The 123,264-nt window shown below is 40.6% G+C and overlaps 3 protein-coding genes across 5 annotated transcripts; all 3 read right to left on the bottom strand.

The window, feature by feature from the left end:
• Positions 1-12,076: 12,076 nt before the first annotated feature.
• Positions 12,077-35,330, bottom strand: LOC308274593 (myosin-4; the record flags this gene model as incomplete). 2 transcript variants are annotated; one of them, XM_080712364.1, is made up of 38 exons in its annotated part: positions 12,077-12,229; positions 12,580-12,675; positions 12,777-12,881; positions 12,967-13,137; positions 13,226-13,351; positions 14,842-15,045; positions 15,596-15,904; positions 16,156-16,280; positions 16,383-16,548; positions 16,627-16,810; positions 18,475-18,671; positions 18,798-18,916; positions 19,761-19,887; positions 20,627-21,016; positions 21,099-21,189; positions 21,446-21,591; positions 22,017-22,193; positions 22,506-22,748; positions 23,463-23,718; positions 23,848-23,984; positions 24,075-24,198; positions 24,371-24,488; positions 24,569-24,656; positions 25,207-25,286; positions 26,075-26,384; positions 27,905-28,075; positions 28,613-28,762; positions 28,860-28,978; positions 29,835-29,973; positions 31,522-31,625; positions 31,750-31,848; positions 31,996-32,059; positions 32,195-32,287; positions 32,682-32,802; positions 32,891-32,918; positions 34,382-34,538; positions 34,889-35,032; positions 35,127-35,330. In XM_080712364.1, 38 exons carry the CDS (start codon positions 35,328-35,330, stop codon positions 12,077-12,079), a joined length of 5,835 nt encoding a protein of 1,944 aa, XP_080568490.1. The 2 variants fall into 2 exon arrangements, with proteins under 2 accessions (XP_080568490.1, XP_080568491.1); XM_080712365.1 differs by having other exon boundaries at positions 26,087-26,384.
• Positions 35,331-48,082: 12,752 nt separating this feature from the next.
• LOC308274594 (myosin-1) lies at positions 48,083-70,947 on the bottom strand (the record flags this gene model as incomplete). Of its 2 annotated transcripts, none has more annotated exons than XM_080712367.1 (38): positions 48,083-48,235; positions 50,310-50,405; positions 50,521-50,625; positions 50,876-51,046; positions 51,139-51,264; positions 52,055-52,258; positions 52,342-52,650; positions 53,041-53,165; positions 53,262-53,427; positions 53,770-53,953; positions 55,253-55,449; positions 55,596-55,714; positions 56,601-56,727; positions 57,296-57,685; positions 57,768-57,858; positions 57,936-58,081; positions 58,851-59,027; positions 59,119-59,361; positions 60,774-61,029; positions 61,128-61,264; positions 61,354-61,477; positions 62,200-62,317; positions 62,405-62,492; positions 63,521-63,584; positions 63,683-64,005; positions 64,917-65,087; positions 65,911-66,060; positions 66,150-66,268; positions 66,489-66,627; positions 66,941-67,044; positions 67,138-67,236; positions 67,868-67,931; positions 68,065-68,157; positions 68,256-68,370; positions 69,123-69,150; positions 70,221-70,377; positions 70,503-70,646; positions 70,744-70,947. In XM_080712367.1, 38 exons carry the CDS (start codon positions 70,945-70,947, stop codon positions 48,083-48,085), a joined length of 5,826 nt encoding a protein of 1,941 aa, XP_080568493.1. The 2 variants fall into 2 exon arrangements, with proteins under 2 accessions (XP_080568493.1, XP_080568492.1); XM_080712366.1 differs by having other exon boundaries at positions 63,521-63,600; positions 63,693-64,005.
• A 4,916-nt stretch (positions 70,948-75,863) lies between these two features.
• On the bottom strand, positions 75,864-101,502 carry LOC308274432 (myosin-2-like; the record flags this gene model as incomplete). The annotated part of the gene is made up of 38 exons (XM_080712124.1): positions 75,864-76,016; positions 77,905-78,000; positions 78,121-78,225; positions 78,304-78,474; positions 78,567-78,692; positions 79,417-79,620; positions 79,704-80,012; positions 80,167-80,291; positions 80,397-80,562; positions 80,640-80,823; positions 81,491-81,687; positions 81,890-82,008; positions 82,897-83,023; positions 83,632-84,021; positions 84,109-84,199; positions 84,281-84,426; positions 84,508-84,684; positions 84,776-85,018; positions 86,876-87,131; positions 88,539-88,675; positions 88,764-88,887; positions 90,157-90,274; positions 90,362-90,449; positions 91,395-91,474; positions 92,295-92,604; positions 92,693-92,863; positions 94,026-94,175; positions 94,262-94,380; positions 94,868-95,006; positions 95,519-95,622; positions 96,860-96,958; positions 97,080-97,143; positions 97,903-97,995; positions 98,095-98,209; positions 98,293-98,320; positions 99,466-99,622; positions 101,057-101,200; positions 101,299-101,502. The coding sequence occupies 38 exons, from the start codon at positions 101,500-101,502 to the stop codon at positions 75,864-75,866; spliced, it is 5,829 nt and encodes a 1,942-aa protein (XP_080568250.1).
• Positions 101,503-123,264: the final 21,762 nt, after the last annotated feature.

Here is a 123,264-nt window from a genome sequence, read left to right as displayed (position 1 = left end):
AAGGATACAGTTCAATAATTTCCAGTAAATTTATATGGTGTGCAAGCATCACTACAATCCAGTTTTAAAGTACTTTTCTGACCTAAAAAGTTTATTTGTGCTCCTATGCAATCAGCTCTCCAACCCCAAACACAATATCTACTTTTTGTCTCTATAGTTTTGTCTTTTCTCAAAATTTCACTGAAGTGAAATTCTGCGATGTGCAGTTTTTGTGTCTGGCTCCTTTGCCTTAGCGTGTTTCCAGGTTTCATCCGCGTTATTGCATGTTTTAGTAGTCCATCCCTTCTAGTTGCCGAAGAGTGGTCCATTGTATAGAAGTGACAGATTTTGTCACATTTGAAGTCTTCCTAATTTCTGGCTACTGTGATTAATACTGGTATTAATATTCCACACAAGTTATTGTGTAGACATTGGAGCATTTGGGAAGTTGAGACAAGAGGATAATGGTTTGTAGATAGCCTCAGCTATTTAGGTCCTTTGCAACTCATGAGACCCTGTTTCAAAATAAAAAATAAAAAAATAAAAAAAATAAATAAATAGGGCTAGAGGTAAAGCTCAGAGGTAGAATGTTCCATCTCCAGTACTGAAAAAAAAAAAAAAACAAAAGAAAGAAAAAACTATCATGTTTTTTCTAGTGGCCATACCATTTTACATTTCTACCAACAATATATGTGGGGTTTGCTTATACTGAGATATTTTGCTAAGTTGCCCAGGCTAGCCTTGAATTTGGTATCCTCCTGCCTTAGCCTCCTGAGTAGCTAGGATTATAGGAATGCACCACTATACCTGATTTCATTTTCTTAACAATGACTTTTAATAAAACCCAATTTATCAATATTTTCATGTATATGCCATGCATTTGGTACCATATCCTTCAAATTTTTCCTAATGCAAGGTCAAAAAATTTTTCTTCTAGATATTCTATATGTACGGTCCTGAAATGTATATCTACATTCTATTTCAAGTTAACTTTTGAACATGGTGAATAGACTTCATTTATTTTTATGTGTGGATAATTAATTGTTTCCATTCCATTTGTTGAAAAGACTTTTTTCCCTGTTAAATTAACATGTTAGAGATATGTAAAACATTTATATTTCCTTCTTGTTGGTTACAAAGTTTCATATTTATTTCCACAATTTAACTTGTTAATTTTGTTAACCAAATCATCCATGTTTTTATTCTTGTCTACCAGATCTGTTATTTTTAGTAGGTATAAGTTAAAATCTCCCACTATGATTATTAATAACTTTATTATATTTTGATTTGTATAGATCAGATATATTTGTTAACCTATAGAAATTTGTGACCATTATATCTTTCTGGTGGATCCGATCTTTTAAAAATACAGTATGAACTATCCTTGCCTCTTTTAGTATATTTTGCCTTAAATTGTATTTCATCTCATTTCAAGAATGTCTATTTGTTTTTACTTTATGGTATCATATATATGAGTTGTCTTTTGCCCTACCTTTATTTTCGAAGTTTCTGAGTTATTTTATTTTGCTTCTAACTTTTAAAACTAAATAGCTATTTACAAAAAAAAACATTATGAGATTTTGCTTTACTATATATGTTTTAGGACATAAAACTAGCTGGTGGGCCTTTTATGGTGTGCACAGTGTTTTAAATATTAGTGTAACATGAGCCCTCGGGCATTTCACCCCTGAGCTACATCCCTCCCAGCCCTATTTTATTTTTAAATTTGAAAGTGTCTTCCCGGAGTTGACCTTGAACCTGAGATCCTCCTGTCTCAGCCTCCCAACTCCTAGGATTCCATGTGTGTACCAGCACACTAGCTTGTCACCTAAGCCTCAGTGTACTCCTCTGTTAAAGGGAAAGTAGTTTTCCACCACCTGACAGAATTAATACAAGTATTTTGTGAATAATATATGTAAAGCATTTAACATAGTACTTGGCAGCATAGCTCATATTTAATAGATACTGGTTTTTATCTCTGTAAAAATCATGTTAAAGATGATAGGGCCTTATCTTGTGAGTGATGGGATATCCTACAGAATTTTAAATAGGGAACTGACCTTAAGACTTGTTTTAGACACAGTCATGATAGCAGCATAGAAGCTGGATTGGAGGAGTGTAACAGAGATGAAGAACCTACTTGAACAGTTGTTGTGTTATTTTAGGAAAGAGTTGAGGACCTGAACTAAGCCATTAGCTTTTGGAAAAGATAGGGATGCAATCAAGAGATATTTAGGTTGTAGACTTGACTTGCCTTGCTGTTGGTGAAATGAAAACAAGTTTGGACGTTCAGAAACCACTTAAATAGGTTCTGTCTCAAGATAATTAGAAATAAATGGAGTTTTCTGCGATAGAAGGTAACATTTTTCATGGAAGGAGGACACACTTGGAATTAATAGACAAAGGATAGAGATATTTCTGTGGATGAGGGCTTGCCATGTAGGTTCCTAGCAAAAGAAAGCAAGTTTCCAGGGGAGGGTGGGGGAGCTGACTCATCAAAACTTAGGCTTAAAATATGGGACTTCATTCTGCAGTCCAGAAAAAGGCTCTTGTATTATGTATGTTGAGTTCGTACATGATAAAGGCAGTGTTTCAAATCACTAGGCAAATGAGGAAGGGCAGTTCCGGGAATGGGGCTGTCTAGATGAATTGAAGTTTTGGGATATGAAAACAAAGCAAAACCAGAAAAATAATTGAAGAAGATATAGGAAAATATATTTATGGCCTTGAAGTAGGGAAGGTCTTTAATAAGGCAAAAGACCATACATTCATAAAATCAAGTACATCAAAGTATAAAACTTCTCAGTGAGTTAAAAGAAAAACACAGCTCCATTAATAAGTTGGAAGATACAGGACATGCTGGGGAAAACAATTTGCAACATACATCACAAGTTACATTCATTTACATTTCAGAAGTGAGTCTAAAAGGGAGGTCCATGCAAATGAAAAAAAAAATAGCTAAAAGATGTAACAGGCAATTCATGGAAGAGGCAATAGAAATGGCCCCCAAATGGGGCTTCCCTGTATTTACTCATCCTCAGGAAGTACAAGGTCAAATAACAGAGCAAGTGCATTTCACCCATCAGTAGCCTCCCCCCCAAGAAATGGTAACAAAGGGAATATAAATAAGGTGGCGGTGTGGGGAAGTGGGCAGGGAACTGCGTTACAACTGAGGGTGTAAACACTGCGGTCCGTTCGATGCATCCTTGAGATTTAAAACTGCAGCAGTTTCACTGCGAGACCTCATTGTTACAGAAGCACATGAAATAGGAAGGCATGTACAAGCGTGTGCACTTAGCATCTCTTCTAAGAGCAGAATTTTGGAAATGACTTACATGCTCATTCAATTACTTTCTAGTTTAATGAGGCAGCCACCTGTTAAGTAGTGGTGATCTGATGATGCGGTCAGTGGCTGGAACTTGGCACGCACTTTAATCTGAGATTTGGATCCGCAATGAGGCATTTTCCACGGTTCTCTTTGAGATGCAATACTGAAAACTGGAAGCCTAATTTTAAAATAGCAATAAACAGTGAAATAAGGACTTCTAATCAGTAGTTTCTAAGGGAACTAAACTGTGAGATATATTTTGCTAATTATTGTTCTATTCTCACCCTTCTTCAAAATACATATATCTCTTACACAAGTCTTGTGTGACAGCTCATTTCTTTTAAACTAAAGACCTGTCCAAGGTCTGGCGTATATCCCTTGTCCTGTTCTTCTTGCGAGTATCCACTTACAGCTAAGCCCAGGGAAAGCATTGAGTTACCATCTTTAATGATCTTTCTGCTCCAAGAGTCACTACCAGAAATTAGCTTGCAATTCCTAAGATTCCTACTGCCCTAGGAGTTTCTCTATTTTCTCCCCCTGGTGAGTAAAACCAGACGAATTACATCCACATAAGGCATCTCTGTTTTTTCTAATATGAAACTCTGTATCTTCAACCAAAGGATATAACAACTTGCATTTCATATGACTAATGCCAAAGAGGTATGTTACTTAGATTCGTCTATGGTTCTTGAATTTTTCTATAGTTTATTTCTTTTTATTGGTGAAAAGTACTTCATTGTAAGGGTATGCCATATTTTGTTCATTTATCCTCTGGCCAATGGATATATTTCTTATCTTTTTGTGAACATATCTTTAATTTCTTTGGCTAAATTACAAGGAATAGAATTGTTAAATGAAGAAATAGGTATATTTTTAATTTATAAGAAACAACTGAAGAATATTTTTCAAAGAAATTGAATAACATTCTCCCTAACAATATATGAGACATGTAATTGCTCAGCATTCTAACATCTGTCGTTGTTAGTCTTTGTGTATTTAGTCATTCTCGTGAGTTTTTCGTTAAATCTCTTTGTGGTTTTACTCTGTTTTTCCCAAGGCCAGTGATATTTAACATCTCTCAGTATGGTTTTTAGACCTCCAGATAACCTCTTTATGAAGAGCCTAAGTCATTTGCCTAATTTTATTAGATCATTTTCTTTTGCTATTGCTTTTATGTGTTCTTTATGTACCAGTCATTTGTTGAATTCATATATTGTATATATTTTATTCCAACCTGTGGCTTGCCTAAGCAGTAGCTTTAATTTTTGAAAAGGAGCGTTTATCATTTTTGAGATTTCATATTAGGTGATTTATTTAATCATACTACTTTTTCAAAGTTTCTTTGGATACTCGAGGTTATTTATATTCCCTTATGCATTTTAATGTCATCTTGACAATATCCATCCAAAAAATTTCATGGGATTTCAATTGGAGTATGTTAAATGTAAAGATTAATTTATGGAGAGCTGACAGAATTAAAATAGAGTCTTACAGTCCAAGGATATGGTCTCTCTTTAACTCCTCCCTTCTTCTCTCCCTCCTTCCCTCTCCCTTCCTGTGATGGGAATACATTAGACCTACTTAATTTTCTTTCTGTAGTGATATTTCAGTTTTCAATATAGAGATGTTTTACATTTTTAAGATTATACTTAGAATATCTTGTGAGATTTTGATGCTCTTGTAAATGGTATTAATTTAACATTTTCATTTTCCACTTGTTTACCATTAATGTAAAAGTACAGTTACATTAGCATGTTCAATTTTTTTCCTGGATCAAATAACTTATATAGACTTAATTAAATTTTCTGTATGTTAAATTTTTGCATCTGCAAATAGAGACGGTTTTACCTTTTTTCTTAACCTTTATACTTCATATTTCCTTTTCTTGACTTATAACATTAGCTAGAACCTCCAGTGCAATTAGATAAAAGTGAGCATCCTTGCATAGTCTAAATTTTAAGCAGACAGTGCTTATTATTTCATAATTAAACCAAATATTTTAGTTGCTTTTTTGGAAAAGCCACTTATTGAATTGAGAAAATCCTCTTTTATTGCTGTTTTGCTTAGATTTTCTTTTTATATTACTTTACCTTGTGTGTTTGATATTACTATACACTTTACTGCCTCTATTGAGGTAATCACATTATTGTATTTTTATCCTATGATAAATTACTTGATTTTTAATATTAAAGCTGCTTTTGATAAATTCTACTTGGCTATGATTTATTATCATTATTATTGTTGTTTTAATTTTTATATATAATTAGTTATTTGATTTGCCAAAATTCTATTAAAGATTTTTTACATTTATGAGGGATTTGGAATTGTAGTTTTCTATATTGTTTTTGTTCTGTATTTCATTAATTTTCACCCTAATCTTTATTAATAATTTCCTGCCTTCTGCTTGCTTTGGGTTTAATTTTTTTTTCTTTTTCCTGTACCTTAGATGGAAAGTTAGGCTACTGACATGAGGTCTTCTTCTTTCTCACTATGGTCATTTATAGCTATAAATTTTCCTCTAAGAACTGCTTTGGCTGCATCTCATATATTTTTGTATGTTGTACTTGCACTTTCACTTGTCTTAGAGTATGGTTTTCCTTTTGATTTTTCTCAACAATTTGGTTATGTCAAGTATTCTGCTTAATTTTCACATATTTGTGAGTTTTTCCATTTTTTCTACTGTTGATTTATAATTTCATTTCATTGTAATCAGAGAACATACTTTGAATTGTTTCTATCCTTATACATTTACTAAGCTTTGTTTTATAGTTTAGCATGTAATCTGTCCTGGAGAATGTACCATGTGCCTTGAAAAGAATATGTGTTTTATTATTATTGGTAAAGTGCTTAGTGTTTTTCAAGTCTTTACTATTTTTCTTTGCTTTTTGATCTTCTCTTTAGTTGTTTTACACATTATTGAAAGTAGAATATTGACGTCTTTAGCTATTATTATTGAACTGTCCATTTCTTTTATTTTTGTCTGTTTTGCTTCATGTGTTTTGGTGCTCTGTTATTAGGTACAAATGCTATATAATTTACCATTTTATCACTATATAATGTCCCTCTTTATCTATAGTATGGTTTTTGTTTTTGCTTTATTTTGAAGTCTGTTTTGTCTTCTATTGGTATAGCTATTTCTGCCTTTCTTATGGTTGATATCTGCAAGATCTATCTGTGTATCTATTTTATAGATAGATTCTGCTATATATATGTATAGTACTGGGGCTCGAAACCTGGAGTGTTCTACTTCCAAGCTATATCCCCCAGCTTTTCTTTATTTTTTGTTTTGAAACAGGGTTTCACTAGGTTGCTGAGAGTCTAACTATACTGCTGAGGCTGGTCTCTATCTAACCTGTGATCCTCCTTTCTCAGCCTCCCAAGTGCTAGGATTGCAGGTATGCACCACCATGCTGAGCTTCCCCATCTGTTTACTTTCAATTTATTTTATCTTTGGCTACTATAAACTGCATATATTTGGTTCTTGGTTTTTAAATCAAGTCTAGTAATTTTATCATTTGTTTGGATTGTTCAATCTACTCATATTTATTATTTAAATAGTTGGAATTATTTTCTAAATGTCTCATGCATATTTTACTTCTCTATTTTTACTTACTGCTTTCTTTTGCATTATTTTCTAATATATATTTAAATTCCCTAATACCTTTTTCACTTTTTAATTTCTTTTAGTTGTTTCTCTAGGGTAAGGCATGAGAATCAATTTCAGGTTTATATTAGTTTAATTCCAGTGATATATAGAAATGCTACTTGTATATAACTTTATCGTCTCTTTCCTACTTTACCATTTTATTTTATATATAGTATATCTCTTAATGTGATACATTTTCTTTTGAGATAGGCAAGAAAAAAGATAAATATATATTTAGGTATATTTAGGTTTTTGTAATTATACAATTATCTTTACTGGTGATCTTTTGTGGATATGAATTATCTTTTCTTTTTTGTGGTGGTGCTGGGGATGGAACCCAGAGGCATTGTACCTCTGAGCTACACTCCCAGCCCTAATTTTCAGTCTTTTTATTTTTGAAACAGGGTCTCACTGAGTTGAGAAGGGCCTCACTAAGTAGTTGAGGCTGTTCGTGAACTGTGATCGTCCGGTCTCAGCCTCTCGAATGCTGGGATTACAAGTGTGCACCACCATGCCCTGCATGAATTATCTTTTCTTCATTCAATGTAAGACTTTCTTGGCATGATGGATGATTCCATTTGAAGTCTGGACATTTTTGCATTATGTTCTTGGACTCTGGATCTTATTTAAACCTTTTAGCTAGATTTTTAGAACACTGCTCTGGCAGAGGAAGAATAGTGCCACCTGTTATTCCCAGGGAGAGGTTTGAGTCCAGGTCCCTTGCTATTGACACCTGAAGTAGGGTCTCCTCATTACTTCTGAATGGGGTTATCTTATTTACACTTGGCAGCCATGAAAATCAGGACTTTGATTTTGTTGTCTTCTAACAGCGGGAAGAACAAAAGGTACCTTGTTACTCCCAGGTGGGTAGGACTCAAGGATTCCAGCATGGATTTCTGGCCAGCAGGGGTGAAAATTTCATTTTCCTACTCAGCCTTCCTTGATATCATTCTAATTGGGGTGTTGAAGGCACCTTCATAGAGATCATAAAGATAGAAGTATAACCTTTCCAGTCAGCTTTTTCTGAAAAAAGAGCAGTTTGTCTGTGTTGTGTGACTTGAATGGAATAGTACTGACTTTTAGTCAGTAAGTTTTCTGTCTTGCTAGGCTGCCCATTTCTTTATCCTCTGCATAGATAAAGATTTGGGGGGAACTTTTATATATTACATACCCATTGCATTTCCATGCTGTCTACTTCTTCAGCTCTATGTCTTGGGCATATACTGCAAAGAAAAAAACCCAGAGAGCTAATCACCATGCCATTTCTTGGGTCCCAAGATACCCGGCTGGTCCTTTTTCTTCTCTCCATTTTTCAGATTCTCTCATTAGTTTTATGTATAATATCCAAGGTTTTTAGTTGTACTTAGTGGTAGGAATAGGTACAACGACTCCATTGTCCTGGAAGTGAACTATGTCATACTGAAAAAAGGTTTTTGTAGTTGTATCAATTACTGAGAAAGGGGTGTTATAATGTCCTCTGATTTAGAATTTATTTTTGGATAATGCATATAAAATACCTATCACTGTCCATGGCACAGATTAAGTCTGTATTAAACATTTTCATTCATTCTGCAAACATTAACATCTGTTATGTATCAGTCAATGTCCAATGCATCAGTCAACAGTGAACATGACTAGCTCTGCCATTGTAAAACTTCTCTTTTAGCAGAGGGAGACTGATAGTAAACTAGTAGCTAAGTGATGATGAATAGGTGCTGTAGACAGAAATAAAGCAAATCCAGGAGATAAGAAATGTAATTGGCAGAGCAGGGCAAATGGATGCCTTTTGATACTTCACGGCCATAGAAGGCCTTTATCAAATGGTATGATTTGACTAGAATGCTGCAGACATTAAGGAGCAAACTCTATGTGGATTCAGGTGAAGAGTAGAGATCTTTTACCAGCCTTGGAAAAATGATAAAATTACTGACTTCATTTCTAAGGGGCTACTGTCCTCAGAACCTCTCATTGGTCAAGGCAGGGTGGAAATCCAGGAAGTGTAAAACTTGCAGAATGAAGAAGTAGAAGATCTTACCAAAGTCTGGCTCTATCACTTATTAGTCATCTCTCAATTAGCTGTATTGGTCACACAACTTTAAATAAACCACTCTCCTCTTTGCACCTCAGTTTCCAAAAGGATTCTGGCTATTGTCATATGGGTGTGAGAATTCAATGATTGAATAATTGCATATGAAAGCATTTTGCAATTAAAACAAGGCATCCTGTAGATGTAAGATATTACAGTTACCTCACTATTACCGACAGTGCTGGGTATCAAAAGCATTTGGATTTCAGAGATGATTTAGCTCAATCTCATTTGACAGATGAAGACACTGAGGCCCAGAGCAGTTTCAGATTAATTTCTATAGTTGTGTAAATGAAGGGTTATAGAATGTACTCTGCAACTTCTACACAAAAGATTCACTGATTGTTATAAGCAGTGGTTTCCATAGTGTAGTTCCTGAATTGCAACATCATCATCTCCTGGAAATTTATTAGAAATTAATGTTCCTTGATCCCAACCTGGACCCCCTGAATAAGAAACTCTGTAGATCGGACCCAGCAACCAGCATTGTATTTAATAAGGCCTCCAGATGATTCTGATGCCTGCTGAACCCAAGAAGCACTGATGTGGAGGTTTACACGTCTCTTGACTCTTGAGGTATAATACTGGATGAGTTGATGCTCAGGTTCAGGCCTCTGAAAAATTGTGCCTCTGGCTGCCTTTCCTGCAGGCGCCTCCCAAAGAACCCTTTTCTTTAGATATTTTATTAGTTTGTTAGCCAATAACTCTAGGAGGATATTAGTTGAAATTAGTACATTTTAACTTATTTAGAGATTAAGTAAAGTGAAGATCCTCCAGAATTCAAATAATTCAGACTTTAATTGTAAGAGACTTGGACGTAAGATAGATAAGAGGAGAGGTAATGTTTTGGAGTGGCAGGATCTTGGGAATTTCCTTCCCTGCTATTCTTATCTGGTTGGTGGTTTGAACACTTATGAATGAAGGTGTAAGACATAGATTCATGATGTTTCCAAGTATCAGTATGGCAGTGATCCCAAAATTTGCTTCCAGTAACCATGGTCTTTAAGTCCTCAGAACATAAAGAAGAAAAGAAATTGTTCTTATTACAGGTTCTGAGAAGGTTTCCTTAGTACCATGATGTGTGATTGGCTACCAAAACCCACTAAATCGTCGTCAGCTCTTTCTAACTCTAATTTATACATTAGAGGGGGAAAAATCCCTTGCTTCTTGCAACATGTCACAGTCTTCTAGTCTCATTTTCTTTTTGTCACATTGTCAGTGCTATGATTAGGTAGGAATCAGACTTGAACCATTTCCATTGTTCTAATTCATATTTGTTCATTCTTAGAGATACCCCCCAGCCCTCCCGCCTTGTATATACCCAGTTTGGGTATATATATATATATTCCTAAGCTGTAAGGAAGATGAGGAAGAGTATTAACTAGAATAACTGTGACTCTGTACCCTCACTGCTTTATTCAGGGTACCAAATAATTAACCTATATATGATGGAATCCTCTCTCTACTCACTGCACAAGCAATTATTTAAATAGTTAGAAGACAGAATAATAAAGCAGTTGCTCATTGCTTTTGAGGTCAACGGGTTAACACTACAGAGCTTAATTAAAATTTGATAATAAATGTCTACTTTTAGCAGGATGTTTCATTAGTCTTCACTATGGCTTAGGTGAAATATTTCTTGTAATTATTTTCTATTCCTTTGACATTCTCCTCTAAAGCAAGCTCTTCATTACTAATTAGGATTCTCACACTGAAGAAGATTCCTCAAAGCAGCTTCCTCATTAGAAAGGGATACCCAGCACTATAAAATAATAAGTTGGTAAAAGATAAAACTTTTTTTGATACCCCCATGACGAAGTTAAATTTTAAGTTTTAGGAAAGTATCAAAGAAAAAAAATCACTCTGGCAATAGCTATGATAATACTTCAGTCATATTCTTTTGTGAAGTTAAGAACTAAATTCCCTTATTGGTTTCTCCTCAAAATATGTAAGATACAAAGAAAAGTAAGTTTCTTGGTAAACAGAATTGTCTGTAGAAAGTAGTAGGTAAAAGGAAGAGGAGAAGGAGGGGGATGGTGGGAGGGGAGGAGGGGAAAAGAAAAAAAGAAATAAATGAAACATCAGATATCAGCATGATGCTTTACCTAAAAAGTTCTGTTAATTTTTCTTGGTGAGGGAAAGATTAAGAGGAAAAGAATTTCTTCCAAACAGAAATAACATCTGTAACTGCAAAGTAACCGGAGGCTTTGAATGCTGTGAGCCTGTTTGAGCGCCTCTGTGTTTTCCCAGCCTTTTAAATACTTGTCTCAGAACCTGCTTTCACTCTGCATTGTTGTTTATTTGGACCAAGCTTCTAAACAGTCTTCTCAGGCTCTGGTCTTTCCCCTTCTACTTCTTCCTTCCTCGGTGGTTCTGCCAACTTATGTCAACTCTTCTTGTGGGATTCAGCCTGGTCAGTACATGTCCATGAGGCCTAAGCTGTCACAATGAGGCCTGAGCATCCATATTTGGCCTCCCTTATCTGCTACCCACTGCTTATGAGGATCTGCATAAACTACCCTGAGACCTCGTGCTTGTTTTCTCTTCTTAGAATGATCATCTCCTTTTATCACCTTTGAAGAACAGGCTCACAGTCTCCTGGTTAGCAGTTCACTCTGGTACTGCCACTATTTGTGTTTAAACTTCTTTCAGAGTATGTACGCTGTGCCATATCTGTCTCAGTTGGCATCTCCCTCACTGGACTGGATGACTGTTGCTTCCTTGGGACCCCTTTTGGTACCAGACACACACTTGGTATTCAGTAATATTGGTTGAACGGATCCAGGGTGCATTTATCTGTCACTTTTGCATACCCTCACAGAACTTTATGTTACTGCCCACATTCATTTTTTTCATCATCTTTGATTGTATACCGTAGGAGCTCAATAAATGTGGATCTCATAGAATTTATAATTCACAGACAAATGTATTTTTAGATTGCAAAATTCTCTGCGGATTTTATTTCTTTGAAATACAGAACAGTGACAAAGAACTTCACATTTTGTGCACCTCTTTGGTCACCTTCCCGCAGAATGAGTTACTCTTCACTGATGACTTTTGTGTGAACCTCCCGGCTCTTCACCCGGAGTTTGTTGACCTGGGACTCAGCGATGTCAGCGCGCTCCTCGGCCTCCTCCAGCTCGTGCTGGATCTTGCGGAACTTGGCGAGGTTGACATTGGATTGTTCCTCCTAAGGACACAGAACAGAAAAATTGGACAATTGCTGATTGTTACTGCCTTTGATACTAAAAGCGGCTATAGGATTTGCTTCATGAAGGCAAAAGCAAAAGGTCCTGCTCTTTGGTGATGCATGTGGGCAGGAGATCCCGCACTCTTGCTTATACGAGTGAGTATGCTCATAACCATCACCAGCCCCGAGTCTCTTTCACTTGACTTTTTTTTCCTGGCTCCTCCTATCTAATTTTGTATTTTAAATTTTGTGGAGCTTTAAAGAAAGCTCCTTAAATTCTGGAAGGTTCTAGGCCCCGCAAAACCTGGACATGCTCTTAAGCGTTTTTCTTTTATTGTGGAGATACTCACAGCCTCTTCAGCTTGTCTCTTGTAAGCTTTAACTTTAGTTTGTAATTTGTCCACTAAGTCCTGCAGCCGGAGAACATTCTTACGGTCCTCCTCAGTCTGGAAGAGATCAGAAATACGTATTATCATTTTTTAAACACAGCTTGTTGGTTTTATTTTCTTAAAAGCCGGGGGCCTGGAGAATATGAAAGGCCGGTCACCTGGTAAGTGAGCTCCTTCACTCTTCTCTCGTGTTTGCGAAGACCCTTGACAGCCTCGATGTTGCGCTTCTGCTCGTTTTCAACCTCGTTTTCAAGCTCCCTCACCTGGAAGAGAATGAAGGCGTTTACCAGTTTGGCTCTCACTAGCCATGTAAACAGGCTGGGAGCCCAGTGACATGTGGGCACCCACCCTGGCCTCCAGCTTCTGGATCTGCTTCTTGCCGCCCTTGAGCGCCAGCTGCTCGGCCTCGTCCAGGCGGTGCTGCAGGTCCTTCACCGTCTGCTCCATGTTCTTCTTCATCCGCTCCAGGTGGGCGCTGGTGTCCTGCTCCTTCTTCAGCTCCTCCGCCATCATGGCCGCCTGGTTAGCAGCAAAACAGAGTGGGTTAAGAGCGGACAGAGCATTGCTTGATTTACGTTTCTGTACCGATGGGTTGCCCTGCGCTCACATCAGTGATGGCCTTCTTGGCCTTCTCTTCTGCGTTGCGGGCTTCCTGGACGATGTCCTCCATCTCTCCCTGGATTTGGGAAATGTCTGTCTCCAGCTTCTTCTTGGTGTTTATCAGGCTGGTATTCTGCAGGAAATTAATAAGAGGAAAATCACATTAAATGGAATTATTCACATTTTTGTTTAAACTAGTGTACACAGCAGGGCGTGGTGGCGCACGCTTGTAATCCCTGCGCTTGGGAGGCGGAAACAGGAGGATCACGCAGGTTCGAAGCCAGCCATGCACGCTGGCTTAGGAGACCCTGTTTCAAAATAAAAATATAAAATAGGTCTGGGAGTGTAGCCCGGAGGTAGAAGGGCTTCCAGGAAACCCAGTACCACCAAAAATAAATAAATAAATAATAAATAAACTAGTGTACACAGACATAAATTGTTGATCATAAAGAAATGTTCAGAATAAATACTAAATCAGAAGTTAATTCTAAGTTTATTTTTTCTTTATACCTGTATTTCTGTTCATAAAACTTCTAAATTATCTCAGGTAAAATTTCTCCTATATTTAATGTGCTCCACTATGTCTTACCACACAGCTAATGAAAAACAGATTATTAATTTTTAGCTATTAATACTGGTTGGCTCCATAACACTAATGCATATATAGCATAATTGGTATAAGAAATGAAACCAAGAATCCCTTTTGTTTTAGGAAAGGTGATAGTATTTGAAACATCCAATCAGTTCTAGTTACTCATAATGAGTAAAAAAAAATTATACATATTAATTTGGTTTTAAAGTTTGTAGTACGTGATCTTTATATTTCTGTAATTGCTGTTTCTACACATTCCAACTTCCAAAGTAAACAAAATATATGCTTATCGTAAAAGTAGAACATGCAAATTAGCAAAAAAGAAAAAGAATTATCACATTCTCACTAATCAGAAATAATCATAACACTTCTTTTTTACCCTTTTGGCTTTTTCTCATGTGTTTTAACAGCAATAACAAAGATTATACATTCTGTATCGTTTTCAAGTTGTTTTATAATTTACTACATAATGAACATCTTTCCATGGCCATAAATGTGTACTGCAGTTGTTGCATTTTGGTCATTTCAAGGATGCCATCATTTATTCAACAAATACACTATGAACAACAAATGCTCACCAGCAGGAATGATGGCCTCCACGAATCTGAACTCATGAGCTTCCTTTTATATCCTCTGGGGTTAACCTCATGGGCATATGTGATGCACAGATACTGCCTAATGGTTTATTGTCATTCCCTATTTTATTTGCCTACTTATTTAAGCTTAAAGTTCCAAAAAAACAGGATGGTCTCCAGTGTTGTATGTACAGGTTATTCATAGGTGGTCTTCTGTGCCTCATTATGTATATTCAAAACTCCATATGATTTCAAATCAATGTGAATGTGCCAGCTTATAAACCTACTTGTAAACCAGCTAGGTCTCAGGACACACTTGCACCTCTGTACCTTTTCCAGAACTCCAGGGAGTGCTCCCTTGCCAAGATCAGTGCTCATACAAGGAAGGAACTTATCCTCTCAAGTTGTCTTCAGTGTCAGGAGGTATTTCTGCTGAACGATTGTTGCGAGCCTCACCTGAGTGTGCAGGAGCTGCACACGCTCGCTGGCATCCAGAAGCTCTTGCTCTGCTACCCTCCTGCTCCTCTCGGTCTGTTCCAGGGATGCCCTGAGCTCTTCAATCTCAGCCTGCATCAGGTTAGCTCTGCGCTCAACCATGGCCAGTTGTTCTTTAAGGTCATCCTGGCCCCTGAGGGCGTCATCCAAATGTAGCTGAGTGTCCTACACACAAAGAGAAAAAGACTCTTTCTTATGTTCCAGTTAAAGTGGATACAAATTTGTGGTCCCAAGCACACTTTGATCTTAATAGCTTAGAGCAGGATTAGATCGGGACATTCTACAAGTACCTTTGGTAACAAATATTTGGAAGCCTGGAGTAGCACTCCCAAGCAAAAGAACATAGTTTTATTATTTTAGATCCAGAATCATAAAAATACCAGGGCTAAATCTACAAAATTTTGGATCAGGACAGTATCCTTAGAGATGATCTGTTCTAGTGGTGTTACCTTGTATGTTAAATAAGCAAAGTTCAGATCAGTGCAGTGACATGTAGCTAAGCTCTGTCATCCCTCCCTCTCTCAGCCCTTACACTTCGTCTTCTTTGCAGGTAACAAAGCAAACTCTGTTAGACAGACCTAAGTTCTTTTTCAGCTATGTGCATACAATTTTTAACTGATTGCCATATTATTGCGATGATTTATGACCTTAGTCACCATAAATACTAAAATTTGAACTATACAATGGCACAGCATGTGTGTTCCCCCCAGTGTACCTTCAGTATTCCTTGTGTGTTCCTAAGGTTCCTTATTGCCTCAGCAGCCTGGCGGTTGGCGTGGTTCAGCTGGATCTCCATTTCATTCAGGTCTCCCTCCATCTTCTTCTTGATCCTGATGGCGTCGTTCCTGCTCCTGATTTCAGCATCCAGTGTGCTCTGCATGGACTCCACGACTCTGAGATGGTTTCTCTTTAGCTGGTCAATTTCTTCATCTTTTTCAGCAATCTTTCGGTCTATCTCAGATTTCACCTGATTCAACTCAAGCTGGATGCGAAGGATTTTGCCTTCTTCATGCTCAAGAGATGCCTTAATAAAAGCAAATATAGGTTACCTAGAGAGCTTCTTGGTTTCCCCACATTGTGATGCTTGTTCGAAGAAGGCATTTAAAAATTTATGAGCTTTAACATATCTTACTTTAGTTATGCATTCCCAAGACATAAATTGGCATTTTTCATTAAATTATATGCATTGTCTTCTAAAGGCTTGCAATATGATAGATCTCAGTTGCTCGTATTTTTCAGTGTTTTTATAAGATGTGGGTGAACAATGAAACTTACCTCTGCTTCTTCTAGGGCAGCCTGCAGTTCGCTCTTCTCTTGATCAATTTGTTTCTTTATTTTCTCCAGTTCATGGATATGCTTTCCACCCTCTGCAATTTGCTCGGTCAGGTCAGAAATCTCCTCTATAGTTGAATAATAAAGTAGCAGAATTCAGTTGAGAAGAACGAAACATTGAAAGCATCTCTCCCTACCATTTTTTAAATAGAAGTATTACGGTGACTCACGCTGTAAGTTCTTATTTTCTCTCTTCAGAGTTTCTAGATGATCCAGGGACTCCTCGTAGGCGTTCTTTACCTTGAACAGCTCAGTGCTGAGGGAGCGAGACTCCTTCTGGGAGGCCTCCAGCTCAGCCTGGGTCTCCTCGTACTTCTGTTTCCATTCTGCCAGAACCTGGAAGCACATCAGTAGTTACCCTCCGAAATCAAGAAGAATGCCGTTTCCCTCTTGGAAGCCATCACTGTGATATACCTTATCGAAGTTCCTTTGCTTCTTATCGAGAGCAGCGCAGGCAGCATTGGACCTCTCCACGTCAATCATGAGGTCCTCCACCTCATTCTGAAGTCTCTGCTTCGTCTTCTCCAGGGAAGCGCACTTGGAATTCACGGCCTCTACGTGTTCCTCTGCATCCTGCAGGCGCTGCGCCAGCTTCTTCCTGCAAAGTTGCTCGGTGTGAGTGATGAAGAGCAGAGCCAAAGGCAACATGATAAACTCTGATCTGCTGACTAGGAAGGCATATTTTTTCCCTGAGATCTTTTTAAACTCCTGTATCTACAAATTAACTTTTTCCTAAAATAGCTTTTTAATATCCATTTTTTCTCTCTCCTAGAATTCTTCTTTTCCCTAGTGGGTTCTTTATCTACCTCAAGTGTTATCACACATCTTTAAGAAACCATTTTGAGAGAGAGAAAGGGGGAGGGAAATATGCATAAGCAGGTGAGTGGAGTAGTCAGGGTGACAGTGTGGGGTAAGGAGCAGTGGCGATGCTCAGTAGGAGGCCTTCCATCAAAGAATGTTAGCGCTGAATAGGATCCCAGAACATTTGCCAGTGTGGTCCTCTTCACTGTAGAGAGAAACTGGTCCAGAGGGATATGGATTTGATGCTCCAGAATATAGGTGTTATTCTCTTATTCTATTTCCCAAATATCCTCCAAAGTCTTCTTTACCTCTGTCCTCACCAACCTGCCTAATTCATGATCTCTCTCAGCCATGCACTGCCACGTCTACGATGCTTCCTCTGCAGATGCTCACCAGAGCCTCTCGTTGGCTGGATTCTAACAACTGCTGAGGTCACTGAGATTTAGAAAGGCTTTCTTCACTAAGACTATGCTGGGTTTTTTTCTTTCCATGTGTAACTCCCATGAGTTTATTCCACAGTCTTTCTAATTTAGGAATAAGTCCATTTATACTGATTGTATGATAGCCTTATTCTGAACATTCAATACTTTCACTTAGGAAAAATGGATTATTGATTGTAGTAAAATAATGTACCAAATCACCCTAATATCTCCATTTTCACTTCCATTAAGTGGAAATTCATTCTACTTAGTTAAGTAGAATTACTGGGATTACGAGTTGGCACCACCACAACCAGTAGTGTGAGCTTGTAATCCCAGTACTTGTCAGGCTGAGACAGGAGGATTGCAAGTTCACGGCCAGCCTCAGCTACTTAGTGAGGCCCTCTGCAACTTAGTGAGACTCTGTTTGAAAATAAAGGATAAGCTGGGCGTGGTGGTGCACGCTTGTAATCCCTGCACTTGGGAGGCGGAGACAGGAGGATCGCCCAGGTTCGAAGCCAGCCTTGCTGGCTGAAGAGACCCTGTTTCCAAATAAAAATATAAATAATAGGTGTCTGGGAGTGTAGCCCGGAGGTAGAAGGGTTTCCAGGAACCCCAGTACCAAAAAAAAAAAAAGATAAAAAATAGGGCTGAGAGTGTGGCTAGAAGATAGAATGCTCCTGAGTTCAGTCCCCAGTACTTTAAAAAAAAAAAAAAAGAAGGAAAGAAAGAAAGAGAAAGAAAGAAAGAAAGAAAGGAAGAAAGAAGGAAGACAGGGCAAGCTGGTAACTAGTACTCCATTTTGGTGGAAAGAAATGTTAAGATGCTCTGTACCAGCATGAGGAGAGTGCTTTGGTCTTGTCCTGTTTTTGGTGGACGACATACACTGGACTATAAAAGAAGACCATCCACCACCTTACAATAAAATAGGCGGAAACTCTTCATTTATTCCCCAGCCTACAGTAATCTATTTTTCATATTGTGCTTTTCCTTTTATTTGTTTCTGTGCACGCAAACACAGACACTCAGTGAAAGCACGTACTTGGCCTCCTCCAGCTCCTCCGTGCGCTGGATGGCGTCCGTCTCATACTTGGTCCGCCACTGGGAAACCTCACTGTTGGCCTTGGACATGGCCCTTTGGAGCTCGGCCTTGGCTTCCTGCTCCTCTTCATACTGCTCCCGCAGCAGGTCACAGTCATGGCGGGCTGACTGGAGGGCGTGGGCCAGGGCATTCTTGGCCTAGAACAACCAAAAAAGTATAATGTAAGCATAGGTTTACATCACTGATGGTTTCTATGTGAGGTTCAGTAGTGTGTTGTGTTGCACGATTGATGTGATTGAAAGTACCCACAGGGGAATCCTCACCTTGGTCTCCTCCTCTAGCTGCCTCTTTAATTCCTCAATCTGTTGCGTAAAGGCTTGTTTGCCTCGGGATAGCTGAGAAACCAAAGCATCTTTCTCATCTAGCTGTCGAGAAAACTCACCTGTAGAAGACAACGCAAGTGACTGAGTTCTAGTGTCCTGGCAAAGAACAACTTTAAAGAATGGAGTAACCCCCCTTATTTCACATGATGAAAAGAATAATTCTGGAGCTTCACTGCCGTTGAAAAGGCTATTTCTAGTCAGGCATGGTGGTGCACACTTGTAATCCCAGCAATTCGGAGGCTGAGACAGAAGGATCACGGTTCACAGACAGCTTCAGCTACTTAGTGAGCCCCCACCCCGCAACTCAGTGAGACGCTGTTTCAAAATAAAGAATAAAAAATGGGGTGAGGGTAACTCACAGGTAGAATGCCCCTGGGTTTCATTCCCAGTACCTCAATAAAGGGAGGGTTATTTCTTCTTCTAAGGTATGGGCTCTCTAACATTTTAGAATTTGTGAATTTTTTTTCTTTTAGCTCTGGCTATTAAACCCAGGCATCCTACCACTGAGCTATACCCCAAGCACTGTTTTTGTTTATATTTTGAATTAGGGCCTCACTAAGTTGGGGAGGGTTTCCACTAAATTGCTGAGGCTGGCTGCAAAACTTTGATCTTCCAGTCTTAGCCTCCCAAGTATTGGGATTACAGGCATGTGCCATCATGCGCGCTTGGGATTTTTTGAGTAAAACAAAGGTAACAGAAATCTCCTGAGCCTAGCGACCTTAATTTATTTTTCTCTAATTATGGCTCAGAATGACTGCATACCACTTCATCATAAAACAATGAAGGAGTAAGAGGTGATAGGTGTCAATCGCCTGAGGGATGATTTGTGTGATGGAGGCTGGAGGCTGGGGGCTGGCCTCTCATTCTTCATCTCTCCAGAGGCCAGCGGTGCCCTTGACTGACCTGATTCTGTGTGTAAGCGCGCCTTCTGGGCCGACAGCTCGTTGATCAAGCGTTGCTGTTCCTCTTCCTTCGTCTTCACTTCACTGAGCTGGTCCTCCAGGGTGCGGCACATTTTTTCAAAATTCCCCTGTGGTGGGAAACAGAACAGGAAAATGTGATACAGGCTGGGATTTGGAAATCTGTAATACTTGTGAAAGAAGACTGGATTTCATTTACTCTCTGTGTGTGTGTGTGTGTGTGTGTGTGTGTGTGTGTGTGTGTTACCAGGGAGGGAACCCAGGGGCATTGTACCTCTGAGCTACATCCCCAGTCCTAGTTTTTAGTCTTTTTATTTTCAAAACAGGGTCTCACTGAGTTGCGAAGGGCCTTGCTAAGTAAGTAAGGCTGTCTGTAAACCCCGATCCTCCTGTCTGCGCCTCCTGAATGCTGGAATTACAAGTGTGAGCCACCATGCCCAGCACCTTCATTTACTTTTCTTTCTAAGCTTTGCTCTAGGATGTGGTGGAGGAACATAATTTTGGCTAAATGAATGAACACGTGATTGTAAAAATGAGGTCATTTTCTTTTGGAAAACATGAATACCATATATATCCTCCAGTGTGTAGAATATGGCTTTTAGATAAGTCCTTGTAACTTCATTCTTTCTTGGTAATATCAACAAAGTTTGAAGTGCTTCCACAAATAAGATATTAAACTTAAGTGATTTAGCTTAGTACTAGAAATGTCTATTAGGAAAAAGATAAACTTTGAGTAACATCTAATATTTGTGCATATTGACTAGATATAGTAGATATAGGTTATAGAGAAAATCGGACATTTTTAATTGTTGCAAATCAAGATTAAAAAAAGGGAAAGTTAAGAAAGACCTTGGCTTTGGAGACGGTTTCCATGTTGCTAGCAAGGTCGTCGATCTCCATCTTCAGCTCGCTCTTCTCCTTCTCCAGCTTCTGCTTGACCCGCTGCAGGTTATCGATCTGCTCCCCCAGCTCCGCCACGCTGTCCGCGTGCTTCTTCCTGAGCGCGGCCGCCGTGGCCTCGTGCTGCAGCGTGGCCTCCTCCAGGTCCCTGCGCATTTTCTGGAACTCCGCCTCGCGCTTCTTGTTCATCTCGATCTGGGCGGATGTGGCCCCACCGGCCTCCTCCAGCCGCTCGCTGATCTCCTCCAGTTCCCGGGAGAGGTCGGAGCGCTGCTTCTCTGCCTTGGCCCTGGAGGCCCGCTCCGCCTCGATCTCCTCCTCCAGCTCCTCGATGCGGGCCTGGGAGTGATATGTCAACATTAATGTGAATTCATGGCAGGTTTTTTTCCAGTAACTGGAAAAGATGGAGGTTATGGCCTACCTGTAGCTCCTTGATCTTCTTCTGCAGCTGCATGCCGAGGGCCTGTTCGTCTTCAATCTTGCTTTGCAGATTGCTCATTTCAAACTCTTTCCTGGTAAAAGAGCAACACGTTAGCTCATGGTCTATGGTCTTATCTTCTTTTCTATGTATAATGGAACTTCTTTGTACTGCCAGTATTAAGTAAATGAGTAGTACATGTTTTACAAATCAGTAATGTGCCGTTTTCATTAAATAAAAATTTGTCAAAGATGTTATTTTTTTCTGCATGCCATGGAGTAATATTTTGGAGATCTTTTAAGCATCTGCAGTGACATGTGACAAGCAGATGGAGGCTGAATTATACTTACTTTTTAAGCTTTTCATCAAGTTGCTGTTTGTCATTTTCTATATCCATCGTGGACTCCTGGGCCAGTTTGAGATCACCTTCCAGTTTCCTCTTGGCTCTTTCTAAGTCCATTCGAAGTTTCTTTTCTTGTTCCAGAGATCCTTCAAGCTAAATTTATAATAGATATTTTTAATATAAGATTTTTTTTGTGCTAGAGATTGAACCCAAGGGGATTCTACCTCCAAGCTGAACCCCCAGGTATATTTTATTTTTATCATGAAACAAGGTCTCGCTAGGTTGATGAGTCTCACTACTTGCTGAGGCTGTCTTCCAAACCTGTGAACCTTCTGTCTCAGCCTTTCAGGTACTGGGATTATAGGTGTGTGCCACCACACCTGGCTCTTTATTTAAGTTTCTAAGCACTGAACCTTATGCCGTTGGTCCAAATACTCAAGAAATTTTTTAAAGATATAATATTTAGCATGAGAACTTCATTAAACTATTAGTTAAAGGCTTTTAGACCTCATTACCAGGCTCATGTCACATTGTCTATTTTATTCATCTTAGGGGGGAGCATTTTGGTTTTCACTCACATCATCCACTTGCTGTTCCAGCTTGGTTTTTGCTTTAGTCAGGGTGTTGACCTTGTCCTCCTCTGCCTGCAGGTCATCCAGGGTCTGCTGGTGGGCCTCTTGGAGGGCCTTCTTCTCCTTGGTCAGCTTGGCGATGTTTTCATCCAGGCCTGCCATCTCTTCAGTGAGGTTTTTCACCTTTAGATTTGAATAGATAATAGGAATGTTAATGACAGCCTATCCTCTTGATGAAAAACATGGTAATATCTTAGAACAATGTCAGCCTACGCTGGAAAATAGAAACCAGAAGCTGCCCTAGGCCTATGTGGCTAAAGAAAATAGGAGATAAAGGTGAAGGGAAGTAGAGGTGGTGAGGACTAAAGAGATGACACAGTATGATACTTTTTCTCTTATACTCAATAATTTTAATATATTAAACTTTCAGTTAAAATACTTCAGTAACAGGTAACACTTGTGCTACTCTATTAGTGGATAGTAATTTATTTGTACCTTGTTCTCCGTGGCGTGCTTCTCCTTCTCCACCTTGGCCAGCGTCAGCTCCAGGTCGTCGATGTCTTTCTTCAGTTCTGAGCATTCATCCTCCAGCTTCCTCTTCTTGGCGGTCAGCTCGGCATTGATCTCCTCCTCATCCTCAGCCCTCTCGGTCAGCTCTTTGATCTTGGCCTCCAGCTGGATCTTGGTTTTGATGAGCTGATCACACCTCTCCTCTGCATCAGCCAAGCCATCTGCTTCCTAAAGAGAGAAATTAAACATATTTATTTGTCTTAGCTCTATCTGCAAATGCATAATAATTTATTAAAAGGAAGAAACTCCAGTGACTACCAGTTTGGTCAGCAGAAAATTCAATTAAATTGCCACCTTTTAAAAATGAAATAGATGAGATGTTAATAATTTTACTCTACTGGTTAGCAATGACACATTTCCTTCAAATACTCACATAAAAAACATCAAATCAGGAAAACAACCCCTTTTGCAAAAATCTACAACTTCCAAACCTTTGCTACTTTTGGAAAAGTCACTTGTTCCAGGACTTAGTTTTCTCAGATTTAAAGGGGAGGGAGTAGTTAACTTTGCCTTTTTCTTGCCTTAGTAAAAACAATGTAACTTCTATTTTATGCACAAAATATTTACTAAGTAGAGAAAATATAGTAAAAGAATATTTACTAAGAGAGTATATTATAAATTAAGGAAAATATCTAGGGATATGTTATAACTTTGATCACTGGTGACCAAATTATGTATAGATGCACACGTAACCATATATGATATATTGTGGCTTTGCATCTAATGCTCCTTTAGGCCTGCATCTTAGTATTTCTAGAGGGCAAGCAATCACAACAGATATTTCAGTGGAAACCTTTTAGTTTTTCAACCTTAATTAGAACAAATCTTATATCCAATTCAGCGGTGATTGACAAGGCTGAACACACGATGTGTTATACTCACAGATTGAACCTGGAGTTGCAGATCATTTTTCTCTTGCATCAGAGCTACCATCTTTTCTTCCAGCTCTTTCCTTTTTGCCTCTGACTTAGCCAGGTCCTCCTTCGCCTTCTCAAAATCCTCCTTCATGTTGGCCATCTCCTTCTCCGTCTCTGCGCTCTTGAGGAGGGGCTTGATCTTGAAGTACAGCTTCATCCAGGGCCAGTGCTTGACGTTCATGAAGGCTCGGACATTGTATTGGATGCAGAAGATGGACTCTCTGGAGGAAGAGAAAACATAGGTGTGAATGGAGAAGGACATGGAAAGTGGCCACTGCCATGAAAGTAGTGAGTGTACTGGATTTTGTTACTACAATGTGCAGAAGGGAAGTGTGTGCTCTGCCCCTCACCTCCTCTCCATCATCTTCTTGAACTCCACCCTCATCAGGAAGCCTCTGCAGATGGCCTGAGTGCGTGTGATGAGCTCAGCCAGCTTTTCATCTCGCATCTCCTCTAGAGTGCCCAACAGGCCAGCTTTAAAGAAAACCTTGCCAAAAAAACAAGTTAAGTCTGTTATTTCTACTCAGGAGAAAGTCTAAAGTGGCAAAATGATGATAGAAATCTGGGCTGGCAATACCTTGGTATGACCGAATTTATACTGGGTGTGGTCGATGTCAATAGACCCCAGAAGTTTCTCAGAAGCCTTCTTGCTGTCAATGAATTGACCCTCTGGGATAGCACTTGCATTTAAAACTTTGTATCTGTCAAAATAAAGAGAATACGAAATGTGGGCTTTCTTCATTTAACAAAAAAGTAGAACTCTTGGTAGCTATCATTGAAACGATGGATAGTGTAAGTTTTGGAGAACAACCTGCCGTTTTAATAAAAATCAAACATTGCTATATGTAAAACTTGGGAAGATACAAGACTCACCTCTGCTTGAAGTCTGCGTAAATGATTCTGCTTGGGAATCCCTTCCTACAGATGCGGATGCCCTCCAGCACCCCGTTACACCGCAGCTGGTGCAGGACGAGTTCATGCTCCATGGCCCCTAAAAAAGGCATATTCTCAATATAATAGTCTACAGAGAAGTCCTACTGGAGTCTAATTTCGGTATCAGAAGCGTCTTACCAGGAGTTTTAGTTTCATTGGGGATGATGCACCGTACAAAGTGGGGGTGAGTGCTCTTGAGGTTGGTCATCAGCTTGTTCAAATTCTCCTATAAAACCATATGAGAAGTCTTAAAATAATTTGATAGCATCACACAAGAGTTCTTATCAGTGATTTGTAGTTAGTTTTGCCCCCATTTCACATTCTAGTGAGCATTTTAAGCATCTTGATGGCCCAAAGAATTTATACATGTGAAGTATAGCTAGGACATTACTGATGATAGAAAAATCAGTCAATTTCAGTTTGTTGGTCTCAAGCACTGCCCAGCAGAGAAAATTTGTATTGAGACTCTGATCACAGGGAGCAGATGTAATTGAATATAATGGATATTTTGGAAAGAGGGTTTGATTTCATGTGAAATTTGTCTCTCATACTTGGTCTCTTATATTTAGGGCTCAGGATAAATGGCTCATTTATCAGGTTTGAGGCAAAGAGACACACTATATATGTTCTTTTTGTTAAAGTTTTCCTGAGACATTTTTCAGATTAATTTAGTATTCCTCTCTTTTACACTTTTACCTTAGATATCTTCTTAAAAGTTACTGCTATAATAATTTTTAATAAAAGGCATTCCTCTAGAATTGAGGCTTATACTGTACCCTGAAAAGAGCTGACACGGTTTGGAAAGAGGAGCCCTTCTTCTTAGCACCTTTCTTTCCACCACCACCGCCGCCACCCTCTGAAAAATAAGACAGAAAAAGTAAAATTGTTTGCGATAGCCCTTGAAGAACTATCCATGAACATTGGTATTACCAAGATTCCCTTGGGAATTTAAATTTTCACTCATTTTTATTTTTCCATATCTCTCTTTCCTCAGCTGTAGATTAAGAAAATATATAAGCATTGGCTCATATTTTAGTCATTCAGGGAAAACAACAACAAAGTGATGAATGGAAAGGGGAGATGGAGTAGGAGAAGGGGCTCCTCCTTCTAGATCAGCAATATCTGTTTCCTGAAGGCGCACCCCAGAAACAGAGTAGGAGGCCTGGTTCGTGAACACACACCCAGGTCTGGTGAAGCTGTGTGCCTGCAGGGGGCCCTTTTACTCTACTTGCCTGTGCTTCCATGGTGTTCCTTGCACATCTGGCTTTTGGGTACTTAAGAGAACAAACTTTAATTCCCCAGGTGGCCCTGACAAAGAATTTCCTTATATCCAATTTACTTGGGCCTTGGAGGGAGTAACACTATTATGGTAGTAAAAAAGTTGTATGATACTGAGCAAGTCATTTAATCTCTCTGCTTCTGTCTTCTCACTGATGAAGTGAGTCTGTGAACTAAATGATCCTCAGTGCCAGTTTCAGCTCTGAAAGTCATAAGACTGTGTATCACAGTTTTTAAATAGACTTGATTTCACTAGATCCATATCAGCCAGTATTTCAGTGTTACATTTTCTATAACTCTATCTTTAATAAACAGTATTTTTCTATTTTGTAGTTGTTAGAACATAATGATGCTATTAAAAATTACCTGCTTCAGCACCCTGTCCCGCAGAAAAGAGGAAAGCCAGAGTCTTCAATCCAGATTTCTGGTAGAGCCCGACCACGGTCTCATTCAGAGGGTCCTTGTTCTTGTCCAGCCAGCCAATGATGTTGTAGTCCACGGTGCCCGCGTAGTGCACCAGCGAGAAGTGGGCCTCGGCCTTGCCTTTGGCAGGTTTGGGCTTCTGGAAGTTGTTGCACTTTCCAAGGTGCTGTTCATACAGCTTGTTCTTGAAGGAGGTGTCTGTTGCCTTGGGGAACATGCACTCCTCCTCTAGGATGGAGAAGATGCCCATGGGCTAAAAATAGAAAAAAGGGAAGATGCTGATGAGTCCCTCAGAAAATTATGCCCCAGTAGTTTATGCAGTTGGGAAATGTGAAAATCAGATGTTTTGAAAGGAAACTTGTAATGGCATATTAAATAGGCACGATCCTACTTTAATGCCTCTCCTCAACTGCTGAAATGTGAAACAGTCATTATCTATCAAGGACATACAGTAAATATGTTTGTTAGAAAGACTCAGTTTTAAAAAAAAGTGCATCTGTGCCATTTGGCAAACTTTTTGTTCAATGTATAAAATTGAATTCTTAAAGTACCATTTAAATTCATATTCCATAAATGTACATATCTGAATACTTTCTTCTCTGTGGGCAATGGAACTTTCTTTACCTTAAATGTAGGTATCACAAGCATATGAAGAGTAGAGATTATGTCTGATGACTAAAAATGAACTATTGCCAAGAGAAAAACACCTTTCATATTACTAAAACTTTTTGTGCTTTGAGCCCTGTTCTCCACCACTGTAGATTAGGTAATAGCAATTTGGTTTGGCTTTCTAAGCAGTTTGATTCTTTTAAGTGGCAAATTTGGTATGAAAAGACTGGAGGCAAATTCAACTCGAGTGATTGCACAAATATACAGCTTGCCTTCCTAAAGCCTTTTGATAAGGCAGAAACTGAAATGCTAACAAAGAAAATAAATACCTTTCCTTGGGGCTGTACAGTTTTCACGAATAGTAGAGATGTCCCCAAATTAACATGTTTTCCCAGATTGTGCAGACCTAGTCTGCTTTTAAGCTCTTCTATTTCATATGTTTGTGGATTTTGACCTGAGTATTTGAAGTCCTTCTCAATGGCAATTGAGTTTGTTTCTTCCTTCCACTTCTTAGGGTGGAATTCAAACATCTACCTTGTTAGTATTGATAGGTAGAGAGTGAACTCGCAATAGTTTTGAAAGTGTTTACTGATTGCTTGAGCCATTTTAATATATCCAGACCTGATGTGATTCTTGTTCTACCCCTTAACAATGGGTGGTTCAGAGCTCATTTTCTATATAAGGTCATGTAGAAGTTAGGTGTTTATTCAGTAATTGTCATGAGTAGAGGCTGAACTTATAACTTCAGTAGCTGAAGGGCTACCTGGCCAACCTTTAAGACATCCCAGTATATCTTGCCTTGTTATACATGAGGGACTAAACATATACAATCCACCATCATGGGTATCCCAGGGTTAATACTCAGAGGACCAACTGTAATTTTATACCTTTCTTCTGTACCCATGAAAGCATGCAGGAATAAGAGTGAGGGAGAATGAAGTTATTAGAATTATCAATGCCAACCTGTGTGTGTTACAATCATTTTTCTACAAACTACCCATTAATGATGGATCACTTGTGACACGTCTCACAACTGATCAAAACACACAAGTATGCCATGAAACACCACTGCATGTTCCTTGAGGAGTGAGATTTATAAGTAAGTGTAGGGAGGCAGGCAGTCTTTTTTTTTTTCTGTTGGAAAGCTTGGAAAGTCAAGCACACCTTCTCGATGAGCTCAATGCAGGCGGCCAGGTCCATGCCGAAGTCGATGAACTCCCACTCGATGCCTTCCTTCTTGTACTCCTCCTGCTCCAGCACGAACATGTGGTGGTTGAAAAACTGTTGCAGTTTCTCATTGGTGAAGTTGATGCACAGCTGCTCCAGGGTGTTGAACTACAGGAAAGGATGAATAGAGCAAATGAGTCATAACTTAAGTGTCTGTATCTACAGTGAAGCTGCTAATATTTTCTTCTGATTTTGAAGCATTTTGGTTTATTATATCATAAACCTTCAGATTGCTATATTAAAGTGGGATATAATTCTAAACAAAGAATTGACTCCTCAAATACTTTTCAAGTAATTCCATGACATCATGCATATTATCAAAAGGCTATTAAATGAGAATATTTCCTCACAGTAATTTCAGAAAATAATTCTATATTTTGATTGGATCCAGGATAGATTTAGAATGTTTTAAATCTTCCATGGACCATCCTTTGAGACATGTAAATGTGAAAGGATAGAATCCCTTCTTTTCTTATTTATACCTATTCATTTGCATTCTTATCTCTTCAAAGACCCTAAGCAACAGGAATTAGTTTGTCCTTTTTGTAAAATACATTTTATAAAGATAATTTTGAATGCTCTTACAAGATTGACCCAACGACTGGGGATTTGCATTTGCTGCTTTTCTGTCAATTCATTACTCACGTCAAAGATCTCAAAGCCGGCGATGTCCAAGACCCCAATGAAGTACTGCCTGGGCTGCTTGGTGTCCAGCTGCTGGTTGATGCGGGTGACCATCCACAGGAACATCTTCTCATAGATGGCTTTGGCCAGGGCGCCCACCGAGTTGTACACCTAGAAGAGTGGTGGTTCAGTTTTTTTAACTGGGCACAATGACACATTCTTGAGTTTCCTGTGGTTTGAGTGAATCGGGGGTTTAAATCATATTTACCTGCTGCACAGTCTGGCCTTTGGTGACATATTCATTGCCGACCTTGACCCTGGGGTAGCAGAGAGCTTTGAGCAGGTCAGCAGAGTTCAGACTTGTCAGATAGGCAGCTTTGTCAGCAACTGCATGAACAAAGTGAGAATGGTGAACCCACCTGTGGTTTACAAAATAGAATGTCTAAATGATGATGACGAGGAAAAGTGATTTTTCTCTAGTAGTAATGTATGCAAATGTCAGAAACCCTATTCATTTGTTCATATTTTTTTAATGCACTGCTATTGCTCACACTAATTATAATCATTCTCATAATGAAAAAAAAATGGAGATTGAAGCCAGGAGTGGTGGCACACACCTGTAATCCCAGTACTTGGGAGGCTGAAAAAGGAGGATCACAGGTTTGAGCCAGCATTAACAATGTAGCAAGGCGCCCCTGCAACTTAGACCCTATTTCCAAATAAAAAATAAAATACGGTTGGGGATATAGCTTGGAGGTAGAAGAGCTCTGGGTTCAATCTCCAGTAACACACACACACACACACACACACACACACACACACACACACACTGGAGATTAGAGAATCAATACTCTGTGTGACATTTAAATATGACAAAGTTAGACCACAGGTTTTAAAAAAAATATGAAAAAATTCCTAAGCTAGTAGTTACAAGGAAATTCATATCGCTAGGGTTTTGTTTATTTTTTCAGTGTATGTGGGCACATGCATTATTTACTGGAATAAAAAAAAATGTCTTAACCAAGTAGCAAATACTAGTTCCCAAAAAGTCAATGAAGAATGGAATGGACAGAAATCAAAATCTCTACCAATCTGCTCAATTTTGAGAAGCATCAGACAGTGTATCTTTAATTCTTTCTCTACTCTTGCCCCGCATGATTTAGGTAAGTAAAAACATGGTCCCTCCTTCTCCAAAGCTCACCACATTAGTTGTCAACGGAGAGCTATCAACATAGAGTGGTACCTTCAGTGCCATCTGGCTCAGCTTGCTCTTCCCTTTGCTTCTGCTTGAATTTCATGTTTCCATAGTGCATCACAGCCCCAGTGAGCTTGTAAATGGCCACCTTTTCATCAGCACTAAAACCCAGGATGTCCACGGCACTCTGTTGGGAGAGTTGAATTTACTCACCTGCCAGTCATCTCCATGGCTTACTCCCTCAGAACACTGGGGTTTGCCTACCCACTGCCTAGTCTTGTATTTCAATAACACTTTACTGATTCCAAAAAGGGCACTCATTCTTTCCTTCTCTTTGATCCACATAGCCCCGCAAGAGGTGCATATCAGTCTTTCCACTCAAGTGATATGGACAGTAAGATGTCATGTGACTTGTCCACTCTCACTCAGACAGGGCTTAGAGCTGTGACTAGCAATGCCAAGACCAGGCATTTCCAATCTCTCTACTCTAGACTGCACCTGCGCCTCCACACATGCTCCATATGGTCTCTGGGTTCTCCTTACTTCTACCCTCTAGCCTCCCAAATCTCTCTTTTCCTACTTCTGTGTTGTACTCTTTCACCATTATGTGCATGAATCCTTCACTCAGTTGGAAAGAGAACAGCACTGGCCCCAACTATTTCTCCATATCTCTGTCTGATACCAAGTCACAGCTCATGAGATGCCTGGGAGTGAACTTTACCTGGTCATTTGTCTATTAATGCAGAGAGGAGACATTTGTGAAAAGAACTTTCTTTGTTTACTGAAATATTTGTTGTTTTAATTTTATCTATCATATATTATTGCCTTCTTAGTTACCTACTCTAGGCTTTGAAAATACTAATAAATAATGTCAGGCATCATAGAAAGTAAAGCATATTTATGTACTACTACTTATCTCCCTAAGGCTCTTTTGTAAGATTATTGGCTTTCAGTTCTAGCTCACTAGAGCTCCCTGCTCACGGTGCCTACGTATCACCTAAGTCAGAGTAAGATCGTTACATTCTGAGCCTTACAGACTAGTGTATATTTCTCTTTTGAAATATATATATGATATATACTACTGTATATATCACTTTTCGATGTATGAACATAATAGTAGATTATAGTGAGTAAAAGTTGACATTAATGAGATAAAGTTTATGCATAAAGAAAATAAGTCACAAAATAATAATCCTTAGAAAAAAAGAGGTGGAGAAGGAAAGAATATGCAGTTTAAAAATAAATATAAATGCTCATGGGGTCCACCAAAGAGTATTTTTGAGGTAGACAATCTATTTTTTGTAATGCTTCATAGGAAGGAAAGGGCTATACTGTTAACCCACCGATATTTAAAACATGTTTGTGTCTACATTTGACTAAAAGAAACTGAGAATTTCATGTTTTTCTATTTAAAAAATAAAAACTATTTTTATTAAACTATTGCAGGTATTTTCCACATTCTTAGGTGTAGGGCTTAGCATAAGATTGGAGAGAAATATCAATACCAAAAAAAAGAAAGAATAAAAATCTAATTAGATATGGAATGCCAAAGACTTAACATTTATTACAGGCATTTGAAGCTTTCCAGCACATGTGTGGGAGGACATTGACATATTCTGCAATTTTCTTTCAGGGGTAAGAATGCCTCAGCTCATGCTTTCCACCCTTAGGTACAGGAGGATTCTGTACACTGCAAAATGATTCTGTTTTTTCTTACATTGTACCCAGTACTTACATCTGTGGCCATCAACTCTTCCTGGTCATCAATGCTGGGCACGGTAATTTCACCTTGACTGACGAAGGCAAAGTCGTATGGGTTGGTGGTGATGAGAAGCATTTCTAAACACATGGAAAAGAACAAGGTACAGACAGAGTTACTTTGGCCATCAAAAACCATTTCAGACGGCAATTATGGATACATTTTTACTCTTTCTTGGCAGAAATTAATCATGCTGCTCCTTACCAATCAGTTCGGGCTTCTTATTAGACATAATTTGATAAAATATGTGATAGCTTCTTTCAGCCTTTAGCTGGAAAGTAACACGGGACTTCTCTAGCAGATCTAGAAAGTCAGATTAAGCACATTTCAAAGAAAAGACTACATAAAGTTAAACATTCAAAAATTTCATACAACATAGAAAAGAACAATATTTTCCAGTCTGTACCCCCAAAGAAAAAGAGTCTTAATCACTGATATTTATTAACTTACATGTTTCAATATCAGCAGAAGCCAGTTTGCCTGTGGCACCAAAATGGATCCTGATGAATTTACCCTTAAAGAGGAAAAGGAGAGCCGATTAAAAGGCAGAAACTACTTTGTTTAGTATGAGCCAAAGAAATGAAAAAGATACTGGCACTGCAGGCATGATGTGCCAGTGCTGGCTGAACTGTGAAGGAGACAGACTCACGAAGCGGGAGGAGTTGTCGTTCCTCACGGTCTTGGCGTTGCCAAAGGCCTCCAGCAGTGGGTTGGCGCTGATGATTTGATCTTCAAGGGTCCCCTGAAGAGAAACGAATGATAGAAAAAACTTAGACAAACTGAGTTTCCAGGCGCTAAACAAACTTCCCCATTGACCTCTTTCCCTTTCGCTTTGCCCCTTTGTAGTATCCTGTACCTTTGGGTGAGGATTTGACAAACAGGAGTGGAACACTCCAGAGACATGGTGTTCATGTTCTAAACCTCTCAGGCTCACTTTTGTGACAACTGAATGATTTGGGAACTCTCACTTATAAACCTTGCCAATATAATGCCCTGTTCGTCTCATTCTCTTAAGCCCTTCAAGGATTCATTTTTCCAATCCTGGGATCGCATGCAGTTGGCTATGGTTTTGAAGTACCATGACCACATTAGATAAAACCATTATTTTTCCTTCCTCCAGAGATTATCAGACCCACCTGCATTTTGCCACCAGAAGGCGGTGCCTCCTCCTTCTTCTTCTCCCCAGTCACTGCAATTGTTGCAAAGTACTGGATGACACGCTTGGTGTTGACAGTCTTCCCTGCACCGGATTCTCCGCTGTCAAGAACACAGGAAAAAATCAGAATGTAAAACAGTAGTAACACTACAGATCAAAACTCAACAGAAAGGAATGATATCTACATACGTAATCAGGATTGACTGGTTCTCACGATCTGTGAAAGAGAAAACAAAGAGAGTGTAAAACAAAAAACAAAACAGCTAGGGAGAAAAAGGGTCATAGGAGGGACTCTAGATGAAAAAGGAGAAACCATAGATGAGCAAATAAGGCAACCTAACTGAGCGGGATGGGAGGGGGAAGAGGGAAATTCTCTAATATATATGATATACATTCATAAACATATATCAAAGTCAATCACTAAGCCAAACATGAGGAGAGAGGGGAGAGGGAATGGGGTGGGAATTGGGCAAGGGCTAAATGAGTGATGTGTGTATGTATGCCCTTACCATCTTGTGCCCCATTAAGATCTATGACTACAGTACACCAATAAAAAGTTAAAATATACTCAACTAAAAAACAAAAATATATTTTGCACATAGAACACAGTACTTACAAACTCAAAATTAAATTGTCTTTTAAAATTCTCCACTCCCACAAAAACAACTTATATAGATTTGTGCTTTTTACAAGGGTCTTTTTTTGTGGCAGTATTGGGGATGGAGCCCAGGGGCATTCTACCTCTGACCTATACCCCCAGCCCTATTTTTTATTCTTTATTTTGAAATAGAGCCTCACTAAGTTATGGAAGGCCTCACTATCTTAGATAGCTGAGACTGGCTGTGAACCTGTAATGCTCCTTTTTCAGCCTCTCAAGTACACCTGGCTATCAAGAGTTTTTAAAAAATAAATAGCAAAAGGAGGCTGGGCAGGGTGGCTCATGCTTGTAGTTCCAGAATTTTGGAGGCTGAGACAGAAGGATTGCGGTTCTCAGACAGCCTCAGCTACTTAGTGAGGCCCTCTAAAACTTAGACCCTCTTTTAAAATAAAGAATAAAAAATAGGGCTGGGGTGTCACTCAGAGATAGAATGCCCCTGGGTTCCATTGCCAGTAACAGAAAAATAAATAAATAGCAAAAGGTATACTAATTAATAAGTTTGACTTTCTCATTGTCATTAATGTGATAGAGTATGGAATGCCTTATTTTACCATTTTTTCTGTGAGAATAATCAGTCAATAATCAGATGAATATCCATTTTATTTCCCATTCTTTCACCTGGTTCATAGTTTAAAATTCTGTTGTGTTATCAATATCTGATCTGTAGTTAACTGCAGTGCTTGGGATAACTTGTCAATAAGCTTTTCAAAACTTATTTTCTAAAAGAGGTGATATATCATCTATAATTAAAAGGCAGAGTTGAAGTCTACATTTGATTACTTTTGAGTGATAATTACCATTAATTTGGATTTCATCATAAAAATCTAAAAAATTTTCTTGTAGTTTTGAAACTGGTGCATTTTATTCTAAATCCATTTCCCCGCTTTTAATTATTGCTATTAGTATGTTGATGGCGGGACATTTCATTCTCAAAGCACTGGCCGTGTACTTTCTGTGTCACTGTTACTGATATATAAAAACTTCACAGTTTCTATAGCAATTATAATTATGGTTTCACTCACCAGTCAGCATAAACTGGTAGGCATTGTCAGAGATGGAGAAGATGTGGGGCGGGGCCTCCTGGCGCTTCTTGCCTCGGTAGGCAGCCACCACCTCGGGGTTGTACACCGGCAGCCACTTGTAGGGGTTGACGGTGACGCAGAAGAGGCCCGAGTAGGTCTGTGAGAGAGGACAGGGTGATTAGTAGCAGTTACCGCACTGTTGGACCTTAGAAATGCTGCACTAAGGGCACAGGGAGAGGGACCTAAGACACGAGTTATTTCTTGCATTCGTTTGTTGCCTTTCTCTTATCTGCTGCTGCACACAGCGCTTCAGTTTTCCAGCAAGTTCAGTTAAGAGCTGGCTTTCCCCAAGCAGATTTGCAAATGCATCAGCACGTGCAACACTGACCAAATGATTAGTCATAAGAGGATTCTGCAATAGCAGAATCTGAAAGCAAAGTTCTTTGTTTCAGGGGATACAGGAAGCCCTTGAAGTTGGCGGGCGCTCACTTCCCAGGGGACACTCACGTAGATCATCCAGGCTGCGTAGCGCTCTTTGAGGTTGTACAGCACGGCAGGCTCGTGGAGATGGGTCATCATGGCCATGTCCTCGATTTTGTCATATTTGGGAGGGTTCATGGAGAAGACTTGGTCATCTTTCACTGTTACAGTCTGTTAGAAAGGAGGGAGCCATTGGGTATCAACCAAATAGGAGAGGGTCAGTATGGCATCCCCTCCTCACCCCCTGGGTTTATTTTTTACTCACGGCTCCTCCTTCAGTCTTGGCCGTCACCTTCCCCCCTTCCCTGCTCTGCACCGTTGCCTTCACATAGGACTCCTTAGGGTCCACCACAAAGACGGACGACTTGGCATCGAAGGGCTTGTTCTGAGCTTCGATGCGCTCCTTCTCAGACTTGCGGAGGTAAGGAGCAGCCTCCCCGAAAACCGCCATCTCGGCGTCGGAACTCATGGCTGCGGGTTACTGTTGGCAGCCCAGGACCAGGTGCACCTAGAGGGAGAAGCAGGGCTGGTGAGTAGGGCGGCTGGGTGGAGCTCTCCTGTGAAGTCACACTCACGCGCTTAATTTCCGTGCTTGTCCCCTCCTCTGCCTGGAGGGGCTACTCTTGTGTCCTCCATCAAGGTGCCCTGAGACCAGCTCAGGGACTTGCAAGCTCTAGTCAGTAGCTCAGTGTGTGTGTGTGTGTGTGTGTGTGTGTGTGTGTGTGACATTTTAAGCCTCCATTCTTTTCTCTGTGTTACAAATCTTAGTTGAGAACAATGATGGATTGTTCTTTAACCAGTAGCATGTGTGTCATGCTCCAAGTGTGTTCCAAGTCTTTGTTTTTCTACTTTCCTTCTTTCCCTTGCCCAACCCCTCCTTTTCTCATTCTACATTGCAATGATACAAGTAAGTGGAGAATAAGTGTTTCCAATGACTTTGCAATCTAAATGAACCTCTTTAAAAATCCCCAGTGTTTATGCCTATATCCCTCCTTCCCCATATTATTAAAATTGGATTTAAAAGTCCTTAAATTTGGATATGAAAAGGTACATATGTTCTTCCAGGATATAAATCCAGGTTGAAAGCACCTAATAAACACAAATAAACTCATGATTAAGAGATATAAGGTAAGTAAAGAGAAAAATAAGTACAGGGAAAGGTAAAAATCCAAAAAATGATTTTATCGTACGTCAAATTTAATTCTATGCATTTAAAGATGTGTGAAAGCAATATTATCTAAACAAAATAACTTTAAAAAGTTCTTGGAGAAAAACAGCATCTAAATTTTTAATAAAACTTCACAGTAATTGTATATTTTTATTTGGATTTCAGTATATTAGTTTTTTTTAAAACCCAGTTCTTATTGTTTTAGATTTATATATCTGTCTCTTATTACACTCTTTAAAAAATCAATCTTCTAAATAACTCTTTTGAAATTGATAGCCAGCATGAAGTTCAAAATGAACTAAAAAAATTTCTCACCAACAAGTTATGAGAAAATGAAATAAATCCTTTTGCTCTGCCTAGAGTAAGCGGTGACCTCTGTGGAGTGGAAGAGGGCTGGTTTGTAGAAAGCCGTGCCTTGGTTGCCAGTGACAATGACAGTCATGATGGCAGTGGCAGCCAGCACTGGAACTAGGCTTTAAGAGAGTCCTGTTCTTTCATCGCCGATATTAAACTTATTCCCAACTTAGAATGTTAAATATGATTTGTCTATGTATTCTATCTCAAAACCAATCTTTTCTATTAGGTCTGACAACACAGTGAAATTTAGTTAATTTTCTGGGTCAGATATTGGAGCAATATATATTAGAGTATTTTTCTTCAAAGGAGAAATATTTTTCTATGACATTTTTATAAAATATTTTTCTCTTTCTGTTTTTACACTAAGAAATTTGGCATTAACACACTACTGCCTAGAGATTACTATAATACTCTCTATTGATGGAACACAGAAAGAATCTCATATCTTAGATGGATCATTTTCCAACTTATGGGTCCCCCAGCCCTAACATCTGGCGACAGGGGGAGGTCCTTGAGTCCACCACTTACAGAGTCCACTCACAAGTATAAGTAATGAGTCCACTCAAAATTGTCTCAAGTTTAAATAAGTAACATCCCCAGGCAAATAATATATTTTTGTTTTTTAAAAGAATATAGATACTATGTTCGATATAAACTCATTTAAATAATTGTGAAATGCATACTAGCTTTTTACCACTGTGTTCATTCTTAACACAATACTAGAAGTACACGTCTCCACTTACATACTTGGAGGAGATCATTACATGTTTTGATTCTGCGGTAGGTCCTTGAAACCACTGAGTTGGGTCATAGGCAGCAAGCACTGCAAGGACCTTAGCAGTCTCTCAGAATCCAGCCTCCTCGTTTTACTGATGAGGAAACTAAGGCTCAGAAGGGGAAGGGTCATTCAGTGTCACGGAGGTGGTAAGTGGCAGTGATGAGACATGAGCCTGGCCTTTTGAGTCCAAGTGCAGTGTTAATTCCACGGCAACACAGTGTTTGATGATACATAAAAGTAAACTGGCCTGACCCTGGCAACTAGAATCTGTGAAAAGCCTAGATTGGCATCTGGAAATTTTGACTTCCAAGTCAACACCTTGTTGATCTTACCATGTGGTCTCTTACTGGTTAAATTGAAGTAGTAGTTCACATTAAATATTAAATGTGAAAGTATTACATTCTTTCTGAAGTCTGAATAAAATGTGAAAGAGACGTTTTATTAAATTTTGTTTGATGTCCTGAAAAGTCAAAATTTCATGAGAAGTCATTTTTATTTTTTTATTTTTTATGGTGCTGGGGATTGAACCCAGGGGCATTCTACCTCCAAGCTATACCCTCAGCCCTATATTTTATTTTTTATTTTGAGAAAGGGTCTCACTAAGTTGTGGAGGGCTTCACTAAGTAGCTGAGGCTGTCTGAGAACCCAGATCCTCCTGTCTCAGCCTCCCAAATATGGGATTACAAGCGTGTGCCACCATACCTGGCTGAGAAGCCATTTTTAATGAGCATTTGCGCTTTGTATCATATACCCAACACTAGACTAGGAGATCAAATGATAACTCATTAGATGTAGTGATGTGAGGAGATCCTTTTGTTCTTTAGAGTGTAATAATAAATTCCTCTTACCTCTTATGTTACCAGATGAGGAAGGTGGCAGGCTCAAAGTAGACAACAGCTGTTGAAAAAAAAAAAAAAAAACAGAGAATGCAGGATTCATTTCCCATTTAATCACAAAATCCTAGTAACCATATTGTGTACAATGTCATCCTTAGGAGTGTTGAAAAGAAAAAAATTGGGGAAGTAGCAGTCAGCTCCCTTAAGTGAAAAATCATTATCACCAGGGATGTAGAAGTAGCCAAGTGTCCTTTCATGTATACATACCTTGAAGGATTTTGAGGAAGGACAGGACTGAGGCATCTGGACTCCACTTTTATAGAGACCTTTCTGCATACACAGCAGCCACCTCAGCTGTCCTAGCTGGAACCTACTTGGCAAAATCCTTTTTGGCAATCTCTTTGCACAATATTCACTGACTGTGGCTGTGAATGGATATAATTAGAAATATTTCTTGTCACCTATAAATAATTTGACGGAGGATGATCTAGGGTTCTTTATAGGCATTTGATAGGGGATGGGGATTCAGGGTTTCAGAGGCTGTTTGCTTCAGCTTGGCTGGAGCATCATTCATCACAGAAGTCAAAGCCAGGTTCCCACGTACTCTCCTGCCTGGAAAATTGGTCCGACAGAATGAGCTCAACATGAGGAATTTAGGACTAACCGATTTGTTAGCACTCAGGACCACTAAGGAGTCCGGAACGAACTTTGGATCTGATACTATCATTGGAAGCAGTGACTGATGAATATTGAGACGGAACATTCCTAGCCAAAGTCTGGCTTTTAGAAAGTCTGGTGATAGCGTCCTTTGAAGTCCTAAGGTCTAAACACGGAGGAGAAAGTGAATTCTCAGATTAGGCAGTGGTGACGGGCCAGTGCGGGAGGCATAAGGGACTTAGAATAGCTGTAAACACTTCTGCGCCTCTTCTGGAGGGCTTCCATGAATGTCTCCTGCTGTGTGCTTTCGCGGAGGGGATGACAGGATGCTGTGTGGTGTTCCATGCGTGTTTTTACTGTGTAATGGAAGGAGACAAAAATATGCAGTCCTAGATCATGGGCAAATCCTCACGGCTAGCTGTAGCTCCAATGAGGTGGGTACTGCATATTTGTTATTTAAGTCGGGGGGTGGGGGGATAGACATGCTATCTGCAAGTCTCTGGGTGGGCCATCACATAGGCCCGTGGTACTCAGAAATTGGTTTTGGTAGTTTTGCCACATACATAGCTGTTGCTGAATATAACATGAAATCTATCTCCTCTGAGTGTGTTTCTAAGATCTGGTATGATATTTGGAATTATTATCTTCTGGATTAATTACTCATTAGTGAGATCATTGCTTTTTATAATCCTATTGACTTAGAATTTCTCTTTAATACATTGATAGATTGATTATTTTATGATCTTTAAATTTCTTTTGATACAATACTATGGAAGGCCATCAGTCTTTTTTGAGGCAGTATTTTCATTATCCTCTTTTCACAGATAGGGAAAGGGAAGTATATATATGTATATACACATATATCTACATATATATCTACATATACACACACACACATATGGAGTTTGTATGTGTGTGTGTGTGTGTGTGTGTGTGTGTGTGTGTGTGTGCGTGTATGTACGTGCCTGAAGACTGAATCCGGGGCATTCTACCTTTGAGCTATACCTTCAGCCCTGTTTTTATTTTTAAATTTTGAAACCCGGTCTCAATAAGTTGCAGAGGGCCTTGCAAAATTGTTGAGGCTGACTACAAACCTGTGATACCCTGTTTCAGCCTCTCAAGTACTGGGATTACAGGTGTGCCCAGCTAAAATCTAATATTATTAAGTGACCTTTTCACACTTTCTAATAAGTTACATATCTAGTTTTTTAGAAAATATTTACTTTTGCTGATGCGTTGTAATTACACATCATATTGAGGTTTAGACATTTATTAAAAAATGTTCATGGAAATAACTCACAGAAAGCTAGTGACTTGCCCCCAAAAATTTGTTCTGATTTTCTGCTAAGATTTCCATGTTTCATTTATTTTTACTTCTTTTAGAACTTGATATCTGAATGATAAACATAATAACCATATACTAAACACATTTACTGCATTTGAACACAAAGATGAAAGAAGAAAATTTGGACAAGACCAAAACACATAGGGTGAGTTACCAAAATATAGCAAATGAGGACTCGAGCTAGAAGTCAAACCTTGGACCAGTTATGCATAGGCTGGTCATTTAGATCTTGAAAGCCCTGAAAAAAGACACTGCCATTCTAATGACGACTGGCATGGACCAGCAGGAGTGGATCAGAGAACCTTGTTCTGGTGCGAGGGAGAAGAGAAGCAACGCACTCCCCTCTTCCTGGCTTCTCTGAGGATTGTCGGAGTAGAAATAGAGAAAAGAGATAATAAGCCTTCTGTGGCTCTTTGTGAGCAGATATGGGTGGGAAAGATGGCTTCAATCTAAATTAGGAGAGTTGTTTTGGGTGCTATATTTAAGCAGTCTGGATTAAAAACTTCTCTCTGGCATTTCCTCTTGCTATCCTCACAAATTAGAAAATAGTGTTTTCTGCAGTCTTGGACTTCTTTATCTATTAAAAACATACATCTGGTGGAAATCTACTACTGCTTTCTTTCACCTTAGGAGCTTGTATACATTAAATTAGGTTATAATGTCAGATTATTATGTGAGTTTACGTAAAATCTCCTTTAATTCATACACACACACTCCCATGTAGAATGCTCAGGATAGTGTCACCAGGGGGCGCTGAGGCAAACATTTAATTAGAGCTGAAGGTCATAGTGGCACACAGACATGTCTTCAAATTACACTGAAGAAGTCAAAAGTGGGCCTAAGGGGCTGAAGTTAGGTGGTTAGGAAATGCTCAATGAACAATATTTTTGATACTTTTTTCTTATGCAAATTTTGTTAAAAAAAAAGTTGGGACCTAGACTGGAGATACTCATGGTCTAGCTTCTTAGTGTCTAGTATGGCAGTATATCAATAAAATCCTTGGAATTCAATGAGTCAAATTTGTGTTTGTTTTCTTTTAACTTTCTCTGATACTCCAAAGGAGCATGACTACTGCAGAGATGTGGTGGGTTCATTTTTATGTTAACTGTTCCTTACACTCTACATAGTTCTCTTTCCATCAGGTAGAGACCAGCATTCACTTACGCACTTATTCAGAATATATGTATAGACTGTCCACTACGTGTCGGCCACTGTTGAAACACAGGGAATACTGCTATAGGGCAATTTTGGTCACTTCATCTGGATATATACGATTTTATCAATTAATTTGGATATATACAAATAATATTGAATGAACAAGTAGATATATAGTATGCCAGATGGTATTAAGTAATAAAAGGACTAGCAAAGTAGAGTAGGAGGGGAATGAATAGTACATCAGGGTGGACTTCTGTGTTAAGGTGGTATTTGAGCAGACTTTAGATGCAAGGGATACAGCCATATGGATGTCTGGACAAAGAATATTTCAGATAAAGGGAACATGAATTACAAAGGCTCTGAGACATGAGTGCACTTAAAATTTCCAGTTGTGACAGTGTGGGTAAATTGAGGACATTGTGGTAAGTGAGTCAGACACAGAGAGACAAATACTACATGATCCCGTTTATTTATAGTGGAATCTAAAAAGGGGGAAGTCATGGAAGCAGAGAGTACGATAGTGGTTCTCAGAGATTGGGGAATGGAAGAGAGAATTGAGGAGATGTTTGTCAAACAGATTGGAAGAATAAGTTCAAGAGATCTATTGTCTAACATGGTGACTAGTTAATAACATGGATTAGATACTTTGAAGTCGCTATGAAGGTAAATTTTAACTGCTCTTAGCCACCAAAACAAACAAACAAAAAAGATAAATATGTGAGGTAATCTATCTGTTAAGTCATTTCACAGTGTATACATATTTTAAAGCATCATGCTGTATCCTGTGATTTATATAAATATACATATAATTTTATTTGCCAATTGTTTTAAAAAGGAGCAAGGATGCCCATAACAGGAGCAAAACGTACAGAGTGCTAGGAGATGTGACAAGGACGGGCAGATAAGGTAGGACTTTGGGGATAATGTAGGGACTTTGGCTTTTCACCTGAGTGATACGGAGAGCCAGTGGGAATTCTAGGAGGAGGAGCAGTTTAATAGGACTGAAGATTTGAAAGACCCACTTTGGTCTTGGTGTTGAGTGTGGACTACAGAAGCAAGGGTGAGCCCAGGGAAGGCAGCAGGGCCACAGGTTGGTAGGTTGAATCACCTGGGAGTGACTCAATAGCTGGGGACAAATACTTTGTCTCGTAGCAAAGGTTAGAGGAAAACAGCTGTTGAGAAGGCTAGCTAACAAAGTGGTATTGGGAGGTAGGCAAGGGTGTATGAATGGACAGAGTAAGCCTGTTGTTAAAAGGAGGCTAGTGAGACTAACCATGTTAGTATTAACAAGAAGGACCTGTGGAATTAGACAAATTAATGACACAAGAGAGATGGGGGCATAATTGTGGGAGTCAAGGCGGGGCTTGGGCTAGAATCCCGAGGTCATATGTAAGAAGTGGCCTCTGATGAGAGCAGGGACACTTTGTGCATTAGGAAAGAAGACTGAAAGGAAAGGCAAGATTCGGGTTAATTGTAGGGTTTGATAGTAAAAGGATGGGGGAATTCTTTTTGCTTGAGACCAGTTTGGCAAAATTCTGTTCTTAAGTTGCTTGGAGGCAGTCACAGAAAATGTGAGTAGGTGGATTTAACCAAGATGTGACTTTGTCAGCCAAATGTGATGCAGATAAGAACCTTTCTAGTGATAATTATAATATTTGACCATAAAATTTAAGCTTGGATAGGTGGAAGGTGTGAGAATCTGAGTGGGCCTGGTGATTTTTAAAAAAATAATTGGTTGGTTTTATATTTCCTTAATTGATACAGACCTATTCAGATGATCTATTTCTCTTGTGTGTGTTTTGGCAGTTTGCATAGAGACTCAATGGGATGCTTGAAATTGAGGTTTTTGAGAAGGTATCAGTATTAATAACTAGATCAGGAATGATGATATGCTGAATTTCAAGCTATTCTCAAAGGGAATTTTATATGCACACATAGATAATATATGTATTTATACAAGTGGGGGCATATTATAGTGATGGTGTTCAATTTTGCTTCTATTTTCTCATCATACAGTATTTTTATTTTTACCATATTAGTATGCACTAGTTTAATTTATATTTATTGAACATATATACAACAGTTTACAAAACAAAGTCCTGCTCTGATGGAAAAAAATGTTCAGATGGGAGAGAGCATTGGAGACAACAAAGTCATAATAATATATAAAGAAGGAAGAATTTCATATTCCAAGGGCTATACATGGAAAGTACACCTTAATGAGGTGGAGATTGATGTGGATATGCACCACATTTGGTATGGTAAATAGGAGAGGCTTCTTTGGGTTGTAACTTGAATAATGTGGAAGACTTACCAGTGCAAAATATGAATGGGGAGATTCTAGGCAGGTGGAATTCTGGGGAAGTGGATGAGAAAAACATACCTCTCCATTCTGAATGCTTACTACAGGCCATGTGTACATTGAGTATTTGATGCACATTACCTCATTTTACCCACACTAACCAAAAGAATAGAAAGTGCTGTTATTGCCATATAAGAAGTAGGAAATGAGCCACAGTCTGGTTCAGTAGAGTTACCTAGCTGGTATATGGTAGAATCAGGACCCAGTTCAGGCAAGGTGACCCCAGAGACTATTTATTACCTACCCACCACCTGATTGCCTCTACAGTCCCTTCTAACCCAATGATAGTATATGTATTCAATATTTTTATTTTTATGGTCACAATAAAGGCAATGCCAGAAGTAAAAAAGCTGAATAATAAACAAGGGACTTGGCACGAGCTAGCTCACACTTTATGTAAATCTGCATTCATGGCAACTTCATGTGGTGTTAGGGTGTCCTGTTGAACATACCGTAATGCGTACCTGCCAGGAGCTGGCATACATAAAATCAGGAGGCCATAAATAAACTAAAACCATGACACATAGAACCATGAACTGCATCTGATGCTAAAAAGATAGGAATGCGTAGAGACATGTTTTCTGGGTTGCAGGATGTGTGTGGAGGCTTGAGTGTGGTTTTCAAGATTCTATCTTGAGGACATCTCCACCAGTTGGCTCCCAACAGGTGCAGAAGTCGTCCTCACTCGCCACCTTCCTGTCTTGGTGCTCCACACCTTTCCTCTTACTTCTTCCTTTACGTGAACAGAGAAGCATCTGTTGGATATTATAACTAACTCAGAGGCACGTCAGTCCTTGGGAAAGCAAGTCTAGATGGGAAGTGAGCGGGGACGGAATATCTCAACTCTACAGTTACTCATCTCACTCTCTGTGGCCTCCCCCATTCATTTATTTGTATGGCTCACTCCCATTTTCCCTTCCTAGTTGTTGTCTGACATTTCACCTCTAAGCTTTGAGAAACCATATTTTGTCTTCGCTGGTCAAGCAACACTAATGATTATTGTTTGAGCATTTAATTCCCCATGTACTGATGGGCTGTAATTAAAGAAAATCAGTTGATTAATTTAATCGTAATTTAGGTCTCCTTAAACTCTCCTGTCCTTCTCAGTCCCAGTTATATAGCAAGATATGCATAGTTATCTCTCCAGAGGAGGACTTTTAGTCTAAAAGTCATGTAATTGTAGGATTTTTTTTTCTGTCTACATTTTGGTTATGGCACCAAGATAATCTAGAAAAGCAGTACAAGCAAGTTGCTGCTGTCATTATTGACAGCTGGCATCTCCTACAGAGCTAGAACTAGAGGTAGGAAAATACCCAGTCCTCCCAAGTGACAGAGTATCAATGAAAGTTGACTGTGAGGCTCTTAAGAGGCAATTGTGAGGGAAAATGGAGGAAATATTTTTATTTTCACATGCTAGTTGTTTGTGGGTGTATGGGCTTTCTATAAATTTGCCATGCAAACAGTAGCCTGTTGTTTTGAAGATGCTAAGACTAAGATAAAAATTTAAAAGTAAGTTTTTCATTAAATATACTTTGGGGAAATAGACTATATATATATATATATATATATATATATATATATATATATATATTCTTTTTGGTGCTGAGGATTGAACCTAATGGCATTCTACCTCTAAGCCATTTCCCAACCCTATTTTATTTTAAAGCAGAATCTCACTAAGTTGTGGAGGGCCTTGCTAAGTTGCTGCGCCTGGAACCTGATATTCTCCTGTCTCAGCCTCCCAAGTACCGGGATTACAGGTTTACGCCATCATGCCTGGCTGATATTTTTCTTTAAACTAGTAGAACAAACATCAATCAAAAATTTGGACTTGCTTTGAGTTATAGGAGATGGAAGAGAGGATGAAGTCATCAAAGAGGAGAGATAGGATGCAATAAGTGAAGGTAAAACATAAGACAGGATGGAACAACTGAAGAGGGAGAAAGACCAGATCCAGTAACTGAATGGGAGAGAGAAGACGAGATGCAGTAATTGGGGAGAATCAATTAAAAAAAGATACAATGAGGAGAGAGAATACAGAAGTAATAAATGAGAGGAAGAGATTAAATAGGAAGCAATATACAGGACTATGGAATAGTGACCTGCTGAGTTAAAGCAGGTTATACTGAGCAGGCCAGATGAGAAGGGGTAGAAAATGAATGGGAGAGATAAGACAGGATGGAATACTGCAAGAAAATGTAAGGCCAGAATCAATGGGCAAGGGAGATAAGACTGGATACAATAAATGAAACAAAGATAAGATAGGATTCAGTAACAAAACGGGGGAGATAAGGTTGTGTGCAATAGCTTGGCTAGAAAGTTAAGACTGGAAGCAGGGACTGACAGATCATCAGGATGGAGTAACTCAACTGGAAAGATGGGACAGGGGAAAGTACCAGGTAATGGTTCTAGAGAAATTCTGCTTTCTCTACGGGATGATTAGAAGCAAGATCCTAAACCTCTACTCAGGTAGTTTACACTTTAGTGAGGGAGAAAGGGATTATTTAATTGTAGTAAAGGAGGGTTTTCTTAAAGAAGTGTAATGTGAGCTGAGATGTGGAGGATGAACAGGTCTTAGCTAGTCACAACATGGAGGTGGGAGGTAAGAAAGTTCCTGCAGCTGAGAGAGATTCATGTGACTGAAGGAGGTCATTGCAGCTCAGACAGGGAAGAGGAGCACATCACTAGATGGAGCTTGCAGAGTGAGTGGGCCATCTTCAGGATGTGGGCCTTCATGCTAAAAGCAAAGGGGTGGTTTTGGTGGTACTGGGGTTCCTGGAAACCCTTCTACTTCCGGGCTACACTCTCAGACCGATTTTTTTATATACTTTTTTTATTTGGAAACAGGGTCTCTTAAGCCAGCGCAGTTCAAAGCCAGCCGCGCTAGCTTAAGAGATCCTGTTTCCAAATAAAAAAAGTATAAAATAGGTCTGGGAGTATAGCCCGGAGGTAGAAGGGCTTCCAGAAACCCTAGTACCACCAAACCAAACCAAACCAAACCAAACAAAACAAAAACCTGATATATAAATTATTTTGAAGTCTAGCTCAAGATGTAGGATTACAATAATTAGCTGGCTCTAATAGTTAACAGAAATTATTATCGAAGTACATAACAGCAAAAAGGGACTATTTCCTAGTAGTTGAGGTCTGAAAATTTTCACCTACTCTATGATAACATTAAAAACTCTTAATCAAGCCAGGCATGGTGGCACACGCTTATAATCCCACCATTTGGGAAGCTGAGACAGGAGGATCTCGATTCACGGCCAGCCTCAGCTACTTAGTGAGGCCCTTGCAACTCAGTGAGACCTTGTTTCAAAATAAAGAATAAAAAATAGGGCTGGGGGTGTAGCTCAGAGGTAGAATGCTTCTGGGTTTCATCCCCAGTACTGCAGAAAAAAAAATACAACTCTAAATCATTATATTGTTTCTTTTATATGGGCTATATACTGTTCTTTAGTTCCAGTAGATAAGACACTTGCCATTTTATTTACTTACTCTGTTAAAATTAGCATAAATAGAAGACCCATGCTAAGCTCAGCACATATAAATCTATAGTAGTTAACAATAATAATGGTAATAATTATCACGGCACTGTAGCAAGGCCCAATATTGAAATCTAAATATAAAATGGACTAAAATATGGAACTGAATTTTACGTACATATCTATTATATATAATATGTTTATATTTTATTATTTTTTTTTGGTGGTACTGGGGTTCCTGGAAGCCCTTTTACCTTCGGGCTACACTCCCAGACCCATTTTATATTTTTATTTAGAAACAGGGTCTCCGAAGCCAGCACACGCGGCTGGCTTTGAACCTGCATGATCCTCCTGTCTCCGCCTCCCAAGCGTGGGGATTACAAGCGTGTGCCACCACGCCCGGCTAATATGTTTATATTTTAATTGACCTATTGCTGTCAAAAGTACTAGGAAGTTCATAGAAGTTTCCAATAAGATAGAAGAATTAATCCTAGAAACACATTCCTTATTAATTCCTCTTTACCATCCTACCATGATAACCAGGGAGAAGGTATAATAAAACAACCACTATCTATAAAACAAAACATACAGTTCTTTGTACTTTTAAGTATTTTCAGCAGTACTTGGTATCATCTTTTTTTTTACTTTCCTCTCATTTTAGGCAGGTAGTGAGTGTTATATTTTCACTCCATCTTAGGATGAAGGATTTCCTGTCATCTTATGAGGAAAGCCTGTAGCTTCATTAGCAGGAGCTGGCTGGAGCTCTGCCAGCTGTGGTAGGACACCAGGCTTCTGCTTCCCACAGACATGAGTGCACTGATAATTGCTGGGCTGGGCTTGGCTGCTCTCCATCATGGTTTAGTCTTAGTGACTAAGCACTTTTCCATAAAATGGAAGCATTTTTTTCTTTGCTTGATGCATACAAGAGATAAATTGACATGAAGGGGGGAAAAAAGAGACTCACAAGTTTTTGGCAGATAAATTTTTTATCTCCAAAAATAGCAAGTACAAAACAGAGTGACAAAGATTTTCACATTTTGTGCATCTCTTTGGTCACTTTCCCCACTGGGATAAGTTACTCTTCACTTATGATTTTTGTGTGAACCTCCCGGCTCTTCACCCGGAGTTTGTTGACCTGGGACTCGGCGATGTCAGCCCTTTCCTCAGCCTCCTCCAGCTCGTGCTGGATCTTGCGGAACTTGGCGAGGTTGACGTTGGATTGTTCCTCCTGTGAATGGAAATGCATGTATGAGAAAGAAATATAAAAATGTCTAGATTCTTAGGTCAATGGGTGGTGAATTTTTTTACTTAAAAGTAATTCACTCTAGTAAAAAATTTTTTTAAAAATATAGAGAAATGCTTTTGAATTTTTTGTCATATTTATGCATACAGAGATAAGTTGTATGCATTCTTAAACTCACAGATACTATGGAAGAACAGGAAGCATTTATCCCTGAACTTTAAGAAAAGCCAAACATCTTAGAGTTACCACTAACTAGGCTAGGTTTCCAGCCTTGCTTCTTTCAGGATCTCCAGAATGGAACCAGACCTTGTAAAAAATGAGGGAAGCAATCTATATTACGCCAAACTACTTGCTTTGAATATGAATTATTACCGCCTGAATCTAAATCATTGCCATTTAATGACAAACTTAAAAATTAAACAAGTTTATCATTTCCTAAAATAGCTGGAGTGGTCTCTGATTACGCTTAAATGTTTGGCAGTGAATTGGAAAAGGCCACTTCTAGTTTAGTCTGCAGTAATCATGTTTTTTAAAAAAATCTCATCAAGAAATTCTCTTCCCTCTAGCCTGGTGTGGTGGCACACACTTGTAATCCCAGCATTCGGGAGGCTGAGACTGGAGGATCGTGGTTAGTGAACAGCTTCAGCTACTTAGTGAGGCCCTTTACAACTTAGTGAGACCCTGTTTCAAAAAATAAAGAATAAAAAAAATAGGGCTGAGGGTATAGCTTAGAGGTCGAATGCCCCTGGGTTCCATCCCCAGACCCACAATAAAAAAGAAAAAAAGAGAAATCCTCTACCCCCAAATGGGGCATTCACATTTGGAACACTCATAAAGTGTAGAATTTCTAAATAACATGACTTGAAGAAAAAAAAACCCTCAGATCTTCCTCCTACAGATGAGGAAAACAGAAGCTTGAGAAAGGTTAAAGGATCTGTCTAAGGTGTGGGTGTGAGTCTACGCACGTGTCTTTATCTCTCTTCCTTGCCTCCCCCTTGCATGTGATCCCCCCACGTTCCTCTCAGACATTAGAGGCCAGGAAAAAAAATGAAATCAATGAACAGAGGAATTCATTTGCGATATGTAGGTGTGTGTATCTATACTTAGAAGTTTGACATTACTTGATTATTCATTCAGATGAATCACAAAGTGGAGAAGTGAGATGATGCAGTGCCAAGAGAATCTACTGGTTTGAATGTAATGGAGACATTCAGAGTTCCAGATTCTTATATTCAACTATTTAGCTGACATCATCACTTGTGTATATAATGGTATTTCATATTTAGCATATCTTCTTGCACTGCAAATCTGGTTCCCCCTAGGTCTCCACTTTAGTAATTATAACAACATGCACTTGCTTGCACAGTAAACTTGGTGGCTTACCCTTGGTTCCTTTCTTTTAACACTAGAGTGCAACCTATTAGCATATATTCTTTCTTCCTCCAAAAATATTTTGAATATTTCTACTTCTCTCTCTTTGCTCCATTACCACCTCAATCCAAGCCACAGAAGCACCCAGAAAGCTTCCTGTCTCCCTACCCACCTGTGTTACCCACATGCTCTTTAAACAACATAAATCAGGTCATGGGTTTCCCAGATGAAAACACTCCCATTGCTTCCCATTGCGCGTAGGATAGAAGCCATATGTCTTCCTTTGGTCTGGAAGACCCAGGGCCCACCTTCTGTCTAGTGCTCCACCCTACACACACACACCCCTGGGCTGCTCTCTTCTTTATTCTTTCTTCCTTTTGAATTAGACTCTGATACTCAAAAGCTTTGTATTTGTGCTTCCCCTCCCTAGAATAATATTGGGCTTGTTACCTGTTTCCAGGTACTTGGGATGGAGCCCAGGGCCCCACATGCTATGTTCCACCGAGCTGCATCCCCTCCTGGAATAATTTTCCCTGCCTTGTCCAGCAGGTGGTTTCATCTCATTCTTACACCTTCACTTCATCATTTTCCTCTGGCCTCTCCCTATTTTCCTCATCTTTCCTTAACTGAACAGGCCTGGCCATCTGAGAACTGAGCTGCTCCACCATCGGGAAGCCTCTGGACTCACCGCTTCCTCGGCCTGTCTCTTGTAGGCCTTCACTTTTGCTTGTAGTTTGTCCACAAGGTCTTGGAGCCTGAGAATGTTCTTGCGGTCTTCCTCAGTCTGGAATGACATTTTAGAGAGTGTGTTTCTTGAAGGGACAGAGATCACACTTGTTGCACACGCAGTTTCCCTGCCTTGTGGGCAGGCTGAGGACCTGGGGAGGCCATCCCCTCACCTGGTAAGTGAGCTCCTTCACTCTTCTCTCGTGTTTGCGCAGGCCCTTGACAGCCTCCACGTTGCGCTTCTGCTCATTCTCAACTTCCCCTTCAAGTTCTCGTACCTGTGAGAAGGTAGACAGTTTAAAACATTTACTATCACCTCTCACTCAGTGAACTTTTGCCTTTTCAAATGACCCCCATACTTCTCTTATCTCCTTGGAAGCTCTGGTCTAATTGCCCCCTTATGAGCTCTCAGGCAGCAGGAACCTGTCCTTCATCTTAGGATGCCCCACATCATCTAGCAGTCCTGGGCATGCATAGCCGAGTGCCGCGTTGGAATGCAGTAGGGATACAGTTGATCAGAAGACCCACCCTGGCCTCCAGCTTCTGGATCTGCTTCTTGCCGCCCTTGAGCGCCAGCTGCTCGGCCTCGTCCAGGCGGAGCTGCAGGTCCTTCACCGTCTGCTCCATGTTCTTCTTCATCCGCTCCAGGTGGGCGCTGGTGTCCTGCTCCTTCTTCAGCTCCTCCGCCATCATGGCCGCCTAGTTGACAAATAAACCAGGAGAATTGAGAAAGCAATTGCTGTCAGGAAGTCACACCGAGAAATCAACGGAGAAGTGTGCCTGCTACTCACATCAGTGATGGCCTTCTTGGCCTTCTCTTCTGCGTTGCGGGCTTCCTGGACGATGTCCTCCATCTCTCCCTGGATTTGGGAAATGTCTGTCTCCAGCTTCTTCTTGGTGTTGATCAGGCTGGTATTCTGGTTAAAATATAAAATTTAAAAATATTAAGTACATGAGAGCAAAATTAAGATGCCTGGTACTTTAATTAACTCCTTAATTAATTAACTAGTATCCATTCCTGTTCCATAAAGGCTCTGAGTTGAATATATATGTTTACATACATAATATATGTAATATGTACATATTACACACATGTATATGTACTATACACACATGTATAGTGTGTATTTTATACACACACAAATGTATATCCCTGGTACCACACATACTCTCTCTCTCTCTCTCTCTCTATATATATATATATATATATACACATGTATACATATATATACATGTATACATATATGTGTGTGTATGTATGTGTGTGTGTGTGTGTGTATATATATATATATATATATATATATATATATATATATATAGTATGTGTGTGTGTGTGTTACTGGAGTGTGAACCCAAGAATATTCTACCTCTGAGCTATATCCCCAGTTCTTTTACTTTTTGTTTTGAAATGAAGTCTGGGTAGTTGCTGGAAGTCTTGCTAAATGGCTGAGGATAGTCTTAGACCTGTGATCCTCCTATCTTAGTCTCCCAAGTACCGGGATTACAGGCGAGTACCACCGTAACTGGCAGCAATACACTTTTAAAAGATCACCAACTCTAGATGTCATAGTTTAGATAAATAAAAATATTGGTAATAAGGTAATTAAATGTTTTAAACTTAATTCTCCATGAAACATGAATACATTTCTGAACAGCAGTCAGATTTGAGCTAAAAATTTCAGGGGAGTTCTTTGTGCTAAATCCCACCTGGGTGTGAAGGAGCTGCACACGCTCGCTGGCATCCAGCAGCTCCTGTTCTGCGATCTTCCTGCTCCGCTCTGTCTGCTCCAGCGTGGCCCGCAGCTCCTCGATCTCGGCCTGCAGCAGGTTGGCTCTGCGCTCCACCATGGCCAGCTGCTCCTTCAGGTCCTCCTGGCCCCGGAGAGCGTCATCCAGGTGCAGCTGGGTGTCCTGTGGGATGAAGGATCATTGAGACTCCGCGTCCTTAGGGCCATGGTGGCCCAGTCATCCCGGGCCCCTTTGAAGCCACTGGCCTTGAGGATGCCCTGGGTGTTCCTGTAGTTCCTCAGGGCCTCGGCCGCCATGCGGTTGGCGTGGTTCAGCTGGATCTCCATTTCATTGAGGTCTCCCTCCATCTTCTTCTTGATCCTGATGGCGTCGTTCCTGCTCCTGATCTCGGCATCCAGTGTGCTCTGCATGGACTCCACGACTCGAATGTGGTTCCTCTTCAGCTGGTCAATCTCCTCGTCCTTCTCAGCAACTTTCCTGTCGATTTCCGACTTGACTTGGTTCAGCTCAAGCTGGATGCGCAGGATCTTTCCCTCTTCGTGTTCCAGAGAGGCCTTAATGACAGCATCAGGGGACATTAGTAAAAGAATGGAAATGTGAGACACTCTAGAAATAGGAATTAGTGCCTATCTTTATGCAGCCATAATACAGTTGTATTCCATTGTTACAGAAATGTCTATGATGTGCTCTTATTGGCTTTGTTTACTGCTATCTCCACAGCTAGAGAGATACTGATTCAGCTTTATTTTCTCAGTTTCTAGCACAGCTTCTTATATCATATCATATCATATATATTTAGTTATGTTATTTGTATACCTATTCAGTTCTCCATCTTTATCTTCATCACACAGAGTAAAAGCATTTAATTTCTCTTGATTCAACAATCCTTGCTTTTAATAGAGCCTAATTCCTCTTGTAATTGTTTTACAATGTACAATGTCTACCTCTGCCTCCTCCAGAGCGGCCTGAAGTTCAGACTTTTCTTGCTCAATTTGCTTCTTTATTTTCTCCAGTTCATGGATACGTTTCCCTCCTTCTGCAATCTGTTCAGTGAGATCGGAAATCTCCTCTGTTGGTAAAAAAATATAGCAGGGAGTGTGTTTGCTCAGGGAGGGGGAAACAGTCTTGCAAATGATCTATTAAAGGAAAGGTAAGTCATACTCACGTTGCAGATTCTTATTTTCTCGTTTCAAGGTTTCGAGGTGGTCTAAGGATTCCTCGTAAGCATTCTTAATCTTGAACAGCTCTGTGCTGAGAGAGCGGGACTCTTTTTGAGAAGCTTCAAGTTCAGCATGAGTTTCTTCGTACTTCTGTTTCCACTCTGCCAGGATCTGAAGGGCAAGACATGCCAAGAAGTTTAGTGGAGACAGGTTGCTGTGATGAAAGCCATCTATCTTGTCAACTCTTAAACAAAGTTTAAGTGATCCAAGACTGAAAAAATAAGTATAAATGAGAAAACTAGGAAGTAAGGAATATCCCCCCCCTCTCTATCTCTCTCTCTCTCTCACACACACACACACACACACACACACACACACACACACATGTCCCTCCCAATGGAGCAAAAGAGCTGCAGAGGCAGGCCTCGAACGCTTTGACTGAGGTACACACTGAAGGCAGCAGGCCGTGGTTAGCCCTGCGTGTGTCGGATCCCAATGCAGAAACGCAGATACCTTGTCAAAGTTCCTTTGCTTCTTGTCCAGCGCCGCACAGGCAGCATTGGTCCTCTCCACGTCAATCATGAGGTCCTCCACCTCATTCTGCAGCCTCTGCTTCGTCTTCTCCAGGGAAGCGCACTTGGCGTTCACAGCCTCTACGTGTTCCTCTGCGTCCTGCAGGCGCTGCGCCAGCTTCTTCCTGCAAAGTGAAGTGTGGAAAGTAGAAGCGTGTGGCCGTGGGCAGCAGTGCGGGACTTCCACAGTGGGCACCTTTGAGGCTTTGTCTCCCAAGCTTCCCTTGCACATCCCCTCCTGTGTTAACTCACGCTGCTCTCCTACCTCCAAGTACTGAGAGCATCCAGGATTCAGTATTGCCCTACACTATAGTCAGCCTTTGAGGTGATAGTGACCAGCCCCTGCCAACCTTTAAACCAAGTCCTTGAGGACTTGATTTATTCTTTTAATACAATATTACTATCTCCTTTGATTTACTGTTTTTCATGACTATCTACTTAATTTTAATTCCCAGTGGGTAGAGACTGTTTTCTACTGATCTTTGTATTCTATTAGGCTGCCATACATATTAAGGACTCAAGTGCTAGATACATTGAATTCAAATGAAACATACTTGATTTAGTCTGATCATTTCTCATATTTTTCCAGGTTTTTATTAATCCATTAATAAAAACAAGCTTTCTCAAGTCAATATAAATTTTGCTTTGAAAGTTTGTCTCAGAATCTCTCCCAGCATCTACCAGAACATTAATCCCAGAAGTATGGGCTGTACATCATTCTCAGAAGAAATGACTAGATGTCATCGTAAATTTTCTGCTGAATAAGTAGATCCTTTCCTGTCCAGATTCTTCTTCTTACTCAATCAGTCTTGAACTTTTGAATTACACTGACTACTTAGTCCTTTACAAAACGTTGTATTTTCTTTCCTATTTCAGCATTTTCTGCGTACATTTTATTCCTTAACATCTTTATACTTAAATGTACAAAAATTCATATTTTTACACCTAGAAAAGAAGAGCTGTTCTTTAAAGCCTGATTATATTTTTGTTACACATCCATCTCCCTATACCAATTATTACATTAGTAATTGAGATGGAGGAGAAATACAGGAGATACAATGAACTCTTAGTCAATCGTACTTGCATAGATTAAACAAGGTCAAAATTCTCCCTTTAAAAAAATAATACTCAGTTCCCACTTGTCTCACATACTATCAGTCCTCTACTATAATTACCCCCCAACACACACACACATACACACACACACACACACACACACACACACACACACACTAGCTAGAGTAGTATCTCTTGCTTAGGCTGGTATTCATCTTTGTTTTTCTCCCCTAGTTTTCTAGGTTTGGGGATAGATTCTGCTGCTGGACATTGCAGAGGCAGAGACAGACTCAGTCTTTTGCCATATAGAACCTACAGCAGATCCCCTTTGTTAACAGAGATATTTTTATTCTAAGTCTAGAACATACTTGGCCTCCTCCAGCTCTTCCGTGCGCTGGATGGCGTCCGTCTCGTACTTGGTCCGCCACTGGGCCACCTCACTGTTGGCCTTGGACATGGCCCGCTGTAGCTCGGCCTTGGCTTCCTGCTCCTCCTCATACTGTTCTCGAAGCAAGTCACAGTCGTGGCGGGAGGATTGGAGAGCATGGGCCAGGGCACTCTTGGCCTGAGAATATACAGATTGGCTACTTAACTTTGTCTCTTGGAAGTGATGTGCATTTCTTAAGCTTAGACCTCCAGCAGAAAAATCGTCAAAGTAAGTGAAAACAGCCCCAAGCCCCTATAACGAGGAAGACAACAGGCAGAATTTACCTTCACTTCCTCCTCAAGCTGCCTTTTCAGTTCCTCAATCTGTTGCGTGAAAGCTTGTTTGCCCCTGGAAAGCTGAGAAACTAACGAGTCCTTTTCATCTAGCTGGCGTGAATATTCACCTACAAAGACCAAGATCCAGAAACTCAGCCTGACCTTGAAAAATAAAGTCTCTAAACTGGAGCAGGGAAAGGGAACTGAGTCTTAAATATGCTAGAGAGCACAGATTACAACGGACCACCACCATCTGCCTCAACCCCAATGAGTAAAGCCATGTAGAAATTAGAAGTACAGAAAACTTCAAGGGAGAGCACATGCTTAGAAACGACCCCAACTATTTCAGGTGATATTTCAGATTATCTGATTACAGCAGAAAGTGATAAAGAAACCTGCAAAAAGAAATGTAAATCGAACCAACGAAATATCCAGTGCTTTTTAGCTAAGGCCATGGTGTACTAGATCACACACCATTGGATGATGGTTGAAGCAAATGGTTTATTCTGTGAAAAGTAGGAGGCTTTGAGCATTTGCCATTTTTAAGTAGAAATGATGCACAAAAGAAACTCCTGGAAGCATTTTTATATTAATTGATCAAAGGTCCTCATGCCCCCAGAATGAGTTGATTCTGGATAACTAATCAATCTCAAACTAAATTCAATCACTTAAATTTGTCTTCAGCTATTTTAATTACCATAATTCAGAATCTACCCTATATTATGCTAATTACCCTTGCAGTACCATTTGTTACCTGATTACTCAGAAGTCTTATCTCTTTGGACTTCAATAAGAACTACAAGTTTCATTTAATTTCCTTGGACAATCAATTGATCCCTCTTATCTATCAATGAAAGAAAGGGGTCCTACGCCAGAGATCAAAACTGTGTATATGTTGGTGGATGCCTCTGAGAGACATAGTACATGATCCCCAATAACTGGATGCAGTTTTACAGCAAGTTGAATACCTACAGTAAATTGGTCATTCGAAATAAACACCAGCAAATGGCCCACCTGACTCGGTCTGCAGGCGCCCGCGCTGCGCGGTCAGCTCGTTGATCAGCCGCTGCTGCTCCTCCTCCTTGGTCTTCAGCTCGCTCACCTGATCCTCCAGTGTCCGGCACATCTTCTCAAGGTTCCCCTGCATTCCAAAGTGGCACAAGGCATCTCAAGCAAATATTTGCACCAAACGAAGTTTCAGTATCTCGAACCTTCTGTAGTTATGGTACTCATTTATTTTGAGAATAAACTATTTTGACAAACAAAAACAAGGGCCCTGGACTGTGATGGGAAGATATACATTTAAATATACTGCCACTAAATGGCTTTGAGAATTTACTATCTTTACTAGATCATCTTGGCTATGATATGAAAATAATATCTGATTCAGCTCATGAGATGTTCGTGAAAAGCAAATTATATTTGTGTTTTAAGGGGAAAAATAAAAAGCCCGGTAAGCAATGTGAAGTGTTTAAAAAGTCACTAATTTTCCTTTTTTTTTTTAATTGGAAAGAGCTTAAGTTTTCAGTCTTCACAATATTTGGGTATGGCTATTGTCAAAAACAGAGCAAGCAAACAGAGCTTAACTCCATTCCCCAAAGGTCACCATATGGTATTGCCTGAATCTCTTCCTGCCAGTTACTAATGATTCTTGAAAGGCTCACACCTGTCCCGCAGAAATCTCTTTGAGACTTAAGTCATGGCTGTACCTTGGCTTTGGAGACGGTCTCCACATTACTAGCAAGGTCGTCGATCTCCATCTTCATCTCGCTCTTCTCCTTCTCCAGCTTCTGCTTGACCCGCTGCAGGTTGTCGATCTGCTCCCCCAGCTCCGCCACGCTGTCTGCATGCTTCTTCCTGAGCGTGGCCGCCGTGGCCTCGTGCTGCAGCGTGGCCTCCTCCAGGTCCCTGCGCATTTTCTGGAACTCTGCCTCACGCTTCTTGTTCATCTCGATCTGGGCAGAAGTGGCCCCGCCGGCCTCCTCCAGCCGCTCGCTGATCTCCTCCAGTTCCCGGGAGAGGTCGGAGCGCTGCTTCTCTGCCTTGGCCCTGGAGGCCCGCTCCGCCTCGATCTCCTCCTCCAACTCCTCAGTACGGGCCTGGAAATGGTGGAAAATACAAACTCAGTTTCGTGTGTCTTTTTTTTTTTCTGAATTAGATAGAAAGAAATCCTGTTTTTACTTGTAGCTCCTTGATCTTCTTCTGCAGCTGCATGCCAAGGGCCTGTTCATCTTCAATCTTGCTTTGCAGATTGCTCATTTCAAACTCTTTTCTGTTAGAAAAGTGATTTGTGTCCGTCATAACCATATTAATAGCAATTCCCCCCCGAAACTTGTCTTTGCTGCTTACTTTTTAAGCTTCTCGTCGAGTTGCTGTTTGTCATTTTCTACATCCATTGTGGACTCTTGGGCCAGTTTCAGGTCTCCCTCTAGTTTCCTCTTTGCCCTTTCTAGGTCCATCCTGATCTTCTTTTCTTGTTCCAAAGAACCTTCAAGCTAAAAGTTAATCACACATGGATCAAGTTCCTAAGATACCACCACATTTATTTTGCATAGGTTGAACTTTTAAGCAAACGATTTTGATTATTTTATGAATGCAGAAAATTTCTCCCAATTTCATGCTTATTGGTATTTACCTGCTTCAAAGATAGAACATTTGAAAAATGAAAAGTGCTGAACTGCGCAAACCAACCGCTGGTGAGACAGCAGGCTTTCTCTATCTTCCCCCTGGAGTCCCTTGTAATCAGTACTCCACCACATGATAGGGGGCCGTGGGGATATTTTCAAACTATGGTCTTTATTAATGCCTCCTTTACTCAGACATTGTCAGTGGGTTCAGATCAGGTATCAGATCAGGTTTAAAACCAAATTTATCTTCTGCATTCCTCATTCAGAGTCCCCTTTGTTCCTCTACGTGCAAACCTTAGTGACCATTATTACTTCTCTGCTGTTGCGTGTTTCCTGCTTAGAACGCACGCCAGTTCCTTTATCTCCACATAGTCAAGCTCAGCCAAAGACCTTTGTAGTTTGTACCGATTTTTGTGGCAAACACACTTACCTTCTTTTCCCTTACTTCTTTTTATCCATGTTATTTCTTATCGCTGCCTGTCTTTACTGAATTTTTAAAAATTTATTGTGTGTGCATCTTTGATTCATGCAGCAGAATTATGTTCTATGCATTGGATAAGTACTCATTGCATCATAAGAATACAAATTCAAACTTAGTTATAAAATGAAATATTACTTTATATGATCATAGACTCACATCATCCACTTGCTGCTCTAGCTTGATCTTAGCTTTGGTCAGGGTGTTGACCTTGTCCTCCTCCGCCTGCAGGTCATCCAGGGTCTGCTGGTGGGCCTCTTGGAGGGCCTTCTTCTCCTTGGTCAGCTTGGCGATGGTTTCATCCAGGCCTGCCATCTCTTCAGTGAGGTTTTTCACCTAGGAAGGTGATGAAAGAGATGGCCTCTGCTCTCAGGTAGCATTGCTGGGTGGTAGGGCCTCTGTCCGGGAGGCAGGCTCTGTGTCCTACCTTGTTCTCCGTGGCGTGCTTCTCCTTCTCCACCTTGGCCAGCGTCAGCTCCAGGTCGTCGATGTCTTTCTTCAGTTCTGAGCATTCGTCCTCCAGCTTCCTCTTCTTGGCGGTCAGCTCGGCGTTGATCTCCTCCTCGTCCTCGGCCCTCTCGGTCACCTCCTTGATCTTGGCCTCCAGCTGGATCTTGGTTTTGATGAGCTGGTCGCACCTCTCCTCTGCATCAGCCAAGCTATCTGCTTCCTGTGGAGAGACAATAGACATGTTTGGATTTTAGTTCCTTTTTACAAAATATTTATTAAGGATTTGTAAACAAATAAGCAAATTATGTTCTAAGACAACAGATTAATTTTCATTATCTTTCTACCACTGAGCAAATACTGATTGGATACTTATAAAGATGAGTATCCAAAAAAAGAAAACTCAATAATGGTTCCTGTTGAAACTATTATATATTTGCTATAACATGTTTAATATGCTGGTGTGTAGTTTTAGATCAGTATTCTTTGTTTAGAAAATTTTAGTTTAGTATATGAAAAAACTAATAAAAGCATTGAGTAGCTAGGAAGAAAGGGTTAAGGCATAAAAGTGACTTGAAGGGGAGACATGTTCTTCAGTGATGGCATGGTTTGGAATTAAAGGAGACATCTAGAAGAACTAAGGACAATGGGACATGTTAAAAGGTGGTACTTGAAGAAATAACAAGCATACTTCTCATTAGAAGAAAGAAGAATTGGAATGTACATTTTGTGATGGTATCAGCCATGTTTCTTGCTCAAAGTTGTAGCCTTAGGGCCTGGAATTCATAAAATATTTACTAAATGGATATTTTATTGAATACTATTAAAAGGAGGTATATTATGCCCAATGGAGAGATGTATACTTAAATCACTCTTAGAAACCCCCTTCAGTGATCTCTTGGTTCTTGAAGACATGAACCTTTCCTCAATTTAGAAAATCCTATTTCATACAAAGTACAGGAATGCCAAAGAGCCAACCCAGGTATCTGCAAGTCATCTTTTCTTTAATTTTCAAACTACATACCCAAAATCTGTAGGCCCAAAGGGACCAATCAATTTTTCTTCCAAATTCAGAGAACTAGAGGCAATTTGAATGTATTTGTTGTTGATTTTATAGGTCACAAAAATATGTTAGGCAGTGATCTGTGACCAAAGACTTTTCCCTTAGCATCTGGGTATTTCTTGGGTCATTAGAGTGAGACCATCATTCCTATGTCCCATGTTTTGTATAAAAATTGACATTATCTGTAGAAATCCTTGCCATTATCCTATTCTTTCTCATAGTAGAAAACTTTTCAAATCGAAATAAAATAGAAAATTTGTAGAAAACTTTAGGTATACTGGTTTCAAGTTGATGTATTTTCTTAATGATATCATCATTTTCTGCCCAGGATTCTTCCAGGAAGAACAACTAGATGGAAAATGTTTTTTATTTTGCTTTCTGAATAAGAAATCCTACTGCATAAATTTTAGTGATATTGGATATGAAATTTATAGAACATTCAAAGGAGTCGTGAATGAGAAAGTCGGTTATGTGGAATCCATACCTTTCCTTAGTGATCGTTGACTTGAAACTTTTAATATCAGATTGTTTTTTTAAAAAAAGGTATTGGGGGTGGGGGTTCTGATACTCACAGATTGAACCTGGAGTTGCAGGTCATTTTTCTCTTGCATCAGCGCTACCATCTTTTCTTCCAGCTCTTTTCTTTTAGCCTCAGCCTTTGCAAGGTTTTCTTTCGTCTTTTCAAATTCTTCCTTCATGTTGGCCATCTCCTTCTCTGTCTCTGCGCTCTTGAGGAGGGGCTTGATCTTGAAGTACAGCTTCATCCAGGGCCAGTGCTTGACGTTCATGAAAGAGCGGACATTGTACTGGATGCAGAAGATGGACTCTCTATGATAGGAACAGAAATGTTCCCAGTCAGATTCAAACAGGAAGCAGAATTTAAAGGTTTTGGATGATAGGTTAAGTAACATTATTTTTATTAATACCTTCTCTCCACCATCTTCTGGTACTCCACTCTGGCCAAGAACCCTCTGCACATGGCCTGGGTTCGGGTAATCAGTTGGGCCAGCTTCTCATCTCTCATCTCCTCTAGGAGCCCCAGAAGACCAGCTTTGAAAAAGACCTGTGCATGGGCAATGTTGTAGATTTAAAAACTTTTCACAGAGTTCAAAAGAACAGGAATAACATCAGGTTAGATTTAGAGAATAGTACCTTGGTGTGACCAAATTTATACTGGGTGTGGTCAATGTCAATGGACCCAAGAAGCTTCTCAGAAGCCTTCTTGCTATCAATGAATTGTCCTTCAGGGATGGCGCTTGCATTTAGTACCTTGTATCTGTTTAGGCCAAACAAACAAAGAATATAGCTATTGTCACATACAAGAAATCTTCCTGCCATAGGAATAGCATAGCCATTGAGTAGTCTGTCATAAACAAGATATCATATCAGTGATCAGTTATCATCAGTTCTCTATATTAAAAGGACCTCATCCTGCTGGGCGTAGTGGCGCACGCTTGTAATCCCCGCGCTTGGAGGCAGAGACAGGAGGAATCGCGCAGGCGTAAGAGACCCTGTTTCAAAAATACAAAAATAGGTCTGGGATTATAGACTGGAGGTAGAAGGGCTTCCCAGCACCACCAAAAAAATAAAAGGACCTCATCCATCTTATGTGTCATGTGTCCATAAATAGCTTTAAGTTTGTTTTAGCTCTTTTTCAGTTTTCTTTTCTTTTTTTTTTTTTTTTTACTTTTTTTTTTGGTGTGTGTGGTACCAGGGATGGAACCCAGGGGGCATTGTACCTCTGAGCTACACCCCCAGTCCTATTTTTTAGTATTTTTATTTTTTGAAACAGGGTCTCTCTGAGTTGCAATGGGCCTCGCTAAGTAACTGAGGCTGTCCGCAAACTGCGATCCTCTGGTCTCCGCCTCCCAAATGCTGGGATGACAAGTTTGCACCACCATTCCCAGCCTCTTGTTCAATTTTCATAGAAGAAGTAAAGAATTCTTTTATTGAAAAAGCAAGAACTTCTTAAAATAATTCACAGTAAAAGCATCTGACCTCTGCTTGAAGTCTGCGTAAATGATTCTGCTTGGGAATCCCTTCCTACAGATGCGGATGCCCTCCAGCACCCCGTTACACCGCAGCTGGTGCAGGACGAGTTCATGCTCCATGGCCCCTAGAAGAAAGAATGCACGTGCCATGTTTCATAGTCCATCGCAGACAAGCTGGAGCTCTGTCTGGCTAGATGGCAGAAGCGTCTTACCAGGAGTTTTAGTTTCGTTGGGGATGATGCACCGTACAAAGTGGGGGTGAGTGCTCTTCAAGTTGGTCATCAGCTTATTCAAATTCTCCTATGGAGTCGTGTAAATATTTGCTTTAAAAATTGTACCATTCTTATGCTTTTATAAAGATCATCACCCATGACATTGGTTAAATTCTGTTGAATAGTACCAAGATTGGAATTTCTGAAGAGTTCTCTCTGGCATTTCCACATCCCCAACATGTGCTCCCATGTCATATTTTTGTGCCTTATGGATCTATATTTCTATTAGCTGTTGAAATGACTGTTGCCTGGTATTGAATCTCCTACCATATGTTGTAAAGTTATTATTATGCTAACCATATGGTTATATTCCACCCACACTTTTACCTAGATATTTAGTCTGGGTTTACTAATTCAGTGTCTCCTCCAAATCTCCCATTTCTTTTTCCCCAAACTTTGAGTTGATTAGGTCTCTCTACCACATGCTTATTCCTTCCCATTGATGGAGAATGTATCCTGCTGGCTCCATAGAGCCTTTCAATACCTTATCCTGAAAATTGACAGAAAACTGAAGGCTGTGTTACCAAGTAAAATAATCCCAGTTTTTTTTTTAGAGTAATGACAGCTTCAGTTGTTAGAGATTGAATTAGGGATAAGATTGCCAAGGAGCTATTCATGATCACATCTGTTTTCTTATATTTCCTTCTTTTGATTCACCTTCCAATTGAAATCATCTGTCTTCACCTTTTAAAAATCTACTTATTTTAGTTCTATACCAATACATACATAGGTACCTAACTCATTGGAAAACTCCCAAAGGTTCAAGAAAATCTCGTGCTACTCCAGTGGAGCCTTTTAAGTGACAAAAGACCTCATTCTCAAGTCCTCAAATTGAATCTTGCCCTCCAATACTTCATGCTCGTCCCTCCTTGGCTCCCCTGTTGTAGTCAGAGTTATCTCTTCCAAACTGTCCTGAAGATCCCAGAACATCAGCTCTACCACTATTAGCTGGCTGGAGCCACATCCTTTTCCAAACTCCTCGCTGGCTATTTCCCGTTCTCCATATAGCAGACTTTAAGGTCCTCAGTTCCCCTGAAGAGAAAGTGAAATCTGTACCCTGAAGAGAGCAGACACGGTCTGGAAAGAGGAGCCCTTCTTCTTGCTGCTTTTCTTTGCACCACTGGCAGCAGCAGCCTCTGGAGGGGCAAAAAGGTACATGGTGTCACCAGATAGGCTTTCTCTGTTGATGTTTATGTGGTAAGCAAAGGGTTGATTTACTGAAAATTACCTGCTTCCGCAGCAGCTGCTGCCCCAGAGAACAGGTAGGCTAGAGTTTTCAGTGAAGACTTCTGGTAGAGCCCAACCACGGTCTCATTCAGGGGGTCCTTGTTCTTGTCCAGCCAGCCAGCAATGTTGTAGTCCACGGTGCCCGCGTAGTGCACCAGGGAGAAGTGGGCCTCCACCTTGCCTTTGGCAGGCTTGGGCTTCTGGAAGTTGGCGGACTTTCCAAGGTGCTGTTCATACAGCTTGTTCTTGAAGGAGGTGTCTGTGGCCTTGGGGAACATGCATTCCTCCTCCAGGATGGAGAAGATGCCCATGGGCTGGAAGAATAAGAAGAAACTAATGTTATGAGTTCTGTCTACCACAGTGGAAATAATATTCCATTTGACTGAACCCATTCTTTAATCCTATATTGTTGATGAAAATTCATCTCTTTGGTCAGAAGTCATTAATCTAACAAATATTTATTGAGTGCTTATCAAAAATGTTGTACCTATCAAGAAAGATGTTGTATCAAGCTCTGGGATGTGACAGAATAAAACAGGTGAGGACTGTGCTTTGTGGAGTTTGTGTCTTTATTCCAAAGGCCTTAGAGCAATTACCTGCACCAGAATGACTCACTAAAATGCAGATTCCAAGACTTCATCCTACACTTGCCAAAAAAAGTACTCCTAGGGAAGAGAATAGGGCAATCTGCTATTGTTTTAATAGCAGGTGAGTCTTTGGCATAACTGGAATTTGGAAGCCTCAGTTTTGAAGTTCTAGAACTTTATACATAAAATGTTAGTAACAGTGAATCTGTGAGTGCCAAAGAAAGAAGTAAAAATATTTTAATTAGTTCTTTTATTAAGAAAGATTTTTTTGTCTAAGCCCTCAGCAACTGAGGGAAGACTTTGTTTCAAAATAAAAATAAAAAGGTCTGGAGGTGTAGCTCAAATGTAGGCTCTGGATTCAATCCCCAATACCAAAATGAAATAAAATAAAGATGGATTTAAATGTAAGGCTTTGCATTGCAGACTGTGGATAGGTATACCTTTCTACACTTTTTAGAAAATATTCAGTCTCCTTTTACCAGAATACTGGCCTTGGGTTAGCAAAAGAAGGCATTCTCCTAACTTTATCAGTAGAGTTGTTTATTTTTTTTATCCATAGCATAAAACAAACTTTTGTGATTTTTCATTTTACATACTGCCTAGTACTATAATCGATGGCTTGAAAACAGCAAGCACACCTTCTCGATGAGCTCGATGCAGGCGGCCAGGTCCATGCCGAAGTCGATGAACTCCCACTCGATGCCTTCCTTCTTGTACTCCTCCTGCTCCAGCACGAACATGTGGTGGTTGAAAAACTGTTGCAGTTTCTCGTTGGTGAAGTTGATGCACAGCTGCTCCAGGCTGTTGTACTAAATAAGTGGAAAACCCAAATTAACATTCAATTTATAATGAAAGTTTCTCTTTGAAAGTAGCTTTTCTCACCTGGTGAGGCTAACTGCCCCCTCAGGATGGTATGGTTTTGTCCTGCCTAAGGTGAGCACCTTACTTAGATTTTGCCCAGTATCTGTCCTTCCATTCATAGAAAAGAGTTTGGAAAGAGGACCTCTGGACAAGGCACCTTAGAGCTCCTGCTGTGGGGGAGAGGGTGAATAGCAGCCTTGTTTCCAAAGCGAGGTGGCGCTCTGTCTTGGGCAGGCACTCATGAGTTCATTTGCAACGCCATTTTCATACTCTATCCCTGGGCATTGTGGAGGTTGTCTCATATTTGAACATGCTGTATTTCCCTTAACTGGGCAGATTGGAATCTTCTAGGCTTTCTTGGACTATGCCACTGCTTCTCCTACTGCCATCTTGCCTTCGCCTTCTTCTCCATCACTTACTGATTGCTGACTGTGTTGGGGACTGTGCTAAAGGCTTCAAGTTCAGAAGCCTTACAAGTGACAAAAATACCTGAGGAATGAGACTGTTGTACAAAGGGCTGGTACTTCACCTGTGGGTCCTCGCTCAAGTTGTGCAGTGACCAATTAGATCCCATTCTGCATATCATGCACCAGGAATGGGACAGCTGGAGTTTAAACCCAGGGCCATTTCACTGCAAAGTTCACAACCTTTTATGGCCTTTCTGTCTTTTCCCTTGATAAGTGTATTGTGCAGTTATTTTTCATAGACTCTGTGTATGTGCACAGAGACAAGATTTGTAAACTTTTCTGTACACAGTTTCTGCTAACTCACGTCAAAGATCTCAAAGCCGGCGATGTCCAAGACCCCAATGAAGTACTGCCTGGGCTGCTTGGTGTCCAGCTGCTGGTTGATGCGGGTGACCATCCACAGGAACATCTTCTCGTAGACGGCTTTAGCCAGGGCACCCACTGAGTTGGTCACCTTCAGAGACAGAGAAGTGTCTGTTGGTGTTGTTAAGGACATGTCATGAAGACTTGGGGTGGGATGATTCATTGACGGCATGTACTTACCTGCTGCACAGTCTGGCCTTTGGTGACATACTCGTTGCCGACCTTGACCCTGGGGTAGCAGAGGGCTTTGAGCAGGTCAGCAGAGTTCAGACCCTGGAGGTAGGCCGCTTTGTCAGCAACTGTAGAAACATAATTCAGGTACCCATCATGACATGCTCTGGGCCCCACAATTCATGGGAACAGAGTATTGAGTGTCCAAGTAATAAGATTATAGAAGGTCTATGTGAAGGTGAATTTGTGTTTGCCCATCAGAAGCTCAGCTGTGAAGGAGAAGAGTTTGGAATGGTCTTTTTTGGCCTCTTTTCTCTCATTAAACCCAGATGGAGGTTCAGTTGGTACCTTCGGTGCCATCTGGCTCAGCCTGCTCCTCACGCTGCTTTTGCTTGAACTTCATGTTCCCATAATGCATCACGGCCCCTGTGAGCTTATAGATGGACCCTCTTTCATCTGAAGTGAAGCCCAGGATGTCAATGGCACTCTAGCAGGAGAGATGAGAGGACAAAGATTAGGCAGGCACTAACTTATTTAGGAGAATTGATACTTTATCTTTCTTTTTTTATCCTGGGGATTCAACCTAGGGACATTCTACCTACATGACACCCCCAGCCCTTCTTATTTTTTATCTCGAAATGGGATCTCAACAATTTGCTATGGCTGTCCTTAAACCTGTGATCTCAGCCTCCCAAGCACTGGGATTATAGGCATGTGCCATCACGCTAGGGTTGTACTTTATCCTTAACTTCACTTACAGCAGGCAGTATTGACATTCCCATATGTAACATGTGACTTACATCAGTGGCCATCAGCTCTTCTTGGTCATCAATGCTGGGCACTGTGATCTCCCCCTGGCTGACGAAGGCATAGTCATATGGGTTGGTGGTGATCAGGAGCATTTCTGTTTGCATAGGATTCAAGGATATATGTTTAACATTGGATGACATTAATACAGTTAACTTCTAGCCTATGAATTAAAGGGCTTTTTTCTCACCAATTAGTTCTGGTTTCTTGTTAGACATGATCTGATAAAAAATATGGTAGCTTCTTTCAGCCTTCAGCTGGAAAGTAACTCTAGACTTCTCCAGAAGATCTGCAATGAATAGTAGACATCAGATCAGGGAAACATAAAGTGCTCTGGAGTGATTTTAGGACTTGAGGTCATTAGTTGAGTCTGATTGGCCCCTAGATATTTCAGCTGAATGTTCCATAAGGTACCACACATGCTATCTCTACAGACACCATTACAGTTGCTCCTATCACCTCTAGAAAGTGACATATGCTTGGCCGAAGACACATTCACTTCTCGTACAGAAGAACCTTGAACCTTGAGACTGCTCCCTCCCCAGCGTCTCTTATCACACTATCATGGAAGGGCTACTAAGACCAATAGTTATCAAGGTTCAGACAAGGAGGAAATCAAATACCATTAAACCCAGAGGCAACTCATTTGTCCTCAGTGCTACTTTTTTCTTGGAAAAATCTGAAATTAGTCTGAAAACACAATACTTTATATAAGCCCCACAGTTCCTGTTGGTTCCTACAGAATCAGCCCAGTCCTGGAGCAGGTGAGACACACGTAGGTGCTGGGCAAGATGGCACTAGCCATGGCATGATTGGCAGAAGATGGGTTTAGAGGCTCTGCTCTCAGTAGGAGCTGCAGAAGTTCCTCCAAGCCATCATTTGTCATTCTTGGGTTGTAATTAGGAGGTCCTGTCACTCACATGTTTCAATATCAGCAGAAGCCAGCTTCCCCGTGGTACCAAAGTGGATCCTGATGAATTTACCCTTGCAAGTAAAAAAGATGCAGTTGTATACAGAGCTTGAAGAGCACAATAGAGATATTATTAAAAGACTCTAGACATGCTTTCCCTGGCATCTAAAGACAGAGAAGACTCCCCTCTCTAATCAAGAGACTCACAAAGCGGGAGGAGTTGTCGTTCCTCACGGTCTTGGCGTTGCCAAAGGCCTCCAGCAGCGGGTTGGCACTGATGATTTGATCTTCCAGAGTCCCCTGCAAAGGCAAGAGCAGTCCTTGCACCTGGTGCTCGGGGATTTCTTTCCCGAGAGCCCCAGTGCAGCCTGCATTCTGACCCAGGCCATCAGACCCACCTTCATTTTGCCAGAAGATGCCTCCTCCTTCTTCTTCTCCCCAGTCACTGCAATTGTTGCAAAGTACTGGATGACACGCTTGGTGTTGACAGTCTTTCCTGCACCAGATTCTCCGCTGCCCAATAGAGACCAGACTCACATGAGAAATGAAGCATTGTAACAAATGAAACTACTCCCACCATCTGTACTTACTACCTCATGAGTCTGTCTTTATAGCTCTCTGTCAGAGACTCTTCTAGATCTTTCTGCCTACAAATAGCTCATACCATTTTTCTTGGTTGGCAGTGACACAGAGAGAAACATATTTATTGTCCACTGAGCATTGACTTCTTGAGTGTTTACAATGTTCCAGGCCTGTAGAGGTCCACAAAATAGCCACTCAACCAACTATGTAGTAAATGGAAAAATTAGTCAGAAACTCTGAGATGCATGTGTGTTCTTCAGCTTCCTTAGACTACAGATGAGGGTCAGGTTGGTCTTTGGAGGGATAGGAATTCCCTGAGTAGTCCTTAAAAATATGTCAGTGGTATTCCCAAACTGCTCCACTCTGAGAGCCCGTGGGCCACTCTCTGCCTTATACCAGGCTCTGGTCAAGTTCAAAGAAGGCCTGCTATATTTCCTACTCCAGGAAGATTCTCTGGATCTTGCAGGTCTGGTCTAGCAAAAAAGATAATTTGGAGCATTTTTATTTTGCATTCTGACTCAGTCTATAAGCTACAGAAAAGCTAAAATAACATCTGGTTCCTGGCTGATCGTGCCATTGCTTTCTCTGGGGGCATTCACTCTGTTTTTCTTATCTTTTCTTTTGGCTTGTCATTTTTCCAGTGAGAATAAAATACCAACAAGTCTCAGAAACAGAATACATACGTGATCAAGATAGACTGGTTCTCCCGATCTAGAAGAAAAGCAATGATCAGTCAGCACATATAGGAGTTACACAAATTAAAATTTCTACAGAGACACACTTAGCCCATTTGAGTATATAAGTGTCCTATTTTCAATGGAGCTTTTCAACATATTGTCAAGTTATACATGGTATTATTCTTAAGTCTCTTAAGTTGCGCCAAAAAACCATGAACTACTATCATATCTTAAATTTCTCAAGTCACACCAGAAAGCGAACCCTGTTGGTATCCTGTAAAGAGCAGCCAGGTACATCCCACGGTTGCCATCTATGGATTTCAGTGGCATGCTGTCTGCTCATTAATGTATGTTACTGAGAATGCATAACACATTAAGAATTTGGATTGTAGTTTGACAGGTTATAAAACAGTGTTGTTCCAAGCCAAGATTGAGATTTGGTTTCTCAATAGGTCAATTGGACTCATGAAGGAAAAAAAAATTTGTTCTACTATGCCCAAAGACCTCAATATGATTGGCCTTCTCAGAAACATGTCATTGTGTTAAAGATCAAATAAGAAAGTGTGTCTCAATCAAAATGAAATCCTCTTAGGGGGAAAAAACAACTTCTGTTTACATACATGTCACCCCAAAACATCATCTTTGTTCAAGGAGAGGCTATTGTCTCTGAGATATACTCTGATGGCTTTAAAACACACTCCTAACAGTACATAATTTATAATCAACAGGAAATTGAGAGATCAAAAAGACTAAATGTATTTTTCATTTTTATTCAGACAGTGGAGGGTTCAGTTCTTACTTAATCCAACTTTTATTATTTAAATATATAACATCACTCATGTGCTTCCAAGCAAGGAGCCTATAAACAAGTTAAACTTAATGGGCTGAAACAACAGCAAGTTCTGGTAAAATCCTGGGGAAGAAAATCAGGAGAGCTGAGTTTTGGTCTCAGGGTGAAGGTATATACTTCTCTGTGCTTGGGTCACCTCTTCTGAGCCACCAGAGGATTGGATTTGATGATATTTTAGACTTTTTTTTTGCTCTAACATTTTGTGATTGTGGGTGCTCTTTTAGCACCTTATGAAAAACAGTTGAGCCACTCACCAGTCAGCATGAACTGGTAGGCGTTGTCAGAGATGGAGAAGATGTGGGGCGGGGCCTCCTGGCGCTTCTTGCCTCGGTAGGCAGCCACCACCTCTGCATTGTACACCGGCAGCCACTTGTAGGGGTTGACAGTGACGCAGAACAGACCTGAGTAGGTCTGCACCAAAAAATGGAAAAATGGCAAAGTTTTTTTAAAGTATTATTATTTGATGGGGACCTAGATCATCTACTATTAAAAAATGCACTATGCGCTTGAATGAAAGACCATGAGAAAGAACTCACGTAGATCATCCAAGCTGCGTAGCGCTCTTTGAGGTTGTACAGCACGGCAGGCTCATGCAGGTGGGTCATCATGGCCATGTCCTCGATCTTGTCATATTTGGGAGGGTTCATGGGATAGACTTGGTCATCTTTCACTGTTACAGTCTGTCCAGTGAAATGAGAAAGGCCAGGTCAGAAAACAAGTGTCAGCTCACTCAACCCCAAAGGAGGCATGGTCTACAGCGCCAGGTGTTTTACTCACGGCTCCTCCTTCGGTCTTGGCCGTCACCTTCCCCCCTTCCCTGCTCTGCACCGTTGCCTTCACAAAGGACTCCTTAGGGTCCGCCACAAAGACAGATGACTTAGCATCGAAGGGCTTGTTCTGAGCTTCGATGCGCTCCTTCTCAGACTTGCGGAGGTAAGGAGCAGCCTCCCCAAAAACCGCCATCTCAGCGTCGGAACTCATGGCTGCGGGTTATTGTTGACAGCCCAGCTAAGGACCCTGCCTGGCAGAGAGAAAAAAGAAATGATCAAAATCCAGATACTGGACCATCAGATTCACATTTTGATTTTTTTTTTTAATCCACTGACCAGTTGTGTGTTTAGCATTGCCTGGGTATCACCATCTCCCTGGCTTGGTTGCAGGTGAAATATCAGTCTCCTTCTCCTGTGCCAGTGCTGACAGCTATTTAATCATGCACTTGGAAAGAGATACTTGTTTCTGGTCCTCCTACTGCGAGATCTATCCTGGCTGCTTTCAGCATTTCATTTGTTATGCATATTAATCTTTATAAGCTGTTATCAGTGGCTTATGCAGAACACAAAGATGAGTTGTCGGCAGGATGCTCTCCGGCCATTTCCCTTATAGTTTTGAATTTTCCCCATTGGAGGAGAAGCTTTAACCTTGCAAGCAGGGAACACTCTTCACAGCATCCTTCACACCTCAAGAACACATGCCGAGGCAGAGAAGGGCTCAAGATTGGCTTTGGGAAGTCAAAGAACAGTAAGAACATGTCAAAAATTTAAAAACTATTTTGTATGTGGCAAAAATGTTTTCATCATAAACTTGGGGATTACCACGATTATGGAATATAAAAGAAAGTGGAATTGGGAGAGGCTTTGCTTTCCATTGTTCTGTTAAATAATATTTTGTTAATATACCAATTTATCTTATCAAATTTTGACAAACTCAGCTTCTTCATCAGTGTTTGGTATTTCTCAAGGATTTATTTCTTGCCCTGTTACTGATATTCTCATATAAATTTCACTAAACTTTTTCATTTAAGGTCCATCTCTGGTCATTTTAGTCAGGACTTAGAAATTCTGCCAATGATCATCATACTCTATAGTAATAAAGATACCTTTTCCAGGAAAGCTCATTTGAATAAAATTTTGTACATTTTTCCCATTCATACTACGACTCAGCTAACACAATTAAAATGATTTTATCCTGATGGGAACCAATTTTCATATCATACTTGTTTTTTAAATTTCCATTTTATAGACTGTGAAACAACCCACAGCTGTAAGCAATTTTTCAAAAGCAGAAATTCCAGCCACTCCATTTATCCATTGTAATATCATCTCAGTTCCTTTTATATTATATAATACTGAGTAAAAATTGTAGCATAGAAAATTTACATTTTCTGTGTAAATGGATAATACTCTTAAGTGTTGCACTGTCTATTGTAATATAATAATTTAAAAGACAAACTCTAATGCTACAACTGGAACAAAAACCATGTGCACAAAACTCCCAGACTCTGAGAAAGCATTTTCATATATTGCAAAAGATCTGAGTTAATGAGACCCAGTTTCTAAAGTCTCCCCTTCCAAGAAAAAGCATGATCAGCCATGAAATTGAAATGCTTTTATTTTTTAACACCCCTGCCCCCAGCCACTTTCCAAACCACTGCAGAAGATTCCTTGCACTCTAGAGGGAGTGAAAAAAAAAATCAGGATCTTACCTTTAGAGATGTAGACTTAAAGTGGGTCAGAACTGTAAAAGAAGGAGAAAATTTCTTCTGATTAAATTCCAGCAATTCTCAAGAGTAGCACAGTTCTTATCTGGGAACCAGGAAATGACTGGGAAGACGACAGCATCTAATAAAAATTGCTACGGGACAGTTTGGTACTTCACTGGCAGGGCTGCCAGGGACAGTGGGACCAGGATGTGTGGCATGCGTGCGAACAGCCAGCCATCCCTTCATGTGCTCCAGACAGCCCTGTCCTCACACACTCTTACCTTGAAGCTTTATGAGGAAAGACAAGTCATACTCATTCCAGGGGTACTTTTATAGGATCAAATATGGAAAACACGTAACCTCCTCCTCTTTCTTAAAACATATTTAGCAATGTTTTTGGCAAAGAAGGTCTCCAAGCCTAATTCCCCTCATATTAAAGATGTTTGGATATAATTAGAAATATTTCCTCTCCCATTGGGTTAAGTATATGAATCAATCTCCTATAAATACTTTGAGTCGTTCGCAATCTGAAAGTGATCTGCCCTTGGAATAATGTAAGGTGTTGTTGTTTCGAAGACAGCTATGTTCTGGAATGCCTGGACTTTGTTGCCTGCTGCTCTTGTGTTTCACTGAGCCGCCCTCGTGGAGGCTTTTCAACTGCCTGCACAATTGCAATATTGAACCGGGGAGGAAGGCTCTGCTCTTTAGCTGAGGATTATAAAAAGACATGTGTTGGTTCCTCCCTCAAGAAGACATGATTTAGTTTGTTTGTTTGTTTGTTTGTTTGTACTGTATTGTGCTTTTCCAAGGATGCCTGGAAACCTAATTTTAAAACTTGCTTCATGAAGAACAGCCGAAGATAGCTTCTTTTGTTTCCACCAGCCAGTTGCTTCTGGTTCATTGTCAAATCATTCTTTTCCCACTTCAGACTTGCTCCAAAATTGCGCTGCCTTCCTGAGCAGAGCTGTCCTGCTTTTCTTCTTATTTAAAATTGCTTGTGAAATCCTATTTCCTCTTTAAAACTGAATGTCAAGAAATGTTGAAAATGGGGCATTTCTCTCTGTAAATGTGAACATGTATGACTTTTCTTCCATCAGCTACCATATATATATATATACCATATATATACCATATATATATGGTATATATATGGTATATATATATGGTGTATATATATATGGTGTATATATATATGGTATATATATGTATATATGTATATATATGGTATATATATTGTATATATATGTATATATGGTATATATATGTATATATGTATATATACATATATATATAACATTCTAATGTAATTTTAAGACATGCTTGTTTATTGTTTATGTGATCTTACACATTTCTTTCTGTCTGTCTGTCTATCTCTCTCTCTCTTTCCAATGTCTGACTTACCCTCTTTTGCACGCAGCTCTGCATTATCTCTGGGTAATACCGAGATATTCGAGAGCTACAGTATTGTCCTCATTTTTCAGTTGATGTAAGGAAAGTAGGTTGGCTTGTGAAAGCAGGTAATTGGAGATACTGGTTATAATGTTCCTATGATTTTTATTGTTGTCAGGAACCATCTGATTCCTGTTTCATGTTTTGCTAATAAAGCAACTGAGACCCAAAGGGTAGAAGAGTGTCTCCACAAATCACACAGCAGTCCAGACCCCAGTCACCTGACCTGCAGTCCCAAATGCTGGTGATGCCCTTCTACCTGGACTTAATTAAAGCCATCAGGAATGATCTTGCAGGGGTTATTCGTCCAAGAACTTTCCTAGCCAGCCATTTAACCCGCTTTGTCACCACAGGGACATCATTTTGCTTATGTACATGTCTGTTTCTTTATTTAGGCACCTGTGAAGTACAGGTAATGATTCACAGGAAGAGAGAACATTTTAATAACGCACTCGATAGGATTTGATGGAAATATTAAGGCAGACACTTGCTCTACTCTGGACAGATTCTTCTGTAAATTGAAAATAGGGCCTCGTGTTTGGTCACCACTGCCAAGTTCTGAGACACTTCAGCACTCACCGGTGATATGGGAACGAAGTGACAGAGGGGCGATTACAGTATAAAGAACGAGTCCACACTCTCCAAGGGTTGGCGTGACAGTGTGAATCCAAGTTACCTGTTAAACCTCCTCCACATGTCTCATGTAAGCGATTCTCCCACGGTACCACTTAAACCAAGATACTCTTGCTTTCTATTGAAACAGGAAGTTAGCATTTAGCTTTTCCTTGATGCTGCCCAGGAAGATTATATTTTTGGCTGTGCGTAGCTATATCCAGCTTAAAAATCTTAATGCTCTAGGAAAAGTTCTCTGAATCATCTAGATAGCTGTCATTTCTATTATTATATCAAACTCATGTTTATCATTATGTGTTCATGACATTTGAATAATCTGCTTTGAGATTCATAATTTACTGATAACTCTTAGACATTGATTTGGGCTCTTCATATGATTATAACAGCGGTCATAAAGTCTGGAAACAGGTTAATGGCATATTGACACTCTATTATAAAATAATATTCTCTGTTTCTGCAGATTTTGTAGTCACCTTGTGAATTTCATAGGGAGAAGAGACACATCTCATTCATGTCAAACTCATTACTCAATTACATACTTTGAGAATAATATACATACTCAGTATATTAATGTTGGAAATCTTCATGGGCTAATTAACAACATTTTGCCTACCTAGGTGTGGTGGCGCATGTCTGTAATCCCAGTACTTGGGAGGCTGAGACAGGAAGATCACAGGTTCTAAGCCAGCTTCAGCAATTTAGCAAGACCCTGTTTCAAAATAAAAAATAAAATAGGGCTGAAGGTTTAGCTTAAATGCATAATGTCTCTGGGTTCAATCCCTACAACTGCTACTACTACTACTACTACTACAAGAATGTTTGTATTTATGTTCTTGATTATAGTTATTAAGTAAGGAAAATTAATAATATCATTCAGTCTGAATTACCTATGTGAGAATATAGCTAGTTCTATCTTTTTCATAGACCTGGAAAATTAGGGAAAGTAGGAACTTTCTAGAATTTTACCATGTCAGGAAAGATTAGAAAGAAAAAGAAAATGATGTCCATATTTCTGCTCATAAGAACCGGTTTCCCTGATGACTGATACCTTTGTAGTCCTCAGGTACTACATAGATCTAAAATAAAAGCAAATACATAAGTACTTCTTAGCAGCAGGTTCAATGTGAGTGTTTAGTAACCTTGAGATTATTCACACGTTGATACCACTTCAGGAGAGAGAAAAAAACAAGACCAGCCTAAGGATATTGTTTGCAAAGTACCCCATGCGCTTTATTTCCTTTGCAATAGGGTAGAATGAACAAAATTACGGGGGGAAATGACCAAAGACTTCACATTCTGCACCTCTCTTCAGTCCTCCCATAGCATGGGGCCCGGGTCACTCTTCACTGATGATTTTCGAGTGGACCTCCCGGCTCTTTACCCGCAACTTGTTGACCTGAGACTCTGCAATGTCGGCCCTCTCCTCAGCTTCCTCCAGCTCATGCTGGATCTTGCGGAATTTGGATAGATTTGTGTTGGATTGCTCCTCCTGAGGATGAAAATGGAATTGTAAGCAACCTGGTTTGTGCATCTTTCTAGGCTTTGCAGGCCTCAGGGGAGAAAGGACGGGGAACCTCTAGATGAGCAAGATCCTACCATTTCCTGTATGTTTCTTATCATTGAAACTATATTTTGACTTAATTGGGGCTTAGTGTCTCATAATCACATGCTTATGTTTGTAATGAGTGTATATTAAAAGATATGTATTGCCGGGTATGGTGGTACACGCTTGTAATCCCAGCATTCGGGAGGCTGAGACAGGAGGATCATGGTTCGCGGTCAGCCTCAGCTGCTTGGTGAGGCCCTCTGCAACTCAGTGAGACCCTGTTTCAAACGATAAAAAGACTGAAAAATAGAGCTGGGGGTATAGCTTGGAGGTATAATGCTCCTGGGTTCCATCCCCAGTACCCCCCCAAAAAAGATATGTATTATATGTAGAGCAAGAAAGTAAAAAAAAAAAAAAAAAAAAAAAAAAAAAGATCAGAGGAAAAGGCTAGAATATTGAAGTCAAAGTTGTTAATGCTCACCGTCACATGGTGCCTGTTCTACTAGAGTTAGGTATTCTTTATCATATTAAGGATGAGTTTAGTAATAGTTTTTCAAAATTGAAATAAATGTTATATTTTACTGCACATCATTTTGGCATGGAATGGCCACTTTTTTCTTCCTTCTTGGACATAGTGATTGTATTAATTAATAGATGGATAAAAAGACAATCCTTACACTATAGGAATTAAGCCTATTTAATCACAAATGGACAGTTTCTTTCATAAAGCAAGGGCTTTACTGCTTAGTAGTTCATCCAAGCTGCAGCTGCACTGCTGAGTGAAGCTGCCTTTATTTTCTCATCCCTGCTCTCTCTTGGACGGGCTGTGGTATGAGGGATATGTGAGCTTCTTAACATGAATTGGAAAGCTTTCCATCTTTCCCTATGCTCGCGAACAGCTTACATAGCTGGGGGATTATCTGTTCCTTAAAATTCTGAAAGACCTCTGTAGACCTGGGTTCATTTTCAGAAGTAATTCTGCAATAGCTTGTTCAGCCAACATGGTCATTTATATTCTCATAGAAAAACCATCAGTTTCTTCAGAGTTTTGGCTATTTGGGGATAGGTTTATATATACAATAAAAATAATCATCTGTGTCTATGGTTTATTACTTTTCTTATTTCTAGTGTTGTGTTTGTATTTTCTCTCATTTTTCCTTGATTAAACTAGTTGTATATTTTTTTGTTAATTCCCAAGAAGTTATCAAATATTACTAATATTACTAAAGCTAATTAGGAAATAATGTACTGAAATTAATAATTTTCTATTTTTATCTTTAATAGCATTTTTATTCTTTTTTGTCATATTCTTATAGTTTCTGGATTGGATTGCCCATTTATTTTTATTTTTGATTCATAATGAAAACACATCCAGCGATGAATTAACCTTAAGGCACAGCTTTGACTTCATCCAATTGGATTGTAAAAATAGCATCTTCTTTGTAATGTTATTTAAAATTCATTATTCAGTAGCTATGCTTTTATTTCAAGTTTATCCCAAGAATTATATAGGAAAGGTTGCTTTTTATTTTTACACTTAAGTATCAAAGGATTTTTGTTCATACTTCTGACCACTTTACAATTTTATCACTGTGACCAGAGAATATGGCCTGTATTATTTTTACTTTTAAGTTTTTAAAGTTTTCTTTGTGGACTGAAAGTTCACTTGTAAAATCAAGTTATTGATATTACTAATGATAAGCAATGTTTTTAAGTAAAGTCTTCTATTTTAAAGCAAACTATTTATGCACCGAACAAGAGAGTGAATCGAATTATTAGCTTTTCTCAACCCAAGGACTTCACTCTTCCCCTTTAGCCTAAGAATACTTACAGCCTCCTCAGCTTGTCTCTTGTAAGATTTCACTTTGGCCTGAAGTTTATCTACCAAATCCTGAAGCCTGAGAATATTTTTCCGATCTTCTTCCGTCTGAAAGATTATGAAAACCATAGGACCTTACTTCTGAAGCACACGGCCATTGTATCGGTGCATTTGAGTATTTCTTACAGATCTGGAAGAGGCTGTAGCTTATACCAACTGCCCCCATACCTGGTAGGTGAGTTCTTTCACTCGCCGCTCGTGTTTGCGTAGACCTTTGACAGCCTCGACATTACGCTTTTGCTCACTCTCAACCTCTCCTTCCAGCTCGCGCACCTGCAGAGAGTCAGGCTCTTAGAACTCTGATCCAATCAGGCACTGAAAACAAAGGGAAATAGATACTGGGAGACCCACCCTGGCCTCCAGCTTCTGGATCTGCTTCTTGCCGCCCTTGAGCGCCAGCTGCTCGGCCTCGTCCAGGCGGAGCTGCAGGTCCTTCACCGTCTGCTCCATGTTCTTCTTCATCCGCTCCAGGTGGGCGCTGGTGTCCTGCTCCTTCTTCAGCTCCTCCGCCATCATGGCCGCCTAGTTGACAAATAAACCAGGAGAATTGAGAAAGCAATTGCTGTCAGGAAGTCACACCGAGAAATCAACGGAGAAGTGTGCCTGCTACTCACATCAGTGATGGCCTTCTTGGCCTTCTCTTCTGCGTTGCGGGCTTCCTGGACGATGTCCTCCATCTCTCCCTGGATTTGGGAAATGTCTGTCTCCAGCTTCTTCTTGGTGTTGATCAGGCTGGTGTTCTTTTTAAAGATAAGTTATACATCTTTTTATCATGTTATCAAAGTACATTATCCAAGTAGCTATCTCTTGAAAAATTTCAGTTAAAACTTGCAAGTAAAAGAAATGCTTTTCGCTGGGCGTGGTGGCGCACGCTTGTAATCCCCGCGCTTGGGAGGCAGAGATAGGAGGATCACACAGGTTCGGAGCTAGCCTCTCTGGTTTAAGAGACCCTGTTTCTAAATAAAAAAGTATAAAAATAGGTCTGGGAGTGTAGCCCGGAGGTAGAAAGTTTCCAGGAACCCCAGTACCACCAAAAACATAAATGCTTTTCAATAGGAATTTTCATATTTAGTACATTAAATAAAAGAAAAGTTATAAAATATTCAGCATCTTCAAGTGCATAGTTCATAAGTAGGTCAAATAGCTCTATATTCTTCTAATTGCCATTGACCAATAAGACCATTCACAAAGATAAAAATTATAATGTTTAAAAAATCCATTTCTCTATAATAAAATGTCAATATTGATAAAGAGGATTAGTAAAACTAATACAATACATAGTAGAATATGGGGCACTCCAAATATTATAGGAAGTGAATCAAGATAAAACAATGAAAGATTTCTCAACACAGTGAAAATTTGGTAGAAGTATGAAACCTGAGTCATATATATAGAAAACTTAGACTCATATGTTCTGGGCACATACACATTTCCCACAGGGGAGTTCTTTGTGCTAAATCCCACCTGGGTGTGAAGGAGCTGCACACGCTCGCTGGCATCCAGCAGCTCCTGTTCTGCGATCTTCCTGCTCCGCTCTGTCTGCTCCAGCGTGGCCCGCAGCTCCTCGATCTCGGCCTGCAGCAGGTTGGCTCTGCGCTCCACCATGGCCAGCTGCTCCTTCAGGTCCTCCTGGCCCCGGAGAGCGTCATCCAGGTGCAGCTGGGTGTCCTGTGGGATGAAGGATCATTGAGACTCCGCGTCCTTAGGGCCATGGTGGCCCAGTCATCCCGGGCCCCTTTGAAGCCACTGGCCTTGAGGATGCCCTGGGTGTTCCTGTAGTTCCTCAGGGCCTCGGCCGCCATGCGGTTGGCGTGGTTCAGCTGGATCTCCATTTCATTGAGGTCTCCCTCCATCTTCTTCTTGATCCTGATGGCGTCGTTCCTGCTCCTGATCTCGGCATCCAGTGTGCTCTGCATGGACTCCACGACTCGAATGTGGTTCCTCTTCAGCTGGTCAATCTCCTCGTCCTTCTCAGCAACTTTCCTGTCGATTTCCGACTTGACTTGGTTCAGCTCAAGCTGGATGCGCAGGATCTTTCCCTCTTCGTGTTCCAGAGAGGCCTTAATGACAGCATCAGGGGACATTAGCAAGAAGTATTCTAAAGTTTTTCTATGCCTTGTTAACTCTGTGATGTAGATCTCTTTAACTAAACTATGTAGATGGTCTTAATTCATTGTGAATGTGTTGGCTTATGGTGCACAATTGGACCTGTACCTCTGCTTCTTCTAAAGCAGCCTGGAGTTCACACTTCTCCTGTTCCACTTGTTTCTTTATTTTCTCCAGTTCGTGGATACGTTTCCCTCCTTCTGCAATCTGCTCAGTGAGGTCAGAAATCTCCTCTGTTGTGTGGATGAAAGGCAAGTAAAGAATTTGGTCAAACACATGAACGAGAGAGAGAGAGATTGCTACAAGCCACGAATGTTATTGAAAGCGAAGGGGCTCACGCTGCAAGTTTTTGTTCTCTCGCTTCAGGGTTTCTAGATGATCCAGGGACTCCTCGTAGGCATTCTTCATCTTGAAGAGCTCAGTGCCGAGGGAGCGGGCCTCCTTCTGGGAGGCCTCCAGTTCAGCATGTGTCTCCTCATATTTCTGCTTCCATTCTGCCAGGATCTGAAAGACCAAAAGCAGTTACCCACTGGCGAGGACGGAAGGAAGCGGTGGAGCGCGGAGGATGCGGCAGGAATCACCTTGTCGAAGTTCCTTTGCTTTTTGTCCAGGGCCGCGCAGGCAGCGTTGGTCCTCTCCACGTCGAGCATGAGGTCCTCCACCTCATTCTGCAGCCGCTGCTTTGTCTTCTCAAGGGAAGCACATTTGGCATTCACAGCTTCTACGTGTTCTTCTGCAGCCTGTAGCCGCTGGGCCAGCTTCTTCCTTAAAGATTACAGAAGGTTTTCTTATTTTCTTTTAGGGAAAAATAGCCACACTGAGAGATATTAGAAACTTAGTGTTAATGCCATCTGTCCATTCACTCCACGAGTATCGATGAGCCTCCTTTGATGTATGAGACACTGAGTCCACAGCAGTGAGTGATCATGACAAAAAGGTTCCCTGTCTCATGAAGCTTACAAACAAGTGAGAAAGGTACACAGGAGGCAAGTCAGGAGCTGCGTCAGCACCGCTCTATAGACACATGTGCGACCAAGAGAAACAAAACGAGGCCAACGGTGGGCAGCTGCTCCAGGTACTCAGGGAGGGTCTCCTCCAGGGGGTAACACTTGACTCAAAATCTGAAAGAAGTCAGAGTGAGCTGGAAGGAGACCTGCAGGGAGACTATTCCAGGCAGAGGGCACAGCACAGAGGAGCCTGGGGCATTCGCTGTACAGCAATACACTCTGTAACGAGTAATTCTTTGCTATTGTGTTTCCTTAACTAGTTTTAGTCTGGTAGCACAGGGACCATGTTTACTTAATTCATGAATTATTCACGGGTCTGAGAGTGACTGGCAGGTAAATGCTAGTTAATGAGCATTTACTTTTTCCTTACTATTTCCTGGAAGGGGCTGAGTTTTCTGCACATTCTCTCCTATCTGTGCACGTACTTGGCCTCCTCCAGCTCCTCCGTGCGTTGGATGGCGTCCGTCTCGTACTTGGTCCTCCACTGGGCCACCTCGCTGTTGGCCTTGGACAGCGCCCTCTGCAGCTCGGCCTTGGACTCCTGCTCCTCCTCGTACTGCTCCCGCAGCAGGTCGCAGTCGTGGCGGGAGGACTGCAGGGCGTGGGCCAGGGCGTTCTTGGCCTGTGCAAGTCAAGAGAGAGCCCCAGTGGATTTAGTACTCTGAGCATTATTGGCCTATGGGGATAGTTATGACTTCATTTAATGGATACTTAAGTATTTAATTCTTGAGTTTCAGATCCTTTAAAAGTTGTTGGTAACTGGCTCTGTTTAGAATCAGCTCATGAGACAGAGGGGAAAAAAGAAATGTTTGAATAATTGCTACCTTTACTTCCTCTTCAAGCTGTCTCTTTAGTTCCTCAATCTGCTGAGTAAACGCTTGTTTGCCTCTTGATAACTGGGACACCAGAGCTTCTTTCTCATCAAGCTGGCGTGAGAATTCACCTGAGAGACAAAAGAAATGGTACTGCTATTTTCTAAATGAAGAAGTAATTCCGCAAGCCCATGTTTGAAATGCATTTAACTCTTTTCCCCCAAAATTGAATGCTCAGGTGACTGAATTCACTTATAAACGTCTTCATGTTCAATATCAAATTTCTGGTATCAGTAATGGAACTTATATACCAATCCAAGTGAACACAGCTAGATTATTTTTCAGTACTATGGTTTGAGCCAAAGGATATTGTGCCACTAAGCTACACTCCCAGCCCTTTTATTTTTTTTAAATAGGACCACCCTAAGTTTCTGAGGATCTTGGTAAATGGCTGAGGCTGGCCTCAAGCCTGCAGTCCTCCTGCCTCAGCCTCCAGAGTGCTGAGAATACAAGACAAGTAGCACCTCTGCCCCACCAGTTTAAATATTTTTGTCCTTCCCATAACCAATTATTTCAGGCTTATTATATTTTGCAAAATATGGCAATGACTATCAAAGAAGATAGCTAAGATGCCCAAATCGACTTAGTTCTACTTCCAGAGACTTTTGAGAAACTGGGCTGTCCATTATCCCACTCAGAAATGTAGTTTATGCTGACATTAAAAACAAGAGAAACAGGGCCTGAAACAGAATCACTGGGCCCAAACTGGAGTGACCCCTCGTCCTAACATCTCCTCTATGAGCAGAGACTCCAGGCCTTTCTGGAGCCAAGTGTGGTTTCGTCATATGGAAACCTGTATCTCTGGTGTTGTCCCCAGATGACCTGGCACGGAGGTTGAGAGTCTGAGCCTTTCGGTTAGTCACACATGACCTCAGTTGCTTTTATTAGGCTGTCACCAAATCATTGGTTCTTAACCACATCATCGCCACTGAAGGCACCACAGAGGACAGGAGAGTTACCGGACTCAGTCTGCAAGCGGCCCCTCTGTGTCGTCAGGTCATTGATGAGGCGCTGCTGCTCCTCCTCCTTGGACTTGAGCTCGCTCACTTGGTCCTCTAGGGTGCGGCACATCTTCTCTAGGTTCCCCTGCAGGAGAGAGAGTGGGAGGCGGAAATGAACACCTTTCAAGACAGTAGTCCGTGCAGGAGCTATGACTTCTCCCCAAGGGAGAAAATGCATAAAACAAGCCAAATATTCTTATTGCGGTGGTACAGAAGTATATTTTCTTTTTATTTTATAAGCGCTACTCATGAAGCTGTGTGCAATATCAACATAAAGTTTAAGGATTGGGTTCTAATTTTTAAGATTCGGTAGGGATTGTATGGCATGCTTTCTAAAAGTATATGCAACACTTGAGCATGCCCTTTGGGCACACTGAAGCCTTGCTTGTTGGCTGGTTGAAACTTGAGAGAGCTGTGTTCTCCAGTTGGAGACCTGAAGACCACAGATGACCTGTGTTCAAACGCTGGTGCTGTCATTTATTAATGGCTTGATGAGCCCATGTGCTTCAACTCCTTGGATTTCTGTTGCTTCATCTGTCAAATGGACTAATAAAAATACTACTATTTTTCTTTTTGCCTTCTTGGATTACTGCAAATAACAAGTTATTTAATATGAATAAAGTGCCCTGTGTAAACTATGGTATTCTGTATAGATTAGTGTCATTAATATGAATTTGCCCAAATCTCTTGTACCTTGGCTTTAGAGATGGTGTCCACATTACTAGCAAGGTCGTCGATCTCCATCTTCATCTCGCTCTTCTCCTTCTCCAGCTTCTGCTTGACCCGCTGCAGGTTGTCGATCTGCTCCCCCAGCTCCGCCACGCTGTCCGCGTGCTTCTTCCTGAGTGTGGCCGCCGTGGCCTCGTGCTGCAGCGTGGCCTCCTCCAGGTCCCTGCGCATTTTCTGGAACTCCGCCTCGCGCTTCTTGTTCATCTCGATCTGGGCAGAAGTGGCCCCGCCGGCCTCCTCCAGCCGCTCGCTGATCTCCTCCAGTTCCCGGGAGAGGTCGGAGCGCTGCTTCTCTGCCTTGGCCCTGGAGGCCCGCTCCGCCTCGATCTCCTCCTCCAGCTCCTCGATACGGGCCTGGAAATGGTGGAAAAAATGTAAACTCGGTTTCTTGTGCTGGTCGCTTTTTCATGATGAATTGGACTGTTGAGAATCAGGTCTTACTTGTAGCTCCTTGATCTTCTTCTGCAACTGAATGCCAAGGGCCTGTTCATCTTCAATCTTGCTTTGCAGATTGCTCATTTCAAACTCTTTTCTTTTAGAAAAGCAGCAAAGTGAGCAATTTAATTCATACTGACCCCAGAAGCAAATCCAACAGCAATTCCTTCATACTTACTTTTTGAGCCTTTCATCAAGCTGCTGTTTCTCATTTTCAATGTCCATGATGGACTCTTGGGCCAACTTCAGGTCACCCTCAAGTTTCCTCTTGGCCCTTTCTAGGTCCATTCGAAGTTTCTTTTCTTGCTCCAAGGACCCTTCAAGCTAAATATGAATTGTGTCAAGTCAGAAGGAGGGCCTCATTTCCTTTAGAAGAAAACGTTTCCTTGGTAATGCTAGACTTACGTCATCCACTTGCTGCTCTAGCTTGATCTTAGCTTTGGTCAGGGTGTTGACCTTGTCCTCCTCCGCCTGCAGGTCATCCAGGGTCTGCTGGTGGGCCTCTTGCAGGGCCTTCTTCTCCTTGGTCAGCTTGGCGATGGTTTCATCCAGGCCTGCCATCTCTTCAGTGAGGTTTTTCACCTAGGAAGGTGAAGAAAGAGATGGCCTCTGCTCTCAGATAGCATTGCCAGGTGGTAGGGCCTCTGTCCGGGAGGCAGGCTCTGTGTCCTACCTTGTTCTCCGTGGCGTGCTTCTCCTTCTCCACCTTGGCCAGCGTCAGCTCCAGGTCGTCGATGTCTTTCTTCAGTTCTGAGCATTCGTCCTCCAGCTTCCTCTTCTTGGCGGTCAGCTCGGCATTGATCTCCTCCTCGTCCTCGGCCCTCTCGGTCACCTCCTTGATCTTGGCCTCCAGCTGGATCTTGGTTTTGATGAGCTGGTCGCACCTCTCCTCTGCATCAGCCAAACCTTCAGCTTCCTTGAATTGAAAACACAATGAGATTTGGTTTTGGCAAAACAATAGCATAGAGATGAATGGCATGGGTAGGGAAACTATGGACAATGCTCTTCAGATAATATGAATCCTGACCTAGTTTCAGTAATTAAAGTTTTGTTCTCTAAAGAAAATTGAGAGGAAAACATGAAATACTTTATAATGACAAAGTGTGAACTTCTGTAGTTGCTCCTTTGGATTTCCTTTATTCATTTATTTCCTCAGACTTTCACAAATCACTTACTGTGTACAGTACATTTTCATATGTGGGAAACCCAAAATGTGGGAAACCCAAAATGTGTTGGTGGTTGTCCTGTTTCTTTAAAAGAGTATATTCTATAGGAGATTACAAAACCTATCTCTCTAAAGCTACCATTAATGGAGAAGGCAGCTAGTGACATCAGATATCAGATAAATTGGATCAGGGTTGGTTTCATGGACGTAGTAGTATTCAGGTTGAGCCTTGAGAAATGGGTAGAATTGGGGTGTGCAGAAATTAATGTATTTGAGGAGCTGAAGGGGAATAGGGAAACGTTCCTGCCAGAAAACTTCAGCATGCAGCTGCTACTGAAATATTTTCCTTTGTAGTACTGAGGATGATCTTGGTTCTGATGCTTTAAATTCAAGTTGAGGCATAAAGTAATCAAAAAACTCCTGGCAACCCACTGTTTCCAATTAAGGGGAATAGGGCAGTCAGGAAATGAAAGAGACAGGGAATATATATTCACCAGTGATCCTCATCTCAGCTTTTGAATACATAAAAGAATATAATATGCTCCAGATAGTCATGTTGTGAATATGGTGTAGGACAGATTCTTAGTAAACCTCTGAGGAGAACTCAAAAGAGTTTAGGATGGATTTGAAGAGGGTGGAGGCAGAATAAAAAGGTTCTTTTTCCTTCTGTAATCTTGAAGGAGTTATTACAGTGCCCCAAATTGACAGCAGAGACTCATCTTGGGATGAGAAAAAAATATGATTTTCTGATGAATAAATTATACTGGAATAATTTAGTTCAACTCAAATAAAAGATAGTCTTATAAATTACATTTCCAAGTTGATGGCAGCAGTTCTCAAGTGACTGGCCTGAGAGAGAGCAGTGAGTAGGCTGGTGGAAGAAGAGACAATTGAGAGTAGGCCGGGGAGCGTGGGTGCTGATGCTCATCTGGGTGTGATGTGATAGGACACTGACTCTGGCAATGGAGTGAAATAAGCGAGTAAGAGTTTTAATGTCAGTAATTAACAACTCAATAAAATTGGGCATGGGCCAGGCGTGGTAGCCCATACCTGTAATCTCAGTACTTGGAAAACTGAGACAGGGTTGTGGAATTGAGGCCAACCTGAGTAACACTGAGAAACTCTCAGCAAACTAGTGAGACCCTGTTTCCAAACAACAACAACAACAAACACAACACAAAAGGGCTGGGGGTGTAGTTCAGAGGTAGAATCCCCCTGGGTTCAATCCTCAGCACCACAAAAATAAATATCTTTACCCAAACTGCTACCTCACCCTAAGTATTTCATTTGGGAGTGTTTCATGTTAACTTTCTTCCCCAGAACCACCAAAAAATAAAATAAAATAAGAGGAAAGAGGTCATCCATCTCTTAGTCTAATGAAATCATGTAGAATGAAAGACTATGGACAGTTGTGCCTCATCATCGTGGTGCTGGCTTGTGGGGGTCACCAGGCAGTGAGGCGGTACCTGGACCACTGTGGTGCTTCCCCCTCTTCAAAACCTCCCATGTGCATCTGCCCTGCTGACTGTCCAGCTCCCTCCCCCAGTGGCCAGAGCCCTGGCGCTTGCATCCTGACTCGCAGTATCCAAGATGGTAGGCCCAACTCACGGACTGAACTTGGAGCTGCAAGTCATTTTTTTCTTTCAACAGCGACACCATCTTTTCTTCTAGTTCCTTCCGCTTTGCCTCAGACTTGGAGAGTTCATCCTTGGTTTTCTGGAACTCCTCCTTCATGGTGGCCATCTCCTTCTCGGTCTCAGCACTCTTGAGCAGGGGCTTGATCTTGAAGAAGAGCTTCATCCAGGGCCAGTGCTTGACGTTCATGAAGGCTCGGATGTTGTACTGGATGCAGAAGATGGATTCCCTGAAAGACAGTGGGTGTAAATTAGGTATTGTGTGGATGAGGGAATGAGTTGAAGTATTGTCACTTAGAAATGGAGACTCTGCCTCCACTTTTGACCCTCACCTGCTTTCAAATGTGCACATTAAAAGAAATGATGTATTGGGATGATGGCCAGTGACTTGCTAATCATTTATCTCTCTACACCATTGCTTTTCAAACTTTGGCACACGTAAAAATCACCTGAGGGCTTACTAAAATACTGATTCCTGGACTCTACCTCTAGAGAGTCAGATTTCGTTCTGGGTGGGCGTGAATTTTTAACAAATGTTCAAGAGGTAGTAATGATGCAATTCAAAGACTACTCTTTGAGAAGCATTGTTACGTATCAGCGCCTCTCAAACATTTTACTAAAACACCATAAGGGCAGTGGAAAGGGAACTTGACCCTTGAGGTATGCTTCTGTAATCCTGAACTTCATCAAGATGTATGATTACAGTGTACCAATAGAGAAATAAATAAAGGGAAATTTTTAAATTACAAATAAAAAAGCCAGAATTTCTTAGATAATTTCTAATATTGTGTTTTAATGTGTGAATTTTTCATTCTATTCTATAATGCCATATTTGCTTCATCTAGAATTTCATACTATTTTTTAATATTATTTAACCTCATATATGGGTTATTCAAATACACATAGAATGGTCATGACCAAAATTTGTTGTTTTTAAGGAAATAGGACACAACAGAAAGTTTTAGCAAAATTTTAGGTAGTAAAAATGAAATTCTAGGTGGCTCAGGTACATTTTTTACACACACATATCCACAGACATGTGGATATGCCAGTGGCAATATAAAATGTATCTCTCACTGTAGGTTCTAGTCATATACATCCTGCTGACTGAGATGCCCAGCTCTTTAGTCTTTGAATTTGTTGCTGCAACAGATTAGATCCCTGGAAAGCCCCATCTCTTGATAACATCGTATTAACTTACTCCAAAGTCTTTTGTAGACAAATGCCCCTCTTATTTTAAATCATGATAGTTTGATCATAGAAATGATCCTATGGAAGAAGTTGTTTTTATATCTTGTGTAAAACCATTCTTGAAATATATATTTTGTGCTCTCCTATTTAATATTCTACCTAATAAATCCATATTAAAATCAAGTGCTATGGCAAAAAAAAATTGTTTCTGCTTTTTCACTGATGCAGTGTCTCTTGTAAGGTAAGAACTATGTACACTTTATGCTTCTTGAATTTTTTTACACATTCCATGGCGATGATTATTAAGTTTTCTCCTGTTTTGCTACAGGACTTTTAATTAGTCCTTTTTACTTCAGTGTCCTTATCACAGCTGAATCTGAACTGTAAGCCAACTGTAAGTGTATTTTTGAAGAGGGAAGATGTGAATAAACAGCGTGGTTTCATACCTTCTCTCCACCATCTTCTGGTACTCCACTCTGGCCAAGAACCCCCTGCACATGGCCTGGGTTCGGGTAATTAGTTGGGCCAATTTGTCATCTCTCATCTCCTCTAGGAGCCCCAGAAGACCAGCTTTGAAAAAGACCTGTGCATGGGCAATGTTGTAAATTAAAAACTTTGAATAAAGTTCAAAAGGAGAGGAAGAGCATCAGGCTGGAGTTAGAGAATGGTACCTTGGTGTGACCAAATTTATACTGGGTGTGGTCAATGTCAATGGATGCCAGTAGCTTCTCAGAAGCCTTCTTGCTATCAATGTATTGTCCTTCAGGGATGGCGCTTGCATTTAGTACCTTGTACCTGGCAGGGTAAATATCATTTCAACACTTGATTTACTGATGAAACAAGTACCAGCTAAGCAGTAAATGATTCGTTTTAAAAATCAGAGCTTTTTAAATAAGTTGTTCTTTGTTCACAGAAGGACATTGTTAACATGGATGGTCAATTTATTGCCTATCAGTTAGACTCTATCTGCTCTTACAGTTGCAATTTTTCTTTCTACCTCATCAGACCCTGTATTTTATAATCTTGTTCATGTTGAGGTATGGATGACCTATAAAATATGAGTTTTCCCTGCTTAATGAATTTGCTTTCTAAGATGCTGAGTCAGCCAGACATGGTGGCTTGTAATCCCAGCATTTGGGAGGCTGAGACAGGAAGGTTGCAATTCACAGTCAGCCTCAGTTACTTAGTAAGGCTCTTCACAACTCAGTGAAACCCTGTTTAAAAAAAAAAGACTAAAAAAATAGAGTTGAAGGTGTAGCCCAATGTGTACAATGCCCCTGGGTTCCATCCCCAGTACTAAAAAAAAAAAGATGCTCATTCCAAGAAAGCTACTTTTTATTGAAGGACCTGGTAGAAGATATTTCAGGTATGGGGAACTATCCTAATAACCTCAAATCAAGATTCGGGGTATCTTGGGTCTTGAGCCTTACAGCTGTCTTAAAGTCCACCAGACCTAGACTTACAGGCTAAGTTCCCATAACTGCCGCCCAAACCTCTTCTTGGATTCTCAAGATGGGCTTATCTCAAGAGGAGGAAAAGGATCACAGTGGGTTATAATTGTGACATGTCCTCTCTGTTTATGGGAAACACTGGGTACTAAGGTATGACAGGAAAAGTAAGACAGACTAGACCAAAGAAAGTGACAGAAAATGGGTTATTTGTAGCTGTGCATGCATGAGAGCTACTAACTTAGCCACTCATTAAATTTGTGCCTTTGGGCAAATAACCACCCTGGGCCTCAGTTTACTCATCTATAAAATTAGGTAATTATAGTACTTGCCTCGACTGGGCTTTTATGACAAATAAGTGAAATAAGTAAACATTAAGTATTCAAAAAGGTACTATGCATAATTACTGAAGCTAATATTTGCATCTGTGAACTAGTCAGACACTTTATAAATACAGAGAAAATTATGCACAGTATTTTTCTTTTTAAGGTGTTTTTGAGACTTAAATTTTGTACTTCCTTTTCGTGGCAAATTAATTTTTTCACTAAAGTGTTCTGCTTGCATGAAATTTGTTCATAAAAAACTTCAAGATATGCTGTAATTAGGAGAGTCTGACCTCTGCTTGAAGTCTGCGTAAAGGATTCTGCTTGGGAATCCCTTCCTGCAGATGCGGATGCCCTCCAGCACCCCGTTACACCGCAGCTGGTGCAGGACAAGTTCATGCTCCATGGCCCCTAAAAAATACATATTTATTCCTCTGCAGAGTCAGGAAAAAGGAGGTGTGCAGTTAGACTTTATGCTCTCACTCTAGAATTTCTTACCAGGAGTTTTAGTTTCATTGGGGATGATACACCTCACAAAATGAGGATGGGTGCTCCTGAGGTTGGTCATCAGCTTGTTCAAATTCTCCTGTAAAACCAGGAAAAATCCTGTTATCCCAGACTATATACACAGTCATGAGCAACTAGTTGGTAACATTTAGATCAATCTCTGTATCTCTGTATCTGCATCAATAATCAGTGTAGACTGCATTCATTTAAGGAAACACCTTGAACCCTTCTCCTCAGATGTAGTTTCTTCCTTAGCATGCCTTTCTGCATTTGAGCTGGCAGGAGTTGGCCTGCCATCTACTTCCTTTCATTTCCTCCCAGCACCATCCTTTCTCCCCTGGTTCCTGTCCACCCACAGACATTTAGAAGGCCTTTGCTCCCATAATAACTGCTCATTCTCTGTTCTACTAAGGCCTGTAGTTCTTCAATACGGAAATACAAGCCCACAACACACTTGTGCTTTTACTTATAAATATAGCTCCTTCTTGCAAGCTTCATTACTTTTTAGGACATAAAGATTATATATAAGGAAACAAATCTACCAGTTCTAATTGGTAAGTTATTGAACTAAGAACAAGGACACAGTATTAACTTCACTGTTGGTTAGCCACTAAATTTTATTAACTTTACTGATGTCTCGGTCTCTTTACAAATGTTATTGCTCCTTGTCATGACTCAACTAGGTTATAAATGGTACAGTTGAGTTTTATAAAATATCCTAGGAAATATTCTTTATTGTTTGACTTAGCATGAAAAGTGAGATAATAATTTCCGAGTAATTTAAACCCCTTATCTCCAATGTGAGATCAACAGGAGTCATTGGTTAATGTCAGTCCTTTCCTAATGTCTTCTGGAAAGAAAATCTTGTTCTTTTATAAACAAAGACGCAGGCTGGGGGGATAGCCCAGGGGTAGAGCACCTTCCTGGCACACATGAAGCCCTGGCTCTGGTCCCCAGTACAAAACTACAACAAAACAACATATTCCCAATGTCACAGGAGATACAAGAGCAGTTTCTCCCTTACTCTGAAAAGGGCAGACACAGTCTGGAAGGAAGAACCCTTCTTCTTGGCACCTTTCTTGGCAGCCCCACCACTGCTGGCCTCTGGAGGGAAAAGGAGGAAAGGGGTCATTTAGATAGAGTTTTGAATCCACAGGGCTAAATCTAGCCTTATTCAATGATTTCTGGTGCTTTCTATGCTCCTCAAGTGGAGTGCTTCCCTACCCTGCCCATGCCTGTTTGAATCCTATTTTTCAACTAAGTTTCCATCTACTTTTATGTGATCCGTTCTCCTTTGGCTTTCTTCTCACCATATAGAGATGGACACCTTAATGTTAGGACATTTAAGGGCACACTAACTTCAAAAATCATCCATAAAATCTAGCCTTGTGAGGCAGAACTTGGTCACTATGTTGTCTTTAATACCCCCACATTGAGGGCAGTGGCATATACCTGTTATCTCAGTACTTGGGAGGCTGAGACAGGAGGATTGCAGGTTCAAAACTGGCCTCAGCAACTTATCAAGGCCCTCATCTCTTAATGAGATGCTGTTTTAAAATAAAAACATAAAATAGGGCTGGGGGTATAGCTCAGAGATAACATGCTCCTGGGTTTAATCCATTGGACCAAAATAAAATCAAATAAAAAGTAGCCCCAAATAGTGTAGCAGAAGAATCAGGAGTTAACCACAGAAGCTGAAGTTTTTGTTTTTCTTTCTTCTCCCATTGGTTGAGAATCTTTGCACCAGGGGCCCCATCTGTAATGAGATGACCCACAAATGTATAATTCCAAATGCAGCCTACCTTCCCCACACTCAGAGAAATAAGAAGTTTGGTCTGCAGTGCCAGGGCTATGAGGTCACCAGCCTCCATCTAACATCACAAGTTGTAAATCTACAGAAAGTATTAAGACTTTTGAGCATCACCTGCTTCAGCAGTTTGAGCTCCTGAAAAGAGGTAAGCTAGAGTTTTCAGTGAAGACTTCTGGTACAGCCCGACCACGGTCTCATTCAGCGGGTCCTTGTTCTTGTCCAGCCAGCCAGTGATGTTGTAGTCCACGGTGCCGGCATAGTGGATCAGCGAGAAGTGGGCCTCGGCCTTGCCTTTGACCACCTTGGGCTTCTGGAAGTTGGCGGACTTTCCAAGGTGCTGTTCATACAGCTTGTTCTTGAAGGAAGTATCTGTCGCCTTGGGGAACATGCACTCCTCCTCCAGGATGGAGAAGATGCCCATGGGCTGGATTTAAGACACAGCAACAGCACCTGGTCAAAGATGAGGGGCAGAGTGTGGGGGAAGAGGGTGCTGAATGGGTGACGAAGGATACCTTCTCGATGAGCTCGATGCAGGCGGCCAGGTCCATGCCGAAGTCGATGAATGTCCACTCGATGCCTTCCTTCTTGTACTCCTCCTGCTCCAGCACGAACATGTGGTGGTTGAAAAACTGTTGCAGTTTCTCGTTGGTGAAGTTGATGCACAGCTGCTCCAGGCTGTTGAACTAAATAAATAGGTGTGTTAACCTCTCTCTTAAGCAAATTGAGTGTTTTTTTTTAAATGTAAGACTTTTAAAACTATGAGTTCAATAGCCTGTAAGTGATAAATGTCAAATAACTGGACTGAAGAGTCCTTCAAAATAAAAATAAAAAGTAAAAAATATGGAATATTTTGAGGGTAGACTGCTGCCATTTTAGAGAAAATCCTAAGTCAATACTAAAACTCTTTTCCTGCATTTGCAAAGGTGATTTCCTGGGTTTCTACTAATCATACCATATTTATTCTCATTATGTTCTACATTTTCCAGAGGACTCACAATTTTCTGTGGATTCATTTAAGAGCTAACTTGAAACTCATGAGAAGCTAGCTAGGAATCTATGCTGCATGGAAGTTACTATGTTCAGCACTCCTAGTCAGCTATAATTGCTACCTCTGTTCTTCTTTAATAAAAAATGAAACAGTGATCAAGATACTAAAAATTACATGCAGTATAATAACAGACACTTGTATTTTAAAAATTCCACCAAAATGTTAACATTAACTAGATAAAAATAATAGAATTACATGAATTTTTTCTCTTTCTCTTTTAAATTTTCCATAATGCCCAAGTTTTACTTTAATAATTAGAGAGAGAGAGAGATTGTAAACTTCTTAAAAACTATAAACAGAAAAAATGTATTTTATAATCAAGTATGAATTTTTATCTCATGATGTCACATTAATGAGCATTAAAAGCTAATTGCATTTATTAATGCTGACTAAATTATTAAGTTTTGCTCAGCTATTATTATCTAAGTATTTCCTAATGGTTTTTCCACCATATATTCAGGGCACATGTGTTTCTAAGGTTCACTTTAGTATATTTTCACATCAGCTCTGTTTTGCTTTGTGGTATTTTTAGAGTCCCTTCTCTCTTCAGCACTAAACTAGTTCATGACTCCCCTTGGATCACATAGCATGTTGAATCCCTATTACGTGCTTTGTTTCTTTCTCAGAGAAGTGGAATTTCCACTACAATAAATGATTCATAGCTGCCAAATTAATCTCTCTGTGTCTTAATATAATTGGCAATGGTAAGAAAAGGTTCTAATAGTCACAAGTTCTATCTTATTAATGTTTGCATTGCACTACTCTAAAGTACTTTGACCAACCAACTACCAACTCACGTCAAAGATCTCAAAGCCAGCGATGTCCAAGACCCCAATGAAGTACTGCCTGGGCTGCTTGGTATCCAGCTGCTGGTTGATGCGAGTGACCATCCACAGGAACATCTTCTCGTAGACGGCTTTGGCCAGGGCACCCACTGAGTTGATCACCTTGAAAAGCAAAGATAGGACTTTAAGTCATGTGAAGCTGCACACAGGCTTTTGTCCCTGGTGGTGAATCTGAATTATGTCCCTACCTGCTCCACTGTCTGGCCTTTGGTGACATACTCATTGCCAACTTTGACCCTGGGGTAGCAGAGGGCTTTGAGCAGGTCAGCAGAGTTCAGACCCTGGAGGTAGGCTGCCTTGTCAGCGACTAAAAGGAAGGAAGGAGAGAACAATGTTATTATAGCCCAAAGATACCCACTTCCTTAAATTTTTAAAACTATAGGCATTTTGTACAGTTATTTCAGTATATCGTTTTTAGTATGCTTGCCCGGTTTTTCACTAAGTTCAAGAGTTTGATTATTGGTAGTTTTCCCTAAAGAACTTCAGAAATGACAGGAAATATCTATGTAATATCTACACTTCACACAGTATACTATTTAGGTATACTTTAAAACTCATTTCCTAACAGTGATCTGTCTTCTCTAGGAATAAAACAAGAATATATATTTTTGGGGGAAGGGGAAATCAGGATCTTAGTAGGTTGCTGAGAGTCTTGTTACTTGCTCAGGCTGTTCTCGAACCTGTGATCCTCCTGTCTCAGCCTCCTAAGTACTGGGATTACAAGTATGCACCACCATGCATCTTAAGAATATAATTTGTGAGCAAACATGAACTCTGGACAACTCAGTTGGTACCTTCGGTGCCATCAGGCTCAGCCTGCTCCTCACGCTGCTTTTGCTTGAACTTCATATTCCCATAATGCATCACAGCCCCCGTGAGCTTATAGATGGAGACCTTTTCTTCATTGGTAAAGCCCAAAATGTCAATAGCACTCTGTAAATATAATCAATAGGGTAACTGTGAGGTCATATTCTACACACTGGCTGTGTGTAGTTCCTGTTCTCATTTTTGACTTGTTGACCACACTCCGAGACTACCAGTGCTAACGAGAGCAAGGGACTCTTAGACTGGTGTAGAGAGTTCTGGTCTACCAAAGGCCAGCACAGACCAGTAGAATTATAGGTGTACATCATCTGAAGATTCACATAATCTTAGGATAGCAGCCCAGGATAGTGAACTTAAGGCAGTTGTTATTTTGAGAGGTGGTTCGGAAACAAATTCAAAAAATGGTTTGGATAAATTCTGAAGAGAAAAAATATTGAGAAGACTATTAAAAGAACAAATAAAATATGGTAAGAGCACATCTTTTCATTTGACTCCAGGAGGTACACGTATGGTCCCCAGTCTTGAATCATCCTTTGCTATTTCTACTAGAGACTGAATATCTCAGTAGACCATTGCTCTGACCCAACCCAGACATTCCCATTTTTGTATGTTCTACTTACATCTGTGGCCATCAGCTCCTCCTGGTCGTCAATGCTGGCCACACTGATCTCCCCTTGGCTGACAAATGGGTAATCATAGGGGTTTGTGGTAATCAGAAGCATTTCTAAGTACATGGAACAGAGCAAAGATAAGCATTACTAGCTTCTTCATTAAAGCTAGAGATTTCTAGACCAATGCTAAGGTCACTGTATGATGCTTGGTTGAAAGATGTTTCACAGGCAATAAGGGGCACAATAAGGATATTTAGCAGCATCTCCCAACACCTTGACATTGATGTTATGTGTGTCCTGTCATTCCCTATTTTTTAAACATCACTATAATTCAGCAAAGATAATTTCATGTGGAAAACACGGTTTCTATAAGGATAGTAATCACAGTGTTGACTTTAAAATTCAGAATGGAAGCAACCCAGTATTCTTTATTTCAGAATAAAACACTATGCAACCACTAAAAATAAGGTAGAACTATAATTATTGACATGGAGAAAACCATGATATACTCAGAAGAAAAGAAAATTACAAAAAGACATGTAACTATTATTTTAGTTATATAAATTGTATATATCTGTACATAATTACACATATACAGAAAATACTAGAATAATATTTGTCCAAGTGTTTATATTGTTAGAAATTGTTATTTTCAGTTTTTCTTTCATTTTCTTATGAGTTTGTATAATTAGCACATATATATTTTTACCAAACTTGCCATAATTTTTTTTTTTGGTGTGCTGGGGATCCAATTCAGGGCCTTGCACAAGCTAGGCAAGCACTGTACCACTGAGATACAGCCCTGGCCTACAAAATTATTTTTTAAAAGTCAAGTAATAAGCTGGGCATAGTGTCACATTTCTGTAATCCCAGCTACTCAGGAGGCTGAGGCAGGAGGATTGCAAGTTTGAGCCCAGCTTGGGCAACTTAATGAGACCCTGCCTCAAAGTAAAAATAAAAAGAGCCAGACATGGTGGTACCTGCCTTTAATTCTAGTACCTGGGAAGCTGAGACAGGATCACAGGTTCGCAGTCAGGCTCAGCAACTTAGTGAGGCCCTCTGCAACTTAGTAAGACTTTTTCAAAATAAAATAATAAAATAGGTCTGGAGATGTAGCTCAGAGATAGAATGCCCCTGGGTTCAATCCCCAATACCAATAAAGAAGTAAATCGGACTGGAGATGTAGCTCAGTGCTTAAAGATCCCTGGATTCAATCTCCATACTATAAAAATAAAATAGAAAAAAAAAACATCAAAACTCTACTAAATTCCAACATGGAATATTAGGTGAGACCGTGCATTGATGGAGACTGGTGCAGTAGTTCTGAGAAGGAATTATGATGTTTCTTACCAATTAGTTCTGGTTTCTTGTTTGATGTGATCTGGTAAAAAATATGGTAGCTTCTTTCAGCCTTAAGCTGAAAAGTAACTCTAGACTTCTCTAGCAGATCTGGAAGGAAAACAAGAAAATAAGCAGGAAAAGCATACTTACATGTGACATGTAAATTTGATCTTTGATCAATTGTTTAGCTCATAAGAAACATTATTTTAAAGGGTATTTGAGCTCTTACATGTTTCAATATCAGCAGAGGCCAGTTTTCCTGTAGTGCCAAAGTGGATTCTGATGAATTTTCCCTTTAAAGGAAAATTAATATTAATTACTACCATATTTTTCAATAAACAAGTTTCTGAAAAATAAAAAAGCTTAAGATGATCATGGGTTTTTCTTGTTTTTTGTTTTGGGTGGTACTGGGGTTCCTGGAAGCCCTTCTACCTCCGGGCTACACTTCCAGACCTACTTTATTAATTTTTTTATTTGGAAACAGGGTCTCTTAAGCCAGCAAGCCAGACTCCGAACCAGCACAATCCTCCTATCTCCTCCACAAGCACGGGGATTACAAGCATGCGCCACCACACCCAGCTAAGATGATCATGTTTTTAATAGTAAATCAGTTCAAAGGCTGTTTGGGTCATGAACTAAAAAAACCTTACCTCCTATTCTGTAAGCGAAAGATTTAAAATTTTGATTTAAAAATTTGTCAGTAGGATATACATATATGTGAGGAGATAGATATGTTAATTAACTGATTGAGCTATTCTGCAATGTATGCATATACTAAAATGCCACATTGTGCCCCATAAATATATGCAATAATTGCCAGTTAAAATAAAAAAAATTTTAAATGTGAATAATAGTAGATAATGACAGATTAAAAAAAAAAAGAACCAGAGAAAAGTATCGCATATCCTTTTGGACAGGGCTTTTGATACATGCTCAGAAGGAAAAGAAATCCAGTATAATATAGTATGAATGAAAGACTCAGAGAATGTATTCACACATCCCATAAATTTTGACCAGTGGCCAGGACCCATCATCGTGTCCATCAGACTCACAAAGCGGGAAGAGTTGTCGTTCCTCACGGTCTTGGCATTGCCAAAGGCCTCCAGCAGCGGATTGGCGCTGATGATTTGATCTTCAAGGGTCCCCTGCAAAGGCAAGAGTGGTCCTCGCATCTGGGGCTCAGGGATTTCTTAGCCTGAGAGCCCAGGTAGAGCCTGGGCTCTGACCATCCCAGTCAAACCCACCTGCATTTTGCCAGAAGGTGCCTCCTCCTTCTTCTTCTCCCCAGTGACTGCAATTGTTGCAAAGTACTGGATGACACGCTTGGTGTTGACAGTCTTCCCTGCACCAGATTCTCCACTGCCCAGTAAAAACGAAAACAGATGAGGTTCCAAAGCGAGCAGATAGCACAACCATGAAGGAAAAGAATAAACTCTACTTACGTGATCAGGATCGACTGATTCTCCCGGTCTGCAAAGGAGAAAGTATAGGCATTTACTACTATTTTCTGATACATTGATAAATGTAAAGTAAAATTGAATGAACTTGATATTTTTCAGCATGGGTTTTGCAGTCCTTAGCGCATGATGAGCCCTAGGTCTACCTTTCCAGTCTCCCTCTCTCTTACTCCCTCCCCCTCCTCTTTACCACATATGCGTCCATTCAAACTAAGCACCACCACTTTCATCTGTTTTATATTCAAGTCCTCTAAGAAATTGCTCATCAGAGGAAAAGATTCTATGGTGGGAGAAGATGTTTGGAAGACAGAGTACAAGTGCTGATCACAAAGCTCTGTGTTCCTGAAGCACCAGACCTTTGTTTCAATTCTCTTCCATTGAATAAATACTACCCAAAGTGAGCTTGGGTCTTCAGTCGGGTTTCAATGACAATTTAAGTTACTGACATATTTGTTGTGGGTGAAAGAAGTAATGAGAATAGGCACTGGAGATGTTTTTAGTGTGTGAGGAAAAACAAATATAGTAAAGGTGATTGCTTTCAAAGTACTCATGGTTTTTGTCCTATTTTTAGGGGAAGGTAAGAGTTTGTTTTAATGTTTTACTCTAATAAGCCATTTTCTAAGCTAGTTCCAAAGGTATTCTGGGTACCTGAGGTAAATATAACTGAGACAATATTATAGCCTAATTATCTTAATACCATATATACCTTAAAATTCGAGGCTTGTTTGGGCTGGTTTGGGGCACAGGGCAATAGTATTTGTGCCATCCTTATTAGACTGTTCATTGGTCACGATTTATGATCTTGAGGATAAAATCACAGAGGCAGTTTACTCTTCAGGTTTTAACTCTAGTAATAGAGGTCCGGTTTGTTTCTGTGCCAATAGCTAGGAGTGTGCATGTGTGTGTAGACATACTCATAGATATGTTTCTACTTTTACTACAAAGTATGAGTCCCCCAAGATATTCAACAGCAGGTTGTCTAACCATGCCACCCTGTTGACTTTTAAGCATTTAAGAGACCATTAGCCATATGTATTGCTCATAAATATGCCTGCCTCGACCAATGGGGATCATCTAAAAGTGTGTTGAAGTTGGTTGGACACTCTTCTATAGTTCTGCTGTAGATAAACTATACACACAAAGCATCCCACCGCTCACCAGTCAGCATGAACTGGTAGGCGTTGTCAGAGATGGAGAAGATGTGGGGCGGGGCCTCCTGGCGCTTCTTGCCTCGGTAGGCTGTCACCACCTCGGGGTTGTACACCGGCAGCCACTTGTAGGGGTTGACGGTGACGCAGAAGAGGCCCGAGTAGGTCTATGTAAGGAAAGAAAGAATAACTGTCCAAGGGCCTTCCTGTTATTGCAATTTGCTTTAATGGATTTTAACAAAAAGGAGTGCATAAAGTGAGTGCTCTCCATATCTTCCAGGCATCAGCATGTTGGCAGCTAGTTGGCAGGCTCAACAATGTGATAGCACCATCCTGGGGGAAGGGACCGATTTCAGAATTCTTGTCGCTCCCCTTCAGGCTCATCAGTGATATTCACATGGAAGAGCTCCAAAACCAGGCCGGTTTGTTTTAAATATATACTCTGAGACATTTGTAGTGTTTTAAACAAACAGATGACCCCTTCCATTGCAGAATTAATTCAAATGTATAAGAACAGAAATCTGGACATAAGCTAAGTGTCCAACAATAAGGGAGTGATTAGGTATACAATGGTAAGTCCTGAGACAACATATGCCTGATTTCTTTTTTTTTTTTACATTTAATAAAGTAAACGGGACAGTGTGCAGCAACACTGGGAAAATATTTGCCAAATATTTTTAAGTTATGAAGAGAAAGAAAAGAAACTTATGTAAGTGCATTACCATTACAACAAATGGATTTTAAAATCTTTGCTAGTCCAGAGCAAGCACCAACCAATTAAAATAGCTGAATATCAGTACTGGCTAAGCTAGGCAAAATTATGAATGCAATATAATATATTGAATTAAAAATATTTATTGACTGTGTGTAATGTGCCAAGCCCCTGCAGGGGCAGTAGGAATAAACCAGAAATGAGACTGAGGGATTTCCAGTCAGTGGAAGGGATAGCGATGGAATTGTGTGAGGGCGGAAGGACATGGTCGGTGATTTCAGGGACAGAAATAATGGGATACAACACCTACTTCTCCCTGCGGAAGCTGGCAAGATCTCCCAAAACAAGCAGCATTCCAAAAACAGGGACCAGAACACAATGATGCAAAGGACTGTTACTTAGGAGGCCTTCAGCAACCTATTAAGCCCTTGTATCAAAATAAACAATAAATAGGGCTGGGGGTGTGGCTCAGAGGTAGAATGCCCCTGGGTTCCATTCCCAGAACCCAAAAAAAAAAGAAGAAAGAAAAGAAAAGAAAAAAGGAAGGAAGAAGGAGGAAAGAGAGAGAGAAAGAAAGAAAGAAAGAAAGAGAAAGAAAGAAAGAAAGAAAGAAAGAAAGAAAGAAAGAAAGAAAGAAAGAAAGAAGAGTTCCGTGTCCCAGCCAGCTCACAGGGACAGTGGCCTTCCCTGGCTTGGGATGAGAAGTTGAAGACACAGGGCTGGCTGTTGCTTTGGTTCGTGTTTTACAACAGCAGTGGTGAGCTCTAGCTAGTTTTCCTAAAGTGAAAGGGGTCTCTACAGGGGACACATCTGTGCTGCTGCGGAAGCCCTGGGCCAGTAGGGTACCCGGTGATGGAGGTGAAGATGCGGGCGGGTGAGGGGCACTCACGTAGATCATCCAGGCTGCGTAGCGCTCTTTGAGGTTGTACAGCACGGCAGGCTCGTGCAGGTGGGTCATCATGGCCATGTCCTCGATCTTGTCATACTTAGGAGGGTTCATGGGGTAGATCTGGTCTTCCTTCACCGTCAGAGTCTGGTAAACAGGAAAGAGAGCCGCCATTGATGTCAACTGGGTGAGCAGATCCCCGCCTCCCCATTCAATTAATGCGGCAGGTCCTGGTGTCTACTCACCGCTCCCCCCTCTGTTTTCACCGTCACTTTCCCAGCTTCTCTGCTCTGGATCGTTCCTTTGACAAACGACTCCTTGGGCTCCGCCACGAAGACAGATGTCTTGGCATCGAAGGGCCGATTCTGGGCCTCGATACGCTCCTTTTCAGACTTTCGGAGATAAGGAGCAGCCTCCCCAAAAACAGCCATCTCCGAGTCGGAACTCATGGCTGCTGATCTCAGAGGTCCTGGAAGGGATAAAGCATCTCACACTGTTTCTGGGATATCCACTGAGTGCAAGATATCCCAGAAGATCTTTATATTGATTATAGTTCATGGCCCCAGTCAGAAATTCCACTAGGCAGGCCTACTGTACGCCAGGTGATAGTAAGGAGGAGACACGAAACGCACAGAGGTCACTGAGTACCCAACACTGTACGCAGGGCTTGGCATCCATCCTCGCCTTTCATTCTGTGAGGCTCACATTCTAATCAGGAGCCTGGGTTATGGTCTCAGCACTGCTGCTAAGTAGCTTGACAAGCTTGTTACTTCATCTTCTGCATAGTATCTCCAGCTTTTTTTTTTTTTTGGTTTGTTTTTGTTTGTTTTTGGTGCTGGGGATTGAATCCAGGGGTATTCTACCTCTGAGGTATAGTGTCAGCCTCTTTTTACTATTTATTATTCATTATTTATTTATTTATTTGTGTATTTTTGGCAGTGGGGATGGAACCCAGAGGCATTCTACTTCCAAGATACATTCCTGACCCTTTCGAATTTTTTTTTAATTTTTATTTCAAGCAGGGTCTCACTAGGTTACTAAGAGTCTCATTAAGTGGCTGAGGCTGACCTTGAACCTGAGATCCTCCTGTCTCAGCCTCCCAAGAACTGGGATTACAGGTGTGCACCATCACATCTGTCTCAGTGTCTCCACCTTTAGAGAAGGGATTAAAATATCTTCCTTCCTGCCGTGGTGGCGCACGCTTGTAATCCCCACGCTTGGGACATGGAGACAGGAGGATCACACAGGTTCAAAGCCAGCCGTGCTGACTTAAGAGACCCTGTTTCCAAATAAAAAAGTATAAAATAGGTCTGGGAATGTAGCCCGGAGGTAGAAGGGCTTCCAGGACCCCAGTACCACCAATATAGATAGATAGACAGATAGGTAGATAGATAGATAGAATCTTTCTATCTTCCTTCCTTTTTTTTTTCTGGGGATGGAATCCAGGGATATTCTGCCTCTGAGCTATACCCCCAGCCCTATTTTTTTATTCTCTATTTTGACACAGGGTCTCACTGAGTTTCAGAGAGCCTCATTAAGAAGCTGAGACTGTCCGCGAACCACAACCCTCCTGAATCAGCCTCCCGAATGCTGTGATCACAAGCGTGTGCCACCACGTCCGAATAAATATCTTAATTTTTAAATTACAACCCATAAATAAGATGAAGGTGCTCTTTAAAAAAAAGTTAAATGGTGACTGAGAAAGTCATGCATAGTAGATGATTGTGCTACCATGTGCGTATAAAATGCCATTTACCATAATGCTATAACATTCCATGTTTTCCTTTGTAAAGAGAACTTCATTTCCTTCCTTAGATATTTAGTCAAATTAGCTTAAATTGGTGTGAGGGGGTATTATTATAGTTTATAATTTTATTTATCCCATTTCCCCCTTTTATTGGGGTGCTTAGTAAAGCCAATCTAATAATTTCTTGGTATATTCCATCCAATCAATTGGTTTAACTCAGTTAAGCTAATTAAGGATAAAGACCCATAGCCAGCTTCCTCCTCATTTTTCTAGACAGCAGGGCTCCCACTGCTATTTCAAGTTTCCCTCTAAAGAAGGCTGGCAGGTACTGGCTCCTCCTCTCTAAGCTCTCTGCAGGTTGCTGGTGTATTTGTGTAGCAGAGGTTTGGCAAGGCATGCTACTGCGGTCCTTACATGATCAGATTACTTGAAAGCATTCTAATCTGCCAACCTGGTCTCCCTCTTTAGAAATACAGTGTGTAGTTGTAGGGGCTAATTAATGCCTTCATTACATATAATTAAAACCCCAGAGTGTTTTCCTTGTATATGTTACTCTGCTTTACAAGGGCAACTTTTACAAGGGCTTTAAAGAAGTTTAAAGGAAGCATTGTCCTAGGTATTTCTTTTCTTTCTTGCTGGGTATCATGATTTCTAATGAATTCTAATAGCAGGATACACTTTTTGCTAAATCTGAGGGTTTTAGTAAGGAAATCTGAATGCTGCCCAACCCCACTGCAAAGACAAAATAGAATCTATTAAAAACCATTTTCTTGCTCAGATATTACCTGCCAACACTTGAATCACAAATGAGGGTGTGAAAATCCTGCCTGTCTTTTCTCCATCCTTTATGACGTGAGAAGACATTACTGAGAAGCACTTTCTCAAAGGTTGCTAAGTGACATAAATTCATCCCAGAGGCTCTCCGATCCATTTCCACAGACTGGCCAGTCCAAATCTTACCTTGTTAGCGAGTGAGAAGGTGTAGCCAGGAACCAAGACAGTTCTGTAAAAGAAAAGGAAAAAAACACCGAATGAGTTAACCGAAAAAGAAAAAAGAAAATCCCACTCGTGGCATGATTTGCTATAGTAAAGAGAAGGCAGCAGAATGCGCAGATGTCCCACTGGAGGTACCAGAGACAGCAGGATCCGAGCCGGCAGCTCAGCCCAGGCGATGTGGCCGTGGTCCTCCAGAAAGCCCTGTCTGCTCCCACTTACCTTGGAGCTTTTTAAAGCAGGACGAGTCAGCCTCATTCCGAGGGCTCTTTTATATGGATAGTTATGGAAACAATGCAGCTGCCTCTTCTTTCTTAAGTCAAAAGGAATTGTTTGGCAAAAAAACCTCTTGGCAATCTGGTGCCCCGCATAATTGTCATTCATATTAAGAATGGTTGGATATAATTAGAAATATTTTTCTTATTGAGTATGTGGATAAATCTCCTATGGATAATTTGAGAAGATGATCTGAAAGGAAGATTCAGGCTGCTGGACAAAGGCAGCAAGTAGGCAGCCAGAACACCTGGCTTCTCTCTCGGCTTCTTTCTGGCCTGGCTGGGCGTGCCGTCGTGGGATCGCCTTGCTATTTTTTACATATTTCACATATTAAATGATATAAATAAGATACACATATTTATTTTAATTTCTCGAGAGCTAATCTTCACCTGTTAATCCTTTCTTTCCAGCACGCGAAAGTGAGCCATTTGCCTTTAAATATTTAGAAAGAGAAAGTCCTCTTTTTGTTTTTCAGTATTCTTAGAGTTCTGGGGGTTTCCTGGCTCTTGTAAAAATGATAAAAAAAAAATAAAGCAAAATAAATGTTTTTTGCAACTGGCTTTGCCTAAGCTGTTCCCTCTTCAGTATAACATTTTCTACCTCCCTCCTCATTTGACATGCCTGTCATATATTTTCTGGTACTAAAATGTGATTTTGAAGAGTACTTCTCAATGTTTTTTATGTCATAGCACACCAAGAAAGAAATAACAATATCAGTATAGCACACTAAATAAGCATGGAAGACATTTGCTATATATGAATGGTGTGGGGAGAATGTTTTTTTTATATTTCATTTTCTTACCTTTCATGTAACATAATAAATATAGCCAGGTATGGTGAAGCACACCTATAATCCCCAGTACTTGTGAGGTTGAGACAGGAGGATCACAGGTTTTAGGACAGCCTCAACAACTTAGCAAGGCTTTCAACAAACTAATGAGACCCTGTTTCAAAAATAAAAATGTTTTTGAAAGGCTGGTAGTTTAGCTCAGAGGAGAATACATCTGGATTCAGTCCCCAGTACCACACACACATACAGAAATAATAGTAATAGTAATAGTAAAAATATATTAAATATAATATACACTACAATAAAAATATTAAATACAGAATATGTCTTTATTTTCCAAATAATATCTTTTTGAAATTTCTAAGAATAACCTTGACCTAGAATCCATAAACAACTTGTTCATATTTGGTTTATACTTAAAATGTAACATGCATTTCCTAGTCAGAATTTTTAAAATATGCAGGTGCTATCTGCATTCTTGATGATTACCAACATGGAGGTCTTTGCACAAGAAAATGATACGAAGGTAAAAGCAAGTTTTTTTTTTTTTTTTACTAATGTTGAAATTCTATTTTGACAGTTTTCTTTCATTGACAAAATATGTTGAATTTTCTGGGATAATAAAAATAAAACTTTAACCTGTTTGAACTCTTTTGCATATCAAATATTTCAAAAGAGAACAAAGCCCTAATCTTTATAAACTCCATGTGCTAAGTCGGTCAAAGGGCGCGCCAGTCACAGGTACACGGTGGTGCCTGATCTGTCCAAAGCCTAGGATTTGGAGCTCCCGCTCTGGGTGTCTCTGCTGGGCCTTCCAGCATGTTGCCTCCGACTGCCGCACTGGGCTTCAAGCCCTGCCCGGGTGTCCTGGAACTCCAGCTTCCAGAAGTTCCAGGGGGTCTCTTCACTATGGCAGACAGCATCGCGGTCTTGGCTGGCTGATGGCTGAAGAAGGGCTCCCTGGTTCCACTGAGCAAGTAGCAATGCCACCATGTGCCTGCCTGCCTGCCACCTTTGGGAATTGGAAGGTCCAACTCTGACAGGAGCCAGGCTGCCCTTGAAGGTTGGGCTCCTCACACCCGGAGGCCACCTCTCAAGGCTCTGCCCCACGCCCTACCTAGCTGCCCATTTGATGATCGGCATTTGATGGCACATCTGTAACCTTTCTGATGCCAAGAAACACTGGCTGGGCAGCTCTTCTAGAAGGTGAGCCATGGTGCTGTTCTCCCACAAAGCAGCTCTTTTCAATGGCCGATCCAATATTTTGATATTCTCTTCATCCAACCCTGTTGTCTGGGACATATTCCTTATGCTGTATTAGACATGACTTGTTTATGTTGCTTATGAAGATCATGTCTTCATGTTTATGTTGTTTATGGCATGATCTTCATAAACAGCATAAAACAAGTCCTCTCTTGCTTATGTATTGTGTCCTCCACTTGCAAAAGCCCTCAAGGACTACTGCATTCTACAGGCTGAAGTTTTCTAACGTGTGTTATTTTGTAATGTAAAGAAGAACAAGCGGAGCCTCCTTCCTAGTTAGCTGATAAATGCACGTTAATCCTTTCCTAGGCCACTTGGCTCATGATGATGAATGTTTCCAAGAACTAGGGCTTAAGGACTATGCCAGTCAGGACAATCCATTTTCCTGTTCTGCAAGCAGGTTAAGATTTACATTCACTTTTTCTTGATTTCACCAATATTTCTAGCACTGCTCCAATGGGTCAGGGGCTCATACTTTGCATAGCTCACCTCCTGGGATATCTGTCACATTTAAGACTGGTGAGAATTCAGGAACAGAGGAAATTCGAGAGTGAATATTGTTCTACACTGCAAGGAGGTTGAAAAAGAATAGCAGCCACTGACCCTGTCTTTGGGAAGGTTATAACTTAAAAAATCAAGAAAGCATTCATGAAGTGGTTTGAGTCAGCTTCAAAACTACACGATAGCAAGCTTTAAAAATGCAGTGTACAAGCCAGGCGTGGTGGCGCATGCTTGTAATCCCAGCATTTGGGAGGCTGAGAGAGGAGGATCGTGGTTCGAAGACAGCCTCAGCTACTACTTAGTGAGGCCCTATGCAATGCATTGAGACCCTGTTTCAAAATAAAGAATAAAAAATAGGGCTGAGGGTAGAGCTCAGAGGTAGAATTCCCCTGGGTTCCATCTACAGTATCACAAAAATAAAATACAGTGTACAAATAATTTGCAGGGAAGGAAACATATTTTATGCATCTATTTGATTCTTAACACTCAGGACAGTGCTAGCATATAGTCTAGTTGACAAGTTCCAGGATCCTCCAGTTTTCTTTATCCTAATCATTCTTGTCCCCAACTACGGAAATTGGGACCTGGAGTTAACCTGTGACTACACATCGACCGGATATCCTGCTGGGAATTTTACTAACCTTTTCCAAGACTCAGTTTCCCCTGCCATATAAAAGAGACAGGCAGTGCTACCTCATAGGAGTTTTGAGGAATAAATGATAAAAGTGCTTGAAAATTTAGAACAATGCCTGGCACCTGTTACTCACACAATCAGTAGTGACAGTAGGGATAGCTATGGCCTCTGGGTTTCATTAGTTCTTACTTTGAACGCTCTGTTGCAGTGAAACTTGTTGTCTTTCTGATCCTCATACCATGACACGCTTCCATTGACCATTCTGATTACCCAATAAGCACTGACGGAGCATTGCTAAACGCCAGCCTCCAGGCACTCTCCCCTGCCGTGGTGAAATGCCCTCCTCTTCCATGCCACTGTCTTAGATACAGCAAAGTCTGCCCAGATCTTGCCCAGACATTTTCCCCCAGACATTAGCCCACTGATGGAGGAAGGGTAGTTTGGCCTAAAGAGAGAAACAAATTTATATAAGATGTTCATTAAGCTAGTTGTGAAGAGCCGAGGACTGGGGCTAGGGAGTGGGTGGTGGAAATGCGGAGGCAAAGGTATCGGTGAGATGAGTTAACTGGGTCTCTGAGGAGGGGCGACGAACGCTTGGTGACAGGGAGGAACGGAGGCGGACGTCTCATGCTATATCTTTCTGTATTTTTTAAATTTTGTGTGGATGTATTATTATTGATTTGGAAACAAAAGGTGACGATTAATCAAAACAGATATCCCTCTAAAAGTTCAAAAAGGAGATGGAATTGAAAGAAGGATGACCGTAGAATAAAGAGATGGAAGATTAAGTCCAAAGAGGACCCAAGATGTGAGCTTTCTGGTGGCCACTTCTCTCTCTTCCAAAGGCTTGACTCCAGGTCCATCGATTCAATTCAAGAAATGATGGTGTTGCTAGTCTTTTTCTAGGAAATGTGCTGACTTTCTGGTTCAAATTTGGTAACTTTGCATCAGTAAACTGCATGTATAAAATAGCACCAATAGAAATCTGTATTTCCAAATGCCCAATCATAGAATTTCCTAGTAATTTGCTCTATTAAGAAAAAATGTCTAGCAAGAGGTCTATGGGGACGTTCAAAATTAAAGTTATCGAAAGAGATTATGAGGATTATTCAAAAGCCATTTATAATTTGGTTTTAGAGCTAGGTGTAGTGACACAGGCCTATAATCCAAGTATTTGGGAGGCTGATATAGAAGAATCTCGGGCTTGAGACCAGCCTCAGAAACTTAGCAAGACCCTGTTTCAAAATAAAATTAAAAAGGGCTGGGGATGTAGTTCAGAGGTGCAATACTCATGAGTTCAGTGCCTAGTACCACATATACAAAAAAATTAGTTTTATTATATATAACATGACTTTGTAGTAGTTCCAGATTTAGCTTTCAAGGACAACATTATTTAGTTCTTATTTGAAATATGCATGCAACTCATTGATATAATTATGCAGAAAATGGCAGCACAAAAATCCTACAAGCCAGGCATGGTGGCACACGCTTGTTATCCCAGTACTTGGGAGGCTGAGACAGCGGGATCTCAGGTTCACAGTCAGTTTCAGCTACTTAGTGAGGCTCTCTGCAACTTAGTGAGACTCTGTTTGAAAATACAGAATAAAAAATGGGGCTTGCGGTGTAGCTCGCAGGCAGAATGTCCCTGGGTAAAATCCATAGTACCAAATTAATAAATAAAAAATAAACGAATAATAAAAATAAACAAATAATAAATAAACAAATAAACAAACAATAAACTAAACAGATAATTAAAAATAAATAATAAATAAACAAATAAATAATAAATAAATAAAATCCTACGTAAATAAGCAAATAAATAAAATCCTACAAAGATCCAAAGATTCCTGTGTAAAGTATTTGGTGACTTAGGAGGAAGATGGGCCATACTTGATTCCCCACAGCCTAAGTACAAAGCACATAATCTGAATGCAGACAAGGGAGTTCGGTGACCTATTATGGGAAAATTTGTGGGGGAAAAAAAAACTCCCTGAAGACTAAACCAATGTTTGGTTATTTGGCTTTTTTTCCTTATAAAAATAATTTAGGCTCATGGGAATTCTGGAAATTTGGGGGAAAAAACAAGAAAAGAATGAAAGTAGAAACATTTTGCTTTTCTTCATTTTTAAAATTTTATTTATTTATTTATTTATTTATTTATTTATTTATTTATTTATTTATTTATTTTTTGGTGTGTGATGCTGGGGATGGAACCCAGGGCTTCACACATGCTAAACAAGCGCTCTACCACTGAGCTACGTCCCAGACTGAGAAATTATTTCTCTTTTATTTTTATCCTATTTATTCATTTACTTAGTTATTTTTTGTGGTCCTGGGGACTGAACCCAGGTATGCTCTATCTCCACGCTGTTTCTCCAGACATTTTTATTTTGAACCGGTCTCCATAGGTTAACAAGATCCTCCTGTCTCGGCCTCCCATGTACTGGGATTACAAGCATGCACCACCACCCCCAGCCTGAGAAATTATTTCTTAATGGTGAATGAAAGGAAAACCGCATCCACTCCTGCGCATTACGGTATTCACTTACTAGCTTGTATCAGGTCGATTCCATGATGCAGTTAAGAGGTATAGTCAGTATGTAACTGGTCTCTCTTTTCCTCTCCACTAGACTTAGTGGCAGCCATCAGTACAAGTTGGTTGAATGGCTGAGAAATGAATGAGCCTTATTTTGACAATGTCACTATTTACACAGGACTGTATACACTGTAAATAGTATATGAAAATTACTTTTTTCTCTCAGTATCTCTGAGGTATGTACTGGGAAGGTAAACTCTCTTCATTTTTATCCATGAAAAAAATAAAACATAACCCAGAAGGTGTTGGGTGGCCTGCCTTGTTAGAGGGGCACTCAGGGTCTTTCTGCTCTGGTCTCCGTGGCTTTGAAAGCCTGGCCTGTGCAGCTCTTGACTGCTCTCCATCCCAGAATACTCTAAGTCCTTTAAGCTGGTTACTATCATATAAATTAGCAACATTCTAGACTTGCCCAGGCATCTAACAATATTTCCAGGAAGGTAAGAAATATACCAAGAGTCATTCTGGTATTTTGACACAGAGCCCCAGAAGAGATGGGAGGAGCGGCCACCCCCACCTGGCCCTTTGCTCCCGTCTGCTCGGTCTCTTCAAAACCAGCACACTGGCTGTGGCAGGAAATACAGATTTCTTTTCTGAAGGAGCATCTGTCGAAGGAACAGGGTAGGCCTTATAGCAGAGGCATCTGAGATGGTCCACAAAGGAACGGATAGGATCAGAGAGACAGAGGTCCAGGCAAAATAGAAGTTATAGGTGCAAATTGGAAAGAGAGGAGCCAAGTGGTTTGTGTCTGCAGTCCCAGGACTTGGCAGGCTGAGACTGGAGGATCCTAGGCCTAAGGCCACCCTCAGCAACTTAACGAGGCTGTCAGCAACTTAGGGAGACCCTCTTTCAAAATAAAAAGGGCCAGAGGTGTAGCTTGGGAGTAGAATGCCCCTGGATTCAATCCTCAGTACCCAAATAAAACAATAACAAATAATAAAGTAAAGAAGGAGGGAAGGAGAGAAGGGAGGGAGAGAGAGAGGATGAAAGCAGAAAGAAGAGAGGTGAGAAGGGAAAATTGAAGGCAGTTTGGGGGAGAGAAAGCAGCCTTGCCTAACACAGACTCCTAACATAAGTGTAAGGGAGAAGCCTGGGAGGTGGGTTGGGGTGAGATGTGTCAGAAGCTATTGCTGGGCCTAACTCATTAACAACAAATGTCCTGTCCCAGAATGCCGCAGGGCTGACGGGAGCGCCTGCTTTTGCCTTTGTCCTCAGAGCACTGGCTCTCCCTCCCCCGCTCCTGTTTCCTTAATATTTCACTTGGTTCTGCACTCTGGCCCAGGGCCACGTAGCCTCCTGCATTGGCCTCCTCCCCCGCTCTTGATCCTTCCTCCCGGCCACACTTGATCATTCTGCCCTCTTCATGGACCAGCATCCTCCCTCCCACGGATGCTTCTTGAAAACAACTGTGACTTCTACCCAGCTCCTTCTTCCACGGCCCTGCCAGGCCCACTCGGAGCCCATGATGGCAAGGGACCTTGAATGCTGGGCTCAAGAGTTTAACTTGAGGGTGGTATTTAGTCCCCAGATACGGGGCTATTCACCAGAGCAATACTGCCATAAATTCAGAGTGTATCCTATTGACACTAAAATAATTTCATACATAGTTTAAAGTAAAAATCTATTCAGTATTTCACTGAGAGATTTTTATTTTGTTTACTTACGATGAGAGGTGTATGTATGTGTGTATGATTGTGTGTGTGTGTTTGTGTGGTGTGTGTGCGTGCAGTGTTACTGGGGACTGAACCTTGAACTCAGGGACATTCTACCCCTGAGCTATATCCCCAGTCCTTTTTATTTTGTATTTTGAAACAGAGTCTCACTAACTTGCCGAGGACCTCGCTAAGTTGCTAAGGCTGGCCTTGCGCCTACTATCCTCCTGTCTCAGCCTCCAGAGTGCTGGAATTACAGGCTTGTACCACCATGCCCAACCTCTAAGAGGAGATTTTTAAAGCCAATTTTTAGGACTGGGAAAAGTCCCCACCTCACCCAGCATCATTCTCTTTATCTCAGTGGCAAGAATGCAAGCAATCAGAATAACTTTTCGCTTGTCTTGCCAAACTCATCCCCCTCCTTGAAAACAAACAAGAAAACCAAATCTAAATTCTCTGAAAAAGAACAGGAAAAAGATGAAGGCATGTGAGTAGGGGTGGGGAAGGAGCTGTCGTGGTGAGGAGGGAAGGTTTCTGCTTCCTCTGTGGCGTGCGGGTCGGCTCCCTCCACCACTTCTTTGTCTTTGTGGTTTCAGCCTGTCTGTGTCAGGGCCAGTGGAGAGAAGCCGGTGCAAACCTGGTGGCTCTCCAAGGCAGAGGGGTATTTTTAGGTCTTGAGGATGAAGATTTTTTTTTAAAGAAAGGATGGTAATGTCATCCAAAGCCCAAGTCCTGTGCAGAAGCCGAGACTTGGCGAGCCTTGAGAAGCATACTTCAAGAGGACACAGCCAGAGGTCAAGCTGCAAGACGCCAAACTCCGGAGACCCGGGAGTTCTGAAAAATGAACAGCAGGCGCGTTCATAGGCTGTCTTTTTCTACATCCCTGTTATTAACCATCAGTGACATAGGCATTGTTTTGTTTTTGTGGTTCTGGGAATCAAACCCAGGGGCATTCTACCTCTGAGCTACACCCCTAGCCCTATTTCATTTTTTTTCTTTTGAAACAGATTCTTGCTAGATTGGTGAGAGTCTCTCTACATTGCTGAGGCTGGCTCTGAACCTGCGATCCTCCTGTCTCAGCTGCACACGTATTGGCATTATAGGTATGTGCCACTACTGGCTTACTCTTTATTCTGAAATAGGGTCTCTCCAAGTTGTTGAGGGTCTCACTAAGTTGCTGAGGCTGTTTGTGAACCTGTGATCCTCCTGTTTCAGCCTCCCGAGTACTGGGATTATAGGCTTGAGCCACCACACTGAGCTTATAGACATTGTTTTGCTTTCCCTGTGAGAGGCTATAGCCTCACATTCTTTAATAAAAAAAATAGCCATCGAAACCCCCAAAGATAGAGCATAACTGTGGGAAAATGTCAGTTGACAAATTCTGAAAAATCGTCAAAGTAGAAATGATGAGAAGAGCTTATGGGTTGAAGAGCAGATGCCTGTGTACGTGCACGTGGGTACAGTGTGTGCTTGTGTATGCTACCAGAGTTTGAATCTGAAATGTTCCCCAAAGGCTTATGTGTTGAAGGCTCAGTCTCAATGTGGCACTTTGGGGAGGTGGTGGAACCTTTAAGAGGTGGTGTCTAGTGGGAGAAAGTTAGGTCAGTGGGGGTGTGGCCTCAAAGAGAATAGTAAGATCCTTCCTCTTTCACTACCCTGCCATGGGGTGAATGGCCTGGCAATGTGCTACCTCACCAGAGGCCCAAAGCAGCATGGACAATCTTGGATTGAAACTTCCAAAACTGAGCCAAAATAAACCTTTTCCCCTTTTAAAATGTGTTTTATTGGTGCATTATAGTCTCACATCATAATATAAACCATGTTGTAATGTAAACCCTCCTCCTCCCCATTTCTCCTCTTCCCAATACAGAGTACTGGAAATTAAAACAAGAATTAATAAGTGGGGTGGCACATTAAAATTAAAAGTTTTTGTACATCAAAGGAAACTATCAAGAGTCTAAAGAGGAAGCCTACAGAAGATCTTTACAGCTATCTTTCTGATACACAACTAATATCTAGAATATACAAATAATTTAAAAGAATCTACACTAAAAAAGTACCCCTATCAAGAAATGAGCAATTGAATTGAATAGACACTTCACAAAAGAAGAGACACAAATGGCCAATAGATGCATTTAAAACTGTTTAATATCATTAGCCATCAGGGAGACACAAAGGAAAACTACACTGAGATTCCATCTAACCCCAATCAGAATGGCAATCATCAAGAAGTCAAAAAACAATAAATGTTGGCAAGGATGTGGGTTAATAGGAACTCTTCTACACTGTAAATGGGATTGCAAATTTAATGCAGCTGCTACGGAGATCAGTGAGGAGATTCTTCAGAAAACTGAGAATGGATCCACCATATGATCTGGCTGTACCACTCCTGGGTAGCTTTCCAAAGGGGATGAAATCAGAGAAGTACAGAGATATATGCATACTCACGTTCATAGCAGCACAATTCACAGTTGCCAAGCTATGGACCCAACCTAAGTGTCCACCAACAGGTGAATGGATTGCAAAATTACGGCATATATACACAGTGAAATTCTACTCAGCGATACAAAGAACAGAATTATGTTATTTGAAAGAAAATGGAAGACATTTTTCTCTTTACAAGTTGACTATCTCAGGTTTTTGTTGCAGGAATGGAAAACTGACCAACATACATGCATGTACTTAGCAAAAAGTGCTCCACACGGTTAGAAGAAAGACAGGAATGGCAGAGCTACCTGTCATTCTTGGATGGTTCCGACTCATTCTGGGGGTTGGGGATGGATTTTTAGATAGACCCTTCCACAGAGATTTTACAAAAGCAAGTGATTCTAAGTTGGCATTTAGAAAAACCAGCAGTTTAAGAGAAGTAGAAGAAATGAACTTCTAGGAGCTTCATTTGAATCTTAGTATGTTGGCTGAGCTGATCAGGACCCCTGGGAAGAGGCTTACAATCAAAAACGTCTTTGCCCGTGGATAAAGAGTATGATACCCAGTCGTGATCTGTTTATCTGTTTGTCTTATTGATTCTGTTTTTCTGGAGACCCCTAAAAGTGACGAAGGTATTTCTACTTGGGTTTGTCACCCACACCATATCAGAAGGAATGACTTGCTGCCTTCCCACAATGCGTCCAAAGACCCTGCACATTTCCCCTCCATTCATAATCATTATGTATGAAGTCTTTGTGTCCACAAAATAACCCCCAGCAAAGTGCTTCCATCGTTTGTAAAATTCCAACTTTGTGTTTCATCTCCCCATATCAACATGGGTTCCTTAGAAGCAGGTACTAGACTTGGGCTTATTTAGAATTTCTCAGCATCACCTGCAGCCAGCTCTGTGGTGGGACACAGCACCTCTGTGATGGGTCATGGTACTTCAGGGATGGGTGCACAGTGCCTCCATGGCCCTCATCCTGGGACGCACATCACAGTCACCTGCAGATGCTTCGTTCTCCCCTCACCAGCAGCCTTCAAAGTGTGGTCCCCAGACGAGCAGCATCAGCATCACCTGAGAATTTGCTAGAAATGCAGTGGTCACTGGGATGTGGCTAAGCGGTAGAGTGCTTACCTCGCATGAGGAAGGCCCTGGGTTCAATTCCTAGTACTGCAAATACATACAGAGGAAGGAAGGAAGGAAGGGAGGAACGAACGAATGAACGAACGAAGGTTATCCAGCCACACTCCCAACCTACTGAATCCAAAACTCTGGAAGTGGGGCCCAGCAATCTATGATTTCTCTATGCCCTAAATCACAGCCCTAAGAATTATGATTCTCAAAACATGGGGAAGAATTCAGAGAACTAAGAAAATGTACGATTATAAAATAAATAAGTAGGGTTCAGTGTGGCTCACCCTGTCTCTCCAGTCCTATCTCAGAGCTTGACACATGTGTGATCTGTGCCCCCTCCAAATCTGTCACAGAGTGGGAATTTTGAGGCCCACATATTGGGTAATGAGCAACTAAATAGTCTCAGTGTCTGACAAGTTTTCTAGGAATTAGCGGCAGCCAGCCTTTCAGGAGATGAACATCACCTTCAAAGGTGCCTCTAACTATACAGCATCAATTATGTAACAGGAGGAGCTGGCGGCTCGTTAAGCGGCTCTAGCTAGGGATTTGGTGGGTGAGACAATTTTGAAAAACAAGCCCAAAGGTCAGACTTTCAAAACCTAAATGTCTTCATCAAATTAAATTCAATTTTGTCTTCTTTTTTCCCTCATCAGGACAGCTTGCCATCTTGAGCTCTGCAGGGATTTCTGATATTCCTGACTACAGTGAGGATGCTATGAACTGAATAAAGGAGAAAAATCCATCTTCATCCCACCTTCAAAAGGAGGTAAACAAAATCTACAATGCCCTATGACATCCAAAATACCATGATTAACATTCAGATGAAGAGTATACTTTGCTATTTTCATGAGGTATCACTGATGTGGTAAGTCTACTACGTTGCAAATGCAAATCATTTAAGGCAAAAACAGGTATTTGCTTCTTTCTTTTCTTTCTTTCTTTCTTTCTTTCTTTCTTTCTTTCTTTCATTCATTCATACTTTTAATTGAACCCAGGGGCATTCTGCCTCCAAGCCACATCCCAAACCCTATTTCATTTTTTATTTTGAAACAGGATCTTACTAAGTGGCTGAGAGTCTCACTAAATTACTGAGGTTGGCCTCGAACCTGAGGTTTCCCAGTCTCAGATTCCTGAGTACTGGGATTGCAAGTATTCTTACTTCAAAGAGCTTAAAGCGAAATGAGAACAAACAAGACAAATAATTATTGCTCCCTCCTCTCTTCCTTAATGCTTACCCAATATATCTTTTTAAAATTTATCTATTTGTTGAATTTATTTTAGTCTCCTCTCCTTCCTAAAACCTAAGGCCAAGAGCTCTCATTCACCACCACGTTTGACTAGCATTGAGTGTATTGCCAGGTGCATGGTGGACACAATATTTCTTGAAGGAAATATCAATGAAGAAAATACAAAGTTGAACATGTGACTTATCACTTTGTAAAAACTAGATCCCTACCTAGGTCTTCACTGCCCTGTTCCCTGATAAAGAGCCTGCTCTGGATTCACAGGGATCTTCAGGGCTGGGCTTTCGGCCTTGATGTTGGTCTCTATGTGGGCCTGGCCACATCATCGCTTACCCTATCACCATCTCCGTCGCCTCCTCCATTGTCAAAGCGTGATGGTTGAAGGACATATCAGAGATAGGACTCTGGGCACAGCCCACTGCTGGCTGTTCTGGAACCCGAACATTTCAGGCCTCACCTTCTTTAATTCATCCCTAGCTAGAAATGGCCACTGAGGATGAAAATGGAAACTACAGGCTTCAAATAGCACTTAAAAAAATAATCTTGAGTGAATGAGGGTCTACTGACTATGGTGCTCTGAGTACTGGGGCGGCTGAGACAAGAGAATCCCAGGTTCAAAGCGAGCAGAGTGTAATAATTTTTTTTTTTTTTGGTGGTTCTGGGGTTCCTGGAAACCCTTCTACCTCTGGGCTACACTCCCAGACTTATTTTTATATTTTTTAATTTGGAAACAGGGTCTCTTAAGCCAGCGCGGCTGACTTCGAACCTGAGTGATCCTCCTGTCTCCGCCTCCCAATCACCAGGATTACAAGCGTGGGCCACCACGCCCGGCCTAGAGTGCAATAATTTAGTGAGATACTATTTCAAAATAGTAATATAATAATAATAATAATAATAATAATAATAATAATAAATAAATAAATAAAATAGGGTTGGGGATGTGGCTCAGAGGCAGAATGCCCCTGAGCTCCATCCCCAGAACCCCTACATACACAAACACAGATTTCCTCAGGAATTTTTGAGAAGATGAGTTGTCCTCATCCCTCACATGTTGTTGGAAGATAGAAGAAGATTAGCACATATTTACACATAAGACTAAAGAGATAGCGGCAGTTACTCTGCATTATCTCACCTGATGTTTAATTTCTAAGTCTCTTTGTAAGGTGAGCAAAGAAATTTCCTGCAATATTGAAAAATGTGTTTTAATAATTCCCAGAACTGTTGACTTATAATCACAAAACAGTAAATATTTTATGAAAAGACAATGTATGTGACATTTTTAAAAATTCTGTTCTTGTTTGTGAAAGGCCGTGTTAGCCAAGCTAAAGTGGTAAACTATGTCTTTCATAAGAGGATAATTTTATCCAGCAACCTTGTGGTAATTAACTCACCAGGACTTCCAAATATAGCTCCAATCTGCTCAAGCAATATTAAAGGACTTTTAAAATTAGGGGAGCAGCTAAAGGAATTTCTTCCTTATAGCAACATGTTTTACAAGTAAAATTTAGAACATCAAGAATAACTTTAGCTGGGCGTGGTGGTGCATGCTTGTAACCCAACATTCGGGAGGCTGAGAATGGAGGATCACGATTCGCGGACAGTCTCAGCTACTTAATGAGGCCCTTGCTACTCAGTGAGACCTTGTTTGAAAATAAAGAATAAAAAATAGGGTAGGGGGTGTAGCTTGGAGGTAGAATGCCCCTGGGTTCCATCCCCAGTACCGCAAAAAAAAAAAAGAGAGAAACTTTAAAACACCAGATATAATTTGATTTACCTTGGCAATATTATTATTTATTCTGTCCATATCATTTTTAATTCTTTTGAGGGGTATACTGGTGATTGAACCAGAAGCATACTATGTTCAAGCTATACCCCCAGGCTTTTCATTTTTTATTTTGAAACAGGGTCTTATATATTGCTGAGGCTGGCCTTGAACCTGTGTTCCTCCTGTCTCAGCCTCCCAAATACTGAGATTACAGGTGTGTGCCACCATACCAGGCCATTTTGATTTCTTATTATTTGAAGCATCAGTAATTCTAACATGAGTTTTGTGTATGGATAAATAAATGTAATATATCCATATAGTAATGAAATATTGTTTAGAATGATGTTTCTCAAACTGTCTCTTTTCACTGCTGAGATGTGACATATTTTCCTATGTGTTTCTCCAGAGAAGCTGCCAAGTTCTCTCTTGTGTGTTCTGTGACTCTAAGGCCTTTACTAGAGGTTAATCATTAGAATAAAGGGCAAAGACAGAGAGGACCTCTGCATTGTAACAGCTGCAGCCCCCTCCCTGCCTGAGTGCCTGCACAGCACCTAGGCTCTGACTATATTTTACACTTCGGAAATTATCAAAGCAGTTTTCCAGTACTGGCACATTAATACATTTTGATGCCTCTTCCCAATACTGGTACAGAAAACATTAGAAAATGCAAATCAGCAAGCAGGCGCTAACCACAGAGCTTCTCCTTCCTTGACACTGGCTTCTTACTGGAGATCTAGGGCCTTGGATGGCAAAGGGATGGGTGTGACCCCTACAAAGTCCCTGCCAGCCAAGAGGCATCTGGCAGGAGCTCACTCTAGGGTCCCTTCCCTGTGATGGACTCGCAGACTTGATGGGCCTTCTGCAGTTGCCGGGGCTCCTTTGCCAGATACCTTCTGACGAGCTGATTACGTGGTGGTGACGTTAGTTGACTGGCCTTTTTACATAAATAAAATATTGCTCCATACAGTGGTAGACTTAAAATTAAGTGTATAAGTAAGTGGAGTTATAAAGTGAACATTCTCCTTCCCCTGTCTCCCCCTCCATTCCACTGTCAGCAGCTTGAGCAAAAGTCCTCCAGGTCAATTGTATGTATGTTTTTTGTTTGTTTGTTTGTTTGTTTGTTTGTTTGTTTGTGGTACTTGGGAAGGAACCCAGGGGCATTCCACCTCTGAGCTACAACCCCATCCCTATTTTTTATTCTTAATTTTGAAACAGGGTCTCACTGAGTTGCAAAGGGCCTCACTAAGTAGTAGCTAAGGCTGGCCGTGAACTGAGATCCTCCTGTCCTCCTGTCTCAGCCTCCCAAGTACTGGGATTACAAGTATGCGCCACCATGCCTGGCTTGGCTGCAATTTTTTTTTTTTTTTTTTGTACTGGAGGTGGAATCCAGAGCATTCTACCTCTGAAGACACCCACAGCCCTACTTTTTTTTATTTTTTATTTTGAAACAGGGTCTCACTGAGTTGCAAAGTACCTCACTAAGTAGCTGAGACTGTCTGTGAACCACAATCCTCCTGACTCAGCCTCCCAAATGCTGGAATTACAAGCATGCACCACCATGCCTGGCTAATTGTATGCATCTTTAATAGGCACATACAAATGTTTTAAATAATTTATTCTATACATTTAAAAGATAGTTTCAGGCCAGGTGTGATGGCACATGCCTGTAATCCCTCTACTTGGGAGGCTAAAACAGGAGGATGGCAGGTGAGAGGCCAACTTCAGCAATTTAGTAAAAAACTACTCCAAAGTAAAACATAAGAGGGCTAGGGGTGGCTTGGAGGTAGAGTGACCCAGGGTTTAATCCTCAGCACTAAAAAAAAAAAAAAAAGAAGATATTTTTAAGCTGGGCATGGTGGCAGACTCCTACACTTCTGTAATCCCAATACTTGGAAGGCTGAGACAGGAGGATTGTATGTTAGAGGACAGCTTAGCAATGTAGGGAGACCCTGTTTCCAAACAAAGATTAAGATTAAAAATAAAAAAATGTCTGGGAGTGTAGCTCAGAGATAGAACGCCCCTGGGTTCAATCTCCAGTATCATTCACACACACAAAAATATCTATTTTCATGTAACAACATGATATTGATTTACTTATTCCATAATATTAATATATAGTATGTGACTTCTGATGAGCATTCCGTTCTTTCTCCTTTTCTTCTATCTTCTGAAGAACACCTTCACAATCTTGTTTATTTCCATTAGTATCTTAATACAGCTGAAATTTATTTTGAAAAGGTAGATATCTATTAGTTCCCAATTATTTATTGAACGAGGTTCTCCCTTGGTCTCTGAGGGCGATTGGGCCCAGGACCCCCAGTGGGTACTTGAAATTGGGAGATGCTTAAGTCTTTTATAGAAAATGGCATGGTAGCCGGGCGTGGTGATGCACGCTTGTAATCCCTGCACTTGGGAGGTAGAGACAGGAGGATCGCGCAGGTTCAAAGCCAGCCGCGCGCGCTGGCTTAGGAGACCCTGTTTCCAAATAAAAATGTAAAAATAGGTCTGGGAGTGTAGCCCGGAGGTAGAAGGGCTTCCAGGAACCCCAGTACCACCAAAAAAAAAAGAAAGAAAGAAAATGGCATGGTATTTGCATATAACCTTCACACATCCTCCCGTATACATTAGATCAGCCCTAATTACTTATATACCTAATACAATGTAAGTGTTATGTAAATAGTATTATACTGTATTGTGTCGGGAATAATGACCAGAAAAATGTTCATGAGCAGTACAGACAGGAAGTTTTAAAAATATACTTTTCATTAATGATGAGTTAAATCTGCAGGTGTAGAACCCATGATATGGAAGGGCTGACTGCAGTCCACATTTTTCTGTTTGGTCTCAGATGTTAACTTTATCAAAAGCTAAATTTGCTTGTGGACTTGCTTCTGAATTGTCCATCAATTTATTTGTCTGCAGATCTATTTGTTTGTACCAATGTCCTTGCTCCAGTTATGATACTCTTATAGGATGCTTTCATGTCTGTTAGAACAGGTCTTCAAACACCAGGGCTTTTGTTATTATTATTCGTTTGATTAAATGTTTATATTGTTGTGTTTTTACATTTTCTCTTCTGACTGAACTGTAGTATGACACTGACAAGTTCCATTTAAAACATCATACTGGAAACTTTAAATGATTAACATATAGCTAGGTGTGGCAGCGCACACTTATAATCCCAGCATTCAGGAGACAGAGACTGGAGGATCTCGGTTTGAGAACAGCCTCAGCTACTTAGTGAGGCCCTCTGCAACTCAGTGAGACCCTGTTTCAAAATAAAGAACAAAACAAAAATAGGGCTGGGGGTGTCGCTTGGAGGTAGAATGCCCCTGGGTTCCATTCCCAGTACAAAAAAAAATTATAAACATACAATAAAATGGGCTTTTTGGAGGAGATGGACACACAGTTCTATGAGTTTGGGCACATATATAGGTTTTTTATAAGCCAAGACACAGAACACTTTCATTATCCAAAAACCTTCCTTGTGCCACCACCCCTTTGCTGTCACTTTTCCTCAACCCTAACCTATCTATCCTCTGACATTATAATTTTATCTTCTTGAAAATGTTGTATAAATAGATTTGTACAGTATATAATCATTTGAAACTGTTTTCACTCAACATCATGCCTTGGAGAGTCATCCAAGTTCTTGACTTTACCAGCAATTTGTTCCTTTTTATTGTTGAGTAGTATTCCCTTGTATGGACATACCACAGTTTACTCAGTCTCCCCTGAGGTTGTTTGCAATTTCTTATGAATAGAGCGATCTTAAACACTTATTTACAGGTTTTTGTGTGAATATATGTTTTTATTTTTTCCTGAGTAAATATTAAGGAGTGTGAATATATGTTTTTATTTTTTCTTGAGTAAATATTGAGTAGAGATTGCTGAGCTAAAGAATAAGTGTAGGTTTAGTTTTACAAGAAACTGCCAAACTTTTCCAGAGTGGATAGACCTACCAGCAGTGTATAAAAATTCCAGCTCCTTCGCCGGGCGTGGTGGCGCACGCTTGTAATCCCCGCGCTTGGGAGGCAGAGACAGGAGGATCGCGCAGGTTCGAAGCCAGCCGCGCGCGCTGGCTTAGGAGACCCTGTTTCCAAATAAAAATGTTAAAATAGGTCTGGGAGTGTAGCCCGGAGGTAGAAGGGCTTCCAGGAACCCCAGTACCACCAAAAAAAAAAAATTCCAGCTCCTTCATATCTTTGTCTTGGTATCTTCAGTATTTTAAAACCAAAGTCACACTAATCAGTGTGAAGTGGTATTTCAATGTGGTTCTAATATATATATATATATATATATATATATATATATATATATATATATATATATATATTAGTATGTATTAATATAAATTAGTATATATATATATATATATATATACACACTCTCTAATTGCTAATGTTAGTGAACATCTTTCCATGTGCATATCCTTATATTCTTTTTGGTAATAATATGCCTGTATTGTAAAAGGTGTAATTTGTTTCCCTACTGTTGAATCTTGAGAGTTCTTTATATATTGCTGGCACCCATCCTTTGCTGGCTGGTTCATCTTCATGAGAGTGTGATCAATGCAGTCAGATAGGGTCCACACTCAAAACGGCCCCACGCTCTGCTCAAAATTCAGTAGTCGCAGTCTTGAAATTATTAATAAATTTTTAACAAAGGGTCCTCCATTTCTATTTTGTACCAGGCCCCATAAATCAGGTCGCTGGTCCTGTTTGATGTGGGATTTGCCGATATTTTCCTCAAGCCCTAGCTTGTCTTTTCATTCTCTTAACTGTTTTTCCCAGAGCAAGGTTTTAAATTTTGATGAAGTTGAATTTATCGATTTTCTCTTTGATGGATGGTGCTTCTATTCACGAAGGCTTCTCTTATCTTGTAAATGTGTTATAGTTTTGTTTCACATTAAAATATACTATCCATTTTGAGTTAATTTTTATATAGTTTATGAGATTTAGGTTTTACATTTGAACTTTGATTGGAACTATATTTAACTTACAGATTAGTTTAGGAAGAACTGACAACTTTATAACGTAGTATCCTTATATCCAGAAGGATCATGATGGCTTTTTCATTTATTTGAATCTTTTTTCATTCCTATAAAATTTTATGTATCATTTTATTCTATATCTCATGCATTGTTATTACTTTATTTGTGGGTACTTTGTCGTTTTTGTTGCTAGTA

This window comes from Muscardinus avellanarius (assembly GCF_963383645.1).
Source record: "Muscardinus avellanarius genome assembly, chromosome: 16".
In the NCBI taxonomy this organism is placed as follows: Eukaryota; Metazoa; Chordata; class Mammalia; order Rodentia; family Gliridae; genus Muscardinus; species Muscardinus avellanarius.
This window is presented reverse-complemented; position numbering and strand designations above follow the sequence as displayed.